At 41.5% G+C, this 144,179-nt stretch overlaps 1 protein-coding gene and 3 long non-coding RNA genes across 4 annotated transcripts; 1 reads left to right on the forward strand and 3 right to left on the reverse strand.

Moving 5' to 3' along the window:
• Positions 1-43,015: 43,015 nt before the first annotated feature.
• On the reverse strand, positions 43,016-43,688 carry LOC309691465. The gene is made up of 3 exons (XR_014272008.1): positions 43,617-43,688; positions 43,351-43,428; positions 43,016-43,241 (listed from the first exon to the last, which is right to left on the reverse strand). It is a non-coding gene; the product is annotated as an uncharacterized lncRNA (long non-coding RNA).
• A 14-nt stretch (positions 43,689-43,702) lies between these two features.
• On the forward strand, positions 43,703-111,544 carry klf7b (Kruppel like factor 7b). Its single transcript, XM_082509111.1, has 4 exons — positions 43,703-44,223; positions 84,319-84,970; positions 100,100-100,223; positions 106,887-111,544. Exons 1-4 carry the CDS (start codon positions 44,122-44,124, stop codon positions 106,936-106,938), a joined length of 930 nt encoding a protein of 309 aa, XP_082365237.1. The 5' UTR covers positions 43,703-44,121; the 3' UTR covers positions 106,939-111,544.
• LOC309691468 lies at positions 45,982-47,448 on the reverse strand. The gene is made up of 2 exons (XR_014272011.1): positions 47,198-47,448; positions 45,982-46,076 (listed from the first exon to the last, which is right to left on the reverse strand). It is a non-coding gene; the product is annotated as an uncharacterized lncRNA (long non-coding RNA).
• Positions 111,545-130,472: 18,928 nt separating the features above from the next.
• Positions 130,473-132,215, reverse strand: LOC309691467. Its single transcript, XR_014272010.1, has 3 exons — positions 132,164-132,215; positions 131,967-132,101; positions 130,473-130,643 (listed from the first exon to the last, which is right to left on the reverse strand). It is a non-coding gene; the product is annotated as an uncharacterized lncRNA (long non-coding RNA).
• Positions 132,216-144,179: the final 11,964 nt, after the last annotated feature.

The raw sequence follows: 144,179 nt of genomic DNA on the forward strand, positions 1-144,179 counted from the left end.
ATACATAAAAAGTTTAGTTGACTCTTTTTAAGGTATGCCCCAATAAATTTACTATAGTAAGTTCATTATTTTGAAGTCATATATTGGCTTTTAAATATTTAGAACGTTTATGTAATGTTTCAAAAATAAATAAAAGCATCAGAAAGCAAACAAATAAAAAACACAATTTGTTAAATTTTGTGCACAATGTAAGTGCAAGAAGAACCTGTCAGCAACTGAAAAAAGACAAAGATTACTTTTTTTCATCGTCTTTTCTTAGATTCTAAATCAGGCATTATGTCAGACTAAAGATGAATATCCTTTAAGTTGACTGCCATGTAATCGAAATAAATAAGTAAAATTAAATTATATTTTCTTAGAAGGACTTAATGTGCTATTTAAGATAGTTGGACTGTTTTTAAATGATTAACTTTACATTAATTCATTTATTTAATTAATTGAGTGTTTGGGTTTACAAAGAGGAAACATCTGGATAAGTGTCCCATTTGTATAGGCTTTATTTCTCCAGGGGTAGCAGGGGTGATTTTAATGTTACCTGCCCTGGTCAGTCATTTTAATCAAGACTGGAGCACATATGGGTGTAAATGTCCACTTGGGAGTGATAATTAAAAGCAAAGTCATAGTATTTGATCAATTTAGTCCTTTTAATTAAGCCTGTGTTCCTTTCTTTTTCTTAACGTAATATAGTTCCCTCATGGTTGCTTTTAAGCCCACTCCAAATGAATTTGCAATTAGAGCATCTGTCTTGATTCTTTTTTTAAATGTGCAAAATGAATACAGAGAACTTGACTTTGCTAGTCCTCCTTTTATTTAAATACCATTAAGAAACAGTCTTGTTTTGGGGGAGTTTTTTGTAAGGCAAGAACATCCTGCTCTATTTTAGCAACCAGTGTAAAATTTGGCTTTTATGTGAACAGGAAATAGAAAAGAGTGAGAGTTGTTCTTACCAGACCATATATGCTTATTGAAGGAACCAAAGAATACAAAACCCCCCAACAAACTCATCAAACAAGCTTTTTTAATGTCCCTTGCAGGTAAGGACCATCCTCCCCTGGCTTTAACTGTTTTTCTGAAGTGCACAGGTCCCTATAACAAAGAAGAGATAAGATTTGTGGTAGAAATATTTCAACCCCCAGCTGCTACTAAACCAATTTTCAGGTTGTTGTTCAGAAAAATCTTCACCCAAACTGAAAAACTGGAACAAAAGCAGATAAATCTCTTCCTTTGAATCGTATTTGATCCGTCCGGTTAAGAAGCGGGACTCGCAGTCAAGTTCCTCTGTTGATGTCAGCTCCTTCTCCACTTCACATTCCAGCTGCCTGTCACTGTGTTTTAAAGCAGCTCGTTATTCAGTGGTTCTCATTTACACATTTTTATGTCTGCATTATCAGACAACTTGATGAGCGAAAAAACTGTGATTAAACACAACTCATAAATTGTATGTGTTAACCAGTCAAACAGTAAACCCCGTTCTGCTGCACTGATGAATCAGTCAAATTGCTGCTATCATCAGAAATCATGTGACAATTTGAACCTGCAGTAAAAGAGACTTTACGCTGGTGGTCTCTTTTGGCTCCAATAATGTCAAACCATTGCATTTTCTTCTGGTCTTCTGTGTTCTCTCAGCCCTGATCTCTGTCTTCATATCTGCGTGGTACATTTTGTACAGGACACAGGTAAACAGAATTTGTTTCGTGCAGATCTTAACACAAGCTTGTCCAATTTATTTTGAAACCACAAAGCAAACACAAGCACACACACACAAAAAAAACCCTCACAGACATTTATAACTGCATCCATGGATACTGTCGACTGGGTAACAGGGAAAAAGCTTGATCACTGGTTTGTTACTTACAGAGGAGAGGCACAGAAACGCTTTAAAAATAGCACTGAGGGTTGTTTAGTCCTATTAATGTAAATTCTGGTAGTTTATTTAATGTTCTTTTTTTCAGCCCCTCCCCCCCCAAAAAACAAAACAACCAAGATCCCAAAATACATTTTTAAATAAATGAACAGCAATCACTTTTGAAGTGATTTCTCCATCACTGGGGGCTTCCTGCAGACATCCTGTGTGTGTAGGTGTGTGTTTTGTTGGTGGATACACTCACCTTCACCCATTTCCTTGACCCAGTTTCAGCGCTGTGTCTCTGCTGAACCTTTTTTAAAGCTGAAATCCCATTTAAATCCCCTCCAACCCCAGCCCCCCAACATCACTGACCTTCCCTATTGCCCCTTCCCACACACACACACACACACACACACACACACACACACACACACAGAGAGAGAGAGAGAGGGGGGGGACAGGCACTGCATGTTGTCCTCGTTCTGCCTGGCTTCACCAAAGAATTTGGACAGAACACTTGAATTATTCAGTATCACCCCTCCTTCACACACACACACACATACACACACACACACACAACGCCGCTCCATCTTCAGGTCTTCCATAGTTCTGAAGTAAATTAAACTCAGGGTAGAAAATATGAATAACTCCACGGATTAAAGTGTTTTTGTCTGTTCACTTACATTTTTAAAAATCTTTTTACTCTTCCTCTTTCTCTCTCCGTTAAATGACAGAGTACACGCACTAGAGATTTTTGAACTAAATTTTAGAGAATGTTATTTCGCTGCATTATATATGCTAAATTAGAAATATATGTATGTATAGCATTAAAATGCCTTCCATGACCTGCTTCACAGCTTGTAGAGACACAAAAATGAATGAATACATAATTCGACACAATAAAGATGCTCATTACATGCGTAATGGTGACACTTATTTTGTAAGCCTAAAATAATAATAATCTTTAATTAAATGTTTAGCTTCCATTGAACAGTGGCTTGGTGACAACTACTTACAGTTGAACTCTGAGAAGTCAGAAACATTAATTATTGCCCGCGACAACCAGATATCTCTAATCAAACAGCATCTTGGTTCTCTTGGCTCATTTGTTCACGGAGCCTCAGGTACCTTGGTGTGATGTTTGATTCTGCCATGTCCATAGAACAACACTCTCACCAGTTGATTAGGAAATGCCTTTTTCAGCTAAGAAACATCTCCAAACTGTGAACTTTGCTGTCTAAATCTGAGTTAGAAATGGTTATTCTGCCTTTTCTTTTTCCTTATTAATAAGGAAAAAGAAAAGGCGGAAAATTCAGTTCAGGTTTAGTATTGTGTGGGTATGGAGAAATAGGCTAATAATTTAGTGTAACTTCATCTTGCTTAGATTATTGTAACAGCCTTTTTCTTTGTTTGAGCAAAAGGAATCTTGACCGTCTCCAGTTAGTCCAGAATGCTGCTGCAAGGCTTAAGACACGAAAAAGAGAGCACATTACACCATTTTAAAATCTTGGTACTGACTTTTAAAGCTTTGAATTGTGATGCCCCTGCCTACATTTCTGATCTTTTAGAACCCCACGCTCCCTTCGCAGCCTGAGATCATCTAATCAAAGGCTGTTGGTAGTCCCACAAACTCGTTTTAAGACCAGAGGTGATAGATCTTTTAGAGCGGTGGCCCCCAGGTTGAGGAATGCTCTCCCTCCAGCATTACGTTGCCTTGATTGTATTTATTCTTTTAAAAAGCAGCTTAAGACTCATTTATTTAGGTTGGCTTTTAATTAGATTTGTGCTGTATGTTTGATTATTAATGTATTTTATGTATTTCTGTTTTATATTACTGTGAAGCACTTTGTGGTTTTTATCCTGTGAAAAGTGCTATATAAATAAATTGATTTGATTTTGATTTGATAATGTCGAGCTGGCAGACCTTGGCAGAGAAGATATAAAACCACATGCTATGAATAACTATGAATTAACATATTTAGTCAACTGAAACTTTTTTTGTTTTAGTACTCAAAGTTCCTTCTTTAAAAAGTGCTTCTCAGTTAATCAAGTGTTCTTCCACAGAGCTTTTTAAATACAGCAGCCACTCTTAAAGTGGCTCGCAGGCGCACGAGAAGATGACCTTGAAGGAGAGACGGACCAGATTTAAATGAAAAAAGCTCTTTGATTTCTTTTGACCGTTTCCCTTTAGATCTTTGATATCTTTCTCTAAAGGAGATCACTGTTGTTCCTCCTTGATGCCTGTCCTGTTGTTTTGAACTGACATTGCTACAACAAAGAAAAAAATCCTTAAACAATCAACCTGCATGATGGTGCGCTGGGTAAGTTACAACAACTTGGTTTTCCCTGGTGTTGGTTGGGTTTGGGAGGGGATGCTGTGAGCAGCGTGTGGGGAAGGGGTGTAGCATTGAGCCTGTTTGCAAATTTGCAAATCATTGGTTGAGGCAGGTGTTGGTGTGATTTATCTCTATATGAATAGAATAGAATTGAATTAAATTCACTTTTCCATTTGTTACATCAGTGGATTCATCAGAGACAAATATAATGGAGCTAGCTGGTTAGTGCGCTAACTTCACAATACACTGAGGTCTTCAACATAAATGCAGAGCTGTTATTTCTTTAATCATTTCGGTTAAATTCTGAATGCTTACTGAAGAATCATAAAATTTGTTCTTAAACACATCATCAGTTTTATGATTATAGATCTAGTTTATCAGCGTGTATCACACTGTGGTCTGTTGGTCGTTTGGTAGACCCCCAGAAAGATACCCTCGGAAACAAACAGCAACAATATCAACAGTCACATAAGAAGATCCATAATCATCCAGAGTCTGTTATTTAGCTGTTCGTGTGGTTAACAGACGTCCAATAAAGATCACACTACTTTAAATTCCCATACTTTGAAACAACAGCGGACCCAAACAAACCAGAGAACAGGCTGTTAGCGTGGTTATTCATGGTAATCCATATTAGTGGATCATTTTTATTTAAAGGCAAAGTGAAATTTTGTCTTAATTTGGAAAAAAAGGAACATTCTCCAAGCACTTTGGGAATTAGCTATACTCTGTGCTGTTGTGCTGTCTTGTCATCTTTGTCCCTTGACATGTTTTTTTCTCTCTCTCTGTCTCTGGGTTGTTATTTTGGTTTAGTTTCTTCCCCTAGGCCAGGCTTATCAGACAGACCCTGAAGTATTGACGCCAAAATCCCAGTCTAGTTTCTATGCACTGCTCAGCAGGTGGCTGCACACACACACACACACACACACACACACACACACACACACACACACACACACACACACACAGAAACAGATTTCAATGGTGATGTCCTAAGGGACAACAGCAGTCTTCTGTTTCAGATTCTTCTTTAACCTCCAGCTATCCTTCTAACAAGACAGATTTTATAGCCTGTGGTCCATCTTAACACACACACACACACACACACACACACACACACACACACAGATACCTATTAGATTAATGTTTTGCTACGAAAAGCTGCACTTCACCCCTGGGCTGATGAACGTTCTGCCAGCTTATGGCTCAAATATAATTACATTTACTGTAGAATATAGGAGCAAATGTTTTTAATTCTTAACACAGAACAGCTTCAAGCTACAACAATAGTTGTGTTTCACATCAGGCTCTTATACCGTCAGAGCTCTGACATAAGCAGGGTTGTGGGGGTTTGAAGGAGAGAGCAACGAGCCAAATGGGTAAATAAAAATTTCAAGTTTGAGATTTCTTTTTCTCCAGCTTCAGATTTTCTTTCCTTTATTTGCGTGGCATTACTTCATTTATGTGGAGTTTTCTGCTGTACCTCATTAGTACAGTCATGGTGGCAGCAGTTATGTTTTAGGACAAGATAAAATAATTTTAAAATCAAGTAAATACAACCTTAAATGAGTGAGAACATGATTTAATTAATACTTAAATAATAAATATTGAATATTTATTATTTTTAATACACAAGAAATTATTGATTAATACATGGGAAGTATTGCAATATGTCATATTTTGTTGTTCTTGTGCGATTTTATGTACCTAATTTTAAAACCTGCTATGTAATCGTTTCTACAAGTCAAAGACATATTAGTTGTTTTTCTTTTTTTTTCTTGTTTTAATCATTTTTGCTGATTTATTCAATTCCTAAATATTAGTCATTATACAAGAAAAGCAACTAATGTTGCCAAGCCTGCATTGAGAAAATACAATGTGTTCATATGCATCTGAGAAGCAGATGGTTTTATATCCTGATAGTGTCTTTCTTAGAGCTGTAGCAGATATTCAGGCAAAGATACCAAAATAAAAGCTAACTACCTGTGGCATTTATTCAAATGAATTACAGATGGCACAGAGGAGATAAGAAATCTGTAGAGTCTGTCTGGTGTCCTCATCTAAACACGGCAGTGTTGGCGAACAGTTCAGAGGAGATGAACTGTTGGCTTTGAGTACTGCTACAAAGGATGGTGCAGGTATCGTAACTGTCAGTACAAATCAATAAAGATTCCATATGTTAGATTTTTCTTCTTGCGTTTCTTGAAATTACAATATCAATAATATATTGTTTTCTTGTTTTGCAGAAAATGCAAGAGCCAATATAGCGTTAAGCTGAAAACATAGAAATAAATATATGTAATAAAATCAGCAGTTTAAATGCCTGGTATAAAAACCACCCACAAGGCTCATTACTTTTAAATAGCCCCCCCTTTTTGGTCCATTATGCTGCTTTTTACCACCTCTACAACAATGCGCCAACAAAGTGCTTTAGTGCAAGTGGGTTTTTGTTGTTTTTTACAATTGCTGGATAAATGAGATTTAGTTATCTGACACAGTATGAGGTAATATGCGGCAAATGGTTGGATGCATCTGTTGTTTTGAAGCAGGTACAGAGGAGCCACCAAACTTTATTACATTTAAGAAGACCACTCATTAATGCTCACTGGGTCTACTACGGTCTAAAATTTAAGGGGAGATCATCAATCATCTGTCTTCCTTTACCTCGATACTGATACACCGTGTGCTGCAATCAGTGCTTTCTATATTTTTTTTATTCCCAAGAGAGACGTCCGTGCCAGGACCTCAAACAGCAGAGGAATTAGTAAGAGAGGAGGACGATACATGAGATATGAACCGAAAGACGGATGAGAGGATGGAAGGATAGATGGAGATGGAGTACAGACAGGAGGTGAGGAGGCGGGAAGCAGTTTGGGAGCTTTCAGACTGCACAGCGAAGAGTTTCAGAGGGGCAAATAGGCATGTGTGTTCAAGTCTATCCATGTGGGAAGCTCAACTGTGTGTGTGTGTAGGTGCGTGTGTCTGTACAGTATGTGAGTGGGTGGATACAGTATGTGCGATAAGGTTTGTGGTTCACAGAAGTTTGGAGAAAAGCAGCAGAAACACAAAAGTAGAAAAAATTATTTTAGAGCATTTGAAACAAAATTGTGTGTGTTTGTGCGTGTGTGTGTTTTTTAAATACAACCACACATACTTTGATTTCAGGTTGGTTTCTGCTTGACATGACCTTCAGTGAAGAGGGAAGCAAAGTCTTCCGGTAACATGATGTCATCTCTGAATAAAACATGCCAAAGCAGAGCAAGAGTTCTCCATTGGAAGAATGATCTCATCGTTTTAAAGCAAAAAAAAAAAAAATCTTCTGCTTGGCACAAAAAGGTTTTAACACCGCCGTCATCACACCGTATCACATCTTCAAATATACTGTGACTTCATTTAAAATGCATTTAAAATGCAATAGCAACTCGCACACACTTGGACCCATTATGCACACACATTGTGATTGCAGAATGACTCATAACCCATCATCAAAACTTAATGGTGCACTCGCTGACTGTGTCAGACATTTCTAAAGGGTTCAACAGCTGCACCAGATCTTTGAATCCTGCCCAAAGCTAAAAATGCTGTTTCTAGTCTTTATGCTAAGCCAGACTTTTGTCCTGTATATCAATCAGACACACGAGAAACATCTGCTGGTATTATTGGAGACATGATGTTTAAATCTTGTCCACCTTCCTATCCTATATTTACAGTATTAGTTGTTTTCACTGGCTGAATTTTGTTCGAAGGCAACTTTTTTTTCAGTGTAACCGGCACAGATGGTGGTCGGAGTTGATGGTGGGCTTGCAAAGCCCTGAAGAGACTGGACTGCAGGTGAGTCCCTCCAGTGGGTCAGTTTTAAATAACCCATTCTGTCCCTCATCTATGTATTAAACCACACCAAAATCTTTCCTTCAATACATTTCTGTGAGCAGTTAAATACCATATTTTTCAGACCCTAAGGTGCACCGGATTATAAGGCGCATTAAGTAAAACAAAACAGTCAGATAAGTCAAACTTTACTCAACTCATTCATCTTGCTTCCTCCACTTCCGTACCATTGATTCATTAATGTTGAATTCTCTCGCAGCTGCTCTATTCCCATGTTGTTGCAGTATATTAATGACTCCTGCCATGCGATTGCATTTGTCCCTAACCATCAGGAACCCTCACGTTAACTTTTATCAAGTGGAAAAAAAGTTAACGTTCATCCTCCAGCTTCACTGTGTTTATGTTACGCTAACATAGCTGTGTCGCTAGCAATCACGTAGCACATCATTATATAGCAGCTAGCCCAACTTCAGTAACCCTACAAACATCACTGCTGTTTAGTTTTCTGTCTTCATTTATGTTGGAAGTGATAGCAGAGCTGTATGTTTTCATTTTTTCACAAATCTCTCAGAATATGCTATATCATGCTTAGGTGGAAGCTAGCCAGCTAACTTCCTGCTAACTTCTAACTCTTTTCAATTTAATAAATTCTGTTTTCATGGATGCCTGGATGTTAAACTTATTTGTTACACCTCATAAAGCAGCAACACTGATCATTTAATTACAGATGAAAGAATTTAGATGGTATTTAAGTCTCAGTGATGTTGCAGTGTTCATTAGACTTTGGGACCTGAAGCGGACGGAGTTTTGGACCCAGATTACTATGAGACGTACCAAAGTCGAACTAAAACATTTTTTGACAGATTTCTGAGCACCGTGTACCACATAAAATCGGTTTGAGGTCAGTAAGTACAACCAGAATTCATACATAAGGCGCACCGGATTATAAGGTGCACTGTTGATTTTTGAGAAAATTAAAGGATTTTAAGGACGCCTTATAGTGCGGAAAATACTGTAATTGAAGTCACTACAAGTGGATAATGTGGTGCACATATTATAAAATGTAAAAAATACATGGTCGCTTGATGTATTGCAGTGTGACGGTTAGCACTGTCGCCTCATAGGTTTGAATCCACAGGCTGACTGGTGCCTTTCTGCTGGAGTTTGTATTGTCTCCTTGTGCCTGCATGGGATCTCCAGATTTCTCCCATAGTCCAAAGACAAGTATGTTAGGTTAGCTGATGATTTGAAATTGGCTATAGGTGTGATTAGTTGCCCATGTTAGCCCTGCAATAGAATGGCAGTCTTTTCAGGTCTTACCCTGCCTTTAAAACCTCTGACAGCAGGGATATCCTCCAGCCCACGGTTGCCCAGACCCTAATCATAGGAAAATGAGTGCATGTGGGGGTGGATATATTGTCGATATGCTTAGTGTGAAAGTGTTTGTAACTCACCTTCTGAGTACTGGAAGCGTTTCATTCATTATATTAAAAAAAAACCTCATGTTTGCATTACCTTTCAATGTATTTGTTGTTCATATTTATTTAGAAAGGGTGACATGTGACCTGCAACTAATAAAGAACAATTTGCATGGCTTTGGTTGGGAGAATATTTGAAAGAAGAGGGGAATTGCACACCAGTCCCTCTTTGTAGTACCACACACACACACACACACAAAACCAGTAATGACCATGGAAGCATAATGTGCAGCCAGCTCGCTCATTCTTTCTGCAACAACGGCATCATAAAATTATCCATGAGTGATTTGAAATCATCCTCAAGCCCAAAACTGCAGGTGCAAACAGACTGAATGTTTACAGCACCACATCAAAACAAATTTTAAAAAAGGGTGAAGAAAATCATTTAAATGTTCTGAAATAAAGTCATTTATGCTTGGAAAGTTGGCATCTACACCTTCTCAGTCATTTTCATCGCTGATCATTTTAATCAAACTAATGAGAGCAAAGAGGAGAAACTGAACATGCAGTAATTACAGGAGAACATCACGACCTCCTGCGTGCACACCCCGAGCACAGGAAGTGACACGTGAGAGCAGGCAGTGGTTAATTACTATTGGTCCTCCATTGCTGTCCCACCGGGCGTCAGCCTCTGTCGCTCCCGATGCTAAAATAATTAATGCTGTCGCCGTCATACCCGGTCCCTGTAGCCATGGCAATGAGAAGATTTTCCCCCAGGAGCCCTCCCGGTTGTCAAGCAGCAGTTAGTCAATGAGGAGAGTCAGTGAGTGTCTGAGTGAATATACCGTTCAGCAGTGATTGTTGTGAGTGATTTGAGGAATGGCTTAAAGCTGCAGGTACCAGCTGGCTTCAGTGAAGTCAGGTTCTTTGTCTTTTAGAAGGTAATTTGAAAATTTGAAACAATCTGCTGCATCTTATTAGCAAAGAATCATCTTGGGAGGTAAAATGGGACTCAAAACATCTTTCGACTCAACTCACTGAGTTTCCAACACTCAGCCAAAATTTGATTGAAAACTGCTTTCAACAGTCTGTAACAGTCCTGAAGTGAAATAGTCCATGTAAGCATTGGATACTTTGAATTTTACGCCTGTGTTTTACTTTTATAATGCTTCCATTGTATTTACAGTGATAAAAGACAGCTTTCAGGCCAGTGTAACCGTGAAAACTAAACTCAAGAGGAGCTTCTATCCCCAAGCATCCGGGCCCTAAACACACACACACCCGCCCTCTCACATCATCTCTAATTGACTGAGACAGGACTCTTCCAGACACTCTAAACCCAGGCACAATGTACATTTCAAATTCCTTTAATTTTAAATATGTTTATATTGTCTATTCTGTAAGATAGTCAGATGTCTATTCTTATTAATGTACAGAATTCACCTGCCTGCTGCTACTACTGCACATTCACCCAATGTATATACTATATACATATAATGTTCTTCCTCTACCCCCCCCCCCCCCCCCCCCATTTTTGCACATGTCGAGGAGCGTGTCAGGCTACATTTCACTGTGTCCTATACTTGTATAACTATGCATGTGACAAATGTTGCTGAAACAACAAAGTAATAAAAAGATAAATCTATCTGATCGAGAAATCACTCATCTTTGGAAAAGAGAGTTTATTACAGAGAAATGGCTCTTTCCAAAATAAAAGCTATACTATACGCTTCTTCTGGGCTATATTCTCAGCAGCATATTAAACATATCAGGCCCCCATAAGGAGAATCATGTGCTAACGGCTGTCTAAATGACTCGGGTAAAGTTTGTAGCATGCGTGCTTGTTGTTTTTGTCTGCTTCCACTTGTCTTTGCACTCGGATGATGTCGGCGTAAATGTGCAGTCATATTTGTTGTGTTCCCACTAGTGCTGTCAGCGTTAATCTCGTTGAAATGACGTTAACACCACAACACGGCAAATCTCCGTTAACGAGCTACCGCCGATCGCCCCGTGCGTGGGGCTGGATGGCCAACACGTTAACGAGCTAACTGCGCTAACACACTAGTTCCCACCAATGTAATTGAGCATTGCATGGCACATCCAACATACTGTTTTACTTTAGTCCATGACTCGCTTACCTTCAGGGTCATACGTCACATGAAAACCAAAATAATTCCAAACGCCAGATCTGAATGAGGGTGGGGGAGGTTCAATTTGCCATGTTGCAAGGAGAGCTTAACTTCTGTCTCGCTAGCTTGCCCTGCGGTCAGTGAATCTGTGTTCGACTACTCCGCCTAAGCTGCACTGTCGAGCGCAGATCCACTGAGCGCTGAACACAGACAGCATAGTCAGAAGGAAAGTTGATAAAATTAATTAAACATTTTGTATTGTTCAATACATATGCGTACCGAACCGAAAGCACTGTATCGCTGTATCGAACGGTTCAATATCGATACGAATGTTGTTGCACCCCTAATATATATATATATATATATATATATATATATATATATATATATATATATATATATTAGGGGTGCAACGATATTCGTATCGATATTGAACCGTTCGATACAGTGCTTTCGGTTCGGTACGCATATGTATCGAACAATACAAATGGGAACACAACGAATATGACTGCACATTTACGCCGACATCATCCTAGTGCAAAGACAAGTGGAAGCAGAAAAAAAACAAGCAAGCATGCTACTAACTTTAGCCGAGTCATTTAGACAGCTGTTTAATATGCTGCTGAGAATATAGCCCAGAAGAAGCGGATAGTATAGCTTTTATTTTGGAAAGAGACATTTCTCTGTAATAAACTCTCTTTTCCAAAGATGAGTGATTCCTCAATCAGATACAGGGCTCGCAATATCGCTAGCCCAACGTCCCGGGGCTAGCGATTCTTTCAGTCGGGCTACCAAAATCTATCTCTGCCCTGCCCGTCGGGCTATTGTAGGAAGGAAAAATATATGTCAATGCTTTTGCATTCTTTCAGAAATGTAGCTGGGTAATTATGTCATTGGCATCGGTGAGCCACTGTCAATATGTGACATATTGAAGTCGCGTTTGAATTTGCGCTTGTTTTTTTGCTTTCACTTTGCAATCGTGCGAACTGTGTATAGAGAGCGACAGCACTGATCTGTGAGTGATGATAATTTGTGCACCAATTCCTCTGACATCGTCTTATTAATTGTTAGCTTACTATGCAAACATGACAAGTGAAATCTCCCGCAGCTTAAACATGTGAGAGGTTGATCGCGCAGAGAATCGCTGAGCTTATGTAAGATAAGATAAAGATAAGATAACCTTTATTAGGTGAGTGCGTGTGTAAAAGCAGCAGGATTTATATTTGACTACGATGACCTGGATGACTGAGAACCTTCACAGACAGATATATATTTTAGTTCTGCTGAGCCAAATAAGACAGGTCAGGGTGAAGAAGTGACAGCCAAAGAAAAGCTTACCACAAAACTGAGAAGTTATGACAAATGAGACTATAAGGCAAAAAGAAAGTGCAGCTTTATGGTTTCATGGACAAAAGAATTTCTGTGGCTGCAATATGACAAGCGAAATAACCAGGGCTGCACATAAGTGGTCCGCAGGTGCGCATTCGCTGTCAAAATAAAAAACACGCACAAGGGTTAGGGTTAAATTTAAAAACTGTACTTTTGAGTTAAAATATATATTTATAATTTTAATAAATGACAAATTAAAAAGGCATGAACATTTTTTTTGTATCGAAAAAATATCGAACCGTGACACCAAAGTATCGAACCGAACCGAACCGTGAATTTTGTGTATCGTTGCACCCCTAATATATATATATATATATATATATATATATATATATATATATATATATATGTGTGTGTGTGTGTGTGTGTGTGTGTGTGTGTGTGTGTGTGTGTATGTAGAGAGAGATCCTGTTTCTGAACCATTACAATATGTATTTAAACTACTCATCTACTGTCTACACTTGTTGTGTTACTGCCTCCAAAAGATTGTTATATGTCGTTGCTTCTATGATCATTTTAGAGAAACTGAGCTTCTCCAAGCCTCTTAAAACCACTGCCAAGACAAAGCCTTCCCACACCAAAGGTGGACAATGGTGCCCACACTGACCGAAGACACTTCAACATGTTCTCAAGAGAGCGTCTCCATTCTGAGTCACATTAAGATAAGATAAGATAAGATAAGATAAGATAAGATAGAACTTTATTAATCCCTCGGGTGGGTTCCTCTGGGAAATTCGATTTCCAAAAAAGCACAGCACCGACAGAAGTTACAGAGTTATACACACACACATATATATAAATACAGAGACAATATAAATAAAATATACGAAGGGGATAAATAGAATAAATAGGAATAAAAATAAAAATACAAGTGAATTGCACATTTCAAGTATTGAGTCTATAGCAGCTCTTGTTCCGTCTGTGATAATCTTGCACCATTTCAAGTCACATTGACTGTCATTCTTCTTCCCCACAGTAATCTCCTACAATCTTCCCATGATGTCCTCCATGTTGTCCTCTTCCTCCTCTGCTTTCATATCCGTCAACTGCATTAGCCTTTATGGATTACACTGAAATGACTATACAGCCAAACAATTTGTGACAATGCACTTGAAAAAGATTATAGGACACATGACAAGCGCATGTGTGTGTGCGCATGTGCACGTGTGTGGATCAGAAGTTGTCCTGTGGTCCTCTGTTTTCTGCTGGACCCTCTAATCCTTTTAAATCAGCTTTGTTAATCCCACTTTCTTCTCACCGCGCCCGTGACTTCATGCAGGCACATACAAGAGTTCTCACTACTGTGTATGCGAGCTGTGTTTTCTTCACGTTTCAAAACGACCTTTTTAGATTTAACAAAATACATTTGTTAGTTTAAAAACAGAGAGTTCCCACTTTTTATATAATATACATGAAAAGTACTTGATGAAAACTTGCACATATGTTCAAGCACCAAAGGTTTTCCAGCAGAACATTGTATTATTTACAAAAAAAGGTTTTATGTTATTCTAAAGCACTGATCAGTCAGTTATAACACTGAACAAAGGTTTTAGGTAGTTTACCTGAGGAGGATTCTAACATATCACACAATACCAACACAAAGAGAAGGATTTTTAAAAAATCTTTTTTCATTTCATTTTGAAGCATGACAATCCCAGAAGTGCTGTTAAAGTCTATCTTCAGCTACATAAAATAAGAGTTCTGTCAGCAGATATTATCTAACTGTCGTGGACAAGAGGAGAGAGGAGATGAGACAACCTAAATCCTAAGTGTTCCTAAACGCTTAAACTCCCTACCTGCCAAAGTCTTGAAAGACTGAGCAAAGACGCACCAAAGCTGATCTGTGCTGTTTTTAAAGGGTGGTATCGAATAATGGTAAACAATCATAATTTTGTAAAAACCATTCATACCTTTATGATTAACTTTTACAAACATTGCTAATTAATGTAGGTTCAGAAACAATATACTGATTGTTAATGACCGCTAGTTAATATTAACACTCAATTATGAGTCAGTCACACTGGAGTAAAAAATTAAGATGGCAGCCTACCTGTGCCCACCGACTGAACTGATCCTTTTGGGTTCGGCAACCAATTGTAAGTATCTTTTAATTCCAAGGTGACTCCTCAGATCGGATTACCAATCACGAGTGATTACGATCACTTTTGGACAGACTGGCAAAAGGTTTCCAAATAACTGCCTAATGTAATATACAAATGCAGAGAGACTGCCAATAAAAGATAGATAGATAGATAGATAGATAGATAGATAGATAGATAGATAGATAGATAGATAGATAGATAGATAGATAGATAGATAGATAGATAGATAGATAGATAGATAGATAGATAGATAGATAGATAGATAGAATCAAGGTTGTTTGTGGGAGCATTTCTGGATTTCTGTTCCAAACTTTACAAATCTGTTGATGTTTACATAAAAATGAATTAATTTTCACATATTTATCACAGTGAATTGCCCTAGTATTGTAAACAGTGCACGTTATTGACAACTTAACCCAATCAGTTGCAGACTAATTGCAGACTAATTCTGGCTTATTGCCCTTTCATCAACATCTTGATGCTCCAAAGTTACTTTTTAAAAACTGGGTGGTTGCAGACCTAGTCTACGAAGCAATCATATCAAAGGCAAATCGCAAGTTCATTGTATACGGTCACAGTAATTTTGGTCCTGCTCTGCACTTCCTAGTGCATTTTGAAATAAATTTTAATTTGTTATCTAAAATTGTTCTTAGTAAGCTTATTTGCCACTGCAGCAATATCCTATACTTGATGTACTGTATCTATAAGATGTGATCACATGTCAGACTCCAACTTTTTAGAGCTCTTGCCATAAAGACAAGGTGTAAGAAAGAGAAGAGCAGCCGTGTTTTAACAGACAGAGAAACACTGTTTCTATGTTTGTGGCATGTTTTTAATTTAGAGTCTGTTAAAAGTGTTAAGACTTTGGAGGAAAGAAACTTTTTTTGGCATTGCAAGTGTTATATGGACTAAATGGACGCCATCACCAGCACTCACCAGAACATGCACTCACACGCCACACTTTTCCAGTGCCATGTTCAAAAGCGTGCTTGAAAGTCAACCATGCAATTAGCCAGATATGTAGCCATTATGACATGTCATCAGGAGCAGGAAGAACAGCTTGTAATTACACTGAACAAAAATATAAACGCAACACTTTTGTTTTTGCTCCCATTCCCCATGGGATGGACGTAGAGACCTAAAATTCATTCCAGATACACAATATAACCATCCCTCCCAAACAGTGGTCACAAATCAGTCCAAATGTGTGGTAGTGGGCACATCTGCTATATTGAGATAATCCATCCCACCTCACAGGTGTGCCACATCAGGATGCTGATCTGACATCATGAGTAGTGCACAGGTGTACCTCAGACTGCCCACAACAAAAGGCCACCCTGGAATGTGCAGTTTTGTCTCACAGCAAAATGCCACAGATGCCACAAGCAATGAGGGAGCGTGCAATTGGCATGCTGACAGCAGGAATGTCAACCAGATCTGTCGCCTGTGCATTGAATGTTCATTTCTCAACCATAAGCCGTCTCCACAGGCGTTTCAGAGAATATGGCAGCACATCCAACCGGCCTCACAACCGCAGACCTCGTGTAACCACACCAGCCCAGGACCTCCACATCCAGCAGGTTCACCTCCAAGATCATCTGAGACCAGCCACCCAGACAGCTGCTGGAACAATTGGTTTGCACAACCAAACAATTTCTGCACAAACTGTCAGAAACCGTCTCAGGGACGCTCAACTGCATGCCCGTCGTCCTCATCGGGGTCTTGACCTGACTCCAGCTCGTCGCCGTAACAGACTTCTGTGGGCAAATGCTCACATTCGATGGCGTCTGGCACGTTGGAGAGGTGTGCGCTTCACGGATGAATCATGGTTCACATTGTTCAGGGCAGATGGCAGCTGAGAATGTCCCAGTTCTTGCATGGCCAGCATACTCACCGGACATGTCACCCATTGAGCATGTTCGGGATGTGCTTGACCGGCGTATACGACAGCGTGTACCAGTTCCCACGAATATCCAACAACCTCACACAGCCATTGAAGTGGAGTGGACCAACATTCCACAGGCCACAATTGACAATCTGATAGACTCCATGCAACGATGTGTTGCACTGCATGAGGCAAATGGTGGTCACACCAGATACTGACCGGTTCTGGGTCCCCAGACCCCCAATAGCGCAAAAAACTGCACATTCCAGGGTGGCCTTTTGTTGTGGGCAGTCTGAGGTACACCTGTGCACTACTCATGATGTCAGATCAGCATCCTGATGTGGCACACCTGTGAGGTGGGATGGATTATCTCAATATAGCAGATGTGCCCACTACCACACATTTGGACTGATTTGTGACCAATGTTTGGGAGGGATGGTTATATTGTGTATCTGGAATGAATTTTAGGTCTCTACGTCCATCCCATGGGGAATGGGAGCAGTAACAAAGGTGTTGCGTTTATATTTTTGTTCAGTGTATGAGCTTCTTAATATATATATATTTGCTTATTTCCCTACTGTGAGACAGTTCTTGTGCTACCACGGGGATTTTTGACTATTTTATTTTTTAAGTTCTGCAACTTTGCCCTGTTTCACCTTCACCAAATCACTTTCAGATATTCCCTGCAACTCACCCACCGCCCCCTTCCCAAAGATCTGTTTATGAAGGCAGAGTCTTTGAACCCCAGCAGTCTTTATAGTTCAGAGGCTGTGAGGTGGCAGCTGATAATGTCAGTGCTAATGATACTTCAACCTGGTAAACAGTCAAAACACTTCGGCGCTGCCAGCTCACTGAGGCCAAGGTGGCGGCGCTACTGAATTCTAATTTCGGAGAAGTTAGGTGGGGTGAATGTTTGAAGATTGCAATGAAAGAAGGGGGTAGTGCTTTCAGAATCATAAATGTATTCATGGGAAAACAAAGATGAATCAGACAAACAGCCCAAAGTTGCGATGCTTTTGAGTTGTTGCAGAAGTGACGAGAGAGTGTAACCCCAGGGACAGAAACCACGGGAAGCTCCCTTTTTCCAACTCAAATCCTGAGGATTGAAATAAAGAGAGAAAGGAGATTATAATGAGAGCTGTGTTTTGGGGGGATTTTTTTGCATGCAGCTGTGTCCCGTCTCCGGCTCCTGCCCCTGTGAGGGTAGCAGCTCGCCCTTAAGGGCTGAAGGTCAGGGGGTGTGAACCTGCACGTCCCAATTTTTACAGTCTATAGAGGATTCACTGTTATTGTCAGTTCATGCCTTGGGCCCTCTGCACACAATCGCTAAAATGAGCAGTGCTCACCACAGGGTGGAGTCATTTTAGGTCACCAGTGTGCGGCACTGATGCAGCGTAGTCATCCTTCAAAGATCATGTTATGAAACAAAGAAAAACCTGTTTTGTTCGTCCCCGATGACATGAACCCAGAGTCTCATTGACTGTGCATTGAAGCTCTCTCAGACTCAGGTCAGGGGTGACGAACACTGAGCGCAGTGGTGAGGTGACCTTATTTGCATTGGAAAAAACAAAACAGCAGATGAACCATGAAGTAAACTTGACTATGTTCAGAGAGCATCTCAGTGAGATGTTACATTTTTATTGCTGCTTCTTTGATTTTTTTTTGTAGCTAAAGTGATGCTCAAACTTGTGACATATCCTGTATTCAGCCCTACTCCTCTTACTGCTTAGTTCAGGTTCTTTGTCTTTCGAAGGAATTCACCCTTTTCAGCTGCTTCCTTCGGTCTTCAGAGACGTCTTCCTACAGGCTGCTGCTGCAAAGCTGCTATCTAGTTATTTCAGGTTTGTGGATTCACTGTGTGTATTTCTGCCTTATATTTATCTACAGTCAATTTATGCCACGATTTAACCTAGTTTTCTACTCCCATGTTAGTTCTACTGTTCTTCACAATTAGTGTTCAACACTAACTGGCTGTTAGTTAGGAATTAGCGTCCTCTCCCACAGTAAAACGCTCTGGTAATAACTGTTGGTCTCTTCCCTCTCTCCCGTCTGAAAAAATACATAAATACATCAAAGCAATTCAATTAGATGCCCACGAAACACAAAAGAGAGATTATAAATTTAAGCAAATAAGGCTTCAGTAAATAGGCAGGTTCATCACAGGCTGGGTAATTAGGAATATTTTTGAATGGATTTTGAATCCAGCCCTCAAAGTGTTGCTGACTTGCTGCTGTCCTGCCATGTTGTTCTAAAAAATAATAAATTAAATGAAATAATACAGTTTAAATATTAAAATCCAATGTGTGATTTAAGTCATCCCTTATTTATTTTCAGGAGCATATTCAATAATGTAAAATAAGCTGTTGTCAAAGGCTCAAAGTTTTATTGTGATTGAGTCTTTTCCACAGTGTGAAGCAGGTTGCATGAACTCTCCAACCACGACCCTAAAGTGATTGTGCAGCTGTAAGGTCTACACCAGGTGTCCACATGAAGCTCTTTCCAAATGATTTTGAGTTTCAGTTTTGTGAAATGTTATGTCTGTCCATGGGAAATTTCACATGCTTTCGTACTCAGATGGGAATCAAAGAAAAATTCCTCCATTTACAAAACTTAAACAGGCCACACGCAATGCCGCCTTCAGACGGTGCTGCTTTTATGAAAGCTGCACTCATTACCCACAGACCCGATTAATAATGATTTATCTCCCGCTCCTGCTCGCAGGTTGAAGGATTCACTGTGTAGAAATGTGAGAAAAGACAAATAAATAAGGGCAAATAAATAACCTGCCAGAAACACATGAAACTGATAAGAGACACAGATTTAGTGTAAAAGTTAAAGTTATGGGTAATAACGGTGCTTTCAGACTTTCACAGAAGAAAATATCAACATTTTTGCAGCCTCGGGGGCAGAAAACCCAGATCAAGAGCTACTGTCTTTTTATCTTCCAGTGCAAAATGCAAACACTGAAGCGGTTGGCAGTTATAGAGCAATTAGAGCGAGAATAAATCAATACCTCGCAGAATACGACACAGTGAAAAGGTTTCCTTTCACACAAGCCATGAAGTATTACGCTAGGTTAAGAAAAATATTTAGTGATGAGAGATGTGAACTGTAGGTTGGTAATTACACTGCAGGGAGCTCACAATCAATAATCCCTGTCAGAACTGTTTATATAGCAGGAATACAAATATGTGCCAGTAACACGTTTAATGCAGAGTTCTGATCCTGTGTCAGGCCACGTGCTTATAATCAAACGCATTTGATTAACTGATCATCAGCGTGATCAGTTAATAAGTGTGAGCAGCTCTGGTTTTAGCAGTTTGCTGATCTGGCGCATTCAGGTGTGTGTGAACACAAGGCCACCATCTTCCCACGAGCAGACATCCCAGCAAATACACTCCAAGGTCAGACCGTGCAACAATCAGAAAAACTGCAAAACCAAATGAAAAATCTCAACAGCTCAGACTCTACAGGCCACAGGTAGCATGTTAAGTGTTAAAGGTCATGGCAGTACAGTTAGAAGAAATTTAAAGTGTGGTTTGTTTCTTCTCTCTACTGAGAGGATGGCAGCACAGCTTGGGTTTGCAAAGTTGCATCAGGATATAACAACAAGACAACAAATTAAACCAAAGTGGAGATTTTTTTTTACAATTATTGCACAGTGCAAAAAACATACAGTCATATAGAAAACCATTACTTCCAGTTATTGCTGCTAAGGCTGGTTACACAGTCTTGTGACCACTGGGACTGCATAGATGCAGTGGTGCTCATGATGTCTTGTGTGGCAAGTGGTTACACCCACCAACCTAAAAAAAATTTATATTTTGTAAACCCTTTAGATTACACCTTAATTGTTTAATTAAATCAAGCAAAACTACATAAATTGTGTCTTTGTTCGATAAATTATGGTCCCTAACTGTACATCAGCAGAAAACACAGTGGTATGATGTAAAAATAAAATAGTAGATGGAAAAACAAGACTTCCCATTTTCAAACAAAAAGTAAGTCTGCAGACAGAGTTTTCCTTTTTCCCACTTATTTCTTGGACTCAGTATGAGAAGAAAATGAGAATGTGACCCTGCAGCCTTCACAGTGCAGCATGTCGGTGATGGGAAATGGGGGGGAGTTCTGTGGCATTTTGTTAAGTTGGTGATTGGCCACAGCGGGAGCTGATTGATTCAATTAAACCAACACCTGCTGTGACATATGAACTCCATTCTAGCTATTCCCAGCCAAATGTTGCGCATGACACACACATGCACACACACACACACATCCTTATACATCAATATTATTTTGAGAACTTACAATATACAATGTCTCTTTCATTGTTTGCACTGAAATAAATCAAGCTCATACACTCGGGTAATCCTTATAGTTGGTTGTTTTTAACCGACTGCACTGTTTCTTTCAGTTTAATTAGTCTGACAGCACAGACAGAGAAATGTTACCGCTGACAAAATTGAGATTTTTTTTCTTTTTATTGGTGCAATGCAAATGTTAACCTTTTCCAAGCACTTGATTTATTTAATGAAGAAATGTTTCCCCGCTGTACCTACCACAGTCAAATTTCAGCACGTGTCGGCAGCAGGCTGATATTTCTCCCTACTTGCTTATAAAACAGGCAGTAATCATAAAGGATAAAGCCAGTATAATTTTTCTGCATTTTCTTGCTTTTAACAGGAGCTCCTTTCATTCAAATATAATGCTAATATTACATTATTACATGGATGCTAAAAACCCTATAGATTTTAATATTGCAATAACAGTTTATTAAAAAACAACCTATATCAGACATTAGGGCTTTGTCAAAAGTGGTGAAAGTGTTCTTATCCACTGACGTGGGACTTATTCATTAGCTTGTAATATGTTTGGGCAGCAGTTGAGCTCTGTGGCAGAGTTGGGAATAAGCTATATGAGATAAGAGAAGATTACTTTATGGTCTTTGGTAGGAGAAAATCATCCTGCATTGGGCAACAAAATACACAGCAACAAATATCAAGACAAAAACTCTAATAGGTACACTTTCTTTAAAAAACAGACCTAGAATAAATAATTAATATACAATAATTACCTTGAAGCCTCTTTACTTCTCTGTTGTTCAGTCACAGACTGAACTCTGTGTCAGACTTTGGCTATGCAGGAAACACTCGATAACAAGATCATTGTTTAACTCTTATAAAGAGATTTGTCGATTAAAAGTGGTAGATTTCAAAATGAGTTAAAATAATACCCTGATAGCACTTGAATGCTAAAAGTATTCCTTGCAATGCACATCTGGACGTCGCTATTTTAAGCCTTAAGTGAAGTGAAGGTGGTACTTCTACCTCTGCAAATAAATTTCGCACACAGGTGAGGACTGCACCAAAGGTCTGAAAATAATGATCACCCTCTCAATATAGACCACATTAGCATCACATTAACCTTTGGGAAGTGTGTGTGTGTGTGTGTGTGTGTGTGTGTGTGTGTGTGTGTGTGTGTGTGTGTGTGTGTGTGTGTGTTCAGAAAGAGAGTTTGAGGAGAAAGGGGTCAAATATTTTTCTCCTCCTCCTCTCTTTACGTCTTCTTCTACACACATACCTTTGTTCCTTTCTCTCCCCTAATATTCCTCTTTTATATATAGGTTGACTGAGTTAACCTTCCTGCCTTCTTGGGACCTTTTTGTGCCACTGCTATGTGTTAAATGGCTGCCATTTCCACTGTGTTCAGTGGAATATAACCAAACTTGCCACAGGATAGTTTTTACCTGTCAATGTTAATATTCCAGTGTGAATTCCTTAAATCAGCCTAAAATGGCTGAGCAGCAGAAATCCCCACACCCATCACCCTGGGGACCATTTTCTGCCCATTGACTTCCATTATAAACGCTATTTTTCAACCCCAAATTATCATCATATGATTTTATTTTTTCTTCTTTTCTTGGATGTCAATGAAGACTCAGGGCCTTGAAGTTTTAATTTTTAAATTGCAAAAAAAATGCAAAAAAAATAATGGCAGGTCAAAATGTATGTTGGTGCCAATCTTTGGTCCATCTAAAGGCCTACTTATAATGACAATCACATATTACTTCAACTGGTTTTTTGTGGAAATATTTAGTTTCGTTTTTTGGTTTTTGGGGCTCATGTAATAACACTGGGATTTGAAGGGTTAAAACAACGAAAATATAATTAAAACTTTACATGAATATTTCAGGGAGAAGTAGTTTTACAAGGTTGGCTAATTTAAAGTGGAATAAAATATGGATATATGGTCTTTTTATGGCGTGGCTGAGAATGGTCCCTAGGGTGATGGGTGTGAGTTTTTTAAAGGATGGCAGGAGGGTTAAGCCCACAGTAATGGCTGACTTAGGCTTCTCTGATCAGTCATTGTGGAGCTTTGTAGAGAGGAAGCTACGTAAAGTGGATGATGAAGTTTTCAGCAGTCATGCTTTTTGGTGGTGATAATAAACTTTTGGTTCCTGCTGTTCTACATGTGATGCCACCCATGATCCAAATAAACTTTTTTCCTCCTCCTGACCCAGAAGGAAAAAAGGTTGTTTAGTTTTTTTGTTTGTTTGGTTTTTCAAACATTTGTCCCTCAAGTTTTTGCACTCTCTCACAGCCATTTATTACAACTATGATGATTATTGCTTATACTGAAATAATGGTTATTTCTCTCAATGACCCAGTCATGCACTGTAACATTAAACTAGCTCTAATTTTCATGGTAGTTTCATGTTAATGGAGAGAAACCGAATATCAACTAAAAATCCAAAACAAGCACATGACATAAAAGTTCTAAATTGATTTATATGATTTATATGAGTGAAATAAGGATTTGATCCACAAGCAAAGCCTGACTTGGTGGAGAGGAAAGTTTAAGCCTCATCTTAAAATCTCCTGGACCCAAATTGGGAGCCGATTCCAGTGGATCCTCCCACTCTACTGTTGAAAACTCTAGGAACTACAAGTATCCCTATATCCAAATCCCATTGGGATAATATGATCCTTTATAAGTGAGAAGAAGCATTTTTAATTCAATTGTGAATCTAACAGGAAGCCAGTGGGGGAAGAAAAAGCTATCATGGGGGAAATATGATCTCTTGTTCTAGGCTCTGTTAGTGCTCTCACCTCAGTGTTTTGGATCAACTGGAGGCATTTCAGGGAGCTTTTAGAACAGCCTGATGAATAAAAAAGGAATGCTACTGAACAACCTGAGAACAACACCTAGAAACTGTAATAGCTGTGTGTAAAATTGAATATTAATTAAAAGTAGAATATTGTACACTTCTTTAGGAAGGCTGGCATTCAGATGGCTAGATGTTGTTGGTAGGCACCACAGAAGCAACATGTTTTGATGTCTAAATATTGCGTATAATGTAAGAAGCTGTTTCTCTATAGAAAGCAATAGTCAAAAATGTATTGCAATATCAAACCCCTGTGTGTGAAAATTTGAAAAGCACCTTCAAACCCAAATCTGTTTTTTTTTCTCTTTGTTTTGTACAAAAAACTGAAAAGCTTGATTCTAAATATATCTTTGCTGCCATTTCTTCCTTGGTCTCACTTTTCTCTCCATGAAACATCTAGGGAGTGATTACACCTCCATCTCTCTCTGTCAAACTGAGACTCAAAGTCACACCCTAGTTTCACACACGCACACCTGCACACGCACACACACAGAGGGGGATGCCAGTATGTTTCTGGTGCAGTGAACTGTCCTTGTGTGTCTGACTGACAGCTACCTCACTGTCAGTAAATATGGGATTTATGGAGTACAGTAACTGGCCTCGGGTGCCACATTAGACTATATTAATCCATCACACATTTATATGGCTGCAACTGACAAAAAAAGGCAACGTGTAAAATTCTTTTTGCCCTCTGGCTTTAACTCAATCAATAAAATGTTCCTATTTTTGTGGAAATCGGTTTAAGGTTGATAGTTTGATTTACGGGAAAAAAAAGGATTGAACATGAACTTCACACTGCAACAGCTGAACATGGTGTAACTTTGGAAAATCTCATCAGTCAGTAGCAGTAATCACAGTCGCATCAGTTTATCCAACATGGCATGCGATGTGGAGTCTTATCATTTTTTTTGTACATTTTTTTTCTTGTGGATTTCACTGTGTAAGTATTTGAAAAATTGCTCATATAATTTTGACTTACTCTTAAAACTGCAATACACTTAGAGATGTACAGTATTTACAGTATTCGTTGAAGCATCTTTACCCTTCCCTATGACCACATTTGTCTCCGCCCATCAGGGACCCTCATGCTGACTTTAACATCGTCACTCTGCTAATGTGTTTGTATTATTCTAATCATAGCTCTGTAGCTAGCCACCAGCCAGCCCAAATTCAATACCCCTACAAATGTTGTTTTTCTATCTTCGTTTATGTCTAAAGTGGTGCTGTCAGCGATAATCTCGTTAAAATGACGTTAATGCCATAACCGCATTAAAGTGGCAAATCTCTGTTAGTGAGTTTTTGCGGCGGTGTGCGTGGGGCTGTACGCCGCTAGCATTTTTTTTTTTTTTTTTTTTTTTTTTTTAAATGACATCAGAAACAGCAGTATGCGACATTACGTGATGGCAGAGCTTCAGTTCATCCTTTGTCATTTTTTTTTTTTTTTTTTTTTTTTTTTTTTTAATAAATAGGACAGGGGGAATGAATGAGAGAGAGAGGGGGAGAGAAAGAAAGAAAACCCAAGGGGAGAAGAGACGGTGAGAAGGGGGGGGAAGAGAGACAAAAAAAAAAAACTCCTGGGTCACCTGTATGGAGAAAAAACAAACAAACAAACAAACAAACAAACAGAGGAGACAGCAAACAACAAAGAGCAACATAATAATAGAGAAAACAAAGCACCATCACAATAAACTAGCTAGTCATAGATATCAGTATTTACTAAATAATAAACGATATTGTGCAGCACGCAAGATAGACAGCGCACAGTGTGCTTTGAGGCAGCAGCCAAGAAAGCTTTAGTCCGCGTCTGTGAATACCCATGTGTGCATACCTGTGTGGATCAGCATGCTTGCATTCCAAAGGTTTCTCCATGTAATGATCTGCTAGGGAGTGTGGGGGGGCCACAGCCCCGTCCTCCAGGGTGTGAAGCGGGTATGGAGGAGATCAAAACTCCAGACATCCAGAGGCCCCCAGAACACAAGAGACCATGGAAGACCAACAGAGGGGCAGCCGCGCCACTGTTCCAGAAAGAGCTGAGGAGAGTCCCAGATGAGGGCTCACTCAGCAGCCGCGGAGCAGAAGCCAGGGGGGGTTGCAGTGACGCGCCCGTGAGCTCCGCCGGCCCCCAGCTGCGCCTGAGTGACCGAGCCCTAGGCCGAGAGGCCGGGGGCACCCCACCTCCAAAGGGGCCCGAGCGAGCCCCAGGCCCCAGGCCCCGACAAGCGGCCGCCAAGGAGTGAGCCGGTGTGTACCCGGACGCCCACCCCCAGACACAAAGAACCACCAACACACCGACACCTGAGGGAGTCCGCCACCGGCAGGGGAAGTGGTGGTACGCCGCTAGCATTAACGAGCTAACCGCGCTAACGCATTGATGCGGTGCAGCCCCATGCACGGGGCGATCCACACATACTCACTAACGGAGATTTACCACATTAATGCGGTTATGGCATTAACGTTATTTTAACGAAATTAATGCTGACAGTCTAAAGTGATAGCAGACCTGAATGTCACCTTTAGAGGGAAACTAGCAGGATAACTTCTTGCTAACTACAAGCACCATTAAACTTCACAAATCCTCTTTTTTTTATGGTTGCCTGGGTGTAAAACTTTATTGCAACAGGAGTGCAGCCACACTGAACATTTGATTAGAGATGAAGGAATCTGGGCTATTTTGAACTGTGATACCACTGTGTTTGCTTGAGCGTGGGAACCGAAAAGAGTTTGGACCTTGAAATGGCTAAAAATGTCAGACTTCAGAGGTGGATTGGCCCCACCCACCACCCATACTGGATATGTGAAAGAAAATGGATGGATAATTTTTATACCTTCTTTCATCTTTTAAACAAAGCAATATGCACATGACAATCATAGCAGAATAATAAAGGCTTATTTTATGGATGAAAGTATCAAAGTTCGAGATCCTAATGTTTCAGTTCATGTGTTTTCTGTCCTGTTCTCATAGGTGTATAAAATCAAGTAGCCAGCCATAAAGTAAGCCTTTATGAGAGAATTGGATTTTTACATTTATGAAAGAATGAATTGTTCTAAAGAGCCCATTTAAAAATTCTACTGTAATAGGATGCCAGTGTTGGGACAAGCTAGAAATGTGTTCCCTTCGAGAGATTCCCCGATCGACTGTAAGTGGTAGTATTGCAAAGTGGTAACATATAGCAACTATAACTCAGCCACAAAGTTACAGAGTGTTGAGGTGCGTAAAAGTCGCTAACGCTCTGTTGACTCAGACCTCTGGCATTAACATCAGCACAAACACTGCCCCCCAGGAGCTTCACGGCATGGCTTTCCATGGCCGAGCAGCTCCTGGAGGTGCAATGTGTAGGTGGCCCAGTACTTTGTCCATGTAGTGCATCTTGAATGCTCATGCTGCTATTACATTTAAAAACTGCCTTTCGTTCAAGTGTGTGCGTGCACGTTTGTGTGTGTGTGTCCATCTTCCCTCCTCTCTTCTCCCTCACAGTTTTAAGCCAGTGCTGAGCCACTAATGGAGGACAAGCCTGTTAGAGCAACACGCTACGCTATACTGACAATACTCAAGGCATACACACACACACGCACGCACAGAAAAAAGATATCGCACAAAAATTCCCCAAATACGGAGGACATATAAATGCAGACAGCAACTATTTACTTCTACAAGAGCTGCACACAAATCCGACTACACAGCCTCACATGCATCCCAGCAGAGTACACCACCATGGCAACAGCCTCCAAAGAGTTAATCTATTCAGCGATGCAGCAGTGCGCCCAATTCTGCCTTCATTTGTTTGTCAGTCCTCCTGAAGGTGACGAGAAACCAGCAGAACAGACGTTTCATAGTTTATGTTGTTCGAAAAGCAGCATCATACAGCACAGTTTTATTCTGAGGAACAAAGTTCTTCACACCACAGGAAGATGGGCGCTGTTATAAATGCTGCTGAAGAAATTCATGATGTGTATTGGTAGCAGCAGTGTGCCATGAAAATATACATGTAAGCTTTGAGACACTGTTGCAATCCTTTAACGCACATCACACGTAGACATATATCCTCATTTAATGCAAGTATTAAAAATTGATTTCACACCTTTTTTTTCATTTTTATGTTTTTCCATGTCATGTGTATGTTTCCATGGATACCAGGACAAACATTTACCTTCAGATCATCAATTATTTAGTAAAGGTCATTTTCTAATTTTAACTTGAAATGCCAAATTCAGTATCTGACTTCCACAGTAATGAAAAACTCAGTCATCATTAGACTGACTCATCAATTCATTCTCGCTTTTGTCCTATAAAGTGTCTGTTTACCTCTGTGACAGTCAAACCTAATCAAATATAACTGGTCAATATATGATAGTGGACTATAAACGGAAACCAGGATGTTTACGGCTCTGTTGTCAAACGGTTCTGCATTTTAATATGCGGACATCACCGTATAGCAATTATCATCATCTGGAAAACTGGAACTTTGCTTCAGTTACTTCCATGTACACAGACTAATTCTATGATGGAGACGGAAAGTTTGGATGATGTCTTCCCTCTTTAATGCTTACAGCTCCAGGGAGGAAATGTGGGCTTTCTTTGAGGTGAAAAACAATAAGTTGCTCTTTCTATTCTTTTCACAAGCCTGGCCAAAATTTATTTCTGCCCATCTGACACTAGTTAGGACCTCAGGGTTTCAGTACACTTTTATCTCTGAGATGTGGGATGCTAGACAGTTAAAAAAAGGGGGGGTAGTGACAGAAGAGGGGGGAGGAGGGGGAGGCGAGTAGGAGAGAAAGAAGAGAGGATGTGAAAAAGGAAGGAGGGTTTCAGACACAGCAGTGTGTTAACGGGAGCCAAGCATGGCAAATTGGACTGAATTTTCCGCCTGTGTGATTTCAATACACAAACCCAGGCGTACATAACCATGTTTAATAAGCGCTGCACTAATGCATTGTATAATCTTCTCTAAATTAATATGTTAGACACAATTGCCTGGTAATTAATTTCTGTCACAGCATATCCAAATGAGAAGATTTATTCAGATCTGTCAATCATAATCTCCGGGGCCTGAGGCAGATTACTGCCCAGTGCAATGTGCTGTTGCAAGGATGATGATATGGTTATATGTGGTGGTATATGTCCAGTATGTATAAACATCCATTACCGGGGGTTTTAAAGAGCCCGTGAAGTGGGCTGGTCATCAAATGAAGGTCATTGTGGTGACGGGATGAAGGGAAAGGCAGCAGCCTTTTGTTTTATGGCTTCATAAAGAACATAATGTCTCTATGGGCTCCTTAGCCATCCAACATCCACCCACCATTCAGTTTCATGGCTTTTCCTTTCCCACACTTGTGTTTCTTCCTTATTGTTTCCTAAGATTCCCTTCAGATAAAAACGGCAGCTACAATCCACAAAGTGATAAGCTTCAACATCACATATTTTCATTTCTGCAAATGAAGTCTTAAGTCTTTGTGCCCTAAAGCAGTAACTAGTGAATAATAACAGAGGGTGAAGGAAACTTACATATTCACTTTATTGTTAAGTTTTGTGAGATTTGGGAGGCTTTCTGCTCCACCTAAATGCTGTTTTGGATTATATTGTGTGGTATTTCTCAAAAGACAATTTTTAACTTGGCCTCTTTCCTCAATATTTTATATATGTTGAGTGATAGGAACTTATACTTAATTGAGCTTTCTATAGGTGTTAAACAAGAGGCACCCCAAGAGTCCAAACCACCGCTAAGGCAGCTTTCTGAGCAGTATTTTCTTTCTACTATACTGTGTGTAATACTCAGTGTTGGTCAGTTACTTGCAAATTGTAATTAGTTACTAATTACTGATTACTTCTCCAAGAAAATAATCCTGTTACTTTACTGATTATTTGAAAAAAGTAATCGGATTACAGTAACACGTCACTTTTAACGCGTTACTGCCCATCTCTGGTAACACTGTATTTTGTATATTTTCATTCTGTTTTCTTTGTTATTTTAAAGACACTTTGAGAAGTTTGTAGTGCAGTAAAAATCAGATAAGTGTAGCATGACTGATGTTTACCTTGTTTACACAAACATTATGTCGGAGAATGTGATGGATGATAGTTATTGATTTATAAAACTGGACATGAGTAACTTGAGCGTATTACATAATATTTTACTACAGTATATTTCTAACTAAATATAGCAGCTCATTGTCTTTGTTTTGACCTTACTTTCGTATTGATGCAACACATTTCAGGGTCAACTTGTCAACGCAAAAGGCACACGTGAAATAGAAAGCTGAAGTCAGAGGTCAAATGTGACATGATACCCGGATGTAAACTAAAAGTAAATATGTAGAATCCCCATATACCAGGATCATTTCCCAAATGTTGACAGTACAAACAAAGGTAGCAAGAATTTTAAGCATAATTTTGAAGATAAAAGACATTTTATGAAAGTTTGATCGTATTTGACCCCAAAGAAAAGGTCAAAGGTCAAATGTGACATGATATATTCAATCTTTATCCAGTAGAATCATAGTTTCTAAGTTGTTTCTAAGTTATAAGACTTTCTTATAAGTCAAATTTTAATGAACTTTAACTATGACCTCACTCTACACCCCTACAAAGTTTGATCAGAATTCATTTAAAACGTTTTGAGCTATCGCGTTTACAGACAGAATACTGCGCATGCATGCAAACACTATTAAAAACCCCGTTCGCCTCAGTGGAACTATTAAATATATTACAACCAGACTACAGAACTGACCTTGAACTTTTACTCCCTGCATGCTCCAAATGTTCGATTATAACCAATTCAGGCTGAAGGCTAATCCAGAATGTTAAACTCTCTGTTCGCCTTTCTGTCTTTCCCTGTTTTCCCACATGCTCAGCTACATTACCGGCAGTTGTCTCGCTGCTTTATGAATGCGAGAGTGAATGAATAGTGGCATTGTAAAGCGCTTTGGGTGCCTTGAAAAGCGCTATATAAATCCAATCCATTAATATTATTATTATTTACCTATGAGTTGTTTTTTTCTCTCTTTTTTTCAGCAAGCATTAAGTCACTAATAATCGCAGTGTTAAGGCCAATATCTCTTACCAAGGCAGCCAATCAGGTCTGAGAGTAAATATTCTGCAGAGACAAGGACTAAACTCGCTCATTTAACTTTAATCACTGTGCCATTATTTGTTATGCTGGAATGATTATAATTTTAATTGTCTAATATAATTGATCAATTAATCACTTGGGTTAATCACCGAGTGAATCTAATTGTGCTGCTTCTGTAGATGTGAGAATTTTCTTTCCTTTTTTTATACGTTTTTTGTTCATCACTGCAATATATGTTTAATCCACTGGGGATTGAAAGAAGACCAAAAAGTGTTTGAGGTGGGATTTATTGACTAAATCACTGCCTGACTGGTTTTAAACCCTCTAACTGGTCATGAATGCATGGTCAGGGTCTCCTTGTGCACCCGGGGCCATCTTGCTTTTCTTTTTTTCTCCCCCTCCCTCCTGGTGTTGCTACTCACCACTTCCTGCTGGATTCCTGGTTGGCACAACTGCTCATCATCATCTATCATCTACCTGCACTATGTCAGGACTATTCTTCCACCCACTCTCTGCCTAATCGTTGTGGAAATCGTCACCGGCAGCAACTTTTAGAGTCGCCTCATGTTTCCGAGTTACTTTCGAATGTGAATAAAACATTTTTACGTCTAGCAGTTCTGGCTCAAAACCTTAACAGCCCTATTTAATAGTAACTAAGCTGAAAATAGGCAACAGACAACTGTTCCCCAGTTGCTAGAAAATGATAGTCATTGCTCCTGCTGTGCATAATACTCTCACACACACATAGCCAAACAATATATCACTTTTTAACTGTTTCCACATCCCTGGCGCTTGAATACACACATGTACACACGCACGCGCGTGCACACACAAACATGCACATGCACACAAGCCTGCAGGCATGTGGTTTTTCTTTATTAAAAACCAGAAAGCACAATTAGCTGCAGAATATGCTTAACCCTGTATCGCTCCCTCAGCTCGAGGATATATTGCTTCTTCTTCTCCATTATTAAAAAAATAACAGATGAGCGGAGGAGGGGAGCAGACAGGAAATATCACAGTTTCATGTTTAGCAAGTGGAGGCTGGGAAATGTGTTGTGGTGGAAAGACTGAACGTGTCCATATAGTATAAGACGCAGGCATTACATGTGAAATATGACAATGACGACAGTTATTGCTCGACCGTTGAGGTCCGTGAGCTACGACGGTGTCAGCGCCTCACTGACTGACATGGAAATGTGTATGTATGACAGTCTCACGGCAGTTTTTCAACCTGATGTCGTATCCCTGAAACTGCAGCCATTAAAATTGTGTCATTTCTGCTTCCACTGGCCTGCTTCCCCCACTGATACTGTATTGTGCATGTTCACCTTTGCATAATCAGAGAAACTGCATTTTGTTTTATTAATTATTATAAATTAGAGATAAAAAATTTTTGGTTTATTCGTTAACAAAATACAGCAAAGTGCATAAAAACACTTCTTCCACAGTGAGTTTCTGTCCTGTCTCCCTCCCTCCCCCTCCCCTCACCCACAACCAGTCGCATCAGGTGGCTGCCTCTCCCTGACAAATTTCTACCTGTTAAAGGGGAGTTTTTCCTTCCCACTGTTGCCATGTGCTTACCCATAGGGGGTCGTCTGCTTGTTGGGTTTATCCTGCAGTATAAAATGCCTTGAAGCAGCTGTTGTTGTCTAGGTTCTGCTACATGGCAGATAGGATATGGACACAGGACTCGGAAAACAGTAGGTAAACTCAAAAAGCAGCTTTAATGACGAGTACTTTCAAACAATACAAATCAAAAGCACAGCTGGAGTAAGGGATCCAAAACTAGGAAACGTAGGGGAAGCACAGAACAAAGGACCACACAGCCCAGACGGATGGTGTGACAATGAACAGATATAAACACACCAGATAACGAGGGAAATGGGGAACAGGTGAAAACATGGCTCAAGACAATTAACCTAATGAGCCTGATGGGAAGTAAACATAGACACGAGACTTAGAAAACAACCACTGTCAAAATGAACCAGGAAGTAACAAATATGGAGTAAGAACACACAACACAATGCCAGTGTACACAAAAGGAAACACTGGTGAGAACTGGGAGCTCCAGCTAAAAACATGGCAATAAGTAACAAAACAGCTCAAAATCCTCACAAATTCTAATAAAAAAACAAAACCACAGAACTACAGAGACCCTGGGACCATGTCAGCTGTTGTGATCTGGCGCTATGTGAATAAGACTGAGTTAAACTGAATTCAAATAGAGACAAAACTTTACTTCCCTAGATTAATACATGAAAAATACACAAATTCCACGTTTCTGTCACATTTACTACATAACTTTGTCAAGAACTCTCTTAATTCTGCAGTCACATTCTGCATACTTCTTTTGCCTTTAATTTAGTGGCACCCAAAAGGAAATTTAGCACCACAATCTGTTTATCTTAGTGTGCCCAATTTATAATATTGACAGCAGTGGAAAGAAAAAAATAAAGGATGCATTTTTAATAGATGATAGATCTGCTGGAAACTCTGGAGAAAATTCTCTCGGCATTTGATGAAAAAGATAATTATACACACACACATCCACTGCCCTAAGTTTGGTAAGTAGTTAAGAAAGATGAGTGAGTGGATAGATAACAAGAATACAAACATATGGAGTCATGTTTTTGAAGTAAAGAGTCATTTTTGGTTTCTTTTGCTGTTCACTAGCCTTCAGACCACCTTGCTGCTCACGGTTCACAGCTTGTGGTTTCACCCCAGGCTCTCTCTGGCGCACAGAAATGTTCTGCTTCTCGTGATGTTGGGTTCAGTGATCCAGCTGTGACTCTCACAGCAGAACATGGTGTCTGTGTCGCCTCCTTCTGCCAGAGTCAGACAGACAGGCGTGTTTGTGCTCTATTTGGTGTGTAGTCCACCTTGAATCGGGGAGTTTTTTGAGATGCACTCCCCTCTGCAGGGAGGAGGACTGTGTTTGTATCCCAGGAGAGAGAAGAGCACTGAGACCTCAGGCCCACCCCAGGGTTATACAAAAATCTGTTGCTCTAGTTTTTCATCCTTAACTTTTTCAGGCAGGCTCTGATTTTTCACAGCAGTCGATAGATTTCTATTAGCCGTTTCCCAACTTTGCCAAGATAAAATTATACGATAAGATTTGTTGAAAGAAGATAATTGTTGATCTTCTCATTTATTCGTTGGCAGTTTCTTGACTGGCATTACTTACAGAAAATTTACATACCTCCCATAGGGACCACCATTTAAGCTACTTTAGCCTGTAGTTGATGGAAGTCTGAAAGATACTTTGCAACCCACCTAGATCCTTTTTTCATGCTGAGCCTGACTTCATCAGTGTGATATCTGCTGTCATTCATGCCTGCTCTTTGACATATTTAGGTCTTGGTATTGGATTCCCTGTCTCTGTCTCTGTCTCTGGAATGGGGAGGACCAACAACAGATCTATACTGCTAAATATAAATAGCTGCTGGTGGAAATAACAATCCTCTTTTTACTATAGTGTGACTGAAATGACATCACAAATCCAGACAGATGGTATTGTATCATTTAAAAGGTAAGATACTGTACCGTAGTGTGGCTGATGTGGTCAACTACAGCAGCGGTCCCCAACCTTTTTTGCGCCACGGACCGGTTAATATTTTCACGGACCGGCCTTTAAGGTGTCGCGGATAAATACAACAAAATAAAAGTAGTACCGGTTCCGAAAAAAAGAAGATTTATTCATAACACACGTGAAAAGACCCAGGAAAACTGAGTTAATGATACAAACGATAACAAAATAACGCTGAAAACCGATAAAAACCCTGAAAACTATACATTTCACACCTGAGCCTCAACTCTCGCGGCCTGGTACCAAACGACTCACGGACCGGTACCGGTCCGAGGCCCGAGGGTTGGGGACCGCTGAACTACAGTATATGTTAGCTCTAAATTTTTCTTCTGTACCTTCCTAAATGGGCTTAGAATAGAGAAATGCTTTTCACTAATCCTGAGCATAAATGTCAGTGTAATTTTGGACATTAAGTGTTTTCTTTGAAATGTTGTTTCCAGGATGGAACGATTGTACACGATACATCTTTAATGACTTTATAAAACAAAACAAACAAGTTTGAATTTATTTTAGATTTTCTATCATTTACACAGGATCAACATTATTGTCAGGGTCCTGGGACTGGGCGACCCAGGATCCCTGGGCAGTCATGGACCTGTGTATTATTATTATGTATTTTTGGTGTCGTTTCCCCTTCTCTGTGCGTGTACATATGTGTGTTTCTCTGTGCTGTGTTAGTCTGTGTCCCACTCATATGTTTAGGCGAGGTATGGGTGTGTATGTCTGCGGGTGTGCCTGGAGGATGGAGCTCGGCCACCTGCAGGCCTGAGGGGTGTGGCCCTGCGGAGGGACTGGCCACACCCGAAGCCACACACCTGCCGCTGATCAGGGCTCGTCGGGGGAGCTACTTAGGAGAGTCTTGGAGCTCCCACCGACGCGGGATCATTGAGTTATCTTACCAAGTCAGTGTGTGTTAGCGTAGGTCTGTGCTGTGCGTATATGCCCGCCGAGGGTTAGTGTTGACGGCTGCGTCTCTGGTTTCCCTACAGGAGGAGGAGTGGTCTGGAGAGGCAGCACGCACGGGGGTGCGGAAACACAACAGCGGGGAGCACGAGCACGGGGTTCGAGGGAGCAACGGGGAGTTATTGTATTTACAGCCTTTTCACTGTAAATAAAGAGCACTGTTTGCATCGCAGAGTCTGCGTTTTGGGTCCTCCTTTCCCCACATCCCCACGGTCTGCCAGCCAGACCGTGACAGAATGATCCCGCCAACCACCATGGACCCAGCAAACTCAGGAGTTGCCACGGAGGAGAGATCGCTCACGCAGCTATGGGATTACTGCCGGAGCGTAATCCAGGCTGTAGACCCACACAAGAGACATATACAGGTAGTGTTCTTTGACAATTATCTCTCATCCACTACCTTCACCACGAACATTCTGGACATTAACAAACTTAGGCACCTGGTCGCTAGTTTAAGGGAGAGCTCGAGTTTTGAACTATTTGGCTTGGGTGGTCCTAGCATGGACAGTTCGGCTGCTCTCCTAGAGACTCTAGCCGCTTGGCTTTTCACGCGTCGGCGGAGGGCTTTCCCGTTGATGCTCGCGGCACAATCGTTTGATCCGCCGTTACGGAAGGCATGCCGCACTCTCTACCATCATCCCGTTACGCCTCAACCCACTCCTGCGGTTTCAGCCCGGTCAGCTGGCAACGGACCAACAGCGCTCATCACCGCAGTGAGTAAACCCGACTCATTTGTTTCTATTAATCCTGTCATTGAAAATCAAAACACAGATGAACAGCAGAGGACTGTTTCCGTACACCCGGCCCCGCCTTCACGGAGGAGAAGGCGTCCTCGCAAGCAGCGTTCAGCCACCTCTACACTCACTCCTGTGCTGGTCGAAGGCTCAGGACCAGCGGCTCTGGACGCCACAGTGAGTAAAATGGACTCTGCCGGTGTCGTAAATTCCCTTCCTGTGAACATGGACATAGAGACTATAGCCACTACGGCAATTAACAATGGAGAGACTGTAAGAGGTGTAACTGAACTCCCAGTGGGGATTTTTGGACCACCGACGGACGAAGGTGGCCTGAGTGCTAATACTGGGGCAGAATTTTGCATAGACAGCCCTGAGGTAGTTAGCTCAGAGTCGGTGGGGTCAGAAACTGTTTGCTTTACCTCCAAAAACTCAGAAGATGTTCACTCTGAGACTGTGAGCTGGGAGCTAGGGAGTTCACAGCATACAGACCCAGATGACTTTTTGGCTCAGTCTGGCCATATGGAGACAGAGGTTCTCCCCAGGGCTTCCCCAGAGGCCGAACTGGAGGCCTCAGTTGCCTCTGGACCCCTGGAATTTGTTGAGCCAGCTGTAACATTCTCATCCTCTCCACCCTTCATAATAGCCATATCACCCTCAACTCAGTCCGCTGCCCAGCTAGTAACGGAGTCTGCTGCCCAGCTGGTGACTGAGTCTTCAGTCCGGTCAGCCTCTCACCTTCATCCTCAGTTGGAGGTCGATATGCCTGCTGGACCACCTCTGCCATCATTTCACCCGTCTGTCCCTGCATCGCTGTCCAGTCCACCGGGAGCAGCTGCCGCACCATCATCACCTTCTCCCTCTGCAGCTACTTCTCCACCAGAGTCTCATCAGACTGCAGCGACCGCAGCACTCTCGGCTTCGCCATCTGCATCACCTACTCTACCTTCACCTTCCCCACCTGCAGACACCGCATCACCATCTTCACCTCCAGATCGACCGTCAGTAGCTGTAGCGCAGCCGGAGGTGCTCAGGGTGCTCGGAGAGCGGGAGGAGCCCGCACCGCCAGCTGTGGAGCCCTGCGAGCCGGAGCAGGAGCCCGGCGAGCCGGAGCAGGAGCCCGGCGAGCCGGAGCAGGAGCCCGGCGAGCCGGAGGAGCGGCTCAGCGTGGCGGAGCAGGAGCCCAGCGAGCGGGAGGAGCTCGATCTGCCGGAGCCGGAGCTCAGCGGGCGGGAGCAGCCCAGCGAGCGGGAGGAGCTCGATCTGCCGGAGCCGGAGCTCGGCGGGCGGGAGCAGCTCGGCGGGCGGGAGCAGCTCGGCGGGCGGGAGCAGCTCGGCGGGCGGGAGCAGCTCAGCGAACCACCAGCAGAGGAGCTCGGCGAGCGGAAGGAACAACCGGCGCTGCCAGCCGAGGAGGAGCTCGGCGAGCCGAGGGAGCTCTCGCTGCCAGCAGCCGAGGAGGGGCTCTCGCTGCCAGCAGCCGAGGAGGGGCTCTCGCTGCCGGAGCCGGAGGTCAGCGAACCGGAGGGACCTCCACGTCTGGCGCGGCCTCCACGCCATCCACGTCCTCTGCATCCACGTCAGCGACCAGCGCGTCATGAACCGTGGGCCACACCTCGCTGTTGCTCACCGGAGGAGCAGCGCCGCCACCGGACCCGTGGCAGGCCGCCTGGGGAGCAGCGCCGCCGCCGTCGGACCCGGGGCAGGCCGCCGGAGGAGCCGCAGCGCCGCTACCGTCACTGGATCCCGGGCAGGCCGCCTGGGGAGCAGCGCCGCCGCCGTCGGACCCGAGGCTCGCCACCGGAGGGGCAGCAGTGCCGCCGCCACCGGACCCGTGGCTGCCCGCCGGAGCTGCAATGTCGCCACCATTGGACTCGAGGTAGGCCCCCTGAACTCTTTTGTTATGTTGATGGGCCGCCTGAGACTGTTTTGTGGCATTTTTTCTTTTTGTTGCTCCGCTGCGGGATGCGCGGTCGGACTCTGGGACTGTGACCTTGGGGGGGTTGTTTTCTTTGGGGGTTTTTGCTTGTTTTGGTTCTGCCCTCCGTCCTGGACCTCCCGCCGCCCGCCCTGGGTTGGTTGTGCTGTTTTTGGTTTGTGTTTTTGGGTCGTCGGGAGCCGACCCTTAGAGGGGGGGGGGTACTGTCAGGGTCCTGGGACTGGGCGACCCAGGATCCCTGGGCAGTCATGGACCTGTGTATTATTATGTATTTTTGGTGTCGTTTCCCCTTCTCTGTGCGTGTACATATGTGTGTTTCTCTGTGCTGTGTTAGTCTGTGTCCCACTCATATGTTTAGGCGAGGTATGGGTGTGTATGTCTGCGGGTGTGCCTGGAGGATGGAGCTCGGCCACCTGCAGGCCTGAGGGGTGTGGCCCTGCGGAGGGACTGGCCACACCCGAAGCCACACACCTGCCGCTGATCAGGGCTCGTCGGGGGAGCTACTTAGGAGAGTCTTGGAGCTCCCACCGACGCGGGATCATTGAGTTATCTTACCAAGTCAGTGTGTGTTAGCGTAAGTCTGTGCTGTGCGTATATGCCCGCCGAGGGTTAGTGTTGACGGCTGCGTCTCTGGTTTCCCTACAGGAGGAGGAGTGGTCTGGAGAGGCAGCACGCACGGGGGTGCGGAAACACAACAGCGGGGAGCACGAGCACAGATATCGGAGGGAAGCACGCACACGGGGTTCGAGGGAGCAACGGGGAGTTATTGTATTTACAGCCTTTTCACTGTAAATAAAGAGCACTGTTTGCATCGCAGAGTCTGCGTTTTGGGTCCTCCTTTCCCCACATCCCCACGGTCTGCCAGCCAGACCGTGACAATTATACATGCAGGCTCTAATGTAACACCTCCACTAATATTTGGTTCGATGCTAGTTTGAGGTGATGTTGAAGTATTTGGAGGGAGCCTTCTTTATTATCCTATTTGCTTTGAGCAGTGGTCCAGTTCTGCTGGTAGCAGAACAGCCCCAGAACGTGATGCTGCCACCACCATGCTTGGCAGCTGTTCTCGACAGTGACAAGGATTTGACAGGGTCCTTACGTTTGACACCCTTACCTTTATCCTTCCAAAGATACTTCTTCTCAATGTGGCCAATCTTTGTCTGACAATAAAACTTTTCTGGAAAGTATTGATTTTGAAGCAGAGTCTTCTTTCTTGGGCTGTGCTCTCTTCATTCATGGTGACATAAATGGTAAATGGACTGATTCTTGCATTTTTCTACTCTACCTGAGCACCCAAAGCACTTTGAACAACATGCCCCTTCACCCATTCACACCTATTCATACAGGCACTGTTTTTAAATGTGTAACTGCTAATGATCATAGAGTTGTTTAGAAACAGCTTCCAGAGGCCTTCCTAACTTGTGTAAATCTACAGTTCTTTTTCTTAGATCTTTCTTAGACTTTCTTTTTTTTTTTTTTTGCAGCTTATAGATTTCACTATGCAAAGTAAACTACACTTTGGCCCTCTCACCACAGTGTTAGACATGTAAATATACCTTCTGAAAGCATGGGGCTTTATGCCAGCCAGCAGTAGACTCTTGGATGACTGATGAAATGTCAATAAAGAAAATTAAAAGGTTCTTGTTGCCTCAGTGCAGATCGTGCAGCAGGCACCAATCAAAACCCTGGATCAAATTTTTACCTTCTTCCCCGACATCTTGATTATTTCTGCTTCTTCTTTTTTACAGATGCACTCTGAGTTTTCAGAGCTTACCTGACAGCGGTGGTGTGTGTGAGCACAAAAGTTGATTTGCACCATTGTGACATTAGTGCAGGTACCAGTCTACTGAATTTACAACTACAAAGTGTTCAGCGCGTGTCCTGCCTCCTGCACGCTCTACCCAGATGGCACTGTAGCCTAAACCAAAAAGAATCCTCCCAGTAGTGAGAAGTTGAATGACAGGAAAAGTCCTTTCCTGTGCGATACATTTTAGAACAAGAAACTTTGGACAATGACGGTTCTCCTGACATTTACCAGTGAAAACACAAGTAACTGCCAGCATGGAGGCTTTTCTGAGTTTCTAAAGGTATAAAATGAATATGAGTGAACATAAATGTCTAATGCAAAACCTTAAAATGTTTCATTTTTTTTACACTTACTTAGCAATAGAAGGTTCATTTCCTCTGATAGTTTTGTAGTTCTGTATTTTTTAATCATTTAAGTCTGGTAAGGATTATAAATGTCATCCTTGAAAGCATGAAATTCCAGTTCAGTGAAACAATCCTTTTTTTCTCCTTCCCCTCTCATTGCAACATTTTTTCCAAAACAACACAACACAATAATAAGATTACAACACTGAGTGTGTGAGGATCTAGGAAGCAATGCCCAGATCCTGTGTAGCCGTGTGTAGGCAAAAATGCAGCCCACACACACACACGCACACACGCGCACACACTTTCTCTCTGTTTTTCCCTTTGTTTTCTCCTCTTATGGAGCTTGGTAATTTTAGCAAGAAACTGAAAACATGTAACCACTTAGATTCATCTCACCACTAAATGAAAAAAAATCTCTTTTTTCTTTTCTTTTCATTTTTTATTCTTATCATTTTCCATTTCTTTTATTTTCCTGTTTTCTGTTGTTCTCCATCTTTTTTACAACAACAGAAGAAGAAAGCAAAGTACAGCTGTAACTTTAATGGTAACAGTACAGGCAGCAGATGGGGTGAAAGGAGCATTGAGTGGAAGTTATTCAAAGTAAACATGATAATGATTCTTTTATTCTGTTGTTTAATTGTATGCACATCTTCTGAGGGCATCTTATAGAGGGTCAGTAGAATATTGATCCATACTCCTCCACCCCCAGACCCCTGCTCTCTGACTCCTGCTCCTTCCTCTTTCCTCTCTTCCTTCAGTGGCAGACAGAGCTGTGAAAATCAATGGGGAAAGTGTCCTGAAACAGCTGATCTAGAAGCCATCTGGCCCTCATATTCCTCCGAGACGAGCCGCAGGTCTCCAGAGATGAGACACGCGGAGAAGAAGCGGGGACAGAGCAAGAAGACGCACAAGCGCACAAGGCAAGTGTTAACTGGATGCCACGTAAATCCTCACTATGTGGCTGTTACATAAGAGAACAGGTGGAAGCAATCTAAGCTTATTTCAGGAACATTTGATCTGGCCCTTCACTCATTTAGCTGTGGGATGAGCATGAAATCGATTTAGTGGAAAATAACCTGCTCTACTGGGATTTTGATTTTGCACTATTCTGTCCTACCACTACTTAGATGAACACGTTCAAGTAATTTTGCATGATGTTCTTGTTTCAGCACACTGCCTGTCAGTTTCAGATCATTCATGACTCCTTCTTTATCATAGCCAATCTTTCCATCCATGTGTCAAATTTCTGAACTTTAGTGACCTCAGCGTTATTTATTAAGGCTGATTATCAATCTGTCACATTTACATGCAGTCAGGGGGGCAAGGGGGGGCAAAAGGGGAGCGGGGGGGGGGGGGGGGGGGCAACTGCCCCTCCAGTAAAGCCCCCTCTTTACAAGTTAAAATACTTGTGAAAACGAATTGTTTATTTGTTATAAAAGTGTTTTTGTGGATATTTTATTTTGCCTCCATTTACATATGGAGAGATTTTTACATACTTCTCTGAAGTGGTATATGCCACCCTCCCTAGACATCTTGGCCCTCCTTTGCACCAAATTTTCTAGATCCACCACTGCCAGCAGTTACTCTCATTTGTCACAGTAGCTAGAGAAGAAGGAAAGTGGGAGAGAAGCAGAGGAACTGACGGGAGGTAAGTGATGGAAAAACAAAGAAAGAAATTAAGCAGAGAAGAGAGGAAGGATGTGACAAAAGATCCAATCATCCTGTGAGAAAAACTGCCCACAGAGGTTTTATAAAACGGTGCTCCCCATCAAACACTTTCAGAGCGTGGAAATTATTTCTGCCATCTGATCCTTTAAAAGCCTATAACAAGTCAAGCGGATCCCGTCTGTCGGATCCTGAAGCCTGAAGACAGACAGTTACTTCAGTTTTCAATAGTAATAATAAAAAAAAAGTTAGTCGTATCAAATAGATCACAATGAACATTAGACACAGAAACAGTAAAAAGCTATTTATATTTGATTATGTTTTTTTTTCTCTCTAAGCCCTAATATTAACAAAATGATGCTTTCAGAGCCTTCACGGCTCATTTTTATGAATATTACGTTTATTTTAAATAAGTCTCTATTTTATTTATCAAATTTGGTTTGATTTCTCTAAATCTATCTCCACAGGGTACTGCTTGCTCCAGCATATTGTTTCAGAAGTTATTTACACATAATTTGCACTATTCAGACCCAACTAGAACAATTTGGTGGAGGAGTGGCCTCAGGTTCACCTGAAGCCAATCAGAATACTGCATACTGAATAATATTTAAAGCAAGCAATGGCTGCAGCTGGGTGAAGAGGTTTGCATAATGGTTTTATGGAGTCTCATCCAGTCTTATGTTCAGGACCTGATGTTGCACAGGTGAGACTTATAGAGGAGGTATGGATGCACCACGTGCTTCAAAAGCTGCATATTCTCCTGTAATCACTCAATCAAGAAAATATCTTAGGAAGGGAAACTGAACTGTAGAGTGCAGGCAAATTTATTTTTGAAGAAGTGGGTGTTAAACTGTGAAGGTTATATTTATTGTGTGAAAAAAAGTGTAAAATGTAGCTTTATTTTAACTAAAAAAACAACAACATGTAAACTGATCAGGTGGGTGGATGGCGCTGAGCTCTCCCCTCTGCATCAGTGCTCTCTGTGTAGACGTCGCCACGTGAAAACCACATGGAAGCTTCTCTGCGGTGAAGCTGTAACACCACCAAAGAAAAGAACAAACACACACATTTTTATTTTCACACCTCATCCTATTGCTCATGCTACTTCCACTTCTTTCTGCAGTTTCATAGGGCGGCTTACATTATTTTGTCACTGTTTCCTCGCAGCGGCGGTGGCTTCTCTCGTTTCTCTCCTCGCTGCTTGTGCAGTCTGTAATAACTGAGAGTGGAATGCTGGCGCTTTTATATAGGCCTCTAAAAATAACTCACCCCTCACTTCCATCTACAGCCGGAATGACAGCCCGCTCCAGCCAATAGCGACTCTGAATCCCCTGAACGCTCCGCCCCTCTCACTCTTTCTCCTCGCCTCCTTAATTGGACGCCAGTGACATCATCAACCCTATTTACCTTATAAGGTCACGCATGAAATTGACTGACAGGTGGCTCCTCCTCTGCTCCCCTCCCCTCTCGCACCGGTCGCTTGGAATTGCAGCGGGGTCCAGTCTGCTGCTGGAGGAGCAAACCTGGCAACCTGGCAGCTTGTACTGAGACCGATTGGCAATCTGGCAATGCGGAAATAGATCTGGCACCCCCCAAGCCAGGACTGAGGAGAGAGGCGTGACAGAGCGAGCGGAGAGGAGACGGGATAGCACTGACAGAGATCAAATTATCAACTCTTCTTTCCCTCTCAGCTTTTTGTTTTTCTTTTTTTCATCAAAGTGTTCAGGTGCGCTCATCCGCACCAGATTTGGGCTTTTTTTTACATTTTTGTTTTGTTTTTGGGGGTTTTTGTTTTCTAAAATTTGTTTCTTTAATCTGTCAAGTGTGAGGAGAAGAACGAAGAAGTGCGTTTCTATCGTTTGGATTCTGGACTTCTTTACTGACTTCTTCTTTTTTTTCTTTTTTTTCGAGCATGGATGTGTTGGCGAATTACAGTATTTTCCAGGAACTCCAACTCGTCCACGACACTGGTTATTTCTCTGCGATGCCTTCCCTGGAGGAGAACTGGCAGCAGGTCAGAGACGATGCGTTTTTCTCGTCTTTTCCGGGAAACTGACGGGCTTAGAAACTGGGATGCGTGCGCTGGGTTGCTGTTTTCCGCGTGTGCCTGTAGTGTTTTGCACCAGCGGAGCGCTCATGAGCGCCAGCGAAAGCCCCGTGTAGTTGCGTCTTTTTTTTCTCTGCCCACATGGAGCACGGCGAGGTTCGCTGACAGGAGAAAACACGCACACGCATGGAAAACAGGCGCGGGTGGGGGGAATAAGCACGGAGCTTTACGCACTAATAGCAGTATCCCCCCAAAAATGCGTAAAAACCCTCTAGTCATACCAATGATCCCTTTCATTCCCTTTAACCACACTTTCGGCTTCATTAAAGCATCTTATTAACCATTTAAAAGCAGAAGCATGACGCTATCGCTCCGTGAAATCCACCGCTATGATTTTGAACTTAAATGGCTTAAATGTGAGAAACATGTGGCCACATCCAGGGTATGCATAGTGCCAACGTTTGAAACGAATGAAAAATGCCGCTTCCGTCTAATTTTGCTTGTAGTTTTGGTGATGATAGTTTTTTTCCACGAGGCAGAGAGAAAGGGATCGGCGTTCAGTTTGTCAGATGAAAAGCAGATGAGGATGCTTTTAAAGTTACTCCAGTGTTGTTTTTAACGCTAGACTGAAAAGTCTGAGCGCTCTTATGTAGTTTTAAAATTAACCTTTTTTTGGTAACTTTACTGGGAAACCTTGACTGATCTGCGCTGTTGTAGACTGTGTAGAATGTAACTGACAGGGTCAGACGCGAAGTGAAGGTGAAAGTGAAATTTGTGTCTTTGCAGTCTGAGCCCATGATGGAACATTTAAGTGTCTGAATCCGAGAGCGTGATGCCGATGCTGATGTGATCGATAGATCAGATATGTTTGGACTAACACGCACACACACACACACTGGAGGAGAGAGAGGGGAGCTGTGGAAAATGGACACATGCTTAATAGCAAGTGACTTGATCTTAAATAATATATCCACATCTGCCACTGTTTGTTTGCAGATAATCCTGTTGAATTATACATTAAGCACGTCACCCTCTATAGAACATACAGTGGACCCTTCATGCGAGCCCGCAGACTATTTTATAACATTTTTATTCAAATGTAAAATCTTCATTTTAATGGCATGAATCAGATAAAGCGCGATTTTCTCTGTACGTACAGCCACGCGAGTTTTGTGGTCTGTGGGTCCAGATGTACCACATCTTTCATTTTTTCTGTTTCACACACAGAGGCGATGTTTAAAAGGCTAAGCAACACAATATATCGTATGGGTCATGTTTTATGATTTGCTAACCAATCACAGGGTGATATTTTCACTTAAGTTTTCCCTGCTTGAACTTGAGAAATGGAAATATCTGTTAATTGGAATCCGCCTTACAGCCTCTTGTAAGTGTGTGGGTGCCTTTATATGAAATCTAATGTTCAGTAAATCAGTCCATCAAAAATCCCCCAGTGGACCCCTGCATGGCACAGTCCACTCCGACAATGCTGGATTGCTCTGTTTCATGTATTTGAGTAGTAGAACCATGATAATTCCCACGGTGCTGAATAAAGCCCAAACTGCGGTTCTCCTCTATGACTGTCTTACTGACACAAATTCACAATGTCTCATCCTATTTTTAGTGCAAACAGCACACACTTCCAGCCACAGTAACCTATTTTTTCTGTCTGTTATATGTTAATTGATTAAGAGTGTTGAGGAGGAAAACTAATTAGGACTAGTCTGGTGAGTTGGAGCAGTCTTTATTCCTGTTTGCTGTCCAGGACACCATGTCTTGGACACCTGAGTTATTGATTTTCTTGCAAATTTTTACTTGGAGATCTGGGGAAAAAAAATAAAATAAAGGTTAATACATACATAAAACACACACACACACACACACACACACACACACACACACACACACACACACACACACACACACACACACACACACACACACAGCTACTCCACAGCAACAAAAGCAATACCATCTAGGTAAATAAAATAGTTGCCACACAAAAAGAGCTGAAGCTGCCCTCTGCTGAGCAGTTTTACCCCCCCCCCCCCCCCCCCGCCCCCCCTCACTGTACTTCACACTGGGGTAAAATTTGTACTGGTTGTTGTTCTTTGCCACTGAAGTGTATGTGGTGTCTTCATACCAAAAATCATAGTTACATGTTCGTTCTTGTGTTACAAACTGAGCATACGAAAGTCCTTAACTGTACGTGCAAAGTAATGCACACAGTAATCAGGTTAATTAGGGTAATCAAGAGATTTTTTTAAAGCTTTTCCAAGACAGAAGCGCTAACTTGATGCTAAATGCAACAGAAATGTAGTCATTCATTACTTAGCTTACAAGACGTGTAGAAGACTCAAAGCCTTTCGTAGGTCAGCCACTTCATATCTACAGTATTACTGAGCCAGTCTAAAGCAGGCTCTTCTAATTAACTCGCTCCTGTTATGGCTAGTTAGCTTTGAGCAACTTCCTGCCAATCAGCAGGACTGGTTAGTAATAACATGTAAATTAATCAGTAGGTTTTCTTTCTTTTTTTTGCAGTGATTGTTCCAAACATGCTTAGCCTAGCCTATCACCAATACTTAAGGCAAAGTTGCCTTCCAAGTTATCAAAGTTATAACATGTACTTTTAAATACTGAAGTCTCTTGTAGTTAATGAGCAAATAGCAAGCTACATAGCATAGGGCTACTTTTTGACGTACAAAGCAGTTGCTGTAGTTTTCTTAGTAGGGACATTTTAAATGAAAAGAAGGCTAACTTCAAGCTTTTCTTTGGGTGGAAGCTAGCAGTTTTCACCTGCTCACAGTGTTGGTGCTAAGCTATGCTAGCAACCTCCCTGACCTCTCTCTACACAGAACACACAGAAACAATTGCAAATACTATTTTATGCCTCCAGGTAAGACATTCAAACAGCATCCAAAATATTAAGAATTTATTTACTTACCCTGCGACTGTTTAGCCGTACAAACTCCCCAAGACAAGAACTAACAGACTTAAAAACTCCTTTGTCCCACACGCCATCAAACTGTTTAACTCCTCTCTGGAGGGGAGAGGGAGGGGAAACAGGAGGACAAAGGAGGGGGGAACAACTAAGCTGTAGTGCCTCTTCACCTCACTGTACAACACCTTGTGCAATACTTTTTGTAAATAGTCAACAGTGCAATAGACTCAATACTTGAAATGTGCAATTCACTTGTATTTTTATTTTTTATTCCTATTTATTCTATTTATCCCCTTTGTATATTTTATTTATATTTGTCTCTGTATTTATATATGTGTGCGTGTGTGTGTATATATATATATAAATATATATATATATATATATATATATATATATATATATATATATAACAATTCTGTAACTGTAACTTCGGTCGTTGCTGTGCTTTTTGGAAGTCGAATTTCCCAGAGGAACCCACCCGAGGGATTAATAAAGTTCTATCTTATCTCTTATCTTATCTTAAACAGCTGAATGTGAGAGTTCATTTACATCAGAGGGAGCGTTTTTGATTGAAAACTCAGTTTTCATTGTGGAAAGTGCTGGGTGATTATGGATGGAAGGCCAAAGCTTTGAAAGAGGGAGGAAAAAAAATGTAAATGTGTTTTTGTCGAATTTATCTGCACAAGTGGCGACGCAGAGGGGAGAAAGACAAACATACACACACATAAACCAGGCACACCCACGTTTTTTTTTTCCTACTCTTGTTCCTTCTGTCTTCTTCTATCCCCTTATTCACTCCATCACACACACACACACACACACACACACTCACACACACACACGCTTGGCTGGCATGCACTAATGGAAAGCTGTGGTCTGGCAGGACTCATCCCGCCACTTTCGACAGTAATTGGCCGTTTGCTGTCAGATGGACGGAACAACACACACGCACAGACACACACTCAGGCAAACAACACACACAAGGAAGCAGATTTGTGGATGTCATTTATCTTTCCTGACTGTCCCTGTTCCTGGTCTTTGTTTCCTCATACAGGCCTCTTTTATCAGGCTCTTTGCATCATGGCTAAACATGTGGAAAACACACTCTCGCTCTCTCTCTCCTGCCTATCCGCCTTAGTGCCTCTGACAGTATTGAGCCCATGGTCTGTGTGTAATTGCTGCATCTTTGCAGGTTTGGGATGATGTGATGGGCTTTGGGGATTTGTGAGTGTGTGCCGAGTGGCTCAAGGATCAAATAGCAAATGCAGGCTCCCCAATTAGATGTAATCCATTTATTTCAAAGCAAGGCTACTCCAAAATCTGATGAATGAGGGGGAAAATGGACACAGTGAGAAAAGAGGGACGACGAAACTGAACCCTGGAGCAGACGTTTAGGTTTCATGTGGTTGCTGTAAATCTGCGTTTACAGTCTAATACGCTATGTCGACAATCTTTGCAGGTGTTGAGCCTATTCCAACGCCCAACGGTGCTTTTAACTGGCCGACTCGCACGGTCTCTTTCTCATCTCATCCCTTAGTTTACATGCTCTGTGTGGCCATAATTCCTTTCAGGCTGATTGATTTATTTGCTGTGGTACCATTACAGCACTATGCTGGCCCAGCAAGCTCAGTGTCACTGAGATACAGTGTCTCCATTAGGCCAGCCTACAACCCTGTATCCTTTTCAGGAATGCTGTCTGCCAGTGTTGTGCCTATGTGTGTGTAGATTTAACCATGAAACAGCTCTGGCCAATCAGTCGGTGCCTTTTCAGAATGAATCCTCAGAAATCTAATCTTTCATATTGCTTGCCTTAATATGAAATAATAAAATTCAGAAGCAGAGATTCAAATCATAAAATGTATTAGCACTACTCGTGAACATCAAAACTCACGCCAGTAATAATTGACCGACTCGGCTCAAAAACTTGTCTTTCTCCTCATCTTCTTGGTAACCTGTTAATCTACTGCATGGACCATTACATGAACCCCTTTTTCTGTCTATGTCTCTTTCTCACTCCCATTTTTGTCTCTCTGTGTCTGCCCGTGGCTTGGGGCAGGCCCGGGGAAGTTTGACAAGATAATGAATTGCCATGCATGCTGCAGTTTTTCACATTTCACAGCCCAGTAACTCTGTATGTGGCGGTGGAGGAAAGAATGGAGGGGACGGAGGGGCAGCGAGACACGGAGTGAGAGGAAAGGATGAGAGAGACACCAGAAGACAGATAAAGTGAATAAAGGCAGATGAAAGTTAGTCAGAGAGAAGAGAAGATGTTTGTCCATCGCCTTTCTGCTCTCATCTTCTTTTTGCCCGTGTCATTTCCTGGCATGTGTTAATGCAGACACACTCACACACACACACACACACACACACACACACACACACACACACACACACACACACACACACACACACACACACAGTTATGTAATTGTATGTGGAACACAGCTGCTTCCTCATGGTCGCAAAAAGAAGATGGGTGAGGAAAAAAAACAAAGGAATGAAGAGAAAAAGAAAGAGACAGCAGAACAGAGAAATGTAGCCGTGGCTTGTGTAATGCCTGATTCAAATGTCGGAAAATCAACTTTTTAAACAAAGCCACTTAAAACTGAATTGATAAGTTCTATTCAATTCAGTTTTATTTATAAAGCGACAAATGACAAGAACAGTCACCGCAAGATGCTTTATATTGTAAGATAAAGACTTTAGAATAATACAGATACATTGATGAGCCCCTATGAGTAAGCACTTGGTGACAGTGGGAAGGAAGAACTCCCGTTTAACAGGAAGAAGCCTCTAGCACAGGTTCAGGAAGAGACAGTCATCTCTAATAACCGGCTGGGGGAGTTAGAGGAGGGAGACACACTGGAAGAGTGCCAGAGATGAAGAATAAAAATTGTGATGTCTTGGTTTCAGCTTTTAATGCATAATATTAGTTAATGTTCTTTTATCCTTACAGTTCATCCCTTTCAGTTCTTTTTCTCTTTTTAGGCTATGCTTACTTATTAACACATCTTAACCGGACAGTGTTTTGCTGTTCATACAGCATCCATCCTTTAGTCTAGAGGGAAACAGATCAGACATTATGATCACGTGCCTAACATTGTGTTAGTCCCCCTTTTTGCTGCCAAAACACCTCAGACTCTGTAAGGCATGGACTCCACTAGACCAGTGAAGGTGTGCTGTGGTACACCAAAATGTTAGCAACAGATTCTTTAAGTCCTGTAATTTGTGAGGTGGAGGCTTCGTGAATCGGACTAGTTTGTCCAGCACATCCCACAGATGCTCGATTGGACTGAAATCTTGAAATTGCCAATTGAATGCCAAGTCAACACCTCAAAGTCATTCCTAAAACATTTCTGCTTTGTGGCAAGGTGCATTATCCAGGTACATTATAATTAGCTTTCAACAGTAGTCTTCATGGAATGAAAGGGGTACATGTAGGGCTGTGCGATATGACCAAAATCTCATATCCCGATATAAGAATTCTATCGTCCGATAACGATATAAATCACAAAAATGTAACATTTTCTGTAAATTCTGTGAATCTCGGGCAGCTCGGAAGTGTTTCCAGCTGGGCGTCGTGTAGCTGGAGTCGAGTGTTTTAACCGATGCATGAAACGATACATTTTTAGACATAAGTTGTAACGGCCGCCGTTTTCTTTGTGAGTATTTATTACACGGCGTGCTGCGGGGAAAAGCCTGTTCTAACGTTTGAGTCTAAGGTCTATTTTTTAGCACCTGACGGCTCTTTTTTACTTCTCATCCGTAAAAAATCTGGTCTTTCACGTGATTCAGTTTATTTTGAAAAGTCTCAACAGGATCTTGAGCTTTATTGTGAAAGGTTTATGTGGAACATAAACAAGCGGACACGCGATGGTTTTACCGTCGTTGTTGCTAACCACAACGCATAAAAACAGGCGCTTGTCTGTTAGTAGTGTGGTTATATAAAATATAAGAGAAAGAGAGAACTTTAAGAAATGAATATAGCCACTACAGTGACCATCAAAACCATGAAAAAATATTGCCGTAAACAGTTTATTTTGCGACACCACGAAACAAATGATAGCATAAAATGATAGACGTTTTTATATCGTCATCCGATATATATTGTTATATCGAACAGCCCTAGGTACATGGTCTGTAGAAATGCTTAGGTAGGTGGTACATATCAAAGTAACACCCACATGGATGGCAGGACCCAAGGGTTCCCAGCAGAATATTGCCCAAAGTATCACACTGCCTCTGCCTGCTTGCCTTCTTTCTATACTGTGTCCTGGTCCCAGGAAAGAAACACACTTGCTCTCGGCTTTCCATATGATGCAAAAGAAAACATGATTCATCAGATCACGCCGCCTTCTTTCATTGCTCCGTGGTCCAGTGTTGATGCTCAAGTGCCCAATGTTGGTGTTTTCAGTGGCCAGCTTGGGCATCATGACTGGTCTGTGACTATTCAACCCCATAAGCAACAAACTGTGATCCACTGTGTATTCTGATGCCTTTCTGTCAGAACCAGCATCACCTTTTTCGACAGCTTGAGCTACAGTAGCTCATCTATTGAATCGGTCGGTACAGCCTTCACTCCTCACGTGCACCAGTGAGCCTTGTGTCACCAGTAGGTCCAGGTGTACACTCTTCCAGTTCCAGTAGACCCGACCAGAATTCTTCTGTGATGGAAGATTGTGTTACTGGAAATTAAACCAAAAGCAGCTGTGTCTTCCACGATATATAAAACGCGATCGCTCCAGCTGAATTGTGTTAGTGCTTCTGTCAATTTTCATACATCTCTTACACTTCTTTTTTTGACACCTTTGCTGATATTGTAGCTGTCAGAAATATTTCACATCTGCAGCTACAACTTTTAGAAGCACCAGACTTCATCGTGTTAATGCGAGTGTTTCCATTCCTAACTGAAACTTGCCATGCTTAGACTGATTGGCAGAAGCCCTGTTTGTCTTCGTTTTTCATCCTGGCGATAGTCTAGGCTGACCTACTATTAGCCCTCTGCATGCTGGGTTGGACTACCCGGGAACTTTATGGTACAGCGGCTGTGTCTGTTTGCGTAGGTATTTGCCTATGCAGAAGAGTTGCTTGCAGTCCTCCAAAAAACCTACAGTGCGTAGCTCGGCATAGATGATGCTGTGCGTTTGGGTGAAGTGCTGATTGGGTGAAAAAGTGACACTTTTCAATGATTAAAATGAACCCCACTATGAAATTCTGACATATTCACAATTAGGAAGTAGTTGCAGATATTACAATCCAGTGACCGGCACAAATCAGAGAAGTATTTAAGGCTGTAACAGTAAACAGAGGCATTGAGACACAAGCACGCTGCTCCACTTCTTACAGTGTGGAAGCTGGTGCCAATTCTGCCTTCAATATGAGCCGCTCTAATCACTGCATTCATTCACTTTCTTTTTTATCGTGCTCCAAACACACACAGTTATTGTCTTTTCCTCATAATTTGAAATCACTCGAGTCAAACGCACACACACACACACACACACACACACACATAGGCACTTGCCCGGGAACCCATAATTCAGTAAGTGAATAAGGCATTCAGTCTACGGTGGCAGAGATTAGATAAGAAAGTGAGCAGTCAGACTGCCGCGGCAGGAAAGCAGAACAAATGAACTGCACTCGTGATGGAGAGAGCTTATACTGTGAAAGCCATAGCCCTGATCTTTCAAGATGAGTGGTTTTCTATGGAGGGCAACTCTCCAGCAGTATTCACCATGGAGCGCGATTACTACAGTTTACAAGGAGATTTACCCATTCATATCTTCATGCTTCAAGCACACAGTGGGAATGTGCTATTGTGTAGTGAATCATCCTATTATATGTCATGTGTTGCATATATATCGATTTCCCACTTGCTTTTTTGTGGTATTTTAGGATCGGTTCTTGTCTGCCGCACTACCTGCCTTCAGATCTGAAGAGCTATCGGTTTCGTGTGGCTCTGGTGGAGAGAGCACTGGAAGCAGTGGGAGAATGGGTGCTAAGATGCTACAAAACGCTCTGCAGCACTGAAGGTGCTAAGCCTGGGAACAGCCTGTGATTTATAACCATTTAAAATCTATATAATTGTGTTCTGTAGGACATCAGAACTAAAAAGAAACAAAAAAAAAAACCAGAAGCTGTTTATTTAAATAGACCCCATCGAAATAACTGATGATGTTGTGTCTGGTTCCCATTGCCTTCTTTTAATTATAGCTTGATTTGACACCTGAAAAGTTTATGACTCCATCCTCAGTAACTGACAGCGCTGTTATCTTTCAATAAGCAGATTTTTACATTAGAAAAATATGTCAGTTTAATTGCAAAGCAGCTCTTTCTGTCAGATGTTTAAATGGATTACAGGATACAGTGTATCGCAATAATTACAGTAAGCAGGTCTGGTTTTTTTAGCTTTTAGAATGGAGTTTGTAGATAAATGCACTTGTATTCGGGACGTTATTGGAAAATAAAAAAACCCAGGCGTGTCTGATTTTATCCGCTTTTCTTAAGAGAAGTCCTCGTGGTGATCACAGGCTGAGCTCGGGTGAGACGCACTGTCATACGCACACACACACACACACACACACACACACACACACACACACACACACACACAGGTGTGTTGTATTGTGTATGTGTTTGTGTCTCCACATCCTGCTGAGCTAGTGTTTGCAGACCAATTGGCTCAGGGATAAAGACTTGTGACCTGGCATCCATCCAGGCCTCTTATTCTCTACTCAGCCATCTCTCTTTCTCTCTCTCTGCCCACCTCCCTCCTTTACTGCTCCCCCCGTTGTCTTCCAGACGCCTCTTTGTTTATGCACATTTTGAATTTGCACATTTAAAATGGAAGTGCGATGCTAGGAATTCGAGGAAATGCCTCACTTGCCTCGCTGGACCGAGGTGGAAAAGTTGATCAAGTTGTCATATAAAGGCAGACAGAAACCTATTTTTCCAAATAAACAATGACACTGTAGGGCCGGCTTCCTCTTCCCCCTTTGTTCTTCTGGGGTTTTTTTCTCATTTATTACTACAAAAGTGGAACATTGGTAGAAATCCCAAAAAGGGCAGCTAACAAAAACATGCCGTGTTTGGCCAGAAACATCTTTCGTGCACTGAAAGCAGCAGCACTGAAATGTCATGATGTTCCAGAAGTGCTGCTGCAGCTCTTTTATAATGTGATTTTCTGGGAGTCTCCCTTTTATTTTAGCCAATAAATGCACAAAATGTAAAATTTTACTTTTAACTGGATGGCACTATTTTCCAGATTTGTTAAGCTTTGCAAGCTTTTCATTTCTTTTTAGTTTCTAGCCTTTAGTTTGTACTTAACCATCAGCCACCTGGGTGCTCACATGCAGTGAGTGTGCGTTTGTGTTTGGGCAATGACATCATTCGTAGTGTGCAGAGGATGTTGACAGTGGCTGAGGAAATGAGTGTATGTGTGTGCTAGCTTGCCAAGGCCAACAGCTGGCAGTACACCATCCAGGAAGGACTTACACATGCATGCATCGCCATTGATTTCACAAAGATTTCATATAATAGAGTGAAGACCAAACTATGGCTTTTAAATGTGCCAGTAGATTTTTTATTAAATTGTAACTCAGTCTGTTAGTTAAAAAAAACCTAACAATTCATGAAGTTATGCAAGAAAAGAATTCTCACTTTGGGCCCAAAATGTTCCAAATGTTGGGCAACGATAAGAAAATGAAATATCGCGATAGAATATGGGTAAAACGCGCATGCGCAGTGCCTTTGTTTTTATACGCACATGGCGGAAAAAGCATGACGACGATGGAGAATAAGAAGGGCAAAAGCGGATCGTTGAATGAAACAGATGAACCAGAACTGGTTTGTAAAAATGCTGCAACTTCAGTGGTGTGGAACTGGTTTAGCTTTCGTCTGTCAAATACACAACAAAGCACATTTTTGGTAGAGCGTGCTAGCGGGCCGTCGTTATTACCGTGTTGTTTGGAAAATACGGCACACTTAAAATCAATCCTTTGATTTTTATAATCCCGTGTGCCTTATGTATGAATTCTGGTTGTGTTTACTGACCTCGAAACGAGTTTATGTACACGGCGCTCAGCAATCTGTCAAATGTTTTAGTACGACTTTGCTAAGCTATGAAACCGCACCGCTTGATGGATTGTCGGAGCATTACGGCTATCGTAGGCAGGAGCCTCGCGGAGTGATACGTACTGTGCTTCAACATAATATTACCGTATTGTGTGTGTATAACCTCTTTTTAAGTTTTGTGGATATTATACATGGTTATGCTGAGGATATGTCGGCCAATTTCCACTGGAAATGCCTTTTGGTTAAACTGTCAGCAAGGAATTTGCATTTGCACTGTTAATTTTTATATAACTTTAATGCACATAAAAAACAGCTGCTTGTTTAAGTGAAAATACATTGATGTTTTTTTTTTTATTTCACTAATAAAGTTGTGGAGTTGTAAAGTATTTTGTCTAGTGTCAACTATATCGTCAGTTATATCGTTATCACAAATTTTCAAATGTATATCATGATAAATATTTTTGGTCACATCGCCCTGCTCTAGATGAGACCAGCAACACTTGTCTGAACCATTGATACACGACAGGATGGATCCATTATTTCAAGGCTCGTCAGGTTTTGTCCAGTTTTTGTTTTTAAGTTTTTAAGAATCGTAACCTCAGTTTCTTGTTCTTAGCTAACAGGAGTGGCACCTGGTGTGGTCTTTTGCTGCTATAGTCCATCTTCTTCAAAGTTTGACATGTTAAGTGTTGCTTGTAACAAGTTGCTATTTGAGTCGCTGTTGCCTTCCAAGCAGCTCGAAGAACTCTGGCATTGACAAGACGTTTTTACGCACTCTCAGTTACTCAAAAGATCATCAAAGATGGCCATTTGGCTCCAGCTTTGAGTATGTGTACTCCAGCAAGTTGAATTGTTTTATCTGACACTGAGGCATGAAACAGCTGGAACAATGGAGGAGCAATAACAGCAGAAGAAGAAGAAAGAAGAGTGTGCAGTCTTTTTATTTTACACAGAGACCACGAATTGCTGTTATTCCTATTGATTTTACTTCACTTCTCTGCACACCCCAAATCCCACCTACACCGGTGCATTGGTCTGACTACACATCAGTGTCTACTTATGGACCATATCAACACTTGTTTGCTTCTTTTCACAAGTGGACGGCTGCGATCCATGGCCATTTACACATTTGTCAGTCACGTGTCTTTAAGGTACCCAGCTGACCACTTATGTTCAAGGTCAAAGGGCACCATCCTCAGTTACTGTATGTGTCATATGTGTCATCAGTCAAGCTCTGAGACAGACTAGCAGAAAACTAAAAGTTTGAGAATAATGTACATGTGCCGGTTCATCCAGCTGTTGACATTTGAAGGAAAGTCCTTTGCAACAACCACCTTCGTTAAAGACAGATTATTCCCGACATCTTCTTGTTTGGGTTTCACCAGAACACATTAGAGTTCATCACATATCTCTTGAGTGATTGTGATAAACAACCATCCAACATTTGTTTGCTCCATATGAGGGTGGCTGGCAAAAATCACTAAAATAGTATATATGAATAGTAGAGCTGGGCGATATGAGATTTTTTCACATCACGATATGTTTTTTTCATTTCAGGCAATAACGATATCTATCACGATATAAGCCAAATAACTATATTTGTAAGATTTAAATGTGCCGTTGCTCACAAGTAAAATGTGAAATAATCAGCAGCTTGTTTTTATTTAAATATTTATTTCCCATAATAAGTTCAACAGGGTAGATGTACTTAAGGAACATGAGACTTTTTCAGATAAATAAAGGCAAATATTGCAAACTACACAAAAGGCAGCCACTAAAGCGTTTAAGTTTCAAAATAGAACAAACGAAACAGACTAAACTGTCAATTCCACTTAGAAACAAAATATTAATTCTAAAAATAAATCTTAGTTTGTTTTACAGAAGAACAGACAAAACTGACTAACTTTTGTCAATATCAAATAAACTGAGAACTAAAAGGAAATTCTCAATCTCTCCTTGTTGTATAGCTGAGCTTTTCAAACAGTTTTAACAGTTACTTTAGTCTGACAAAAGCCGAATGACGAATTAGCGCTTCCAGTCAGAGACTGAGGCTACGTCCACACGTACACGGGTATTTTTGAAAATGGAGATTTTCCGTTTTCGTTTTAAAAAATAATCCCGTCCACACATAAAGGCAGAAATGAAGGAAAACGCTGCTATAAACATGCCAAAGCAGCAGGTGGCGCTAGATTCCTAACCGTGCAGAAATGTTGGCCAATCAGAAGTCTAGAAGCCTCGGTGGGAAAAAGTAAACAAAGCTGGGGCATAGAAGCAGAACCGAGTCGTATGTGTGGACGGACAGTAACTGTGTGTATATGTAAGCATTTAAACACTGCAGAGAGTAGAATTAACAGTAACAGTATTGTAGAAATTCATTTCACCGAAACAATAACGTGGCGCACAGTGTGACGCATGCACCAGTTTATTGTATTTCCAGACTTGCTTTCAATTTACAGTGCACGCTACTCTGTTTTTTGTCAGACTTGAAATAGCCGAAATACCTTCACACTACGGAACTTCTATGGCTCTTCCGTTCGACAATCTCTCCGGCATTGGAACCATCATCTGTTTTCTCTTCGGTCACGCTCGGTTGATTTTTCTAGTCGGCACACTCATTTCCTCCATTACCCGCTGGCTGCTTCCCAAACAAACACACGTGCGGCTTGGCACTTGTGCTGTACGTAACAAGTCACGCGACGTGACGCTGCGGCTGTGATTGGTTCAGCTCTGCACTACTTAGTTTGGATTGGCTGACCTTTTTTTTTTTTTTTTTAATTTTTAATTTTATTTTAAGAGGACAAGAGCGGCGAGGTCTATCGCGATAGCTTAATTTCTCTATCGAGTAAAAGTTATATCGCGATACATATCGTTATCGTTCTATCGCCCAGCTCTAATGAATAGCACATTTATAGCAGGGCAACCTTTAGTCCAGATTAACAACATATATTTGAACATAATCTGAATAGAACTGTGATTTTTTTTTAACTAAATATTGAATAATTAGCGAACCCCACTTAAACCCACTGTTACAATGTGTATGTATGAGGTTTTTATTAAGGATTTCAGGCCATAATAAAGCATACCAGCACAACTCTGTGTGTGTGTGTGTGTGTGTGTGTGTGTGTGTGTGTGTGTGTGTGTGTGTGTAGGTATGACTGAGATGTCTGTGTTGAGGCTGAGACAGAGTTGAAGTGGGGACGGATCGTGCTGGGGTCTCAGTGCGCCTTTATGCATGCATGATTGGTGTGTGAGTGAGTGCGCAGAGCGGGACAGTAAATGGGTCAGATGCAGTGAGGGGGATGACCTTGGGAATTTGTCTTGTTTTTCTTCACGACTGTACTCTTTGTCTTGGGTTAGGGTTGGGGGTGTGGTGGGAGGTGAGACAACTCAGAAACAATAGATGCACCAGAGCCACGCAAAGCTGACTGAACTGTTTCCACAAAGCTGGAAACATGTCGACTGCGTAGAGCTGTGTGTTGTAGCATTGAGATTTCCTTTAACTTTGAGTACAGTGAAGAAGAGACACAGACCATTGTTTCACAAACTGAAGATGGGGTTTCTCATGTTGCCAGCAGTCTTGTTGTGCTGAAGTAAATCTAAACCCGGTCTCGTTCTCCCTCTACCTGCTTTGACTTTAAATTACAGCTAAATAAAACAAAATAAAGAAAACTGTGAGTACATGATTTCGATTTAATTTTAAAACAGCCGTTTTGGCTTTTTTTATTTCACATTTGCATCTTCTCAAAAACTACTGAACATGAACAAAAATCCAGACTAATCCATGTAAAATGTGTGAGTCATTAAGTTGATCTACGTTTTATTGTTACCATGTAATCATGTTTTGAATGATAATGTTTCAGTTTGGGACTAAAATATAACTGACTGGTTCATTTAGCAAAGCTTAATCATAGACTATCATAGATTGCATATAAATGATGGGCAAAGACTCGGTGATGTCAGCCCATTTGTTTGTGAACTTTGTGTATTATCAACAAATGCAAGCATGCTTGAGTAACAAGGCACATCCATAGACTGAATGGATGCATTGTCTGATCTGCTAATTTGTGCTAACGTATAAATAATGCTAGAAGAGCAAAAAATTTAATATTTGCACATATAACTCAAATTAGCAGCTTGCTAGCAACCAAAGCAATCAAAAGGAGGGTTGCTTTTTCATGCACCACTCTAAACCTCCAACCAGTTTCATGCTAGTAACTGCTAGCACACTCCACACTGAAGTTACCAAGGTGTTACAGACCAGTCTCCACGTCTGTGTCTTTAAGGCCTAAATCTCCACATACCAACCAATGTCAATTCAGCAAATATCAAAAGTAAATCTATTCATAATAGTGTTCAAACAACACCATTTTCAGTGTTTGTTAAAAATAGCAGGCGTTGAATCGGACCAGCTGTGCTGCTTTAAGTGGACAAATACTTTGTTGTCTGTTGTCTGGTGAAACACTGCAATGCTTGCTATAAGGGGATATGTGGGTCGCCTGCTATTTTAATCCACAATGTTGCCAGGAATACCTGGGGGAATAGACAAGTGCTGCAGTGTGTGTGTGTGAGTACATGTGTACCCAATCCATATACGGTATACATGTGCATGTAGGGGGCCAAGGACAGAGGAGAGACAGGCAGTTTATGTCTGAGAAAAGGTGTGGAATTAGAGGAAAGTCTCTTCATTTCTTCATTTTTAAAATGTGTCAAATAAGTTTACAGATGTTTTGATGATGTGCGTACATACTGGGAGAGTACCAGTGGTAAGGTTTTGGAAAATGAGCTTATTTTCACTGTTTTATGTTAATATAAGCTTTTCAGTTTGGGGCTGTTGGTCTGATTAATCATCAAACACTGAAAGTTAAAAAATAAAAGCATACTTTTTCTTTGCTTTTTTGTATAGATCAGTTAATCAGTGAATATATTCATTAATCAATCAATCTTATTTTAAAAAACTGAGTCTCACCAGTGCAGACCAGTGTGGCAGTACTACAAGGAGTTAGAGAGAAAACAGCTTGGAGCCAAAATTATGACCCAAGATGGATTTCCGATTCATACATGACCTCTGTTTCCATCCAGATCAAAGGAAAATTAACTTTGATGCCAACTGAAGACATGATGTGTGTGAGTGGAAGTGGGGGAAAGAGGGAAGACATCTGAATTATTCAGGGATGAACTGCAGGACACAGGAAAGTGGAGAAACGGAGTGTTTCTCTTTTACCCCCAAGACTTTGTAATATAGAGAGGATTTTATCGGCCTGGTCTGTAAACCACACACACACACATACACACACAGGCATGTATGAGTCATGCGTACACCCGTCTGGCTTTTCCAGCAAGGCCAATGAGATCAGTGACTACCTCAAAATACAAAAACCTCTGGAGGTAAAAAACAGAGACCCCAGTGAAGAAAAGAAAAAGTGTGATGACAGTAGCAGCTTCCCTGGAGTCATAAATGCACACACACACTCCCAATCTCATACATGTATCCTCCCTGATGGCTTTCTAGTGAAAAACTTTCCTCTACTATTAAACCTGTAGCAATAACGTTTATTGTTAAAGTAGCTGCCATGTAAAAGGGAGAAACATGAAATCAGTGCAGTATGGATAAACTACGTTCAGGTGTTTTTATTACCATTAAAGGCTCAGCAAAACAGTATTAATGCATATTTTTAATGCCTTAATCTCATCTGTGTTAAAAGGCAAACACCCATATGTAAATGCAAAATTAAAAAAAATCTTAACAGGTGCTGAATGAACAAAAAAAAAAAAACCAATCTATCAGAGCTCCAGCACTCCCAGTTACATATAAAATGTATTTAATATACTTTGGCAATAAGAAAGGATGTATTTACATGGACACATCTGTAGCAGGGATGCAAGTACTGCAGCATTAAGAAGGCTCTTCATTCTCCCAGGATGAGGTTTAAAATATCTTTTCAGTATCAGTGCAGAAAAGAAGGCTTCTCGTTCACAGTACCTGAACACAGAGGAGTAACGGGGGAAACTAAAAGCTGAGCGAAGAACCCTAACAAACCCCTGTGGGCACCAGGGCTCCCTGAATCGTTTGGGAAAATAATGTGAGTCACGATCTCAAAGGAACTCACCACCTGTGCCCTCCACACCCATCATTAAAACGCTTAATATGGAGTTGGTGTTTATGACACTTAACATCTGTGCTTTGTTTTATTCGAAAACCATCCCAAAGCAGAAATATTCAAGTTACAGCCAACGAGCAGAAGGCTGATACTGAAAACAACCCGAAAAGAGCTGAAAACAGTCATTCGCTACAACTGGTGCATTTAAAAAACGAAAGTAAAAACAGGAAAATGAAAAGTTTCCTCCGCCTGTCAGTGCAGTAAAAGCAGAATGGAAACACGCTGGATGTCTCGGCGTGGTAGGTGGTGGTTGCTCCGCTGTTGCAGCACTTTGGTGATTTTGGTTAATTTATGCGCTCTGGGATGAGATTCTGATAAAAATCTGTTTGGAGCTTCTTGAAGTCGTAACAGTTTTATAAATGATTCAGTGTGATAAGATGTATTGTTTTTGAAGCTCGTGGTGCCTTTAATCTATCCAGTCTGTTACCCCCCCGCTCACAGTTTGTGCTGTAATAAAGCAAAAACAACATCACGCTTTATGAAATTGTTTGACATCATGTTGGTGATTACATATTCAGGTTCAGACCAACTCAGCTACTAATCCTGATATCCTAAAGCACTCTCTTTGATATATTTACATTTAGCGCAGACAATGAAATGAAACAAGCGGAAAATAAAGGAAGGGATCAGCTGCTGTTGCGTCTTAATGGATTGACCCTTTCTGTGTATGAGGGTGTGTGTGTGTGTGTGTATGAGGGTGTGTGTGTGGTTTGATGGGATGGAGGAGGGATGATGTGGGGGATGAGGTCATAGTGTAGTGTGAGCATGCGTGACTCTTTGTGTGTGTGAAATAAAGGCGTCTGAAAGTGTGTGTGTGTGTATAAATGATGACTTCATTCGTTATGCATTTATTTATGATCAGTGTTAGGTGTGTGTGTGTGTGTGTGTGCGTGAGGGTGTGTGTGTGTTTACCACTTTGAAGGCTAAGAAAAAAAAGAACAAAGAGAATTTTCTAGTCTTATCGCAGCGATTTTGGACGCTGAGGTCACAACTTTATCACATTTTTATTTTACTCTGCTCAAATCAGATACGGTTGCTTAGGACACTTCTCACAAAACTTCAAAACACAAGGAAGATACTGCATGATTCCTCGTCCAATAATATGATGCATCACCTATTTCTGTTGTTTGCTGTTAAACAAAGGAAGTCACGATCACACGTCGCTTATGATGCTTATTGTGAATATAACATCTACGTGCCTGAAAGAAAAACTTGAGCTTTTTTCAGTTTTGCTTGAGCTTCTGTGCGTGAATAAAGACGTGAGAAAGCCCAAAACTGCAGTGTTGTGTGTCCAGTGTTGTGTGTGTTTATTGATTTTGATCAGCTGTTCACCGTTTACATTTCTATAAACTCATTTCAAGCTGAGATGAATCTGATAATTTGGGGATTTTGATATTTTCATGTTGTGAGTGATGCAAATCTAATTGGAACAATCTAGATGGTGGAACTAGTTTCTCAATTATTTTACATCCTGAAGGATGTGTTCACTTTGAATGGACCATACATGTTTATATAATCCTTTCATTTTGTTTTTTCACGTTGCAGCGAGCCTTGTCTGTATCATCATATTTGATTGACTTTATGCTCTTTTTTAAGTTGTTGGCAGCAGTGCCACTATTAAAGTTTGCTTTTTCCATCAACAGTTCAGCATGTGAAAGCTAAGTGGGAACTCTGTTTTCCTCTGTTATCGAGCGTGAAGCGGCAGCATGTGTTTGCCAGGTGATGTCTGAGTCAGAGCACAGATGTGAACCCAGATGTGCTTTGCTTTATGAAAAGGACAGAAAGACAGTTTTGGATGAAAGACTTAACATTTTTGCAAACTAGAGGAGCGTTTGGAAGCATGCTTAGGCTTCCATAACTTCGATTCTCAGAGTTTGGCTCTGGTTTTTCGATCAGAGTGTGCTGAAATCAGGGTAGCGACTTATGTCGAGATGGAGCGCTGCGTTACAAATACGCGCGCTCGGATTTTCCAGTCGGTTCGAGTGTTGACTTAAAGCTTCTCGCTCTCCTCCTCTTTCATCTGTAAACAGTTCAAACAGCATCATCGGCAGGTCAGTGGTGTTGTTGACTCGCTGGCGCTGATAGACATCAGCAATTCCTCTGCGCACTCCCCCTGTTAGCCTTGCTTTTATAAGTGCAAGGAAATGTGTGTCTAAGTAAACAGGGGAGTGGGTCTGTCTTCTCTACTTGTAGCAGTACTTCTAAACAGAACCCTCCTCCCTTTTCCCAGAAGATTAATTATAAAGGTTATAAAAGGGCAAACAATAGTCAGTCAGTCCTTTGAGATGATTGGCTCTTGGTGTCCAGCTCGGCCAGTCAATTTGTGGCCACACAGAACAATTTTCTCTTATCCAGCTTTCCTGCAAATAGATGCTTCCCGGCAGCTGACTTTCAGCTGTGATTCCTGTAGATTTGTTTACAATGCAAACTACTGTTGGACTGCAGCTCCCACTGAGGTGAGAGCACAGCACTAACGCACACGTCAGCAACTGCGGAACAAGCACAAGTTTTACCCAGCCTTGCTTTTATAAGTGCAAGGAAATGTGTGTCTAAGTAAACAGGGGAGCGGGTCTGTCTTCTCTACTTGTAGCAGTACTTCTAAACAGAACCCTCCTCCCTTTTCCCAGAAGATTAATTATAAAGGTTATAAAAGGGCAAACAATAGTCAGTCAGTCCTTTGAGATGATTGGCTCTTGGTGTCCAGCTACATGAAATTGATATGAATACTGCTGATCTGTTTGTAAGATGGTTTATTTGTGTGTGTGTGTGTGTGTGTGTGTGTGTGTGTGTGTGTGTGTGTGTGTGTGTGTCTGAGGAATAAGCAGTCCTGTTAGGATCAAAGACTTTCTGTGAGGAGTGAGTTTAAAACTGTTCTTTTATAAGATGCAGACATGTTCAGTAGTGCAGGCATAAAGTAACAAAGTTATATGTTCTAATTCAGACATTGCAGAGCTGTTGATGTGACCTGGCTGAGTGCATCCAACTAATTTTCTGTGTGTGTGTTTTCTTTTGTTCTGCTCCCTCTCCTCCCATCTCTCGTCACGTCTTTGTTTCACTGATGTTCACCCTGCCGGCTGCTATTCTTTGGCCTTCACATCGCTCTGAGCAATGAAGATTAGCTTGACACATGGGACACGGACACACACACACACACACACACACACACACACACACACACACACACACGATCGAGGGTCTTATAACAAGTTGTTAACCCCCATTTATAAGTGTGGCCTGCAAATCAGCTCAGTGAAAGGGAGTGTAATCCCTGCCGGACGATTTAATGGTAATCTCCATATCCTGAATAGATTACGTACACACACACACACACACACATGCACGTTTGCAACGAGATACCTCCTTTTCATCCCGCACTTCTGTACTTTATTTACTCTTCCCCTTGCTCGTCTCTGTCTGTGTTTCGGGTTATTAAGAGTTTGGGATGTTTCTTTCTTCTTCCAGGCTGCTTGTCGTTGTGACGGTGTTCATAGAGTTTCAAACGGCACTGATGTCTTTTTATAGCACTTTTATAACCAACAGTACAGAAATGACAAGAAGCGTGTAAAGTCTTTGCTGTCAGCAGTCATGCGGAGGGCATCGATGACTTTTATGCATTTGATTGATTCAGCTTTATTTTTAGAATTATTACCATCTGCAAACTGTGACACAGTTTGCACGATCTCTCCAAACTCGGGATGACGCCAAAATTATAGTTTCCACTTTTACACAAGGGGCCATGAGTGCCCAAATCAATGCTCCAGATACACAACTGTGGTACCTTGTGTCATCAACTGTGTGAACTCGTGAGTGTATGCAAACTCTTGTATAAACAGAACAGTGTTTATGCATTAGAAGACTTCCAACATCTCTGTGTATTTAGGCTGAAATCAGGTCAACAAAAGACCCCCCAAGAAAGATGATCAAATGCAGCCTCTCATTGCGTTGGCACACTGGCTGGACTAACAAGGTTTGCTAGAATTACATGTCTGTTGGCAAGCACAGGGTCCTGGAAATAGATAACTTTGTGATGTTTAGAAGTGCTTTTATGAATAATTCCTAATTTATGTCATGTGATGTAATATAAAGGCTGACAAACAGACACACAGTCTCACTTCCATTACTTGAAAATATAATTGTTTAAAGGGCTCCAGAAGCAAAATGTTAATTACAGAGTTCTTGCTGTTAGTTCATTCAGTTCAGTTTCCTCCATCTTTTTCAGTCGGATTTCTGTGCTCTGACCTTCACGCATGCTGTTCTGTCAGCAGTTAGGAGGCTGTTGTTGGCCCTGCTGATACACACATACACATACAGTATACACCCAGCAATCATTAAAGGAATGTATTCCTCAGACTGCAGGCTGTCAGCAATATACCAGGAATACATCAGGGGTAAAAGTCAGCATGTGTGCCTTAGTATATATGTGTATGTAAGGACACGCAAATACACGTGCGCGCCCACACACACCCACAGCACCACAATGCTGACATCATATATAAACACCATCATCATGAAGAACATCATTTAACAGCTTGTGGTGTCTGAGAGTGATGTGTGGGTGATAAAATCAGGCTTGTTGTTCAGAGTAGCAGCCATTTGAACTAAATGAGCATCAGCAACAATAACCTCATTTAACTGAGTGAGAAATGGGTGATGAGCGACAGCTCACCAAATAACTGCAGGGTGAGCTAATGAGCTCTCTGCCAGTGTGGCGTTTTTAAAAAGAAAGTTGGAGCTGCAGCTGGAAAAGAATGGATTTATAATTTTCTGTTTTATTTATGCATTAGTTTATAGCTCGCTCACTCCAGGGTGGGGATACAGTCGCGTCGCTGGTTTGTGCGAGCGCAGGGCCACGTCTGCAAGTTCATGTTAATAAACTGAAGAATTAGCAGGAGAAAAATAATAATCAGGAACTGAAACTTACTGTCTTGGAGTGGATGAATCTTTCTGTGAGTGCTTTTGATTGCTTATCCAAATATAGGTGAGGGGTCTTTTTTATAATATTAGCTGCCTGTCTTTGCAATCACTTTCACTTAATTTTGTGTCTTTTTAAAGTGTCAGAAGGTTCAATAAACACACCAGTTTTAATTTTTCTGGCAGTTATTTCATGGTTCATCAGTGTCTTCATTAAAGATACACAGATTAAAGTCGTCACTCTATGGTAACAGCACTTGAAGATACTCAGTTGTGGCTCATTTCCTTCTTTTTGAAGCTGTTCCTGCTGCTTGTGTAAAGTCACTTGTCCTTGGGAAAACAAGTGCTACAACCTCTCACCTCTCCAAATCCCCCAGCTTAGGGAACACTGTGGTATGGTCACGGATAGGTTTGCAGTCTTAGGCTTTGTTACATGTAACACTGGCCCTGCCCTTTGACAGCATCTGCAGGACTCAGGTGGCTCAGCCCGACGCTTTCGCTCCTTTTTCGTGACACCAACACGGCATAAAAAATGTCCGTGAACTCGGTCACGCAATGCAGATCGCCCTCCAGGACCCTCCTCAGTGGGACGGGAAAGTAAAGGGCACGCTCAGCACAGCTTGACTGACCTTAAACAGGCGTGTATTTCACACACACACACACATACTCAGTTATAGATGGGTTGTCATATTGTCACACACCGTAGAAAATGCGGCAGTAATATCAGCATTTTCCAAAGCAGGGCTCAAAGCAGTGCTACCTGCTGACAGCAGCTGATAATGGACTCAAACTCACCGCAATCTACAAAGCACAAGTATAAAAGTTTCACATATAATTTGCATACTTATCATGATTGGGCCAGCTGCCATTCACATATTGCAGTGTGGTTTTCACACGCCTTAATAAACCTGATGTAGATGGGTGGAGAAGATATAATGTGCGAGTGTGTGTGGGTTGTTTTTTTTTTCCTTTTTTAGAGTCACATGCATGCAGTCTCGTCCCGAGCTAGTTGGCAGGAATTCAGGCTCATCCGTCAGCATTACCGCTCCACTCCGGAGGGTTCATTGGGTTCGTTGCAGCGTAGTTCAGAAAAGCTGGTGGATACACAAACGATCTTTGTGGGCCGCAGCCTCATTTTTTCATTGATTGTGATTCAGATTTTCTTTTATTTGATGGATCTATAGTATATGCTGTAATAATGAGGAGTTCTTTTGAAAAGATATATAATCATATGCATATATATGCAAAGGAGAGATTGTCTCTGATAAAGAGCGTTCATATATCATTCTGTACTGAAGCTTTTATGGAATTTTGAACCTCTTAGACGCCATTTATTAAGCCACATTTTATACACTTTGATGCAGGCATTGTGTACGTGTACGTGATTTATATTTACAGTGCACCAACTGTATGCACTGTATTACATGCAGTGTGACCTTTGAATAAAAGTTCAGTCAGTGGCGCTACAGTCAAAGGAAGATTGTGCAGTAATTCATATATGTCTTTTCTCAGGTTTTAACACGTCCATGGAAACCATGAGGCGTGGAAATTACACATTCCCGTTCTTCTATGTGCATTTATGGAAAGTCAGTGGTGGTTAAGTGGCATCGAGACTCTGGTACAGAGCAGAGGAGGCCACAATCACAATAATTATGACACTGATTGAGTTGGAGCTGGGGTGGAGGCAGGATGCAAAGCAGGGTGCATGTTTGCAGATGCGCAGTGACTGCGGGCAGGCTAAAGTGACTTAAACAGTGGCGCTTATATAAGATTTGCCAATTAGCTGCATTGAAGGCTCTCAGATGAGTCATCGGTTGATATGGGCCACCTGTTGCCATGCTCAAATTTTAAGGCTGTACTGCACACATCACACATTAAAGCATAATTGTACATAATTCAGTACAGTTGCCCACATAATTGTTCATAATTTCTTCTAAAGCGCTGTGAATTTAAGAAAAAAAGAACTAGAACACATCAAGTCTGACTGCAGGTCATTTTTCCTTTTGGTTGATAAAAACAAAAGGAAAAATGTTCTTCCTGAATAGGCTTATTCAGTCATCATCACCGACATTATGCACGCACAAAATGCACTCGTGTGAAAATTAGTCCAGTATGTTGTTTTACACAGTTTCATAGATGTAATATTCATTTGAAACCAGATGACATCAGTGATTAAAAATGGCATAAATCCTTTTCTTTCTTTAATTATCATCAATTCAGCTTAAAAAAAACAGGCAATGTCACACAAAAAATGTCTCTTTTAATATTTCTCTCACCAGTATTCATCTGTGTAACATCTCCCAACTCGATACCGTTAAATCCTTTCACAAACAGCGGCATAGCACCAATTGATTTGGACCAGGGAAGAGCCAGGGGGCAGATTTCCGACCCGGTCCCAGAGTGTCTCGGCCTTGACAGACAGGGGAGGGGACAAATGAGACAGTGTCAATATTGAAACAGGCTAATGGGCTAATGAATGTGGAGAGTTCTGCCTAATGTTCCCAACAGAGCTTCTAGCAAAACCATTAAAGCACTTTTATATGAGTAGACAGGCACAATGCAGTAACTCGATTTATGGGGTACTTTCATGGTCAATTAGGATTGGAGAGAGAGGAGAAAGGCCTGATAGGGGAGGTTAGTGTGTGAGCGTGTGTGCATGTGTTCTTGTGTGCGATATGAGCTTATTAGCTTTAGACAGGGTTACGCCTGTTTTTGTCAATATTTTCCTGAGCTGCACTACTTGTGCCAGTACGGTCATGCTGTTCACAAATGTGATCAGCAGATAGACTGAACACCCGCACAATAAATTTTCTGACAATCAAAGGTCATAATCCCTGTCATATAAAAGGTAGTCATGTGACGGGGCAGTTTTAAGGATTAATATCAGTAAAAATAGTCACCGGGGAATACTGCAGACCCCGGTATGTCGGACTGGATAATAAAGCCTGACATTATTTTTATGAAATCTGATCTCCCCGTGGAACCATCTTATCACCTTCTTTATTACTTCTTGCACAGCTGGCTGCAGGTGTGACCAAATGTCCTTTAATCTTCAAATATGTCCGGATGATTCGGCCCTCGGGGGTCGTATATAAAATTTTAAAGATCTGACCTGGAGAGATGAGTTGGCCGATTAAATCTCAACGCCAGTAAAAACAAAAATGTGATTATGGATCTAAAAGAAAATGTGTTCTTTGCTCAAAAGTAATCCAGTGCAACTGGTTTATAAATTTTCTTAGGGCCGTTGCTTGCAAAAGAAAACAGCAGTGAGGTCTTTCAGAGGAAGCTGCCTCAGCATAATGAAAAAAAAAAGAAAACTAAAATTTGGGACACTTCATTTGTGGTGAAAACCTGACCTAAATCTGACTCAACTAAACCTAAACAGCTGCTGTTGGCAGGTGCTAACGTTATGCGGAGCAGCAAAATTAGTTGCCACCAGCTAGCCAGAGAAGTTTGGTAATCATGGACTAGAAATGGTAAATGGCCTGTATTTGTATAGCGCTTTACTAGTCCCTAAGGACCCCAAAGCACTTTACACAACAAATCATCCACACACAGGTGATGGCAGCTACATTGTAGCCACAGCCACCCTGGGGCGCACTGACAGAGGCGAGGCTGCCGGACACTGGCGCCACCGGGCACTCACACCACCACCAATAGGCAACGGGTGACGAGTGAAGTGTCTTGCCCAAGGACACAACAACCGAGACTGTCCAAGCCGGGACTCGAACCGGCAACCTTCCGATTACAACGCGAACTCCCAACTCTTGAGCCACGATTGCCTAGAAGCAACAAAGTATAAATTTAGACAAATATGTTGTACTGTAGGACCTTATTCCTCTTAGATTGCCCAAGGCACGGTGAACTGAGATAACGTTCTCAAGTGACTTCAGTCATTTACTACTATTCTCCTAAATTTTTGTATAAAAAGAAACAGAGAGTAGAGGAAGCTTGAAAAAAGAAAGTACTCAAATAGACGGTGGTGGTAGCTCAGTGACATGCTGACTGTGTGTGCCCTCAGGTGCTTACGGGACATTAGGTTAATGTGGTTGACTCACTGGAAGTACGCTTTTTGGAGCAGGGCATTGCGGGGGTTACCTAAAACTGGTGATAGTGAGACAGCTCAACAGTTTGCGGCTGGTCACAAAAGCGAACTTGTCACAGCTCGTGTCAAAACAAATCTGCCTGTAGCACAGGAGCTCTACAGTTGAACAGATTTTGAAAGAACACATTACAGCATAGGGCAGTTCTAGACTAAGAATGGGTGTGGTTTAATACTGCGATTGCTTCCATTAGACTAGGAAGCAATAGTAGCTCATGTTAATGCTCTACAGAATTCTGCAGGCAACACCAAGGTGGCTGTGGCGTTTGAGGTGAAGCTGGTACTAATTGGAAGGTAGGTGGTTCAATCATGGCTGCTCCAGTCTACATGCCAAGATGATATTGGGCAAGTTGCTGAAGCCAAAGGTTGGTCCTGACACATTTGTCAGAGTGTGACTCTTAGTTAGAAAGCACTGTCGTTTGGTGTTGTTTATTAGATCAAATGATTCAAGCCTGAATGGACCGTACATACCTGATTGTCAATACCTGGGGTACCAAAGCTCAAAACAAGCGTCAACAAAAGAGTAAGATCTTTGTCAAGTTTTCGTGAGCGCAACCCACATACTCAACTCTGCTGCTCAACTCACAAATGCATTTTCCTTACAGATGTGGCACCATTTAAGGGCTTTGCAACAGAATAAGATTTATTGACAAGTAAATGACCAAACATATATTTCCTTACTTCTTGTGTTAAGTTTAGTTTCTGTGTACACAGTTGGAATCACAGATTTAGCATATGCAAAACCAAAATTACAAGATCTTAAAATTGATGATTGTATATATTTTTTGTTAGTAGTAGTGACAGCTTCCGTCCCTAAATGTAAATGTATCATCAACATCAGCCCTGACAAATTATGGGAATGGCCAATTCATTAAACCTGAGTACATGGGCACACACCTTTCGGTATTCTGAGTCGTGCACATGCTGCTCTCTGTTTCACGCGCACACAAAGAAACTCTCAAACTATGCATCGTCTCTCTGTTGTGTTACTGCAGTTTTACCTCAGAGAGTTGTTGCAGCAGGCAGTCAGCGGAGGATATTTTTAGTTTGCTGAAAAAGAATCGAGTTGTACAGTTTCCCCCCGCCACCCTCTCTCGCCTTCTCACAATACATTCACAGAAAAAACGTTTGAATGAAACGGTTCATTGGTTTTAACAGCAGCTTAATGGGAAGCCCTAATGACTCAATGAACCCTGCAGGGTGAATCACAACATAGACCTCGGCAGGGGGTTATCGCTGTTCATGTGCCCATTTCAATTTAAAAGTTCATCAAATACAAGAGAAAAAACTGTCCGTATTATTAACGTAAATAATATTATATTGCAAGTTGCAGTCACATGCAACTCTGGATGTTAACAAGATGTCCTGTCTTGTAGCAAACACCAATTAATTGTAGAATATGGACAGAAAAACATGGCGCTGTTGTTAGCTTTTCAGAAAGACTGATGAAATACTTTTTCAGGCTAACAGCAAACATGCTAATGATGAAGCTTTACTGCACAGCCAGCATTGAACACATTACCATTGATTTAGGGTCATGTTTATATCCATATGATTAATTATTGTCCAATATTCATTGCCCTTAAGGTCTGTATATCTTCATTTTCTTAATTACCAGTTGCCGGACCTTCCTTCGATTAGCTATCCAGGATCATCCGTCATTTCATGCTAGGCAGTTAGCATACAGTTAGCATGTACAGTAAGCTGCTGCGTGATTACCTTTCAATTAACTTCAGAGATTTCCTTGTGTGGGCTCATAGGTTTGGGCCCATGATGTTGCCGCAATCTCAGCAGCTGCAAGCTAATTTTTCAAGAATAACTTGTTGAGTTCAGAAAACATTTTAATGCCATGATGAGAAAAGTAGCTAACTCTTTCACTGACAAAGCTAATTTTCTCAATTGCTGTTAATTTGCAATGTAAATTTACACCAATTTACATTGATGTAAATTGGTGTAAGAAGTGGGGTAAAAGTCAGCAGCTTAAATGTAAATGAATACATTTGTGATGTCCAAACCATATAGTATTTAATCTAACCTTAAACATTATGTTCTTTATATTCACATCATTTTTTGTTCTCCACTAGGAGCTGCGTGAAGCTTCTATCAAAGCACTTTGCATAAGTGACTCTTTAGCTATCACATTTACTCTTTTTAAAGTTCTGGAGTCAATGGCTTTCCTAAAGTCAAGTGTTGCACAATCACTTTCAGGGTGTGGCTCTCAAACTGTAGTGTTAATCAAAGAGAACGACGGCCCTCGGAGAGAAAAACCACTCAGTGCTTCAAGTATCTCAGTTACTGTTTGGCTAATAAAAAGGGTATTTACATGAGAAAAAACATGGGTAAGCTTTATTCAGTGCTTTATTCTCAAATTAAATAGGAGCGGGCTTTAATGATCCCTGTGGGGGAAATCGAGTCACTGTAGCAGAATACTGGAATGAGATGCAGCAAAGACAATAGAATATAAATAAGAATGTCGTTAATGGGGGATTCAGGCATAAATATCTTTCAGTACACGTGCATAACAGAAAAGAGAAAATACTTGTTTAGGGGTTGTTTGAGTTTTTTGTTTTTAAACTTCAGATGCAAAAACACTGAAAGAAACGCGTGGGTTCTTTCAGCTGAACCCACGCCACTTAAAGGCTACACGGCTGTCTCAGTGTGCGTTTGTCTGTGTGTCTATGCATGCATGTGTGCGAATGTAACGTGTGGACAGCTACCCCATAATTTTTCCAGCCTGGACAAATGCCTCATGGTGGAGGACAGGCCGCCCGACATGAGTAATGACCTGCAGACACAGAGAGAGAGAGAGAGAGAGCAGCTTCATTAACAGAAAGCACAACAGACAGAGGAACAGATGATTCTGCCACAGATTTCAATCCCTCCATCTTAGCCAATTACTGAAATAGCTAGAACACACACACGCACGCACACACACACTGTCATATACAGACTGAGGGAGACAAAGGGAGACAAAGGCCATAAGCCTGGTTAAGCATTATTAAATTATTCCTCAAATTAAAAGGCTGTACCTGCCCTGTCCTTTTAGAGCTCCCTCTCTCCCTTTTTCCTCTCTCTTTCTGTGTGTGTGTGTGTGAGATTAAGCTGTTAATTAATTTTATGTCCTTGTATTTAATTACCACGGGCAGTGAAAATGGCGCGTGTGTGAGTGTGTGTGTATTTATTTGAAAGACAACGAGCTGATGAGTGTGTTCTGGTGAGCGTCTGTTATGACAGTTTGGAGTGCAAAAATCCCACACATGCATACACACACACACACACACACACACTATATTCTGAGGGCTTTTTTTTAACTGTTTAACTTGTGTGTCCACGGCATCATTTTAAGTTACGCCACAACTCAGGTGATGCTGGTTACTGTTGTGAGCTAAACTGAAGGATGTGTTTTTTTTCCTCTCTTGTAAATAAGTGGAGCAATTGTGTAGCAGTGATATCGATGTTGGGGTATATTTGTTACTCTTAGTGTCTTAATGTCGAGCAGTGTGCAGATCTAGACTTAATAACTCAGAGATAACAGCGAGCAGACCACAGCCTAAAGTTACAGTCTTTAAATTGGAGTTGATTGGATATACGATCTGTTTTGGGGTTGTTGTTTTTTTTTGACACCTTCACTGCAGTAAAGCCCATAAATCTCTATAATTGTTATTTAAGTTCTATACAAAAATCCATAAGAGGCTTTTGGCTGTTTTGTTTTTTATTTATTTGTGACTCTGCAGCCAGAGTGCATATGGAAAAACTAAAAAAAAAGCAATCATACTTAATAATTATCAGTTAAAGTTGAAGGCAGGATTTGCTTTAATGCTTGTAAGTTAAAAAAAAAAAAGAAGTAGAAGAAGAATAATGAGATTCTTCAAATGTTAAGAAATAGGCAGAGGGAGACATAAAGCGGGGGCGAGAACGAGAAACCGGAGAGGCTGAGACGACTAAAGAGAAGTGGAAGACAAGTGGAGCAGGTGACCTTTGCTTTGTGAATGAGAAAGGAAGGAGTGAAATGTGCACGATGAAGAGAGAGCGAGGGAGAGAGAAAGATGGAGTTTATAGAGGTGAGAAGGAGGAGAGGGAGGAGAGGGGGGAGGGACGGGCTGCTCAAAGGCATGAAAAGATGGAGAGAATAGAGGGAAGATGGAATTAGAGGGAGAGAGAGCAGTTACACAGCAGGAGAGTCTGAGTGCTCTCCTCCATCAGAGACCGTTGATTAAAATTTCATTGGCTGAGGCTGGAGGTCAGAGGTGATGCGGTGTGTGTGTGCGTGTGTGCATCTGTGTGTGAGCGCTAAAAGCTTCGAGCCTCCCGCCTTCATGCACTCGCTCACTCCAGCGCTCTCTCTCGCTCTCATTGGCTAATTACATTTCTTTGTCTCGTTCTTTGGAGCTCACTGCTTTTTAATTTCCTCTCAGCTGTTCGAGTCATCTCTTTCGATCTGTCTTATGTTAGATTAAACATGGCCGTTTGCATTACTTGTTTTTGCCACTAGTGACAATATATCTGCACAAACAACAACAGTTTAAAAGCTATAATTTAAACTCTGGCAATATAGAAATGATTTTTTTAAAGCATATTTGAAATTCTGCTCTAGTGGGGCTGTTGCAAATTTACAACTAAAAGATTAAAACCAAAAAAGACAATATACATTCATAGCAATCCCTGACTGACTGAGCCGTGTTTTTCTACCTTAACCTTCGCCCAGACTTTGATCCGAGCGATTTTCACTCATGTCGCCTTGTTCTTCCGTCGGGTCTCGTCTCTATTAACCTCTTTTGTTGAAGCCTCCTCCTGCTTTTCAAATCAGACCCCACAGGACTCTCTGTTTATCGTGCTGCGTTTTCAATCAAGGCGGAGTGAGAGGATAGCTGAATTCACTAACACCACACACAGGTGTTCGCACAAACACAGTCGGCTCTGTCACTGTAGCAGTATTCAGTGGTGTCTTTTTTTTTCTTTGCTCATTAGTGTGTGTGTGTGTGTGTGTGTGTGTGTGTGTGTGTGTGTGTGTGTGTGTGCGCGCGTGCTTGGTAGGATGAACCTGAACCCTCTTTTGGACTTACTGCCAGTAATCAGTGGTGTTTGTGGATTTAATGGTGTCTTAAGATGTGAGAGCTGTGTGGGAGGAGCCTCGATCCTTTTTATTCACAGTTCCTAGGCAACTATGCTGCATTAGTATTACAAATTGTGAGATTGGTTATTAATTGATTTATGTGTTATGATTCTAATAAATATATGCAATAAATAAATAAGTTATATACAAAAAGATTCAAGTTGTGCTACCAGAATGAAAGTCTATCCTTCAGCTTTCCCTTTACCAGTAAAGGTAAAGGCTTTCTGCTGCTTTAGTTAAGTAAAAGTGTATGAAATCCCACCCACTGGTATTAAAATAAAGAAATGACTTCAGGTTTTTGTAAGACTTCTTAAAAGTCAGATGGCTTTTGTGTTCTAATATTTTACCTCTGCGGCGCACATGAGATATGTCAGAACGGCGACCTGGTCAATGAGGCTTCACTGCTATTGGAAACAGTTGCAGTGTTGTTATTGGAAGCAGAGGCGTGTGGGAATGGTCACCATCCAGCAGTTTTGGCTCATTACTGCAGCTGGCCAGTGCAGTGCAGGCATGAGGAAACTGGTGTCTCCAAAATGGCAGCTGTCTGTGTGCGTGCTGAGGTGCAGACTGCATTATTTATGCTGCTGTGTTACACTTCGTAGCGCAGTGGTTTGCAATGGTTTTGACCACCTCTGCTCATATAGATTTAGTCTGGGTTTTTTTTTTTTTTAGGAAATTATAAAATTATAAAATCAAACAGTACAAAGTGGCATGCCAGCAGATGTTGTGCTATCCTGACCTCAGCTACATCTGTGACACTGACTGTGAGCCAGGCCTTATCTCCCAGCATCAGTGTTGGACCTCGCTAATGCTCTTGTAACTGAATGGGATCAAATTTGCAGAGCCAGGCTCAGAAATCATGTGGCAGGAGTGAACCTAGAAGAGTTTTGGCTGTTACAGTAGCACGTGAATATGCATGGCATTGTAATTACATCTATGGCCACTTATGTGGGATGTTCAGGTGTCCACGTATTTGATTTATTTATTTATTTGGAGACTTTTATTAGCTGCATGATTAGCATAAAAATAACCAAAACCAGTCACGGCAGATGGCTAACCTCTGGGCCTGATTCTGCCTGAGGTTTCATCCTGTTAAAGGGGAGTTTTTCATTCCCATTGTCACCAAGAGCTTGCTTGCCATGCTTGTTGGGAGTTTCGCCGTAGGCTCTTTACAACCTAAAGGACCTTGAGCTGACTGTTGTTGTGATTTGGCACTACATAAATAAAATAAAATAGCTGTTTTAGGTGTTCAGATGCACATCGTAACTGTAGCGTGAGGAAAATAGCTTGAAAAGTCAAGCTGTTCCATCCCTCGCCGTTCTCCCCCTCACCTGGGTAGTAATGCTCCTCGTTCAACAATCTTAGACTCCTTGTCGAAGTTTCACATTTTTAAGATTAAAGATTTACTAAATTGCCACACTAAATTAAAAGAAATGATTCTGGAAGGTTGTTGGATGATCTTTTTTGGCCACATCACCACCATCGCCTAGTTATAAACCGTAACTCCGTGCAGACACAGCTGAACGAGCGTCACATCGCTCAAGCTCGGCTTCAGTCTTCAACGAAACATCAAGCACGCATCTACTCTGCCGACACTGAAGCTTTGATATTGCGCACAAGCACTCTCAAGCACGAGGCGTCTCATATTCACACACATCAGTTAAAAGTCATTATGCTCCTCTCACTCTCACAAACATGCACATCCTCTGTGTACACAGTCACATCAGCAAATTAACTGAATAAAGAGCCTCTTTTTGCCTTTTCTTTTGAGTGGCTAATTAGCCATCAGAGCCCGCTGCGTGGAGAGACCGAGATCCATCAAGAGGTAACGCTTCAAAGAGCAGTTTATGGGAGCCAAAGCACTTTAATTAGGACCTCTTTGTATGAGAAAGTAAAGAGAAAAACATAAATTGAAGCCAAAAGCTGTATAATGTGGAGGGGAATAAACATATTGGAATACACGCGCAGATAAAGAGAGACAGAAACCAACTGAAAGGATCAGACCGGAGAAAGTGTTTTACAGCAACATGAGAGGAAACTGATTCCACAATCCGGAGCGGCAGTAACAATCTGTGGGGAGGTTTGCACAAGGGTAGCTGTCGCACCACTATATTTATGGTGACTAATGTGAGGAAGCACAGAAAACACTGGGCTATACTGAGACTGAGGCGAGAACAATCATGCAAACCCTGGGTTCTTTTGAACCAGAAGCATTAAAAAAAGAAAACACAGCAAACTTTAAAATGATCACATCACCCAGGTGGTTGCTTTGCATTCACGTACCTGAAGCAGACATTTGGAGTGGATATATTGGCTATACTCAACATGTTTTATATCATTGTGTTTAACTGGGAATTTGTGTGTAAGGATGTAAGAGCTACAAGCAAATACAAGATCCACGTTTCACTGGTGAATCCATCAGGTATGGACACGGTGCAGGAGCTGGAATGTGGACAACTAATATGGCTACTCAGCTTATCACAAGCAGTAATGCCTCTCTTTGACAAAAAGGCTGTTTTTTGTTGTTGTTTTTTAAAATTTTTTACCTAACCTCCACATTCGCGTCATGTGATTCGCAGCATGTTGATCCCCTGCTGACTGAGCTGCTGCTCTGCATTCTGTCTGTCATTAGACAGATGTCTTTACCCTCACAATGGGACCAAAAAAGAAATAAAAAAATACAAGGGTTTTTTAAGAGTTCGGTTGTTATTGCTGTAAGTCTGAGCTTTAAGGGGACTGCTGTCAAACCCTTTGTGTTTTTAGTGCCCCTGCTTTGCCTTAAGAGCTTTTAACTGAGATTCCTTGTATAGCGTGTGCGTGTGTGTGTGTGTGTGTGTGTCGCCTGCTGACATCCGTGATAATAATGGTCACATCATGCCCTCTTTGCTCTCTACTGCTCCATCAAAAAATTTGTTTGGAAAATAAACCGGGCAGATTTGAGAATTTGCAAAACGATGCTTCACTTGACTCGACTAATAGATGATAGAGTGTGTAAAAGATTGTGTGGTCGTGTCACCCACCAACTAGTTAATGACTGGTTGGTACATGTTGTGTATCTTAATCAGTTTCAGTGCTTTATGAAATCTAAAGCCTCGCAGGGCAAAGAGCCTTTCGTATTTGTCGTGGCGTTCAGTCAGCCATTGACCACATGCGAGGCAGATCGTTGTTGGAAGTATCACTTTACAGAATAACATAAATGGCTGCATCTCGCCATTGTCCTAATGGAAATGTTGGTAATAGTCAGATAACCGTGCGCATGTAAACACAGACGGAGCATCTCCTGCTGAATCCACTTTAGTCTGTTTGTTGAGCTGCGTCCTCGATGATCCTTTGTCTGTCAAAAGCTCTTAGCGCTTCCATCCAAAGCCCTCTGCTTTCTGCATTCATTATTAATGGACCTCAGCAGGCTGAGGACACACACAGAGGCAGGACCTGCATATTAGTGCTAGCTTTTTTAGAAGAGATGTTCAATCAGGCACTCAGATACAAAGGGAAAATAGAGGATTCAAGGGGGACAAAGATTGAATTTTTATTTTTTTCCTGATTGTTTTTGTTTCATTCGATCACATGGAGCACATCCACTTGCTGATCTCACTCCAATGCACTGCAGTTGATTTTACAGATAAATAAATTGTAGAATCTCGGAATGGCTTTCAAATAAATTGGTCCGTGCTCACGGCAGCGGCGCCCCCCATATTTGCCCCTAACCTCGTTTGACTTGACTACTTTGAATCTTTCTTCATTTACTTCAATGAAGGAACACTAAAAAAAGCAAAATGAACAGCAGAGCTGCTGCTTCTGGAAGTATTTCTTCCAAATTCACAGAAATACCTGACGATCCTGAATCATTCAACAATGTTTGTAAATTATTGAGGCTCCTTTGCTAATGATAAGAAGCCAATCTGTAGCTCTGCTGTCACATTAGCACATTTACAGTGACGTTTATTACCTGTCGTACTTGTTTGCAAAGCCCTTGCTGCTTGCAGCTGTACTTAAGTAAAGCAATTTGACGTGTATTGTGCATCTTAATGGAATAACTGCTCGCAAGTCAAAATACCTTTGTTTCTCATTCATCTGCTCATTTTTTCTGGATGTTAGCTGCTGATCCGAAACTCCATCCTACAGTGAGTTTTTTTGGTTTTGTCCTGCAAAGGTTTGCTTGTTTTTAACCTTTTTTCTCAGTAAACGAGATTTTCTTCTGCTCCGTGTTGCATTGTTTGCACTGATGATTCAACAAGGAGAGTTTCGTTGTAAAATCCACGCTGTGCTTGTGTGTGTCTGTGTGTGTCTATGTGTGTGTGTGTGTTTGTATGTGTTATTCGATGTGACCTTTCTCCATATGGTGTGGGACTAAGCAGGGAAACAGGAGGTGAGCCCTGCACATGCTATCAGTCTGAGCTGTTAGCCAGCATCCACAGTCATACACACACACACACACACACACACACACACACACACACACACACACACACACTAATATGCTGCAGGCCCAACATGTCATTGTTACCTGATATTCATGGTGTGTAGGAGAGACAGATGAAGGAGAAGGTCATGTGTGTGATGTCAGAGGCGGCGCGTTCAATGCTGGCCGTGGGTTTGATTGCCGCTCGCTCTTCTTGCACAGCCTCGGGCTCCCTCTACCCTCTGTCCTCCCCACCCACCTCCCACTATCGTCAGCATCGGTCCAGCCCCCACCAGGAGACAAGCAGACCTTTCTATTTTTGATTTCTAGTCCAAGATAAAACAATAGTACAGCATGCTCTCAGAAATCACTGACAGAGGCTGTATTTACAGTATCAAAGCAAGCTAATATTAATGGCTCGGCGGCTGTGTTCCAGGATGATGAATTATGTATGTAACACATACAGTACAGCAGCCAAACTTTATTCTGCTGAGACCCGGAGAGGATAACAGTGTTTTAGTGAAAATCTTGCAAAACTTTTCTTTTTACCTCTAGTAATACTTTGCATGTACTCTGCAAGCTTTAAGAGCCTAATCCCTCAGGATGAAGGCATAATCTCCAATAATATTAACAAACACACAAACAAAGAAGCCCATAAATTCAGAGCTCCTCATTTAGATGACCTTTACAACTCGATATCGTCTTAAGCCCGTTGAGTTATAAAATGTTATTAAAATCAACTCAGACAGACTTGTTTTTAATAAAGAAGCAAAAGCACAGAAAAAAAAGGTTAAAAAGTAGGACCTGTCATGAAAATATGAAAATATTCTCTCTCCATTCAGTTTTTATCACATGCTGCGTTGTCACATTTGTCAAATCCATGTGGAGATGGAGGGAAAAGGTTTTTTTAAGCATTTCTAAACTCATTTCATACTGTTGAAAGTAAGTCATTGTTTCTTCCAGTTGCTCATGCCAGGATTAGGATTAAACCAGGATTGCACCAAGTTCTCCAGCACCTGCCAGATTCTGTTGTAAAACTTAAAATCTCAGCAACTAAATTCAATCAGAATCCAATCAGAACAACAAAAAACAAGAATGGTAAATTAAGTTTAAATTACCACATTTATTGGTTTGGTCTTTATTTAGAAATTGAAAAATTAAATCCTTTCTCAAAGATCCAAAGCCATCTCAAATAACCTCTTCCATTAAGTTTCAAATCATTGAAGGTGACTAATGTGTCATTTCATTATTTTTTTCTTGTAGAGCTTCCTATCGTTGTAATCATTATTCCAATATCCAAGCATGAGGCTCTTTTATCTCACCATAAAACAGTTGGCAGCCTGAGTTTCGATTTGCTTCCTGATCCATTAGCGGTACCTAATCTTTAAACGGAGATATAACAGACCCTTTAGCGTGCCCTGCTCTGTTGTGTTGCACACAGCAATGAATGAGTTGAACACAAACGCTAACAAAACAAAGCAACTGTCTGGACAAAAGGCTAACAAGAAGGTTTTTTCCTTGCAGCACTGGTAGCTTTACAAAAGTCATTGTTGCAAGATGTCGGTACAAACATGCTTATCATTTTCAAGTTTCTTTATGGAAGCCCCCCCCCACCCCCCCCCCCCCCCCAACCCCACCCCCTAAGAAATATCTTTGATTTTTATTCAGATGCAAATGTGCATCCTTAAGGGGGGAAAGGGCATTCTTTTAAACAGAAGGAAAAAAAGGGAAAGGAAAGACGGAGAGGAAGTTCAGCTTATCACCACTCAACAGATGTTGTGACTAAATGTGTTGGTTTGTCTCATCACTCAGGCTGAGCGAAGTAAAGCTCCAGAGCCGGCCCGTCTGAATGGACGGAGTCAACCAGCTGCAGCTAAAACACACACACACACACACATTTATCTAGTAGCTGTAATTTGCTTCAATGACAGAGGTGGAAGGAGCCAGAGGATCAGGATGAGAACTTTGAGGCTGCCAAAGGCCGTTGGCCAAACGCAGGAAATTCATTTTCCAAGAGGAGACATTAAATGCATCATGCAGCAGGACAGACAGTGCCACAGCCAGGTAGCTTTCAGAAAGTGCTGAGTGGACAGAGTGGGGGACTTTTGACATAAAGAAAAAAGATCAAAACATTTTGTTTAGTTCCTGTGAGACCGAACAGCAACACAGACATTGAAAACATATTTCTGTCTACTACATGGTTTGAAGCCAGGTTTTCCAACTGTATTTTCTATGAAACACATTGTGATGAGATACAAAAGTAGCTGCATTTATCATATCACAGTCTGGTCTTCTACATATACCAGCGTCCGGGCATCCAGTGTTTACTGTTTCCGAGATAAGCGTCCCATTTTGTGGATGGTGTTCGTAAACTTTTCACCGTTATGAGGAAAATCATTCCAATAGAAGTTAAAGAATAGAGACAAAGATGGAAAGACTAAAAGAAAAGCAAACTCATGACATGCAAATGCAAACCCCTCATGTCAAAGGTCTTTATAGAGAATAAAAGTCCTCAGTGCCTCCAAAATTATGCACATTAATTTAATTTAGTTAATTTACTGCTTGTTACCGCAGTATGATTGAGTCTGAGCTGAAGGGAAGCTACAATTTAGTCCAAATTAGCTTCTGTTGTTTAAAGTTGCGTATTGAAAGATGTGTCACCAATATGAAAAAGTAAAATACAGAGAGCAAAAACATTTGCTCATGAAAACAGGATCAGATTTGACTTTGAGCAGTCACGAAATCCATCCTTAAGTATTTTCAGGATTACATTTCCAAACCAAAAGTGCCTTATTATTGTAAACATGAAAGAATATGATAAGACATCATAAAAATGTAGCTGCTGCTTTGAACTCCTGTGGTCTAACATCTGGTTTGTATCCGTTTCTGTATTCAGTAACATGTACTTCTCAGTGTTTCTCCTTTTACCCTCTTTTTACTCTTTAATGAAGGCTGTTTTTTTTAGCTAACCCCCATATTAGCAGGTGTGTGAGCTTTACTTGTATCTCTTTAGATCATGCACCTCTATAGGTGGTACACATGTCTTTTTTTTCATGCCTGAACATGCAGGCGGGATTTCGGCAGTAAGCTGTGTTGTGGGTCGGAACGTTCAAAGCAACAACAAGATCAATCGAACAGCTTCTCTGAGACCTGAAAAGTGCAGTAGGTAGATTTTTAGCAGAGACAAAACAAGAATCACAGAAAGCATAAAAGTTTTCAAAGGAGAAGTGCAGCCTCGCAGTAGTAAAAGTAGGTTAGTGACTGGAAGGTTTTTGGCTCAGATCCCTTGAGATAATGTGGCAGGTGCCCTTGACCGAGGCACTGAAGGCTGGCAGACCAACAACTGTGGTGATGCTGCCAACAGCAAGTGAACAGTGGTTTTAAAAAAAGTGCAGATGTCTCTGTTGTTGCTTGATAAATAAAGAATTTTAGGATCACTCGCTTATTTTTCCTTATTTTTTCCCCTCCTTGTCTCCATTACTTCCTCTGTGTCATTCTTGGACTTGTCCTCTTGTCATCTGACTTCCCTTCTTTTCCCTGTCTTGCGATATAACGTCCATGGTTGGTTGATTTGGGTGAGCGGGGGTGGGAACAGGAGGCCACAGTTCAGGGCTCCAGAGAGCTTGGCCGGGCAGCAGCAATCAATCACAGGCTAAATCCCTCCTCTCTCAGGACGGCCGTGTGCCAGGTAACATGGTCAACAGCTGCAGAGAAATATTAAGCCTACAGCAGGTACCTGAACTTAAACAGACTGGTAAACAAGGTCTCTGAAATGTCTGCAGTTTGGAGAAACGTACTGAGTATAGCAATGTACAAAAAAACAAACAAAAAAAATCACACCAGGCAGTGCGTTGGCTGTTTGTTCAAATATTTGATGCCAAACTTTTTCATGCATGAAAACAATAACTGTCCTTACTTTATGTCAGCAGTAAAAGTACCAGGATAGGCAAAAATCTCAAGGTGGTCAGTTGTGGACACGAGAAAATTTACTTTTTTAAACTCTTAATCACACAAGTGTCATAGAGGTCAGCAGGACTTATTTATGATTTTTCATCTTTAGGAAAGCATTTGAATTTCTTGCCCAGAGTGATTGAGGAGTCACAGTCATGTGAAGCGCACCTCGGAGGGGCTGATTTTTCTGTCTGCTTGTCCCTGTGTTGCTTTGGTACACCGTGAACCTCCGTAAAGCTCCTCTCTTCTTTCCAAAACCCTTTGAGTTTTATCACTAACGGTAACAGTTACAGTCGTTTAAAGAGCGTTTGTAAAATAGGAAGCTTGTGTTATAATCCTGGATAAACTGTGATAGCCAACTGTTCTTTTTAAAGGTACACAAATATTGACCCTCGGTTTGTGCTTCTCTTGCAGACGTGTCTAGAGTTGGAGCGGTATCTACAGACCGAGCCCAAGCGACTCTCAGAGCTCTTTGACGATGAGCTGGACTGCCTCTTAACGCCAGCGTTTATGCAGGGGGGTGACAGTGATGAAGACCTGATGGACCCCCTCCTTCCCAGCCTCCCTGACCAGCCCAGTCCACCTTCGCTACTTGTGACCCTCCCCAAGGTGCAGGCCAAAATTCTACACGTTCCCAATCCCAACAAGAACCAGACATCAGCTGGGCCTGAAACCCTCACAGGCAAGGAGCAAGTCCTCGGAGGAGTCAGTGCAGCTCAGCTTAGTGCCGCTGTCACTTCCCTAACACCGCCATCATCACCGGAGCTTGGCCGACACCTTATTAAGCCCACACAGACGCTCACTGCAACAGCAGACGGCACATTAACGCTCAAACTGGTGGCAAAGAAGGTGGGATTAGGGGCGGCTAAGCTGGTAGCAGCGCGAGCGTTACCATCCCCACCAGGCCGAGGAGGAGCCCTCAGTGACAGCGAGCAGGGAGGGGTGGGAAGTCTGGCAGGAGACATACCAGAGAACAAGAAGAGAGTCCACCGGTGCCAGTTTAATGGTTGCAGGAAGGTTTACACCAAGAGCTCCCACCTGAAGGCACATCAGAGGACCCACACAGGTAAAACCTTAATTGCATTCCCAGGAATTCAATTCACGATGCCACTAGTGTTTCTGATGAACTTAAAGTTTTCCACGTGGCGTTTTTTCCTGCAGTTTGAAAGCATGCAAGAACTTGTAAAACACAACACTGAAAACATTTTGATCAGTGCACAGAGTGGGCTCAAAGTTGTCACTGTGAAATGCTCCCCATGATTTTAGTAAAGTGCAGCACACAGACGTGGCAACTAAGAAGTTTCGGACAAACGTGCCTGACTGTTTAACTGCCCTCAGTTAGTGAAGCGGAAGAAAAGTACAACTCTGACTGGCAAGGAGGGAAGAGGTGTTGTCTGATGATGTCTGCGGGTTAGAAGCTTCTGATTTTGAATTAAAGACTCTAGCCTGGAGCTGGAAGCTTTGAGTACAGCTTAGCGTGCTGTTTTATGATGTTTCACACTATGATTTGGTTGAGTTTCCGCAGAAATCTGCAAAGAAAACATCTGATGGATTTTTAAAAGAGATTAAAAGCTCTTTTCTTCTTCTTGTGCTTCTCAGATGATCCTCCAGAATTATTCATTTGCTTCTTGATATCACCTCAGTGCCAGAAAGGCCCTGCCTCAGTAATTGCCTGATGATTGATAGACTGGTAGTAAATTACTTTGCGAATTCAGCCGTGTCCAACTGGGTCTGACGTGCAGCTTTAGCTGCTTACTGCAGCTGCCCCATCTGTGACCCTCAAACAGAACACATGCCGGCTAATGCGACCAGGAAGGGGCAGGGAGCTGCGAGTTTTCTGTAGTGAAAGCATGAGGAGACAGGCTTTGGCTTGTTGAAGTAGACTCATAATCAAAGATGGATTTGACTGATGTAGCCTAAGATGAATAAACTTTATATTCCTTGTATTTTACTCTGTAATAATCCATCTGTATAGGTCACAAAGTAAATTATGACAGAGAAGCAGATCCATGTTTCTGAAGGTTATTCAGATTTAAAAGATTTTACCAAGACATTTATCATTAGTCATAACAAATGACAGATAAATAACCGAAATATGGTATTTATGGCTTATAAATACCTGACTCATAACTGGATCATTAAGCTCCAGGGTAGAAACCCATTCAACAAAACTCTCCGCACCTCAGCATCCACTAACCCCACTCTGTGATTTTACATGGCCGAACACTTCATGGCGGAGTTGCTGGCGCTCCTGAGAGCCCCCCATTCTTTCAGAAATGTTTGGAAAAGCGGTCTGCATGCCCAGTTGCTTGATTTTATACACCTCCGGTCAGGGAAGTAATTGGAACACATGAATTCAATGATTTGGATGGGTGAGTGAATACTTTTGGCAGCATAGTGTATCTCTAGTTTTAGTGACAGGAACCAGTGCACAGTTGATTTTCACATTCTGACAAATCCACTCATCAGTTTCGAGGTAACAAAAAAAAGCCTCCTGGATTTAAAAACTTCTGCCTGAGTGACTCAGGCTGAACCCATCATTTATCTGCAGCATAGGGGATGTGCAGATTTGTACCACCTGAAGGTAGCATTATTCAACTTTAGCTTTAACCACACCATCATTTACTGTAGCGGTTTATGTCCTCCAGTTGTCATCATACAGTGTTAGCAGTTTCACCAGGATCACAGTACGTAGCCTGAAGACCTCGTCTGTATTAATACCGGCAACTTTGGCATCATAAATCCAGCATGTTACAGGCTTATATGATCCCCAGCAACCATTGCATGGCTTTAAGTATAGCATTACATTCCAGGGCAGCACCTGGCATAGCTGGGGGAACCCACCACTGTAGCTTTATTGTAGCTAATCCAGAGTGGAGCTGCTAGTTTTCTGGTGCCCTGACGCGAGCTCGGGTATCTTTAATCTTCTGATTATTCCACAGACGAGTCATGCTAACCAACGATGAGCTTTTAAAGGCAGAATCCTTCACTGTGGGGAAAAAAGACGAAGAGGACACCCTGAAGACACAGTAGCTTCCACACTCTGTATGTGTGTGTGCGCGCACGTGTGTGTGGCATAAATGTGGGGGTGGTGTATTCCCTCCCGATGTGTTCATTACAAGCGCAGTGCTGTGGTTTAATTAGCTTAATCCTCTTTTTGGGTTATTATAACCATAAATCATTGAACATACATGTAGGGAGGGATTAGCATAGCAGAAACTACAGGGAGGAGCAGCAGTAGAAAGCCTGCACAGTGTCAATACACTTACTGTCACATAGTGCACACCAGAGGCCATTAGAAACATCATTATATTGAGGTCTGTCAGCGGCTATGCTGCACGTGTGCTTCATTTCCTTTTTTTGTAGAAAACGTATTAAAGCGTTCATACTGAAAACAATTTCTCCTTTTTTTCCTTTCTTATACGGAAATGTTCAATTAGGGGTGAACAGAAACATTAATAGATGCAACGGATAGACGCAAATGAATTCACTTAATCTCTAAAGTGCCCAGCCGGCGCTGTTCTGAGTCGCAGCCAGGGTTTGTCTAGTTCTCCACTGTTTTACTTTTCAGTTTCTTGGATGTGGTTGGATCTTTAAAAGCAGTACACAGCTAATTGTATCACTTTGCGCTTCAACACAATATACTTAACTACATATTTGGCAGCCAAGTTAGCGGGATAGTTGGCCAGTTTTGGAAAGAGGCTTTGCCTTTCAAAAGTCTTTGCTGCACATTTTTGAATGAGCACGAGCTCAGTGTGGAGGAGTTTTGTTCTACAGCCAAAAAAGTAAATGAATAAATACATAAGAGCAATAAAATATGAGGATTTGCATGCATCACTTTGCAGCTCGCTGGAATGCTGATTGTCATTATCATCTTATGCCTAGCTTCTGCAGGCAATCAGTCAAAATCCTTCCTAACTTAATTTAGTTACAATTATTAATGCATTGTTTGATTAAACAAAGTAATAAAAGATACATTGGCTGAACCAGTGTAAGCATATATCACTGGTGTCTTTTTTTGTTGTTGTATAAAATAGAGATGCAAACAGCAGTGATGTAGTCAAACTGCAGAAACGCCCGTTTGTCAGCCACAGGCCACATAAGTTCAGCAAGAGAGGAAGAGAAAAGAAAATGGTAGTTAAAGTGAAAATGAATTTCTCAGCAGTCTGCAGCACCTCACTCAGTGTGAGTGATTTAGTGCAAGTTAGCAGGTATGTTGCGCTAACTGAACCTTTCACGGTATCCGAGCGATGCAGCTGCAGCAACAGAAATAGTTAATGAAGCAAATGAATAGCAGCCTTGTTACAGCCATAAAGTGTACAGATAAACTCAGTGTGCAATAAAGTAGCTCCTGGAAGTATTTTTACTGAGGAGGAGAGGAGAACGACAAAAAAACGTAAAGTCGGTATGTAACCTTAAAAGGGGGGGGGTATATAACCAATTATTATAGAATGGTAAATAAATTAGGAATTATATAAATTGCATTTTACCTTTTCTATTATACCTGTGTAACCAGAGCACAGAATGTCACTGCCAACCAACCACCAGCCACAATATGCAACAAATACCTTTATAAGTGAGCTGTGTCAATAGTGGTGATCCTGAACTGTTTACAGTATTAGAATTTTATGCATTTTTACCAAGATAACATTTTTTATTTTGAAATAGTACAATAGTATAGTTCATGTCGTAAGATTCGGTAAGCATGTAGTTACCTGTGATTATTTGTTGTTTGTAGAATTAGTTATTTCTTGGAAACATTAAGCAATAGAATAAAAGTTTAAATAAAATAAAAATTCACCTCCATCAGTTTTTTATTTTTACAAAACAAAATTAACCAGGGTGACACTTCGGCTGGCCACGTTTCACCCAGACTGGGTCCTGAACTTGTCAACATTTTCAAGTTCATCACAGGCGGGTGTAGGTGACAGTGTGTAAATGCAGAGTCAGACACTCCTCAACAGTCCTATGTCACATGCAGCAGTTCCTCAACAACAAATCAGTAGGTTACAGTTTCATGTAGTGAAGGAGAGGCGTTATTTTCCACTCGGGTCTGTGTGGTTCGGAAACTTCTTTAGCATACTGTTGTAGCTTGCTTGAGTCACTGCATTCGAGAGCAGTGGGACCGCATTAACATTTGTGAAGCTTTCCATGGACATGAGGTGCATGTTCAATGAAATCTGCATAACCTCATAATGATGATGCTTGTATTGTGTGACTCAATATTACGTGATGTGAGGTGTATTCTGTCTGTGTTCTGTCATGCAGGTTAAAACACTGGTCACTCCGGTTTAAGTCGAGACCTCCACTCCCCCCCCCCCCCCCCACCTCCATGAGGTGACACCACAACCTCATGTGGAGTCAGGAGAAGCCCTGCTGTAACCCCTCGACATCCCCATAGAATCAAAACTCCAACCTGTCTCTCTCTCTCACTCTCTCCCTTTTGCTTATTCAGTTTGGGTTGCCAAGCAACTGCATCACACTCTTCCATAATTGGTTGGTGGCTGGTGGATTGTCCATGCCTGTTAATCTCTCTCCGAGTCGCTCTCTCACTCTCTCTTTTTCTCTCTCTCTTTCTTTCACACGCACACACACAGACACACCACTACCCCCCTCCTCTCTTCTCTCTTTCTCTCAGTTGCTAGGTGACTTTATCATGCATCCTTGCCTTGCCGTGCTATAATTGGCTGGCGTCATGGCTGCTGTGGCGTCAGGCCCAAGCTGGCCTTGCTTCATTCCTCTAACACTGTGTGCGTGATATGGTGTGTGTGCGCGTGATATGGTGTGTGTGTGTGTGTGTGTGTGTGTGTGTGTGTGTGTGTGTGTGTATTTGAGGGGGGTCCTATTGAAGGAAGACGAGGGGCTTGGGCCAATTACAGAAAACGAGTGTGAAACGACAGCCTGTCTGGCACCTGCGGCCCGCACTCATACCCCGTATCACACACACACACACACTCAAGCACATACATGTAGGTTGAGATTGTAACATTTCTTCAACAGGCCTACAGGATAAGCTGCCAAGTGCTTTTCTATTCTATGTAGAAAATATTGGTCCCATAGTCAGACCACAGAGGACTCTGAGGAGTGAAGTAGAAGGATTCACACATTCAGATACTGCTGCTGAACATGGGTGGTATTTTGGTTCTTTGCAGAGCTTGAAGTGATCTGCTGTAGAATCACATGTACTCACATATTTTACAGCTGTACCAGAGCTGTAACAAAGACTTATGAACCCCTGAGGGAAATAGAAATATTTACTGGTATATATATATATATATATATATACACACACACACCCAGCACGCCCCTGCGGGCGGTTTATCCTTCAAGCTCGGGTCCTCTACCAGAGGCCTGTGAGCTTGAGGGTCCTGCGCAGTATCTTAGCTGTTCCCAGGACTGCGCTCTTCTGTACAGAGATCTCCGATGTTGTTCCCGGGATCTGCTGGAGCCACTCGCCTAGCTTGGGAGTAGGGCTGCTCAATTAATCGAATTTTAATCACGATTACGATCTGGGCTTTCAACGATCATTAAAAATGACTGAGCCGATTATTAGCCCCTCCCTCATTTATCCGCGACACCTTAAAGGCCGGTCCGTGAAAATATTGTCGGGCATAAACTGGTCCGTGGCGCAAAAAAGGTTGGAGACCGCTGATTAAGAGGACCCGAGGGAAGCTCGGAAAGGTAAGCAGAAGTTATTTGGAGAGGAGAGTGACTGCCGTTGGTTGAAAAGAGAAGTTAAAAAAAACTTCAGTGGTGTTGCACACTATTTTATATTATTTTTTAAAGTCATTATTCAATACATTGTTATTGTTAACTAGTGATGGGCAGATGAAGCCCCATGAAGCACTGAAGCTTTTCATCCAATTGGTTCACCCCAACGCGAAGCTTCATGAAGCTTCATTTGCTCTAGCAGGACACCTACTGGACGTAAAAATAATAGCTGGCATGAATTTGAAGAGTGTGGCATTTTGCACACAGCCTGTAAATGTCAACAACAAAAGGAGTGTGTAAAACACCTATAGTGTAGTGATGGCAGTATACTGTGTATATTTATGCTGGCAGTATGGAAAATGATTATTTGCGGCAAAGTTCGAACCGCTTCATGAACCAGTCACGTGGTACAGCCGGGCAGCGAGGCTTCGGACGTCATCATTTTCAGCTCCTCCCATAAATGAAGCAAGCCTCGATACGCGCTTCGCGGAAACGCCCCCTCCATTACTCGACACACGCTCCGAAGCCTCGATACAGAACGTCCCATCACTATTGTTAACCCTTTAAAGCCGGTCAGAGCAGCACGCTCCGTTTTGTGTAACTATTTTTAAATCCCTGAAGAACCCTGAGCCGTGTAAGCTAGCGCAATAGGTTTTTTTTGCATATGAAACCAGAGGAGTTGTACTTACAACTTATGCCATCAGCTTGTCCTCGGTCACGGTTTCTGTCCACATAAAGCTTTGCAAAAATTGCATAAAAAGCGCTTGCAGCAACAAAAACATAATATTCCAGAAACACGCTTTGCCGATCCGATCAGCTGTTCATAACACTTCCCACAGTGAAACAGACGTCAGCGTGAATTATCGCATGTCCGCCATTTCCTGTCCGAAACCGGAAATGACGTCATTTTCGCGGAAATGTAGTTTTTTTTTTACTTGTAGGCCTTAAAAGCCTATACTGGTCATGTTTGACTTTTCTGAATAGTTTCTGGGATGCTTAGAACTCAAATTGCACTGCTGGAAATAGTTTATTTTGATGCACATGCTGTTTTCTTTGCAAATTTGCATCATAGGATTGTTTTTTCGTTTTTCCTGCAGTATATAAAAATTGGTGTATCTCCAAAATAAAACTATGAAGACACTCAAAATAAATTTCCTGTTGTTGTAAACTATTTTTTGCAACTTTTTTGTATTTAAAGTTTTGAGGGATAAACCTCTTAAATTTCTCCAAGTAGAAATATATGTAAAAAAAACAAAAATGATTTTCAATTTTTTTGTAGTTTATTGCACTTTTTTGCAATTAATGTAGTTACTATGGACTTAATGCATACATATTATTAAAATATGGGCTATAATAGTTGTATAGCAACTTGAAATGCTCCCACAAATGGCACTACAGCATGTAAAAAAAATAATATAAGCTCTGGCGGACTTGGTTCTATAGTAGGTCGTAAGGGTTAAATAAATATCGTCAAATAATCGAGATCTCAATTTCAGTGAAAATAATCGTGATTATCATTTTTGCCATAATCGAGCAGCCCTACTTGGGACTCACCGCACCTAGTGCTCCGATTACCACGGGGACCACTGTCACCTTCACCCTCCACATCCTCTCGAGCTCTTCTCTGAGGAACCGCTACATCGATCACTACGGCCGTCTTATTCTGTTTGTCTACCACCACTATGTCCGGTTGGTTAGCGACCACCATTTTGTCCGTCTGTATCTGGAAGTCCCACAGGATCTTAGCTCAGTCATTCTCCACCACCCTTGGGGGTGTCTCCCATTTTGACCTCGGGACTTCCAGGTTATACTCGGCACAGATGTTCCTGTACACTATGCCTGTCATGATCCTGGGTTCTTTTGACCCAGCGTTTTGTGTTTTCTCTTCGAGATTTTGGTTCTGTTCACCTCTAATTGGTGTTTACCCTGTTCCCCCCCGTGTGTTCCTGTTTTATTGTGAAGGTCTGCGTCTTATGTGAGTGTTTTCAGTTTGCCTCCCTGGTCTCGTCATGTTAATCACTCCCAGCTGTGTCTCCCACCTGTGTGTAATCTCCCTGTGTTCTGAGTGTATTTAAGTTGTATTTTCTGTCTTAGTAATCGCTGGTTCGTCTGTGTTGTTTCCCCTCGGTCTCCCTGCGTCTCCCCGTATGTATTTCTCCGGACCTCCCTGCATCCTCATTCTGGTTTGTCTTATTAGTTTACCCAGTTTAGGTTTCCGGTTTCATGTTTTGTCGCCACCGCTGTTTGTACTTACACCCCTGTCAATAAACACTCACCTGCACCAGAGCTGCCGCCTTTTGGGTCCTTTTCTACATTCCACACGGCTTGCCCCGGCAATCCGTGACAATGCCGACCACTTGGTTATGGCGTTCCATGTATGCCTTGCTTGCTAGCATATTGCACCCTGCTGTTATGTGCTGGATAGTCTCTGGGGCATCTTTACACAGCCTGCACCTGGGGTCTTGCCTGGTGTGATAGACCCCAGCCTCTATGGATCTTGTACTCAGAGCTTGTTCTTGTGCTGCCATGATTAGTGCCTCTGTGCTGTCTTTCAGTCCAGCTTTGTCCAGCCACTGGTAGGATTTCTGGGTATCAGCCACCTCCTCTATCTGCCGGTGGTACATACCGTGCAGGGGCCTGTCCTTCCATGATGGTTCCTCGTCTCCCTCCTCTTTCTTGGGTTTCTGCTGCCTGAGGTATTCACTGAGCACTCAGTCAGTTGGGGCCATCTTCCCAATGTATTCTTGGATGTTCGTTGTCTCATCCTGGACTGTGGTGCTGACACTCACCAGTCCCCGGCCCCCTTCCTTCCACTTAGCGTACAGCCTCAGGGTGCTGGACTTGGGGTGAAACCCTCCATGCATGGTAAGGAGCTTTCTTGTCTTTATGTCAGTGGCTTCTATCTCCTCCTTTGGCCAGCCTATTACCCCAGCAGGGTACCTGATAACGTGCAGGGCGTAGGTGTTGATGGCCCGGATCTTGTTCTTACCATTCAGCTGACTCCTCAGGACTTGCCTGACCCTCTGCAGGTACTTGGTGGTTGCAGCCTTTCTAGCGGCCTCTTCATGGTTCCCATTTGCCTGCGGAATCCCCAGGTACTTGTAACTGTCCTCTATGTCTGCAATGTTGCCTTCTGGTAGTTCAATCCCCTCACTTCTGACTACCTTCCCTCTCTTTATTACCATTCGACTACACTTCTCCAGTCCGAACGACATTCCAATGTCATTGCTGTATAGCCTGGTAGTGTGGATCAGTGAATCGATGTCTCGTTCACTCTTGGCATACAGCTTGATGTCATCCATGTACAGGAGGTGGCTGACAACTGCTCCGTTCCGTAGTCGGTATCCGTAGCCAGTCTTGTTAATGATCTCACTGAGGGGGTTCAGGCCTATGCAGAACAGCAGTGGGGACAGAGCATCTCCTTGGTAGCTTGATGGTGACTTGTGCTATGGGCTTGGAGTTGGCCTCTAGTGTTGTACGCCACATCCCCATTGAGTTCCTGATGAAGGCTCTTAGGTTCCTGTTGATCTTGTAGAATTCTAGGCATTCCAGTATCCAGCTGTGGGGCATTGAGTCATAGGCCTTCTTGTAATCAATCCAGGCAGTGCACAGGTTGGTCAGTCTGGTCTTGCAGTCTCAGCTGACTGTTCTGTCTACCAGTAGCTGGTGTTTTACGCCTCTGGTATTCTTGCCAATCCCTTTCTGTGCCCCACTCATGTATTGACCCATGTGCCTGTTCATCTTAGCCGATATGATGCCTGACAGGAGCTTCCATGTAGTACTGAGGCAGGTTATTGGTCGGTAGTTGGATGGGACCAGTCCCTTCTTGAGGTCCTTGGGGATCAGGACCGTTCGACCTTTGGTTAGCCATTCCGGGTGTCTCTTGTTAACTAGCAGCTGGTTCATTTGTGCTGCCAGACGCTCGTGGAGTGCAGTCAGCTTCTTCAGCCAGTAGGCGTGAACCATGTCGGGCCCTGGTGCTGTCCAACTCTTCATACTAGAGACCCTTGCTTGGATGTCTGGTTACTGGACCCTGTTCTAGGTTGCTATGGTCTGCCCTCAGATCCACTAGCCACTGAGCATTGCCGTTATGGGTTGCGTCCTTCTCCCATATGCTCTTCCAGTATTGCTCCGTCTCCAGCCTTGGTGGTGCTGTTCTCTTATTGTTCCCTTGCCACTGAGAGTACACCTTTGCTGGTTCTGTGGAGAACAGCTGGTTTATTCTCCTGCCTTCTATCTCTCTGGTGTACCTCCGCAAGCGGCTGGCCAAGGCTGTGAGTCTTTGCTTGGCAGTTTCCAAGGCCTCAGGTATGGACAGCTTATATATATATATATATATATATATATATATATATATATATATACATACATACATACATACATACATACATACATATACATACATATATATATATATATATATATATATATATATATATATATATATACATACATACATACATACATACATACATACATACATACATACATAGACACAGTGCTATGCAAAAACATTGAGAAACCCATTATTTCTTTATTATTTGCTAGGAAACACTATTGAAATGTATTTAAACCTGTTACACATATATTATAGAAATAAAGCATATAACACAAAAACAGAGTTTGTAGACTTCAAACATTAAATATGATTGTTTAAGACCACCGTTACTCTTCAACAAAGCATTAGGCAGCTTTCTTGTAATTTCTGTAAGTAGTCTTCAGGAATATGTTGGGGTTTTTTGTTCTGTTCTCAGTCAAGATTATCCCATACTCCTTGTTGAGATCAATCGACTTCTGGTAGAGTGAAGAATGGAGTAGGCGCGTATATTGTGCTTTTCCGCCCTGACCTGAAACCCATCGTGGGGTTTTTTCGTCCCAAACTTGATCGGCTTCTTATTTAAATGAATAGTATTTCTTTGAAAAGCTACATGGCCTCTGGAACCAGACTGACGAAATAAAAAGACAACAAAAGAAATGACTCGCCTTCCTCAGCTAGCCAGATGAGCATGCCCGCCTTGGCCAGCTTACTGGAGGAGCACCAACAGTCCATATCAAGGACCGTGTCCTCCGACATTAAAGCAGTGCTTGCCTCTCTTAAAGCTAAACTGGACACGGACAAGCTACACTGACTGACCTGAAGACCAAAGCCAGCTCGACAGAAGAACGCATCCAGGCCTCGAAGCATCATTCAAGCTTGTGCTAAACTCAAGAACAAGAATATTGACTTAGATGGACGTACTCACTGGAACAACATCAGGATTATTGGCCTGTCAGAGTTCATCGAGGGACCCTGACCCTCAACTTTTTTCTCTAAAGTCCCAATGAAGATATTTGGGGAACAAGTGGAACTCCGCCAGAGCTGAATCGCGCCCAGTGCACCCTCGTTCCCAAACCACGACAGGGGGACAAGACCGGGGCCAATGATCATGTTTTCATCGACACCAAACTAAAGAGTTGGCCTGTAAATGGAGGAATGACTTGAAGCACAGAGTCAGTGTTGGGTTGAGGAGCAGAATGAGAGAGTTGGTTTATCCATTCATTTATTTCCAGAGATCCAGAGAGATGCGGCGGGCAGAAGGGCAGGGAGGTGAGGTGAACGCGGCTGAAGCATGTAGCCTGAATGGATGAGTTGTGACGGACAGCCAGCGAAGGTTATGCAGCCTGAGCAGGTGAGTAGTGGCAGATGACCACCGAAGCGAACTGCAGGGGAGTTGAGTATTGTTCCAGGAACAGCAAAAGCAAAGTAGAGACACAAGGAAACTGCAGTTAAAATACGAAGATGCAAATAACAAGAGAAGAGCTGAGTTACCACGATAGGAGTAGCTGACGGACTGGCGATGAGTAGAAGGCTGCAGTGGCCTGCTGATTGCCTCTGATGGAATCACAGATGGGTGATGCAGGTCTGGAAACAAGCCAGCACGAAAAAACATCTAAAAACAGCAGACACTCACTCAGAACATGACACATCTGCCATAGATTTCTTTCTTCTTTCTTTTTTTTTAGTTCCTCCACTGCTTCTTTTGTCCTACACTTGTCCAGCTCCCTCAAATCTTTTAAGGACACACTGCACACCATGGAAAGATATGCCATGTTTTCAGCTAATAGCCCTTTGATTTTTACCTTGTTGGTACAAAGTCTTTTTTATGTGTTACTCACATATTTTAAAGTACCTGTCCAGTTTAGGTGGCATTTTGAATCAGATAGTCAAACGCGCTAAATCTATTCAAAGCTATGATCCAGTCCTGGTTTTACTTTTGGCATCTGACATAACTGGTCTGGAAATGTTCAGCGTGTTTTTGTTTCATCACAGCTCATGGGCTGCTTTCCTGTGATATATGTGCTTGTGCATTTATTCAAGTGCCCTGGTGAGAGTTTAATTTACAAGGAGTGAAATGCAGTAGCTTGTATTTTAAATGAGCTGCTCTTACGTTTTTTAGTCAAACCTCCTTCTACCATTTATGCTACCTTCAGTCATCGCCACTTCTCAGACTAAATGATCAAATGAATTTTACACCAAAGCCATCAGCATAGTTTCTAAATCAGAAACTTCACTGATTCATTCATAAAAAACTTTAAATCTTCATATAGACCAGTTATAGCAGTACCATTGGTAGATGTGCTATGTGAAGCCTACTAGGTCCAGCCAACAAGCTGTACTGTCTCAAGACATGTGGTGTCACTTATGGAAACAAACCTCAGCATTATAGTTGACTCTTAATGATAAAACACAATGAAATACAGATGGCAGCTGCAGAAGTTTGGAGAGATGAGATTACCCTGCTCTGAGCCCCCCGAGACACTCTGTCCACAGTGATCCACAACACATCAGAAACTACGGTGGTTAAGAAGAGCTGTCGCTAAAAATTTACAGCAGAGAGACGGGAACGAAACCCAGATCCCTGTTGTGGGAATCTGCGTCAGGCTGCATGAGATTTGACTGGAAAATTTGAATATGCAAATCCTGGAGAGCAGAGCTCGTGATCTGGAATTAATTTAGTCCAACTGAAACTGCAGTGATGTTGTGTCTACGGAGAAAACACGCAGCCGATCAAAGAGACGCACTAACTGTGGGGAAATAAAGGGGAAGAAGGGCATCATTCACAGTCGGATGTTCCTGTAGCACATCATCTTTTACTTCTCGTTGCATCACCTTGCTGTCAGAGCGGCTCGCCACCTCACATCATGGTCCGCATGAAGGTGTACTTTCTTGTAGCTGTACTATACTGCTGCAATGATTCAAGGTGATGAATTGAGACAATTAAACTTCATAAAAAAATTATAAGACAGAGACGTTATGGCCTGCAGTAATACTGCGGACATAAAAAGCAAAAAAAGATAAATAACCTGAGAGAAAGGAAGGAAGCTGTATATGTAAAAATGTCTGAAATGTTCATGTTTCTTTCAACTACTCAGACTTAATTTTCAAACCAGATTGCCATTTCAACTCACGCAGTTCTGTGCTAGGCACCTAAAATGGTACCTTAGTGGGCAGCCTGGTGAACCAACCATTTAGTCGTCTTTCATGCTGCACGCATTCTTCATCCCTCGGCCCGTCAGAAGCGAGCAACTTAGCGTCTCACCAACATCATTTCAGTTAAGGCAGAATCTGTTGTTCCTCCAACAGTTACTTTGTCTCAACCTTGCTCAAGCTTTTCATCATTTTTCTGGCTCTGACACAAGAGGATGATGATGATTAAAGTGAATCCCGCCAACAAAATTCTGATTGGTTTTATTTTTTTATTTTTTTTTGTAACACCAGACTTGTTTGAATCACTGACAAAGCCAAGTTGTGGGTGGGTCTGGCACCAGGTTTTTTTCTTTTTCTTTTAAATATATGCCTGAGACTAGTTTGTCCATCTTGGCTTTGTGTATTTCTAGTCTGATTTTCCAGGTTGAAAATTCTAAATTTTGATGGCAGTGACGGCTGACTTTCAGGTCCATGTTGTGTACCGCTCGGGCTCCACGTTAGTTCCACTTAACTCTGAATTGGTGCGTGTTTGTGTTTGTCTCCTTAAGAAGATTGGTGTGTGCTGTGATGAGAGTAGAGGGGCTGCAGGGACATCTGGCTAACTGACTGTAAGCTGCTGTATTACTTCCCATTAAGAGTCATTAAGACCCCAATTATAGTTACCACCCCACAGTTCACACGCACACACACCGGGGGTCTGCAATTACATTCAGACAGTCTTTTTTTCCTCTTCTGCACAGGGTGCAGTAGAGAAAACCCAGGTTTGGTTTATATTTAAAAGCATTGTCCCGCATTTCTTTAAATACTGGACTGAAGCAAGAGGAGCGCTGAAACAAAAGAAAAGTTCAAGGTCATCTGCAAAAATAATGAGCCTCGCTGAGCTTTTATCACAAGCCAAAATCCTCCAACAAAACACAGCATATGGACATTAGATAACTAGTAAGCAGCTATCAAACTACTTTAGTTTTTAAACCAGCACCGCTACAGGTCCAAGGCACTGATGAAATGAAAGAGCAATCCGTGCAAACTGAACTCACGGTTTGGGTAATGCCAGAAGAAAACTTCTGAGTTCAGCCTGCATAAGATACAGAACAGAGACACAAAGATACTAAAACAACATTTACTGCAATCCAGAACCGGTCGTTAGCACTGATGCTATTAGGAGCCTAAGTATGAATTCATGTCCAAAGGAGATAAATAAAGGAGATATTCATGTACACTTCTGAAACTCTGTTGTAACATAGCTAAATACTCATTTTGTTATTAGTTGTGGTATTTATTTATTTATTTTTGTGGAAGTGTGCAGGGGGGTTTTGTTAGAAGGCCCAGATTCGCTGCTTTATCTGCTCATCCCGCACAGACGCACAGAGAGAGAGAAATCTCATACAAGCATGTACACAGTCGGACATCTTCAGGTCCCATCTGAAGACAGTCTGCTCCTGCACACCACACACACACCTCTCAGCGTAATACACACATGCACAGCTGGAAGGCTTTCTATCATGGAAAGATAACTACAGGCTGAGAACAATAGACCATCTCTTCTCCCATCTGGTGAACCGGGGGATGAAACTTCATTTACATTTCAGACCCACCCCAACCCACCTCAGGGTGTGCATGTGTGTGTGTGTGTGTGTGTGTGTATGGTGGGATGGAGGTGGTGAGTTTGTGGGGTAATAGAGGGAACAAAACGAGATTCATTTCAGGGTGAATTTGGGATTATGAATTAACATGCCGCTGTGCTGAAAGACTTCATTTACAGCTAATTGAGTGTGTTGGCTCATTGAAATGGCTGTTGTGTTAAAACTTGTCTGCCTGGCTGGTCTCTGGGCTGTCTGGGTGCGTGTGTGTGTGTGTGTGTGTGTGTGTGTGTGTGTGTGTGTTTGGAAAAAGCCAGGGGTGGTAACCTGTACATTAGCGAACAGCTGTAGTTTAGACGTGTGAAATTAGATGTAAAAATGATTATAAAATGTGACACCTTCCCCCTCTCTCTTCCTCCCTGTCTCTCCTTTGCAGGTGAAAAGCCCTACAAGTGCTCATGGGAGGGCTGCGAATGGCGCTTTGCCCGCAGTGACGAGTTGACACGACACTACCGCAAACACACCGGAGCGAAGCCATTCAAGTGCAACCACTGCGACAGGTAAACGGATAGGCGGCACAAACACAGCAAACACGCAGTGCAGTTTACATTTGGAAGACTTTGACGTCCTTTATCTGGCCAGGATAAAAAATAGTTTTTAATATACAAGCCAAAGAGTTGTGTATCTGTAAGGTTTTGTTTGCAGCTAATTATTTCCAGTTTGTTTTTGGTCACTGTGACACATTTCTATGTATAATTAGCAGGAATCTCTTCCTGTGCGAACCACCCATACAGTCAATTGATGCACCCTGCAAAACAAATTAGCTTCCTTAGTTGACTGCACACTACTGTCTTATCCAAATATGGTCTCTTCTGCCTCCATAAAGCCAAATCAGAGATGGTGATTCCATCGAGCTGCTTCACTGTTTCAGTGTAATTCCTGCCATTCTTGAAGGCTTCTTCTGCCGGGACAAGTCAAGATGCCTAGTGAAAAAAAAAGACTATTTCCCTCATTAGGTTCCACCAAAAACCTCTAAATCCATTGATTGTTAGTCGTACTTTCACTTACTTAGAACTTCCACCTATGCTGAGCGGTGCATTGGGCAGCTAACAATCTCCATCGTCAGTCAGCGGCGACTGCTTCGGCTTCATCCCAGGCGATGTCGACAGTTTTCAGATCATCCATAAACGTTCGAAGCCATGTGATCTTTGGTCAGCCTCGCTTTCGCTTGCCAGTGTTGGGAACCATGTAATGGCAATCTTGGCCGGGCGATAAGGGGGTAGATGTAGAATATGGCACGCAAAGTGGAAGCGCGTTTCTGCGACAACATCGGCTAAAGGGCGGGTGCCTGCTCTTTGAAAGACCTCTTTGTTCGTTATCCCGGTAGGAAGTTCTCAGTTCGCCATAGGCCTCGTTGCATATTCAAGCAGTCCAAAACTTAGATGAAGAGCTATTCATTTGCAGAGTTGCAAATGAATAGCTCTTCAAGTTGAAGCACAGCTTTATCAGTTTGAGTCAGAGCCATCTAGTACACATCCATCAACATTGGGAAAATGGCACTATAAACCTTCTCGCAGAAGAGGTGAGATCACTGATGTAAGTGTATGAAAACTAAGATAATGTATTAGTCTTTCACTAGTAGGTTAAAGGTTTAGTACTAATACTCTACTAAGCTAGGCTTGGACCTTGACTCTTGAGATCCATTTTTCCCAGCCTCAACAGTTTGCTAGCCAACCATATTTGCTGGTACCTAAGGGCATGTTTAAGGTCTGAGCATTAGCCTGTGATGGAACCATTTATATTAGTTCTTCCTGTCAGCTTTTGTTGTTGTTGTTGTTTGTTTGTTTTTTTAATTGCTATAGTTTCCAAAAAAGATGTTTCCAGTATGTAAAGTCCATTTTGGGCACAGACACAGATAGCTGGAGATATGACAGCTGAGCGATTATTCCTGTTATGCTTCTGTGAAGTTCGCTTAAAATCCTCCACAGAGGGCGGATGAGTACTTGGTGCATTGTATATATAGAAAACAGACCCTCACGTCTGATGATGAAATTTACATCATTTGGACATGAGTGGACCTCGGTGGATTCACGTATTCGAAAAGTATAACTGAGACCATTTGGCACATTGAATGTAGGCTAAATATATCACAGAGATATCTTATCAGAATCACTGAAAATGATCAAAGTTGCATCTGGTAAGACAAGAGCTGCTAATGAGTTTTCTACTTTTCATGCTCGCTGTCAAATGCAGGAAAAGTTGGCTACAGTATCACAGTGCTTTAGTAAAATGACCTCTGAACATTGCTGACTGTTACATCCAAAATAGCAGGAAGTCAGGTCATTTTTTAAAAAGTTAATAAATAAATTACATGTTTTTCCTACATTTACTGTAGATCTAAACTTTAACAAATTTTACCTTCTTTTATTACAAACAAGGGGGTAAATAAGCACAAATATTAAATGCGAGAAGAGATTTTAAAGGAACGTGAGCAGCTGTGTGCAAGAGGAGTTCAGGATAAAGTGTCAGGATGAAGATTCACGACTTTATTTTAGAGTATCGTCAATTTAATGGTGAAATATGCTATAATGCTAAATTAAATCAGTTCCCAGAGGAATACATGTTAATACTAACGTGTAGATCATGTTATGTATTAAATTGTATTTTTTGTGTGTGTGTTGCTCCTGCTTTACCAACTCATGTCTGATGTGGACAGAGGAAAACAAAAGAGAAGCAGATGAAGGGGCGTACGCTTTAAACTAAAGTCTAAGTCTCCTGCTAGAAAACAACCAGGGATGTGTTTGTGAGTCTGTTGAGAGTCATCTTGTCACTGTTTTGTGTTTGCTTCTTAGAGGAGAGAGAGTGTGTGTTTGAAAGTGTGTGTGCTTACTCATGCTTCTGTGCTGGCAGTTAAATGGATTCTGGCTATTGGCAAGCAGGCTACAGCTAATTGAGTGGCACCAGATGCCAGCTCCACTTTAACATTCACTCTCTCTGAATGTGTATGCGCCTGTAATACCTTTCGAATGAAAGAAACACACGCACACACGCAAACTTTTGCCCTAGAGACAGTGTAATTGGCTGTTGTGGGTTCTCTCCAGTTAGGATTTTAGACATAAACCCCCCAGAAACCTGCTGGAAAGCTTCATAATCCAGACTGAGAGCTGGGACTGTATTAGCTCTTTCCTGGCACATGCATAAATGCACAAACACAGTATGCAGACACCTCACACTCGCATGCATATTGAGCGCAAAGATGTTTAGATGCAAAGTCATATCGACTTGCATGAATAATTAAATGTCCGGGCGTATAAACGCAACACTTTTGACACACAATGGCGCAGACGTAAGCCGATTCAGTCGTAAGCACAGCTGAGGCTCTACCTGAAGCAGGGCTTTCAGTGCGTGAGGTAAGGGCGCCGTTCATCCGCACAGACGCAGATGTTTGCTGAGGCTCTCCAAAGTGAGTCATCAATGCAAAGCATGAACGGCGACATCGAAAAAATAGCAGCTGCTTTGATTAAAAGTCCTTGCCTTTAAATATAACTACAGACATGGATTCAGACTCTTTGTGCAGCAGGCGCATTTTTTCCATCTTTAGGTAAAAGTTTGAATTTGTCCAACACTTTCCTCTTTTCTTTTTGTTAATCTTAAACAACGTCACTGCCTTTCAGAACAACTCGTCTTAATCGTGTTTTCACGTCTCCCTTTTTGGCTTTTTAGTGTTCAAATTACAAGGTTAACATAGCGAGGGCGCACGCTGATTTGTACAGTAGTGGACAAATGCACACACAGACACACACATCTGTGGTGGGTGGAGTCAGGCAAATATTACCATGAGAATGGCAAGAAGTGGCAGGCATGGAGAGGTTAACATTAGCTAGAATGTTCAATCTGACACAATTTCTCCTGGGGAAACAGACACACAGACACACGGCGGTCTGTTATTAATCTCGCCTAATCAAGCGGGGACCCCCCGATGGTTCCTTGGAGCTGGACAGAGGAGGTGCGGGGGGAGAGAAAGGGAGAAAGCAGAGTTTTGAGGAGGAAACAAGGGAGTGGGGGGTTACCAGCTGGTCCTGAGACTCCGCCCCCCCAACATTGACAAAGTAACTTACATGGCCATCTGTCCAGCCACACACACAGAGACTGGTGCAGGTGTACAGTAGGTACCACACGGCGAGCTTAGAGCTGAGGGGAAACACTAGACCACAAAGCAACAAGGAGCAAAGTTCAGCTGCACCCTCACTCCACGCTAGATTTTAGGTGAATTAACAGCTGGTCCACGTATACAGAAAACCTACAGCAAAGACAAAAAACCAAAGAAAAGAAAAAAATACAAGAAGTCGTCTTCTTCTGGCATGAGTTTAAAAGCTGACTTTTCTTTTCTTTTTTTAGACGTACATGTTTTGTTTCAACAGCATCCCAGCAACCTTGACTAAATGCGCACTGGTGCGTTGGTAAAGTCTGCAAGCAAAATTGAATCCTGTGGACTGAAGGGCCAAAACTAGAGAGAGAGAGAAAATGACTTTTATTAAAATCAGCTTAGAAGGATCTCACACAGGAGCAGAGATGAAAAAGCAAAAGTGGCTGACAGATGGTGTGACTCAAAACAATCGTCAGAGGGATTTAATGACACCCAGTAGGAAGCGGCACGTTTACGATTCTAGCGAATGCGGCTGGCATCTTATCCTAGTCAACCTGTTGTTGACGTCTCTCTGCATCAAACACTGTTGCTTCATGGAACAGTGTTTCTCTTATTTTCTTATTTTTTTGTTGTTTTTACTGTCAAACCTTGAAGTAGAGATTATTATTTTATTAGCGCTGGGGAGCAGAGGTTTGTATGAGCAAACAGTAATATATGTATCAGAGCCCATCACTCGCCCCTTAGTGAAAGTGTCTGATCACTTATTTTGCTTTGAGCTGATTGGCTTTCACTTCATATTGGGATCTTCTTTTTTTTTTTTGCTATTTTCATCTGGCTTTCTAGCAGCTTGCCCAGCTCAAGGCAGCACACAACTTAGCGTCCTTCAAATGAGGTTTTCTGTAGAATCGAAAGGCTGAAATTCAGAGAATAAATCTCAGCAGAAGCAGGTCGTGCTGCAGTTTAACGATTTGGGTGTTTGGCTGTGTCTGGTTGTCTCTATCTGGAACGAACAACAACCTACCTATACACACAACACACGCGTGCACACGCTCGCACAAAGAATAGGCTTGACTAATTAATAATGAATAAAGCCTCTGGCAAGTTGAATTTTTAATTTTCTCATTTAAGTCTCACCCACATTTTGTTTTGCCTTTCCTTTAGTCATATCGTTTGTGATTTGTTTTATACTGGATGTTCAACTTTAATGTCCTCGCAATTAATAAAGTACTGGCAATAAAATGAAAATACTTGTGACGCTGTCAGTTTAATATTATGTATCGCCAGCACCTGGTTTTGTGTCCCTCTCTTGCATCAGGTGCAGCCAGTACTGAGTTAAATGGTCCGGCATCAGAAAGCACTGCCAGCCTGTCTGCATTAGTGTCCATGTTCACGGTGCATATCTAATTAGTTTCTACAGTACTGTTTTACTCTGAGCTGGAGGACTGACTTGGGGGTCTGGCTGTGATTTATGGCGGTGTTTGAGTCGCATTTAGGAAATCACCGAGGCTGGCTTGGCCTCTATTCATCTTTACATCACGGTTTCACTGGTGTGACCCGGTGAAGCGAGAGCACTTAAATTCACCGTGGTGTTGAAATGAACTACTGTGCTTCTCTACTTGTAGATAATCTAGCTCTCTTTCTTCTTCTCTTAGTCTGTCTCTCTCTGGTTGCATGTTGGAATCTTACTCTTACCTCTAACTCAGATGTGACTCTCTACAAAGAGCTTTTGGAGGTGTCAAAACCATGTTTTAAGAAAGTATTTACTTGAATTTATCCTATAGACTGCAAAATGAATAGTTTGAAATTCAGTGTTTAGAACTGTACATGAAACCAATATTCATTCATTCCTCTTATCCAGTTCAGGGTCATTGGGACTGGGGCCTGTTCCAGAGGTAATTCCTTCTTGGGTACATGTTTCTCCATCACCTTAAACAGACTTGGATAAACTGCATTAACACTGGTCAAGAGTATTGTAAGTGTTAAATGCTAACATTTGCACAACAGTTGGTAAAGAAAAGAAAAGAAGAAATGATTACTTCAATGTCGGAGAAAGCTGATGCTGATTTGTTGTTGAAAAAAAAAAGAAAAGGTCGAGAATTTTACAACTTAGAATAAAGGAAAATTCACGTATTTTGAAATAAAAATTATGTGTGATCATCATAGTTGTTCTACTGATAAAATTATTTCCCTCAGTGGTGGAACACTGATAACTAATTCCATTGCTATTGTATATTCATACATCTGAAAAAGTGCCGCAGGCCTGGCTAGTCATAGTAATAAAGGTAACTTGGTACTTTGCATCATTGGTCACGTAGGACTGAAGTTCTAATACTGCACAGTAGAAAAACACAGGATAACACAGTAGAGGCTGGGCAGTTCTGCCAGTTTGGGTTTCAAGTATTCCTTGTAAATACACAGAAAAGTATTTTAGTGGATTTTGAGGTCTGTAGACTTGATGCTTTTCATTTGATGTCCTCACATCCCCTCTGCCATCATTGAAGAAACTTCCAAACTCTTAAATGCATGTCATGGAGACAAGCAGCACAGAGGCGTCTTAGAGAACAGAAATAAGTGTGTCCTTCCTCCCCCCTCTCTCTCTCCCCTCCTTATCCTTTTTGGGAGAAGCTGTAACCTAAGGAGGAGAAGCTAGCAGAGACATTAGCATAGTGGGGGTTATCATCAGGGTGCGAAAAGTGTGGAGAGTTTCCAGCAAGTACACATTGCCGGTGGGAAGTTCAAGGAGCCTGTGATTATAGGGATTTTCCAAAAATTACACAGAGCCAGTGGGTATTTCAGGGCCCTGGGACTGTGGCTTATTCTCAGATAATAAACAGAGCCGGTGGCATCAATTAGCAACACTTGCCAACCTGATGCATTGTGCTTATTTTAGTGCGAATATACAACGAAAGAGGGCTAATTGAGCCTTTGCAGAGCTGCACATTTGTCATTTATATAACTCTTTTTTTAAATTCATTTTTAAAAATTCATCTCCTGCTTTGCCCAAGCTCTCATTTCACATGCATATTTCATGCTTTTCTTTGGATAATAAAAGGAACATTTCTATGTTTCTCCACAGGTGTTTCTCCAGGTCGGACCACCTGGCCTTGCACATGAAGAGGCACATCTGAAGGACAAGAAGAAAAGAAAAGGAGCAGGAGGAGCACGAGGAGGAAGAGGAGGAGCAGAAGGAGAAATAGGAGGAGAGATAGGAGGACAGAAGGATGGGCAGCCATGCTATCGACTGCCTGCGTCATATCCCCCCCGCCGCCCCTCCCCCAATCCAAACACCAGTAGGCTCAAACAGCCATCGGGGGGAAAGTTGGGCAGGAGGAAAAATCGAGGAGTAGCTAGATTGTTGTTTTTCTTTAAAATTACACATCACGTTTGCAATAGTAAACACTTCACACACACCTGTCTTTGAATGCATCACCCCGGTGAACCCCGGACACTCTCATGCAGCTCTGGGGGCTTGGACACTGCCAGATCAACATATACTCAACTTGCTTGACAAAACATTTTCTCGCCTTCTTTCTTTTTTTCTTTTTTTTGAAACTTTCTCCGTAGTCAGTGTGTTAAACTTATCGAGTCACTTTGGATGAGCAGAAACTTTTAAATATCCATGTAGTCAGCTGTTAGTGCTTTACCGGCTTTTGAAATCAGATATTCGACTGTTTTTTCTTTTTCAGCTTTCTTGCTCTTTTCTTATCGACGTTTCTCATACACGGAACACACAAACCGTCACCTGCCGCAGTCAGCTCCAGTACTCATTGTGAAGAAAACAACAATGCCAAATCTGCAGGAGAGAGACTGTACGGATTGACTCCCAGCACGGGTGACAATCGAACCCATGGCCCGGGACACCGCTGGTGTGCCCACGGGGCCTCGGTCAGCGGGTGCCGCTGCAGCTCTCAGGCTCTCCTCCAGTGGGTGTTTTGCATCTCTCACCTTCACCGAGATGCCTGCCGCCTCCGCAGGCCATCTGACAGAAATGCGCAGCGACACTTTCTTCCCTTTTTTCTACTTAGAGGACGATAATTCTTCTTCTTATTGTTATTTAAAAAAAAAAAAAAGAATGACACATTTTTTCTCTCTGTGAGGAAAAGATGTCTTAAAACTCACAGCAATGTGTTTGAGAAGAAAAAAACTACAAAAAAAAAAACTAAAAAAAAAATCTAAGAAGACTTTAACAGAATGTGTGGGATGAGAAGGAGAGCGTTGTTGGTCTTTATAATCTCCATGTGCACCGACTGCATCTGCAGACTGCAAGAAATCAGTGGATGAACAAACAACAGAATCACACAGACTCTCAGAAAAGGGGTTTGTGTCTGTGCTTTTTTTTTTGGACTAAAATAAAAAACAGAAAGTAGAGAGGTCTTCATTTGTGTGCTGCTCTTTCTGCCCTGTGACTCCCTGCAGCTGAAAAACAAAACCTTGTTATGACCTCTGTGGTCTCGTACTCTACAGCAGCCGGGCAGAGGATTGCTTAAAAACTGGGAATATGTTTCTTGGTTATTTGTTTTTCTTTTGTTTTGTTTTTTATTTTCTTTTTCATTCTGATTCTGAAAGTCATCCTCGAGCGCTTTCACAGACTCTGAGATCTCATCTCCCTGGCAGCACTGCGGGGCAAGAATGGAAGCTCAAGAGCTGCTTTTTGGTTATTCACGTGGAACTAAAGATGCCAGCCGACCTTTGTGTGGTGGCTCTGAATAGACACGGTCACATCGACCTGTCAATTTTGCTTGTTTCATATCCACTGACTGCACTGACTTTTCTTTTTAATTCTTTCCAATGTTATCTGTGCTTTTTCCTTTTTCTACGGCGAAAAAATAAGGATAAAAGGAACACAAAGGAAAAAAAAATCATAAAAGACTTGGAAAAAAAACAACACAAAAACAATTCTGTCTCACTCTACACGCTGCATACAGAACAAGCACACATGCTCCGTCAACACACACACACACACACTTACACTGCAGTTCTTACGCTCACGGCTCCTCTTGAGATAAGACTAATAAGATTTAGGAAAATAATTATTAAACTAATGAACAGAGTTGGGGGAAACAACACACACTGCATGGCAGGCTTTGTTGCAAACGCACACACTTGCTCATGAACACACATGCACGCACGCACACTCTTCCTGGAATTATATGTTCTGCTCCCAAATCTTTTTTCACAGTAGGAATTTAGCAACTGTTGTTTAGCAGAAGAGTATCTTAGCTCTCGGCTGGAGGTAACAAATGATTCCAAATCCTTTGAAGTGAGAAATCAGCTTGTTCTCAGTTCCAACAATCACCCACATATCCCTCACTACAGCTTGTGCCTCTCATTTAATCAGCGTTTTTTCTGGTTTTTGGTTGTTGTTTTTTTACTTCAGAGACTTTGGTTACGTTGTTGGTTACAGTTGAGTCAGTGGTCAATGTTTTCATCGGAAATAATCATAAGAAAGCAGCTGCGGCAGATCTGAAACATTAAACCAGCAGCAGGCGTGTAGTATTATTATTAAAGATGGTTTATGCTCGTGGGAAAAAGTGCTTCAAGATGACAAAATTGCCTGAAACGTTCAGGATAACCCCTGATGTAGCCTGAAAATTGAAGCTGTTAGCTAGACTGATGGGGGATGTCAAAGCTTGCTGTGTAGAAATTCCAGCTCTGGTTTTGATCTGGGAAATCAAATTTATTTTCCAACTTGATGGTGCTGTGTAAAAACTATGTTATTTTTGACAAAATACTCAGCACCCACAACCATATAGATGCGTCCTTTTCATGACTGATTTAACACACGTAAGGTTGAATCACCTGAGGTTCATAATGTGCAATGAAAACACTGACTTTTATCTGTGCCCTGAAAGTAATCAGCAACAATTTTAATGTAAAAAAACAGAAAAGAAAAAAAGATGGATCTGAGAAAACTGAGGTAAACGTGTGTCCACACTGCCTGCTTTCTTTGCTCAATAGTTGATGGGGAAAAAAAATTAAATTAAAAAAAAAATGCACTCGCCTTGCATTCGGGGCACTCGGCACCAACAGACGCTACCGCTGCATCCGCCCACCACCACCCACTGTATATGCCCCGCAGCACGTGCAAACAGTCCATTATTCACTGCTACTGACTGGGTGCAGTTGGGGTGAGGGTGCAGGTTCCTGAAGCTCGCAGGAGGTTTTCACATCCCAGTGTACCCAGTCATCGTGCCAGTTGGCTTCGCCAGCCTTCATTAGGTGAAACAGCGAAAACATTCCCCTCCGATGGGGAATGTTGGGGGGGGTTATGGTGCAGCTTCGAACAATCGATACCAAAAACCTCCAGCGTGGAACTGCCCTTCAGCCACGGGCAGAGTCTCACCACTCAGGAGAGATCAGTGGGAGACCGCCTCCGTATGAATTCAGTGTATCTAGTGGCAGCTTTCACTATTAACTCTCTCTCTTTCTAAATATGACAAAGCAGCCCGTGTGGGAGGCGAATCCAGTGTTTCACTTTTGATTTCATTTGCCCCGTTTGCTGGTTTCCGTTACAGAAGCTGTGTCGATGGTCGTGTTCGTCGTTATTGGATAATGCAAAGTCATGCCGTCGGCGTCGAGGCATGCAAAGAGGCCCTCCCATACAACGTACAATCATAGAGGGATCAGGATTGTAGCACTTTTGTGAGGCTTTTGATGGCATGAATGTGTTTATGTGTGCATGTATGTGTCCCTGTTAGGCATACTGTGATGGGAAGCAGTCATTCAGCAAAGAGGTTTATAACTGACTTTTTAAACTGGTAAACAAGTGTGCGGCTGTGTGAGGGAAGAACTGGTCAATGCATTTGCTGTTGGATTTTTTTCTTTGGTCAAAGCAATGGCTGACAATGTGTTTATTAGGGTTTTTTTTCTTTTTCTTTCCTTTTGACCCTCCAATTATTCATTCATCCATGCATACAAGTCATTGAGCTTGATGACTTGCATCGCATTAAAGAGATGCTAATTCATGCCTTGCACTACACAGGTTTATCTTAAACCATGTAAAATCAGACTGCCTGACAGATTAGTTGGCATTCGGTTCAAATTATTTGGAAGACGGCTGTCGTTTATGTGTTTATATGTAACTATAAAAAAACGTAAAAAAAAAAAAAATCAATTAGTGGTTTTTGTGCCTATTTATAAAAAATAGGAAGCAGCATTTTGCATTCATGCTAATTTAAACTTGACTTAAATTAATTTTTCACAAACTTTGAATTAAAGAATGCTAAAAAGCAAAAACATTGTGCTTAAAGGATTCTCTAAGAAGATTTGTCGCTTTGAGCACATTTCTGTGTTGGTTTTGAGCAGTTGTGCCACTCGCCACACAGGCAAAAAAGCTAAATTGTTTGTTACAAAAACAAAATTAAAGATTGTAGTGCTTGCCAGCATGAAGCGATTGCAACTCACAGTTCATCTCCTCGTAAATGATAACCCCTCTTGACATTCGACAGATCGCAAAGTCACTTCAGATACAAATTCACATTTCATTCCCTTCACGTCTGAGCCTGTCAAAGCAGGTTTTCTGTCACAGTGTTGCCCGGGTCTCCTGTCGTCTCTCAGGCTCCTCCAGGCCCGGCTAGCTGCCGTCCCACAGCTCTGATTAGCATTAACTCTCGGTCCTCTTCTCAAGTTGCAGTTCAGCTAATGAGATAGCTCTGGGTCACAGGGAAATTTAGTGGTCTGGAGAAAGAGAAAAAAAAAAAAACAACAACAGGGACCTTGAGCCCGACTTACACCCAGTGGACACATTTGATGTAGAACAAACAGAAAGTCCTGTTAGCGCAGAGAAATATCAGGAGACGGTGAGATACTCACTGAAGAGGCTGAACTTTCATGGAAAAAAAACAAATAAAAAAAAATCATTTACCTACATGAATATCCAGATCATTAAATCAGCCATTGCATTTTATCTCATGGATTACAGATAAAATAAATTACCATTTATCTGCAAAGTCCCAACAGATATTTAATCCACTCCACGTCCCCCGATCCTCCCCCGTGGTTCACAGTTAGTGCCATTCTAATTTTCCTCTCTCCCTCCATCCTCACCCCATCTCTCCCTTTCTGTCCACAGCAGTTGTCCATGCACTATCAGCTGCGGGAATGCTGAATGCACACTTTACACGTTTTGCCCAAAGATTTGCATATCTGCAAGTTAACTGCTGTGAATGTAGTAGATGTAGTGGAAAGAGCTGAGATGCAGAGGTGCAGAAAAGGAGTGGTGGATGGACGGTGGGAGGAGAGGGACTGTTGATCTTACATAACCGTTCCTGTTAAAGCATAATTACTGGTATGCTCCAACGCTTCATGCTTCATAACATTCTCGGTCCTCTCGTCTACTGTCAGCTGGAGCCGAACTCATTGTTCACAAATGTAAAATAACGTTTTCATGGTCTTATAGGGTGCCTGGTATAGTGGCGCTAGCAGCTTAAGCAGGAGTGAAGTAGCTTTAGTTTAAGTTAGCTTCTTAGCACACTGCAGATAGCACTGTCAAGTCTCATTTCAAAGTCAAGGTGGGCTTGAGTCTTTGGGAATGTTTAACCATTATATAAGCAACTTCAGACAGGTTTTCCATTCCCTTTCATTAAATGGATAGAGTTTAGGGAGAATCTGGAGAATTTGCTGAAGGTGGTTTCACACTGAAGGAAGAGTCTGAATCTTGTTAGCTCTCTAAAAGCCTTGGTTATGTTAATGGGAATAAACCTTTTCTCTGACAAAGAAAACTTACTAATTCTAAATTTAGTGACCTGAAATTCAGTTTTAGATGATTAGCCTGTTAATGCTGTTTAAATTAAGTGTAAGCTTTTTCAGTAAGAGAGCAATAGCTATGTATATAGCTAGTATTCGCTGGCTAAATAGCTAGCTAGCACTAGCTATGTATAATAGTAGTGCTTTTACACCAAAAAGCACTAGCTATATAAAAACATATGTAGCTAGAGAACTAGCTTGCGAGCACTGATTATGTACAAGTGTAAAAGCATAAAAGCAGACCAGAGAAAAAGGCATCAAACCCAGTGTGAAAACGACCTTCAGACATTCTCTGTGGCCACAGTTAGTTGTTTAGACACAGTCCTTTGATGGATAAGGCTTCAGTTTTCACAGTTTTCCACCATATCGTCCTGATGAAGGATTGTCACTTCTGGCAGCTTTTGTAAATAGCGTGAGATCTTTCATGCAGACCGCTCTGTCTGTAATTAACCATATGTGGCGAACAGCATCGCTCAGACATTTCAGCGTTTCTATAGATCTGCTTTAGTTCTTGCAAACATTGCACTACATGATCATACTTAGCTATTCCACTCTTCATGTGCGCGCACTGCTAGCATAGTCTGTTGGAGCACTCTGTCAAATATCCACTTAACATTTGTTACATGACCAGGATGCACATGGCCACCAAGAACTATTTTCCACAGGTCACCTTGCAGCAGATCAGACTGACATATCTGCTTAAAACTCCAGTTAAATGCCTTTTTCATCACTCTTTCTCTGGAGGAATATGTCGTACTCTGAAAACACTCAGTCATGCTGTGACTTGGTTGAACTTTCTTGGTATCAGTGGCATCCCAGAGTGACGCTGTCTGTAACTACTGTGTTTGTCCATGCTTGATGTGTCAGTATATAAGAGATTCACAGATCTTAACCCTTCTCCTTGTGTCTGTATGTTTCACTTCACCTACACCAAACCCTCTCTACCAAAACCACGACCATCAGAGCCCTCTGGGACCCAACACGCTCATAGATATCCAGCTGTTCTGAGAAGTATTCTCAAGAGCTATGCAGCTTGGGATCCCCAAGCAGTTCTTTGGTGAGACTGCAATAACTTTTCAACTTTACCAGCTTAATGTCCTCACTGGGTACAGTTTTTTTTTTTTTTTTTCAAATGACTCATCCTTGTAGGTGCTTTACACACTCTGTCAGTTAATCTGCTCAGTTGGCCTGATGCCTGATGCTTTTAGTTAACAGACTCCTTCTTGGAGTCTATCCTGTTCTGTCAGTATGTATGTGGCAAAAGGATTGGTACCAAAGAATTAGGTTTTTCTGTGCTATATTGTTATGGGAAATAGTGCCCTGTCACAGCCAAGGTAATATTTGTTTCACTGACTAACAAGTTTGCGTTGAAATATTTGATTTTTGGCACATTATTTTTTTAGGGTATCAAAATGTTCAGTCCAGAATGGCTATTGTCTGTTTAAACATTTTTTTTACGTGTGATTTTATGACAATTTTATGCAATCATATGCAATCTATACAATTTTTATTTTAGTTACAGTCACTTTTGAAGACTTCCCATCAACATTTCAGTCTACAAAAGTCTATAGCTTTAGCAGGCTATCAACCGTATTCCTTAGAGATTACATTTCTGAAATAGTACAGCAAAATGATTTTGAAGGAAATATAACGTAACTGTTAAAATGATGCAATCATGCTGCCAGGCAACCTCAAATCTTTCAGACAGAACACTTATGTAATTTAGGTTTAACCTTAGCTTTCAGAAAAGATCTTACTTGTTCAAAGTGACTGTGTATTTATATGCCTTTTGTTGTAAGTAACATGGTAGAAATGACATGCACTTTTCAAGTATTACCGTCCACGCTAACAGAAAGTTTATTTGGTTCCAATCCTTATGCCACATATCGTGTGGCCAATCCAATATTTGTATTAACTGTGAGTGGTATTTCAGCACCTTTGTATGGCCCACTGTGTGTACTCAAACCACAGCTGTTGAGGGATCCCACTTATATATTTTCTGGGATGAATGGACATGTAGAAAAGTGAATTAAGACAAGCAGATGTGTTTTCACCATCACGACATCCTTCTCACCTGCCCTGCAAGGGCTCTGTAACTCCGTTCATATCAACCTTGGATCCATGACCCTTCACTCCACCCCGCCCTCCTCTCTTCTCTCACTGTCACCTCTGTTGAGTTGAGTTTCTTTTCCGTTCTCTTGTTTTACTTACGATTTTTTGCTGTACAAAGTGTTTAAAATATTATTTGTATTATATGATGTTAGTATGGTAATGTTCTTTATTAAGGAAGAAGAAAATTTATTTTTGTTACTGGTCTGTTTCATAATTCTTTTCTAAATTGGTATTGTAAGATATCTATGCAAGAACTGTTAAGTGGAGCATTTTTATTTAAGAATGTAATATGTGTAATAAATGGTAGAATCTGCTTTTGGCTCTTTTCGGTTTTGTTCAGTCAAACCTCACATAAGCGTTTAACATTAATGAAGACGATTCAAAGCACAAAGTGATCCCATCTGGTGAAGTTCAAATTAAAATGAAAAATACGGTAACTAAAATTTATCACGTTATTTGCATGCTGTTACCGCTGCCTGGAAATGTTTGGTCATCTCCCAACACACTAGGTTAGAAGACAAACACAGTGATACACAGTGATTCAGCATGAATACACATTAATGTTGCTGTTTAATTACAGTGGTTATTATTGTTGTAATGACAAATGTACTGAACAATCTTTTCTTTAATATTCTTTTGGTTGTTCCTATTAAAAGCTGAACATTGTGACCCAAACTGAATCACCAATGACATCAACATAAAATTCCAGTTTTTTATTTAGTTTTTTATTTTGCACAATCTGATACTGATATGGTACTGAAAACAGGAATGCATTTATGTGCTGAAGGACAGATGGTGTTATGAGCTGATAATTCAGTCCTAACTCCTGGAATGAAAAGTTTGTTTTACAACTTTTTATTTCTAAGCAATTAATGCCACGATTAAATTTCTTGAATAAATTGGTTGGGTGACCAAACAAAAAAGTAGTGATTGGCCTTTTTACTGATGGCCTTTTTACTCCTTACAGAGGCTAAATGGTTTAGGTTAACCCACACTCTGTGAAAACAGCCTGAGGGCTAATGAAATACAGTCAAAAATGAAAGGAAAGAAAGGGCAACAAGGGGAAGTAAACTGAGGGAAGCCAAATGTTAACAACACAACTTAGCACCATGAAATGCCTTAATTTCAGTAACAGCCAGAGAGAGCTAGCAGCAGCAGGTGATGTGCCAGCAGGCTCAGTTCAGTTCAGTTTTATTTGTATAGCACCAAATCACAACAGCAGTCACCTTAAGACGCTTTATATTACAAGGTATAATTGAGTTGTTGGTTCAATTATTTGTTCAAAAGCAGTCTAACGATGTGTGAGAGATCGAGAAAGTAAGGGGGCCCGCAGAGACTGCTTATGTATGGGGCCCCGAATTCTGGACTGTGCCCCTGTCTCTGCATATAACGCACACATTTTGCTTGCTGTGGGTGTCAAAATGACATTTTTACTGTGCACTTTGTGATTCACACACACAAAAAGGGATTTATGTTAGGCTAGTGTAGCTGAGAGAAGAAGAAAAAGCGAATAAAAGATTTGTCTCAACAACAAACAGCAGGACTTATTTTTCCTGTTGAGATACAAGAAAAAAACTATTGTTTGTTTACATTACAGATTTATCTTCCGATTTCATTTTAGGATCCATGAAATGGGAGAAAACAAAAAAATATTTCATCACAGTTTAAACTTCGTTTTTCCCGATCAGTTGAAGGAAAATCCAACACAATGTACCAGAGTGCAGAAAAGCTGTTCCTTGATCATGTCAGAAACGTTTGTGAATAATAATTTTTCTCTCCGGAAACACTTTCAGTCTGTGACTTTTCAGCAGCAGATTACAACGAACCGACCGAGGAAACAACAGCCTTAAGAGAATCAAAGAGATGTTTCTTATTTAATTTTAGCTTGCAGGAAATATAAAATCCCCCTGGTACAGGATGCCCTTGGGCCGCTCTGGGTCTGTTTGATTTCAGTCACCTTTTTTCAGAGTCTGAATCTGGCTTTCACATTTACAGTGCAGGTGTGGGACGATTTCCTTTTGCTTTGAATTTCTACATAAACATCACCTCTCCAATATAACTCTTGAGATTTCCATATTATGTACCCCATAAAGCTCAATGCAGCTGTAAAAACCAGCGAAATCTTCTTCTGTTAAAGGGTTCGGTTCCAGAGCACTTTGACAAGACAGGCAAAAAAGAAAAAATCTTCTACAGAATTACTGAAATCACCCCGGTGTGGCCAGCCAGATGTAATTATGAGTAACATGGTAGCACATTACTCCTGCGTAATGGCCATTTAAGGCAGATGGACACATCCTGTCAGGCCGCAGGCGAGAGCACAGACGTATGGAGGGACAATGGCACGTAGCTGCGACAGAACAGCTCATAGTCTCAACACTGGTGATAATTTCGCTCTTTATTACAAATTAAGACAATCTCATGAATATCTATTGCGCCCCTCCTGGTAAATGGCTTCATGGTTTTTAATTAGAGCTAAGTTGTCAGTGACTGAGCTGACACAAACCCATGTCATGCGGACTAAATGAGGTAATCAAATAATTAATGGCTAACTGGGGATCAATTAAGCAGAAGATACGGTGCTCATAGAAAGCATATCTGCTCTGTTAGTTTGTCCTCTTACATAGAAAATGCCAGTTAACTAATTAAAAGGGACCAAAGTGTGATTGTATTTTCCTGGCAAGACAGACTTGACGCTCATTCCTTGGATTTAAATCATCTTAACAGGTCTTTTACTGTAAATACAGACTTGGCACTTCTACATTTGCCCATGTTTTCTTTGCTTACAGAGCACTGACGATGAAGACATCTCAGCGGAGCCAACACGGAGGATTATTATCATTTCTCAGCAGTGGGCTGTGTTGGCTAGAAAATGGGAATTCACAATGCTGATTAGTGTGGGCATTTTGAAATTTTGCAAGCTTATTCACTTCTTGTCAGAGGTGGGGAAGGGAGGCGAGCGAGCTGTTTATAATCTTATTCAGCAGCATTAGCCCGTGTAGTGTTGGTGTAGTGTTTACAGAAACAGCAACCATCAGCCTTTCTTAACAGCAGAAATAAACAGAAATGTGGTGAATTGCCCCATAGCACGCTCTATACTTATCTCCCAGAAGGACCGTGTCAGCTCATTTAAGTGACTCTTAGACCCAACTGCCCACCAGCAGCCACCCAGTATAAATCTGCTCTGTACTAAAAGAGGAAATCATCACAACAGCTCTGCACAGAACAACAGCAGCAGATTTAAAATTATTCATGATGGTGGGAAAACAAGCTGAAATAGTATGAATGCTAGTGCATTTTTTATTTAAAAAAAAAAGCATGGTGAGTTTAAGTAACTCAACATGCTTAGGAACGTCACTCAGTATTGCACAATTATCCAAGACCTTCAGTTTACTTTCAATGTTGTGTTTCACCACTGCTCAAATGCTAACTTTATACACTGTCTAGTACTGACAGACCAGCTATTGCTGTCCAACTTCTGGCCACTTTAGTGCAACAGAAAGAAGATCTGGCAAGCAACACTGCTATGTAAGTATTTAGATTGAAAATGAGAGGTTCAGCAACAAGGAGTAGCTGTTATTACTGTTATACTGTGAGGACGAGGCAACTGAAACTCTTTAGAGAATGTGGAAGAAACACTACACCATCTGCAGCCTTAGATAGCCACACCCTTCTTTTTAGCTCCCACTTCAAGTAAAATCAGTGTGTCATCACTTCCTGTAATGACACAGAACTTAAATCATAACAGGCAGAAATATCTGATGTATATGTGTTTTTTTGTTCTTTATATAAAGAGCCAGTGTAATTAGACCAGGTCCCACCCTGTTCCAAAACATGTTAAATCTGCAACATTACGCCAGGTTGTATGAAAGCACTGCCTACTGACCTGCCAGGGTTTTGCTGTTTGTTTGGTTGTTTGATTTTTTTGGAAAAAGGCACCATAATTCACAAAGATCCAAGGATTGTGGTGTAATTGTGGTGTACAAAGCTATACACACACCTTTGGCTTTACTTCACAACTAACTGTAGGCAGTAGGAGATCTAGCAACATTTCAAAGCATGTTTTGAACTTTGAACATACGTTTTTTTCCTTACTTACGAATGTGAATCACTATTTTTTATTTACTTTTACTTTCTTTTACTTGATTTACTGTTTATAACTCTTAGACCGATGAATGTTGCCTGGCTTGCAAGTGAAAGTATGAACTGTCTCACTGTCAAACAGACTGGTAATTATGATGATAATGTTAGGGCAGAGATATTGACATGACTATGAACCACTCTGTATATATGGTATTTAATTATTGTCATTTGCTCGCACTGATGTGGGACAATACCCCAGCTTCTGATGTACAGTGTGACTGTGCAATGATAGTAAAGAATGAAGAGAGATGAAGCATGTACGCTTGTCAGCCTTTATGATTGGTCATATAGACCCAATGGCTTTTTTTTACATGATTTAGAAACCCTTCATTTTCTTAATGACTTGATAAAGACCGCCATGACACCACTTAGAGTGATTGCAGTTGTTCGGATTAGTGAAGTTAGGTAATGGAAAGATACGAGTCTACTGAACTTGCACGAATCCTTTAGTCAACCTCAAAATGTGCCGTCTTCTTGCACCTCATATCTGCTCCATTCCAACTAAGCAATGACTGAGATGCAGGAAATTTATAATATTTATTTCAATAATATTAATATAATAAAGTTCAATTTAATTTGTAGCCATGATGGGCATCTAACTGGTTCAAAGGTCAAAACTGTGTCTCGAAGACTGTGGCTGTGATTTCAAAGATGTTCATACAGTTAATGTTTGCAAATTGAGTTAATTATGGACTTTTAGTGACAGACAGTAGTTACAGTTCTCTACCACGCTGCATGCTTGTCTTCTTAAATAATATGTTAGCACTGAAGCTTTGCAGCGTTTCTCAGCTCTTTGTCTCAGAGCTGGAGTCTAATAGAAAGGAGTCAGCCTGCTGTGAAATTTGACAGAGTAAGTGTGTTAGTGCATATTATGGGCGCTGCAGTAAGAAGCACGACATTCGTTATAATTTGTTTATACAGAAACCGGCCTTGGTGACACGAGAAAGTGAATTCTGATTGCTCAACAAAAAGGAAACATGCTGTAAATTTTTGAAGTAAGCTTTTCCTACGAGTTTGATGAAAATATATCAGCACAAATGTCATTTCTGTGTGCTCGGCTCACAGGTCCGAGACTTGTTAGCCTAGCTTGTAGCATAAAAAGAAAGCACACAAAGGGACTGCTGTAATGAATGTACCCTCAACCGATCATCTTTTTTTCACGTGGCATGTCAGAGTAACTGCCTATGCCAAAAACTGTAGCGCAAATGACATAAGTCTGCAAGTCAGTCCATATCGAACTTCATATTATAAAGCATGTTTACAACCTGGGGGGGTTGACTTGATTGGAAGGTGTCCCAGCACATTCAGCTGTAGCCTGTTGGCGTCTACTAGGCCCCACTTCCACTAATTGGAGTCTCTGAAGCTGTTTGTGCTGTCGGTGCCTTTGGAGCATTTTAATAGGCTTATCTGACAAATACTGGGGCTTATTTCAAGGTACCATCAGCCCAAGAAGTTTCTGCTGCAGTTCAAAAGATCTCTGGTGTGAGGAGGAGACACAAATGTCTTGGGCTGCACGTGTTAGCAACTCCTTGTAAATAAGGGAGCAGCTGAAAATAGCTTTGTGTTTTTGTATTGTACTTGTATAACTTGTTGGCTGGTAACTTATCGCCCACCTTCTCGTGGAAATGTGATCACTTCTGGCTGTGTATGAAACCAGTGGGTGATGTCACAGTGGGTAAATCTGATCTTTATAACATCTGGATGTTGTTTAGGATCAGGAATCAGTGCATTCTGCCACTGTGTCCAGCTGCATTCAGTAAACAAATACCAACAACCCTATTAGTAGGACTGATGCAAGAGGATCATACATGTGTTGTACAGATATTGTACAATATGGACGGGACAAAAGACACACTGTGGAAGAGAGCCAGAGATTAATAATAACTAATGATTCGATGCATTAAACATATAGACAGCAAAAACAACTGAGTGAAGAAGAAAAATGTAAAATACTTTTAAATATCCCGGGAACCACAAATACCCACAAGTAAGAGACTGTACTACAAAGCAAGTTTGACATAGCCAGAGTTTCCCTGCATTAAGCTTGATAAAACCTAAAAACCCTCTTCAAGATATTTGGTCTCAGAACTGTGGTTATCACCTTTCTTTGCTAAGCCGCAGAAATCAGAAACCAGTCAGTTAAGCATAATTATTCATGTCTCTCACTTGTAGCAGGTAAAGGTTGATTAGTAACTTTCATCCATACACTGAGGTGCATCACACAGAAACAGGTGGTAGCAATACAAAATACAGATAAAATACTAGAATTATATTCACCAGAACTAAAGCACAAACATGTTGGGTCAGCTGTGTAACCCTGCAAACCAGAGTACCATTTATCAGGTACTCTCGTTTATAATTTGAAAGTCATCGACATCTTAAAAATCTTAAAAGCATCGGAATGACGTCAAAGGAAGTGGACATCCCTAATCACTGGAACACAGCTCTGCTTGTGAGAACAGCAGACCCGCCCACCTGCTCTTCAAACCTTCTTTTTGGGAGGGGCAACCAATCCAAAGACAGCTTAACTTACCTTAAGGAGAAACCCTTGAAGCCCTTGAGTGCTTTCTGTCACATTTCGAGCCTGCGTATAGAACAAAATAACTGAGTGTGCATCAGGAGTTAGTGATGGTGGACTCTGCTAGCAGCTACATCTGCAAAAACCAGAAACTATTCAAATGGTTATTAAACCACATCTTTGTTGATATGTACTGGTATAGGTACGAGTACAGGCGAGGTCATCAAATGTTGTCTTTATGGGGCACGAAAAGCAAAGGATGAACTGACCACAACTTTTTAAATAGAGCTTAAGTTTCTGTGGGCTCTAGCTTTTTCTTCAAAACCGTTGGAAATATGTGATGATACTAACTCTTCACAGATTAACAACTGGCGAGCAGATGGAATCAACTTCAAAAACAAACAGCTGGGTTGTGGGCAGTAATGGGCAGTGAGTGATATCGGTCCATTTACAGTTTTAAAAGTTAATAGTTAATAGTTAAAAATAATGTGAAACATTAGTAAAAATCTTTTGACCAGATGCTCTGTAGCTTGAAGGTCAGTTTGACCTTTAAACTTTAGCGGTCGAGTCCACCCAATTTTTTCTAAGCTATACTAACAGTTTGTTTAATAAAATACTCCTTTGGCCTGCGGAGGAGTATCTTGCCCTTGTAAAGTGTTTGCAGTCAATAAATGAACCCAGAGCTCCCACTGTGTTGCCCTTGGACAGGTGTGTTTCTCTGCTATTGGGCTCCTGGTGCTCTGGTTCATCTCTTGCTGCCAGACTCAATACAGCACCTGCCAGCTTCTGAAGGTGGGAACTCTGATTAGCTGTGACTCTGTCTTCCTAAGTTTTAAACACAAGCTTGGAGAAGAAGTCAAGGTTGACAGCATCTAACTGCTCGTCTCTTGGTTTGAGTTTTGCCCAGTCATTATACTCTGAAACAAAAGTGTTCTCTAGATTTTTCCAACACCATATATTCTTTTTATACATATGGAAGCGTGCCTGCATAATAAGGATGCTAACAGTGGGAGGAAAGAAGGGTCAAACAACTTCTCTGAGACTTTAGCGGCTAACTATGCAGAGGCCAAAGGTCAGGAGTGTGTACTCCCATGGGCCACTGGAGCAGAGAGAAGTGGTCTGTGTAAATTCTGTCTTTACATGTTCAGATAGATGAACTAATTACAGTGAGTGTCTGCAGAGGTCTACAGGCAATCAAGTCTTTACCTTATCTGCTGCTTACAGCCACTCAGGAGGTCAAACACACATTAGCCTGCTATCACTGCTAATCTCTGTCTCCCTGTCAGTCTCTTCTTCCTCCTCACTCCACTTCAATAGCTCTCTCACACTCTCTTGCAGAGACACACACCTAAACACACGCACACGAAAAGCCAGTTTGTCTTTGGTTTCCTGCAAAACAGTCTTTTAAAAAAATAATAATAATAATTTCTGATTTCTTTCAGTTAAATTCACAGGTTTTCTGTTAATGGAAGCAGCTTTCAACCTGAGGATTTTTCATGTGCACGGCAAAGGGACCTCAGTTTTATCTGAAACTTAAAGGTTTCCACAGTAAAATATTTTTAATAAGAAAAAAAAGGATAACCTGTGGACTCTTTCACTGCAGAGTGTCTGCTCTCACCAGAGCATCAGTCTTAAAGGGTCTCAGTCTTCTGTGCAGGAAACATATTAACCACATTAGTTAAAAATTATAGTCATCATCAGTGACAGCAAAAAAATTCTTTCCACATTTAAATATAATATCAATATCAAATATAAAGATTTCATTTTTCATTTTTGTATTTGCACAGTATTGTTATACTCTTCTCCTTCCACCTTGCACAGGACGAACACCCAGAAGCAGACACACAGCTCAAATAAGGCTCCCAAAAATGACAAGGTAAAATTGAGATTTGATATGGTGCCATTACAGGTTTATCGAGAACAGTAATCTTGGAAATTGTCCTCTTTGTGCAGACGATGAGCGCGACGTGTTCTGCTTATCACAGAGAGTCAAATATCGAGCAGTGATGTTTCTACCTCCATTTCTCTGTCTCAGTCAGAGCTGCTGCTGTTTGATTGACTTTATCACCGGCTGTACTGTAAAGCTTTAAATTATTCAGTGCATGCCAAGATCCAGAGAGAGAGAGAGAGAGGAAGAGGGCGAGGTGCTGTCTTCAACAACAGCCTCTATTTTCTCCTCTTCCGTCTCGCTGCACATCAGTTCAGACAGTGTTTACCAGAATAAACCCTGTCCTCCTTCCTCTTCTCTCCTGTCTTCTGGGTGGTTTCTTATTCCTTGTCTTTCTGTGGAGATGAATCCGTAGCCAGCAGAAGTGGTAACTTTACTCAACAGCTGTGGATTATCTAGTCCGTACACGCTTATCAGAACTTTAATGACTGTAATGCAATTCATAATGCTTTCTCATGGACTGGCATTGAGATCTGGAGGTCAAAGCGTCATTGCAAACCTACCAATGGACAAGAAAACTTATTTTCTTCAGGGATTAATAAAGTGTTCTGATTCATATTTTCCAAGTGTTTCAGACCATCGACATTTAGACCACTGCAGAGATATAAACTGCAGTAACAAATAACAACCATCGGAAATTAAAAGCACATTAAACATTCAATTCAATTCAGTTTTATTTATAAAATTGCCTCGAGGCACTTTACATTGTAAGGTAAGACCCTACAATAATACAAAGAAAACATAGAAAACCACAACAGTCATATGACCCCCTTAAAGCAAGCACTTTGGTGACAATGAGAAGGAAAGACTCCCTTTTAAGAAGAAGAAATGTCAAGAACCAGGCTCAAGGAGGGGCAGCCATCTGTTGGGAGCAGTTGGAGTGAGGAGAGGATGACAATACGAAGATATGCTGAGGAGCGTCTTGATGCATTCTCAATCATCCAGGAAAGTAAATCTCCGAAAGTTGAATCTGTTCATCTGGATGTAGCGTTTTTTTGTCCCACAAAAAAAAAAAAAAAACAAAACCGCTACGTCCAGATGAACAGATTCAACTTTTGGAGATATGCTGAGGAAGAGAGCCTTATTACTTAATTCCCAGCTTATTGTCAAAAAACAATTAAATCATAACTAATAATGTGTAGTAGCTAGTTTATAACTGAGTTGTAAACCATCTAACAATTAACTGGATATAAATAAGTAAAAACTGTAACATTTATTATTATTATTAGTTATAATTGCTAATATATAGTGTTCTTTAGCAAGTTTTATTATAATCTGTCCAACCACTGATTTCATCACAGGGCATATCAAACGGGCTTACATTCACTCCTGCTGCTAATTCATAGCCACTAATTTACTTAACATGTACGTTCATGTGGAGCAAGCACTGTGTTCAGCTAACATTTGGTGTAAACATAGAAGTCATTGCACAGCAGATCAGCTAAAACATGTGGAAATGTGAAATTTGTCTACAGACAAGCCTATTTTTTGCTTGAAAAAGCAAAAACAAGCTAAACTTACAAGGTACTGCCTGTTGTGCTATAAGCACCAAACTGTATTTGAGAAACTTACGAACTATATTGTAAAGTGTTCTGTGCCCTGTGGTACTTTCGGCTGAATCGATACTGTATTTGAGCAGAAGCTTGTGGTCCATCATGGAAATGAAACTCTCTCACTCTGTAGCCACAGTGGACAACACTGGACATCACTTTAATGATGGTGGGTCTTTGAAGGGAAGAGTCTTCTTCACCAAGGCCAGGATTTCTTTAAGACTTGTCGATTCTCAGCTTGCTTTACTTTCCCTAATGGACTCGGTGCTAGCGCTGTTGCAGAGGTTAGAGCCTGTAGGTTCTAAAGAAACACGGGAATTTTCCTTTAATCAAAAAGGTAATGATTCTCATCAGACTCTAGCCTTTGATAAAAGACCTGAAAGAGCACTGTGAATTCCTCCTGTCTGTGCAGTTAAAAGCCTCGAGCTCTTTGTGTCTCTTCTGTCAGTCTGTAATCATCAAACTTGAAACAGTGTAAAAAAAAAAGAGGAAACCAAAGAGCTACTGAAGAACCCGTTTCTCCTCACAGGAAAATGGTTGAAGGGAAACAGGTATTTCTTTTTAGACAAAGTTGGCTTCACAAGCTTGAGCTTTAGAAGCTCATCATGCCAACATTTTCTAGCTGCAGAGGATGTCATGTGTCAAAGGGTAGTTAGCAAAGTGGACTCAAAAGCAAAATGCAAAGCAGACCAAGTCAAGGTTCAGATGATTTATTAACAACAGCAACAGGACAACAGGATTCCAGAGGACAGTTTGGTTTACAGGGACTGGTGTCACTGACAGAGAGAAGTTAAGGTAATCTAAGTGAGTCTACAGACAAGCGGTCCACAAGAATGTTCCAGATTTTGTGTGTCGTGTCTGAGGCATGTGCGATTGCTTAATTGATCGATCGGAGGAGGACTCTTAGAAGGGGACCGCTGCTCTGATTGAGTCTGGTGAACAGAGTCGTAGGAGGGTGAGCAGGCAGGTGAGTGGATGTGGCGAGATCTCAGATAAAGGACTCAACAGAGGGAGGACCAGCTCGGCAGGGGGACAGGTCTGTTAATCTGGAGAAGGAGCCGCTCTTTGGTCTAACAGGGAAACGCAAGGAAGACGAACCGTTTGATATTTGTTCAGATTTCTTTTTTGTGTGTGTGTGTGTGTGTGTGTGTGTGTGTGTGTGTGTGTGTGTGTGTGTGTGTGTGTGTGTGTGTGTGTGTGTGTGTGTGTGAGAGAGAAAGAGAGAGCGAGAGAGAGAGAGAGCACAACAGCGAGTCCATTTGTCTGTTTTCTGCACCTGGTGCTTCCTGTGTGTCGGCCCTCACTGAAGAGGAAAAGGAAGAGGAAGCATGCTCCACCACACAAACGCACAGAGCAATTCAGTTCACATGCATACATGATCCTCTGCTTCTGAGTCTCAGGTCAGCGATGGAGGATCTGCTCTGATAGAACTGCAACAAAGCGCACAACAACACAAATCTCCCCTACACAACTGTTTTCCATCACAATAATCAAGGTTGATGCAAGGTACTCAAAAAAGTGAAATCTTAAAGAATCCTCTTTAGCTGGACTAACTCAACAAATGAGTTCTTTTTTATTTTGCTAGACTGTTATTTCAGCAAAATACTGTGCACTTGTCCCACGGTCTGCTCAAGAGACCAACAGGAAGAGATTAGTCCTACTGATATGACATATAAGTTGAGCACACAAGTAATTTTCAAGACTTCAAGAAAGAAGAGGAGTATTATCAGAGTTTACAATGCCAGTAACATGTATACAGTTCTGAATTCCTGCTTCAATCACTTACAGCAACACAATAAAGAACCCCAAATACAAAAATGTGCACAAATATTAATTTTGCTTCAGTGCAAATGATTTATGAACTACTAACCATACACTGGGCAATACATACAAAATGCATATTCAGATGTAAGGTAATGGAACTTCCTCCATTTATATTTCCAAAACATAGCAAATGTCAGTGTGGCCCTTTAACTCTCTAAAGTTGACTCAGAATTTAAAAGCAAAGACTGTCAGGCTTCAGACCTCGCGCGACCTCAGAGCAGAGAATTCACGAGAAACTACAAGAACAGAGCGACACAACTTTAAAGGGAAAACGTTTAAACATCATTTCCTTTTTAAGGCCAGCATTTCAGGAACTGAAAGCGAATCATCTTGATTCATGTCTGGCCTGTGAACCAGAGATACAGCTTTGCAGCAAGGCTTTTAGTTTCTAGACATTTACTTGATTTACATATTGTGTTTTTGTTTTGTTTGTTTTTTTAACAAAATGAGTTTAATGGAGTTTCAACTGTAATAAACACATATCGGTTTAATTGTTCGGTCAGTGTGTGTGCTGTTGGTGCATGTGTCCGTCTGTCCTTGCTGTGTCCAGCGGTGACAGCAGAAGCTTTGGACCTGTCACTGCTCATAGTTGCTTCACATCCACAGCACTCACAACGTGTCAGCGTTTCTTTTCCACATGGAGGCCAGTGGGGCATCATTACCATCTGGCTATAAGGCTATACTGATGTCAAATATAGGCCAGTGAACACACATACACACACACACACGTGCACACGCTTACACACGATCATCCAGACAGTTTGCTGTTAGCGCTTGGAGAGCAACAGGGAGAAGGAGGCAATGTGGAAGAGAAGCGGGCCTCTGTGACAGTCCGTCCAAAGCTGACCGCCAGCACTCTGGTGGCAGTTGGCCTGGTTCCTTCTCAGTGCTCTGTGACATTCCCTCAATCAGCACTGCAACACACAAGTACATACACACACACACACAAATGGAGCTTCCAGCGGGCCTCATTGTCTCACTAGACGATCCATATGAGTCACACTGCCCCTACAGCTCCCAGAAAAAAACACATACACTAATTTTTCCCTTATTTTCACTAACAATAAAGATCAACACTTGTAGTCAAAATAAGCTCTTTACAGGCGGCATGCAAGGGCATGATTTCCTCTTGCAGTGGGTATTTCCTCCTCACTTGTCAAAATTCGATTTTTGTCTGCTTCCCTTTCCACAGTTTCTGTGAAACTGGTTCCTCTTACTGTCAGAAACAACAGCATCATGAGACTAGAAAATATGATAGCCATCGTGTTTGTGGCTTATTGCTTTACGATTTTAATGGAGGACACTACTTGCTCAAAGGTGACTCCTGTGGATGTCAGACAGTTCAAAAAGAGAACACACACAGGGACACAATATGAAGATGCTAGTGTAGCTCGTATAAACCTTTCAGAAACTCCAAAGTTGTCTCCTTAATAGAAACTCACCAGTCATTTTGTCTGGTAGGAATATTCAACTGCTCGTCAGTGCAATAAGGCGTGTAGACAACCTGCTGGTGTTCAAACCGAGCATCAGAATGAGGAAGAAAGATCTGAGAATGTCAGAAATTGCTGTTCTACTCAGATTTTCCTGCCCATCTCCAGGATTTACATAGAAGTGGACAAAAAAGAGAAATCAGAAAAGGATGATCAGATCGTTTTAAGCTAATAGAAAAGAAATAGTAACTAATTTAACCACTTATTACAATCCAGATATGCTGAAGAGCATCTCTGAATGCACAACAAGTCAACCCCTGAAGCAGAAGGAGTACAGCACCGCTACTGTCAGGAAACTGATGCTATAGTTTGCACTGACTCACACTGGACCACAGAAGTTTGGAAAAATGTGGCCTGGTCTGATAAGCCTCAATTTCGGCTCAAACATTTGGATTGCAGGGTCAGAATTGGGTGTAAACAGCATGAAAGCATGAATCCATAATGCCTTGTATCAGTGGCTCAGGCTGATGCTGGTAGGGTGATTGTGTGGGGGCAAGCTTTGGGCCCCTCTGTACAAACTGAGTATTGTTTAATTTTCACAGCCTACCTGAGTATTGTTGGTAGGCTATGGCCGTTCCTTTACAACCACAGTGTACCCATGTGCTTCCAGCAGGATAACACAGCATGTCACTGCTCTCAGATCATGTCAAACTGGGTTCTAGGACATGACAATGAGTTTGCTCAAATGTCCTCCAAGGTCACCACATCTCAATCCAATTTAAATAAATTGTCTGGTGAGTGTATTTCAATATGTCATTCATATTTTATTAGATTAGATTTTTTTTAGCAGAAAGATTATAAAATGACTCATTTGAAGTTTTGTTAGTGAAGTCTGGCTGGAAAATATTTATAATGAGTAGCGTTTAAATGAAGGTTTATACCGTAACCCTAACCCAGTAGCACATATACAGTGTCAGTACCGTACAAAATCTCCAGGGGGCACTCCCTGATGTGCTCTAATCACCATCATGTTATAAACAATCTGACAAGCAACAAAAATAACAACAATGAAAATATTAGTCTATAAATGGCAGAGGCCATGTTTAGTCTATGGCCGCCCCTCCTTGAGCCTGGTTCTGCTGGAGGTTTCTTCCTGTTTAAAAGGGAGTTTTTCCTTGACGCTGTTGTCTGATTGTTGGGGATTTCTCTGTATTATTGTAGAGTCTTTAACTTAGAATATGAAGCACATTGAGGCAGCTGTTGTTGCAATTTGGCGCTTGAATTGAATTGAATTATAACACCCAACACCAAGTTGGCTGGCGATGAAGTGTTAATACTGTAGCTAGCTAACTAGCAGGTTGAGTGTTGGTGCCCCAACTCTGACTCATTAAACATTAAAATCAGTCATGGTCAGAAGAGCTGGACAAACTATCTGAGTTAACTAATGCTAAACAAAGTCAACTAAAGAATTAATTTATTCAAATTTAACTTTATCCAAGTGTCTCTCTCACAGGTAAGGTTGGACTAAAAGCATTTAGTATTGTATTTATTTGTTATTATCTGCTTCACTCTCCACTATCTTGCTTTCCCCTCCCTGTCCTCTTTTTTTTTTCTCCTCTTGCTTTTCTCACTACCCATTTTATGAGGTAATAACTGCCCACTGAGCCTGCTGGTTGGTGGATGATATGGCCGTATGTACACGAATGCGATGGCCATTCAATAGGCTTTTATTTGTTTGTTTGTTTGGCGCTGGACAGAAAGTAGTGGGCTTAACAGAGCTTGTTTGCTGAAAAGAGTTGCCTGCTGTTGCCGTAAACAATGTTGACGAGTGTTATGAGACTGAAGCAGTAAATGTGTCATAAAACCTAAAGCACTCGCCAAAAGAGGCCCGAACAGCTACGCTGAGCTGTGGGATTATCTGATCGCTACTTTTGCTCGATTCACTGAAGAATATTGATTAGTGGAGTTTTTAAGTAACGGTGCATTTGCATATTTTTTCATGTGAAATTCTCATATTTCTTCGCTCAGCCAGTAATCTCGTTGTATTTTAGTTCGGGGATCAAACCAAGCGGAATGATTAAATGTTGCATATATTTAGCAGAAAACCAGGTGATGTGTGTGGCTATCATATATAAATTATTTTTCGTATAACTGGTAGAAAACAGATGAATCCACAGCACTTGTTATCCCTGGTGAGTTTCACCTTGCCCAGCAGTCTTCTGAGAGCTGTTGGTCTCATTAATCTCGTTTTCTCTCCCCTGCCTGCTTTCCACTCTTTTTTTTCCTTTTTTTTCCTCCCTCATCCTGGCTCCTCCTCTCTCCTTTGCAGACAATGATCCAATTAGCTGCTAGCTGCCATGGCACCAGTTGCCTGCAGATGTCGGATGCCTGTGTGTGTGTGTGTGTGTGTGTGTGTGTGTGTGTGTGTGTGTGTGTGTGTGTGTGTGTGTGTGTGTGTGTCTGAATGTGTGTGTATTTGTGTAGCTGCCTCAGTAATTACCAGTCTGATGCTCCTGCAGCTCAGTAACCTTGTTCTGACTCCATGCCTTCCTCTGCTGGGTGAGCACTGCAGTTTGAAAGGTACATATAAAGCTGTGAAGCATTCCTATAGCTTTAATCGGGTACTGAAGTCACGGATGAGCACGCACATTAATTCAGAGTAGAGCAACAAGTGCAAACACCATGTCAACTGTTGTTAGATTTAAAAGCAGACTGGTCATTGGGGCACAGACTGGTGGCCTGACTTGGCCTCAAGTGTCGGGCTGAAAGATATGAGTAAATTAAAGGGAAATAGATACAGGTCAGCTGAAGCCACTCACACAAGTTCACTGTTATACAAAACTAAAATGTGCAAAAGTCTTGAGCTACACCACATTTTGCTTGGAAAATGGGAAATAGGTGTAGAAATGTATTAAAATATGTGCTATAATAAAGTATACAAGACAATTTATACAATTTATACACTTTATACAATTCTAACGAGCTTGAAAGTCAATATTTCTTCAAGTAGTTTCCACAAAATAGTTATCTGGGCGTCTTGGGCGACACTCTGTACTGTTCTCTGTCAAGAAGATCCCACAATAATGTTAAGGTTCAGACTGTGGGGAGGCCAATCCATGACTTATAGCACTCCATATGGTTGATAGGAGAACAATGAAGAACATGTCATGCCTATCAGTCAAAAAAGCAACATTAAATGTCCCTAAAATCACATAATCTGTAGGGGTGCAACGATGCACAAAATTCACGGTTTGGTTCGGTTCGATACTTTGGTGTCACGGTTCGATATTTCTTCGATACAAAAAAATTTTCATGCTTTTTTCATTTGTCATTTATTAAAATTATAAATATATATTTTAACTCAAACGTACAGTTTTTAAATTTAATGTTGCTGAAACAACAAAGTAATAAAAAAATAAATCTGAGAAATCACTCATCTTTGGAAAAGAGAGTTTATTACAGAGAAATGGCTCTTTCCAAAATAAAAGCTATACTATCCGCTTCTTCTGAGCTATATTCTCAGCAGCATATTAAACATATCAGGTCCCCATAAGGAGAATCCTGTGCTAACGGCTGTCTAAATGACTCGGGTAAAGTTTGTAGCATGCGTGCTTGTTGTTTTTGTCTGCTTCCACTTGTCTTTGCACTACGATGTTGTCGGAGTAAATGTGCAGTCATATTCGTTGTGTTCCCACTAGTGCTGTCAGCGTTAATCTGAAATGACGTTAACGCCACAACACGGCAAATCTCCATTAACGAGCTACCGCGGATCGCCCCGTGCGTGGGGCTGGATGGCAAACTGCGCTAACGCAGTAGTTCCCACCCATGTAATTGAGCATTGCGTGGCACATCCGACATACTGTTTTACTTTTGTCCATGACGTGCTTACCTTCAGGGTCATACTTCACATGAAGACCAAAATAATTCCAAACGCCAGATCTGAATGAGGGTGGGGGAGGTTCAATTTGCCATGTTGCAACGAGCTTAGCTTCTGTCTTGCTAGCTTGTGCTGCGCTCAGTGGATCTGCGCTCAGCCTAGGCGGACGGAGAAGTCGAACGCAGATCTACTGAGCTCTCAACACAGACAGCATCGTCAGAAGAAAAATTGATAAAATAAATTTAAAATTTTGTATTGTTCGATACATATGCGTACCGAACCGAAAGCACTGTATCAAACGGTTCAATATCGATACGAGTATCGTTGCACCCCTAATAATCTGATGCAGTAACCATGGTAGCAGAGAAAAATGTTATGTAATCTGATAGGGACAGAGGAGACACAGAGGTGCAGTGGTTAGCACTGCTGGCAAAGCGTTTCATAGCAAGTCAGCTGAGCTAGGCTCCAGTTCCAGTTAGGGTTGCCAACCGTCCCTTAAAAAACGGAATCGTCCCGTATTTCGAAACAAAAGTACACGTCCTGTATTGAGCTAATAAGGGACGCACTTTGTCCCGTAATACAGTGAGAATCAAAAGTAGTCTATAACTTTTAATGGAATTAACGCTTTGTTTGAAAACATAATTCCCAGCCCCTCTCCTGATTTGTGACCAATGAGCTGACAGCACACTTATGACAATTCGAGTATGACAATTCAGATTACCGCTCATCTCATTGGTCGAGGAAAGGTCGCTTACGGAGAAAATACCGGAAGACAACAGATGACCACAACAAGAAGCATGGCCAACAGGGAAACAAACGCCGACACTGCGGTGCAAGTCTCGGACGACAGTACACCTAAAGCTGGGCAGACACTGTGCGATTTTTTTCAGTCGCGTTATTCAGCTCCTGCTCAAACTGCACAATTGACTCGCAGGGGTTAGAAGTTCGTAGGTCACGATGCAGGTCTCACACTATACCGCCCGATGCTCTGATGCGACCTGAGTGCTCACACTGTGCCTCCATAAAATGAAGGTTATAACAGAAAATCTGTCGCGCTCTCCCTCCGTCTTTCACTCACACAGACACACCACCACCATCAACTTTGCTAAATTGCTAATGAAAAACATTGATCAGGCAGCTGTGATTAAGCAGCAGTGTAAATCCAACTATTTTCACGGTTGTTGTGGTCGTGATAATTTTGTGAGGCCACATCGAAAAGGCTCGGATGAGCTTTCCAAAGTTCTACAAGTTGTGCCTCCATCGCTTGTGTCCAGATCACACGCTGCACAGCCGCGCTGCTCCATCTTTTACACCAACGTTTACGTGTTTGCGCGCGAGCAGTGTGAGCGGCTGTGATGAGACCCTCACGAGCGATTGATGATCGGGAGCTGGTCGTGAGGTGTTAATCGCTTCTCGTTACCCCACGTATACTACACGATGCACGATGAAGATCACTCAAAAATCGGCTCAAAATGGGCCTAAAACCGCACAGTGTGAGCCCAGCGTTAGAGCAGCAATGTTTGTTTCCCTCAGAGAAAGGGAAGAATGGGAAAAGGAAAACACCTGGCTGGAAAAAGTTAATATGGGCATGTGCAGTGAATATCAGCGCTATGTGGCCAGAAGTGTGATAATATAATTTATTTTGTGTAATAAACAACTGCAAGGATAGATGATTACAAATAGATGACTAATACATAAAAGTAATACATAGATGAATAATGATGATGAGTTAAGATGCGTAATCATGGGAACAAGCGGGTTTACAAACAGGAGCAGCTGATTAGCATTAGAAAAGCTGAAATAATACCTCAACTGAAGCCAATTGTACTAAATGCACTAAATGTGCACTGTTACAAGAATATATTTCTTTCTATTGTTTTCTATTATTTTAAGTTAAGCAGGACAGAGTTCTTTTAAAGAAAGATTTACTTATATTCTCAAAAGTTAAGCATGACAGGCTTCTGTTTAAGAAAGAGACCTGTTTTACTGTGTTAATGTTGTCATTTTGAGCTAAAAATAAATGGCTAAATGATCATTTGTTTCACATGTGTTCATATCACAAAGAATAGAATATGCATGTACTTAAATCAAATTCAAGTCAAATGGTTAAAAAAATAATTTCACACACAAAAAAAGAGCTAGAAAATTCACCACACTGGGAAGGGTGAAGACAACTGGGTCGCCCGGCCCTGGCCACGAGGTGTCCCTTATTTATTTTTCAGGGAGTTGGCAACCCTAGCTCCAGTATAGCCCTGTGTTGGATGAGAAGAGATGAAGAAACTTCTGTCTTTAAACTGCTCCATTAACGTTTGCTGTATCGTCAGAGCTACAAGGGCTTTAAACCAAAGCTTGTAGGATGTTCATGCATTTTGTTTTTGGCTAAAATCAACAAAGAAGGCAACAGTGGGACTTGAAGCCTTGAGCCCAGATTTTGTGTTTGTGTTTTGCTTATTTAAGAATATAAAGCACTACAACAGGAAATCTGGACACTAAAATCAATTACTTTAATATCATTTAGACTGCATTATTATATTGTGTCCTTATTTGAGCTGTGCATTCATGTCTGTGCTCCACTGTTGTCAGCTCTGTTTTATGGAAATTACATCTCGATGCTCTTAGTTTGCAAGAAGTGATGATGCTGCCTGAACAGTTTTTTTTATATAATCAGAAAATGTGCAAAGTTTCAAAATCTTCATAGCAACATATCCGTAAATGCTGACGGACAATATACAGTGTGCCATTTATATTCCATAGAATATTTGTTTCTGGCAGCTAAAGCATGATTAATGCCAGTCACTGTACTCGGTTAAGTTTTAAGGCATGGATGATGCAGATTGATGCCGGCATCACTCACTTACATGTGGTGGAGCTGCTCTAACGTAGGAGACTTTTAGCAGAAAATCCTTCTCTGACAGTCTGGAGAGGGCTCCTCTCACAGATGCGTTGGTGTTAGCATTTCAGACATGCAGCTGTCGAAAAAGCAACGTAGCATGATGTTCTTTTGTTATGAGAAGACTAATTTTAATCAGCTGGAAAGAGAAATTCTCCATCCCGTCCACACTTTATGCCTTTCTTCCAAACGTATGATGTCAAATCCGCATTTCCTTCACTTCCAGTAATAAGAGTTTTATAGAGACAAGTTTGATATGATCAGATCAATGCTTATCCTTGTATCTTTGAATGAGGAGCAGACCTATTACTCGTGTTTTGCCCTTGTAGAAAATGGTCCAGATAACAAACAGATCAAATACTTACTTATGGGTCTGCACAGCCACACAGGTCTGTTGTCCCAGCTCAAAGTTTGATTCCAGTCTAGGATTAGTCTTCTCCTAAGACTGACTTTTGTTTCAATAACCTGCTGGTAGATACCTTTCATGACTGGAGAAATACCTGCTGCCAGAAGTTATCATGGTGTAACTAGACACCATTCTCCACCTGTCCAGCAGATGTCCTCGGTGTGTCTCCACCTTTCTCTGTGACTTATGTTTCCCCGCACATCTGCTACATATATAGCTGTTGGTCTGCTCCAGAGTACGATTGATTTATCCCTGCCTCTCAGTATCCTGTTACCAATGGTTACTTGTAACTGTATTGAGGCAGAAGGACACTTTGAATAGACACAGTACTGAGTGAACGCCTTGAACTATCCCTCTTTTATTTATATTTTGCTTGGAAAATGGAAAACAGGTGAAGCAGTTTATTGAAAAATGCAAACATACATGGTGATGCAGTATATGAGGCAAAAACAGAATCACAATTCTAACAAACTTGTAATGTCTTTGAGTAGTCTTGAGCAATAGTTCGTTTGACTTCTTGAAGGACATTCAAAGCTCTTCTTTGGATGTTGGCTCCTTTATATTCAGTTTTCTGTCAAGATGATGCCACACTGCTTCAATAATGTTGGGGTTCAGGCTCTGTGGAGGCCAATCCATGACTGATAGTGTTCCATTGTGTGTTTTTTTGCTAATAAGGAAAGCTCTTACCTGCATTGTCACTGTGTTTGTCATTGTCAAGCTGAAAAATGGCACCTCTATTGTGTTTTACAGATGGCTGTAGGCACAGTACTGCAAATATATATTAAAAACATATTAAACCCTATTCAGTTTTTGCTTTGTACTTTATAATCCACTCCTCTCATGTGATATGAACATACATTAAAAAACTGTTTTGGTCTCCATTGAGAGGCAGGGTACATCTGTTCAAGAGGAGCTTTTTTGAAAAGCTCGGGGTACCTTCTGCACACTGAGCGATGATTGGAGGCCTAACTGGAGAGAAAACGATCATTTTAAAGCACATCTGTGTTATTGTGTACATGATCACAATGTTTTATGTTTTTTTTGTGTTTGAACACGCATTGCAGTCACTCCTCTCTGCTCTCTCCGTGCTTTGTTGTCCCCCTTTTTGGTCTCCATCCTCTGGGCCTTTTCATCAGGGTCCCCGGGTCGAAGGGAGCAGCAGCTGCACGAGGCTGTTTAGCATCCTGAGGGTTTGACCTCTGACCTTTATGTTACAGCACTCAATTTAACACGGCAAAATGAGTGAAGACACCGCAGAGAAGAGCTGGCAGGATCAATGAGGGAACATGTCTGGAATTTAGTTGCAGTGCTTCATCTTCATACAGAAAGCATGGTGAGCTTTTATAGTCACAGAACAATTTTGTATTTAGTGATGAAGCTTTCAGTACTGATAAATATTGTTTAGTGCTTTATTTCATTGTTAAACAAAGCCATGTGTCTGACAGACAGCTTAAGCCAATATTTATATGAATATTGAGGGGAAAATTTCTAAGTTCTAAACTTTGCACAGACAAACAGAAGATGAAAGGACATAAAAGGTTCAACTTTAATTTGTTTTCTGTGTTTTTACATAATGCAAAGGGATGTTTTGCAGGGCACACTTACATACAGAGTCTATGCATTGAGGTGATTTGACAAGAATTTGCACCACACAACACAAATAGAGGGGAATCCACATTTGCACGAGTTAAAATATATTAGCTTTGGTGAAAAATTCATTTTGACTGTGCTTCTCACACAGACTGTAGATTCTTGTGGTACCACAGATAATCAGGACTGAAGGCCCAGCTTACTGATGCAGTTTTAATGCAAGACAAAAAATAGAAAGTTTGCAGAAATGTGAGCAAAACTGAAGCATTTAATTGTAAAGGCCTTTACACATCCGTGCAAATATTATGTGTATTAAAAATATTTTGGGGACTGACCTGTTCTTAATGCATCCATTCACACCGACCGAGTAATTGTACAAGATAAATTTGCAGCATTTATTTTTCGAATCAGGCTCATTTTGTCAGATTTTTCGCATTTGAATAATTAGATCTGAGCCGTCAGACCACTGCATTTGCCAACAAGTGTGCTCATAGCACAAAATCCGCACCGCATGTAAAGCACCATATGTTAGGTAATAAGACTCATTTAAAGTCTTTTTCTAGATTTGCTAGCTCTATGTTTGCCTGTACAGGGAGTGCAGAATTATTAGGCAAATGAGTATTTTGTCCACATCATCCTCTTCATGCATGTTGTCTTACTCCAAGCTGTATAGGCTCGAAAGCCTACTACCAATTAAGCATATTAGGTGATGTGCATCTCTGTAATGAGAAGGGGTGTGGTCTAATGACATCAACACCCTATATCAGGTGTGCATAATTATTAGGCAACGTCCTTTCCTTTGGCAAAATGGGTCAAAAGAAGGACTTGACAGGCTCAGAAAAGTCAAAAATAGTGAGATATCTTGCAGAGGGATGCAGCAGTCTCAAAATTGCAAAGCTTCTGAAGCGTGATCATCAAACAATCAAGCGTTTCATTCAAAATAGTCAACAGGGTCGCAAGAAGCGTGTGGAAAAACCAAGGCGCAAAATAACTGCCCATGAACTGAGAAAAGTCAAGCGTGCAGCTGCCAAGATGCCACTTGCCACCAGTTTGGCCATATTTCAGAGCTGCAACATCACTGGAGTGCCCAAAAGCACAAGGTGTGCAATACTCAGAGACATGGCCAAGGTAAGAAAGGCTGAAAGACGACCACCACTGAACAAGACACACAAGCTGAAACGTCAAGACTGGGCCAAGAAATATCTCAAGACTGGTTTTTCTAAGGTTTTATGGACTGATGAAATGAGAGTGAGTCTTGATGGGCCAGATGGATGGGCCCGTGGCTGGACTGGTAAAGGGCAGAGAGCTCCAGTCAGACGGCAGCAAGGTGGAGGTGGAGTACTGGTTTGGGCTGGTATCATCAAAGATGAGCTTGTGGGGCCTTTTCGGGTTGAGGATGGAGTCAAGCTCAACTCCCAGTCCTACTGCCAGTTTCTGGAAGACACCTTCTTCAAGCAGTGGTACAGGAAGAAGTCTGCATCCTTCAAGAAAAACATGATTTTCATGCAGGACAATGCTCCATCACACGCGTCCAAGTACTCCACAGCGTGGCTGGCAAGAAAGGGTATAAAAGAAGAAAAACTAATGACATGGCCTCCTTGTTCACCTGATCTGGACCCCATTGAGAACCTGTGGTCCATCATCAAATGTGAGATTTACAAGGAGGGAAAACAGTACACCTCTCTGAACAGTGTCTGGGAGGCTGTGGTTGCTGCTGCATGCAATGTTGATGGTGAACAGATCAAAACACTGACAGAAACCATGGATGGCAGGCTTTTGAGTGTCCTTGCAGAGAAAGGTGGCTATATTGGTCGCTGATTTGTTTTTGTTTTGTTTTTCAATGTCAGAAATGTATATTTGTGAATGTGGAGATGTTATATTGGTTTCACTGGTAAAAATAAATAATTGAAATGGGTATATATTTGTTTTTTGTTAAGTTGCCTAATAATTGTGCACAGTAATAGTCACCTGCACACACAGATATCCCCCTAAAATAGCTAAAACTAAAAACAAACTAAAAACTACTTCCAAAAACATTCAGCTTTGATATTAATGAGTTTTTTGGGTTCATTGAGAACATGGTTGTTGTTCAATAATAAAATTATTCCTCAAAAATACAACTTGCCTAATAATTCTGCACTCCCTGTATTTTGCCAAGGTGATGCTTTCAGATAAATTCTAATGTCAGCAAGCTAACATGCTACAGATTTAGAGCTCAGAGTATAGCTGCAGCATTAAGAGTCATTACTTATGTGTGGTTTAATTTTTTTCTTCGTAGCAATGTTAGTATTATGGGAGAAGACACTGGTTTGTTGTGTCGATACATAGATAGTAAAGTGTACTTATATCGCCTGATTGTAGGTCACATTTATCTATAAGCTGTAAGCAGTCCAACCAAAGATGACTCTTCATTTTTCAAATGGTTAAATAATTAATTTAATCATAAAATGAATCAGAAGACAAACATATTTTAAGAAAGAAAGTAATTGGAGTGCAGAACCATTTTTCTGTTGTCTCTGCTTTTTTATGCAATTCACGAACCGTTTGGATTTAACTCACAGTCCTACACAGGCCCACACTTGAAACCCCTCTCTCAAGTATATACGCCTGAGGCCTTAGTTTATATTGGCGACGTCACACACCTCATCAGTGGCCAAGTGTTCTTTAAATATCTCTCTGCCTTGAGATGTTCAAATTTTAAACAGCTACTATGAAATGTGTTCAGAAGGAAAACCAGATACTTTTCTGGAGTTTTGATAAACCTAAAGAAATAAAACCACGATTCAGTATATTGTAGAAATGAGGCCACACTTTAGTAATGGTGAAAGGGCAAATATTTTGACTTGATTCCACTCACGCTTTCAGAGAACTGGACCGTGTAGGTGATGTGAGATTTTGTGTGCGAGCAAAATCTCACATGAAATATTGGAAATGTAACGTAAAACAGAGAAAATCCTGATTTTAGTGAGTGCGCATATCTATGTTCGACATGTCTTTGTTTCCTTATGCATGCAGGTGAATGTGTGTAAGAGAGAGAGAGAGGGGTTTAGTGTTTACCAGGTGTGGATCCTGCAGAGACACAACAAATGCACAGATGGCCAGAGTCTCCAGAGTCTTTCATATGCACATGTGTAAACAGCATCATGCATGCAAACTGTCTGCCATATTTTTTATTATTTTTCATACTTTTTAAAAACTCTGCCTTAATTGAAAAAGTTTTAGATGACAAACGAAGTTTATGTAAAAACAACAGTTAAATGTTCTGAGGGAAGGTTTTCAAAACTCTTGTTTTTAATCTGAATCGGTTTCTGAAAACACATATTGGTTTCAAACTCTTTTGTTTGGGAGGGAATTTGGAAAACTGAGATTTGTCAGATCTGGTGGTTTTAACTTCATGGTGTTGCAGTTTTCTGTAGCAGTTGTTAACCCTATGCAGATATATTTCTGAATATTTTTTTATATATATCAATAACTTCTTAGGCATTCAGTGAATATCAGTAAAATATATTTCCATTAGGATGATGTTTTCAATATATGCCTCTACAATACACTGAACCTGACAGGCCACAGACATAACCAGGTTTAAACTGAACACCCACGATTATCAGGGTATTATACAAATACCTCAATTTAACTTTCAGTCAAATATTTAAAAAAAAACAAACAAACATTTATTCTGAGGTTATGGTCACATTGGTCATTCCATGCACAGTCATGTCTTCACAGTGCCAGTAACCAGTTATACTTACACCTGGGCTCTGCCTCTCTACAGTCTTCCAACCACAGATGTTGCTGCCCAGAAAAAAGAAAAAAAAACTTCACAGGTGGGACAGAAGAAGTTAAAACTGGAAACAAAGCGATCACAGAGGGGTTTGTAAAGGGCTTATTTGCAGAAAGTTTTTTCCTCTTGCAGCAGTTTCCATCTGTCCATCTCTATCCTCCTTCACTGATTGGTTATGGGTGCCTACAGAGACCTTAACCCCAGGTTACAGAAATCAGGACGTTGCCAACAAGGCGAAACAACACGCGCCCAAAGTTTGGGCCTCATTTTTGGCACACCCAATCAAGCGCAAGGATAACACCAGCAACCATAATTTGCCTGTTAATAACTAGGAATAAGCTTTATTACAGCGCTGCAGGACTTCATATATCTAATCTTTCTTTCTCCACTTCTCTATTGTTCTATAAGAAACAACAAGGAAAAAAATATGAATGCCGACACAGATGTTTGTTGCTAACTAGGGAAAGAAGAATCAGCCGAGGGAAACATCAGGTTAAGTCACACCTGGCAGTCAGACTCGACTTCATCGTATACAACTCATCGTACAACAGACGTGTTACTCTGGACTATGGGAAATGATTAGCTCTCACTGCTGTGCTCTAAAGTCTTTAATTAACATGTCTGTGTGACAGTGGAGCATGCGTGTGTGTGTGTGTGTGTGTGTGTGTGTGTGTGTGTGTGTGTGTGTGTGTGTGTGTGTGTGTTTGTGTGTTTGTGTGCGTGCGTGCTGGCAAAGAAGTGTGAAATTCGCTAATTAACATGACCACCCTTTGATCCGGGGAGAACACACATATGACATCTGAGTTGGGGTGAGCTGGAGGGATGGGAGGAGTCCTGGAAATTTGTGTGCATATGTGTGTGTGTGTGTGTGTGTGTGACTGCGTGTGTGGCTTATTGCTGGATGAGTTCAAGGTTAATTCTCACTTTCATAAGCTGTTATGTAAACCTAAAGGTTACCCAAAGCAGAGCACATAAAAGCAGCAAAAGTGCTCGTTTGTGTGCAAACACTGATTTTGATCCACCTGCTTAACGCCCTTAGTGATGATTATAACAAGTGCCAAGATGATAGCGCACAGAGATGCCTTTTATCTTCCCCAAAGTGATGGATCATGTTGGGATTGTTTCTAAAGGCACAAAGTGTAACACCTGCAGTGGCCAGGATCATGTTCTTACCCACAAAGCTCCGTGATCAAAGTCTGAACAGTGATTGGTAAACAGTTTTGGTGTTACATCAGTTTAAAAATGTCTTTTTCCATTTTTTGGTAAAAAATGAAAATAAAAATATCCAACAGTGAAGAAACACTGAATAACAGGAAACAATGAATCAGCTGCTCTGTAGCTGCTTAGCTGTACCAGATGGAGCAAGTTAAACAGAAGACAGATGGACAATGAACTGCTTCATCACCCCAGTATGCAGGAACCATATTCACTACTGCAATGTGTTTCTTTTACCAAAGATGTTTTAGAGTTTAACGACAGTAACATCCAGAGAAAACACTATTAAATCTAGATTAGTGTCACGTCATCTTATTAGAGCGCATTAACCAACCATGGTCAGCCTCGTAGACAAAGTAGATTTCTAGTTTATTTTAATCTGGTCTAGGTCCCATTAATCGGGCTATTGTATAGCAGAGACCTGGAGAAACAAAAAGAAAAACAATGTATATGTTTTGGTAACAAGCCACTGGCTGCATCATACTGCACCACAAGGTTGAAAATTCCCTCCACATACCGCACAAATGAAATCCCAAGATGCAAATGGGTGTGTGGATCTGGACTAGTTTGTGAGAAAACAGCCCCTAGTTTTTGTTTTTCATTATTTATTTATTTCCATTTGCTTTGAATCTGTTTAAAGAGCAAATGTTAGATTTTGCAATTGTAAAGAATCCTTCCAAAATCTCTTGGATCCAGATGCGGATACAAAATGACTCCACAGTTTAATCACTTCTGTGTGGGATTAAGCTCCACCTCAGGCACATTTTTCATGTCTTAACTTTTTTGGGTAATCCTGCTTGCAGCCAGACAAACAAACCAAGTCAATCACCGTCGTAGTGAAGGTAAAAATGTGATTTTTACATAAATCATGTTAAAATGTTTATTTTAGAGATGAAAAGTAAACAGTGAAATTAGATTCGCTAACTTTGTTATCAGGCTCCATTCAGGGATACTTTCAGTTTGAATGAATCATCCTGCAGATTCAAGTCAGAAAACACAACACAAGTGTTTTGGGGGAGACAATAATGTGATGCAACAGTGTTTTTAGTGTTCTGCATGTTTTGGTTTCGCTGATGTTCCGTCACATTATTGTGTCCCCAAAAACATTTGCTCTCTGTTTAGCTAGAAAACATCCGAATGCTGCCAAAGATCCCTGTGTCTTGTGAGTTTCTGGTTTTTCTACCTACACTCTGTTTCATTCAACCTCCTTTGTGTTTTCTGTGCTTTTGCAGCTTTTTTTTTCAATTTGCATTTGACCTCTCAGGGCCACCGTCAATTAACGCACTTAATCAGTGACTTAATCACTAATAGAAGTACCCTGAGCAATATTTGAATTAGGAGGAACAAAATGCAGAATATCTGTTTATTTTCTTCCTATCATACTCATTTGCAGCGTATCTTAATTTCACATCCTTTGTTCTCAGTCTGTTTGAACACTGGTGATTTTATTGCTCTGGTTTATATTTTTCACTTAAACAGACTGTTGGGCCTCTTTATATATTTCAGTCCTTCTCTCCTCACCATTCCTTTCTGATCTATCCTTTCTCTCACAATCCACATCTCAGTCTGTCCATCCTCATCTCGTCTCTCTGTCTCTGCCACATCAGCTCAGCTCTGCAGTCTCTCAACATCTCTATCTGCTTTTTTTCACCTGCGACTCTGTCACATTGAGTTCTCTGCTCTTTCTGTCTCTTTTCTTTTTCTGTTTATCTCTCCTCTTTCTTCCTTCTTCCACCTCCTCCATTTTTCCCCCATTCCACCTTCCCTCGCCCTTCTTCCTCCTCCCTCCTCATATCTCTCTCTCTCACTCTGTTCCCCTCTATCACCTCCTGGGTAATGACAGGGGGGACAGGTGGAGACCAGACCATCTCTACCACCAGTCTGTGTGTGATTGTGTGTGTGTATGTGTGTGTCATTTACACACACATACACACACAGATGGTGGACAGGGGTCCCTGCCGGCCAGCCTGTCTGTCTGGTGATGGGGTGTTGTTGTTGTTGAGTGCACTCAGCCACACATGATTAGCTAGACAAACACACACACGCAGACACACACGCATATGTAGTCCTTTCTACATGGCACATATGGGGCTCAGCACCAAAACAAGTCACCTGCTATTCCAGTCACACATACACAGACTCACACACACAGGACTGAACAAGAATCAGAGGGCTGTGGAATTGTCAGTACTGATTATGGATAATCGTGTGTGTGTGTGTGTCTTTGCTTTACGTAACATTATCACTACGCAATAAATTTTCTTACATGTTATCCTCAGACTGTGGCCTTATTCTAATTTATGCAGTGGACTAATTAACCATTAATGCTGTTTATGCTGTTTT

Source organism: Aulonocara stuartgranti (genome assembly GCF_965226115.1).
Source record: "Aulonocara stuartgranti genome assembly, chromosome: 16".
Lineage (NCBI taxonomy): Eukaryota > Metazoa > Chordata > Actinopteri > Cichliformes > Cichlidae > Aulonocara > Aulonocara stuartgranti.

Excerpts from the sequence above, each read along its gene's own strand:
- klf7b (XM_082509111.1), top strand. The coding sequence starts at position 44,122 with ATGGATGTGTTGGCGAATTACAGTATTTTCCAGGAACTCCAACTCGTC. Across the intron at positions 44,224-84,318 it reads TGGAGGAGAACTGGCAGCAG|ACGTGTCTAGAGTTGGAGCG; the intron begins GTCAGAGACGAT and ends CTTCTCTTGCAG. Across the intron at positions 100,224-106,886 it reads AAGTGCAACCACTGCGACAG|GTGTTTCTCCAGGTCGGACC; the intron begins GTAAACGGATAG and ends GTTTCTCCACAG.